General features: G+C 40.4%; 7 protein-coding genes and 1 long non-coding RNA gene across 10 annotated transcripts; 6 read left to right on the forward strand and 2 right to left on the reverse strand.

Moving 5' to 3' along the window:
- Positions 1 to 6,491: 6,491 nt before the first annotated feature.
- LOC113023356 (calretinin-like) lies at positions 6,492 to 23,440 on the forward strand. Its single transcript, XM_026169371.1, has 11 exons — positions 6,492 to 6,736; positions 14,794 to 14,870; positions 16,374 to 16,463; positions 16,667 to 16,747; positions 17,785 to 17,841; positions 18,663 to 18,740; positions 18,906 to 18,961; positions 19,053 to 19,092; positions 20,973 to 21,026; positions 22,649 to 22,720; positions 22,856 to 23,440. The coding sequence occupies exons 1-11, from the start codon at positions 6,643 to 6,645 to the stop codon at positions 22,970 to 22,972; spliced, it is 816 nt and encodes a 271-aa protein (XP_026025156.1). The 5' UTR covers positions 6,492 to 6,642; the 3' UTR covers positions 22,973 to 23,440.
- An 8,265-nt stretch (positions 23,441 to 31,705) lies between these two features.
- LOC113023346 (aspartate aminotransferase, mitochondrial) lies at positions 31,706 to 39,601 on the forward strand. The gene is made up of 10 exons (XM_026169365.1): positions 31,706 to 31,912; positions 34,138 to 34,294; positions 34,571 to 34,699; positions 34,792 to 34,851; positions 34,951 to 35,112; positions 36,153 to 36,257; positions 36,411 to 36,561; positions 37,133 to 37,298; positions 37,762 to 37,912; positions 38,363 to 39,601. The coding sequence occupies exons 1-10, from the start codon at positions 31,830 to 31,832 to the stop codon at positions 38,483 to 38,485; spliced, it is 1,287 nt and encodes a 428-aa protein (XP_026025150.1). The 5' UTR covers positions 31,706 to 31,829; the 3' UTR covers positions 38,486 to 39,601.
- Positions 39,602 to 40,544: 943 nt separating this feature from the next.
- On the forward strand, positions 40,545 to 51,309 carry slc38a7 (solute carrier family 38 member 7). 2 transcript variants are annotated; one of them, XM_026169385.1, is made up of 12 exons: positions 40,545 to 40,729; positions 41,458 to 41,888; positions 42,744 to 42,797; positions 44,317 to 44,461; positions 45,337 to 45,481; positions 45,730 to 45,828; positions 45,918 to 45,975; positions 46,091 to 46,205; positions 46,402 to 46,549; positions 48,752 to 48,951; positions 49,044 to 49,095; positions 50,215 to 51,309. In XM_026169385.1, the coding sequence occupies exons 2-12, from the start codon at positions 41,637 to 41,639 to the stop codon at positions 50,315 to 50,317; spliced, it is 1,371 nt and encodes a 456-aa protein (XP_026025170.1). In that variant the 5' UTR covers positions 40,545 to 40,729; positions 41,458 to 41,636; the 3' UTR covers positions 50,318 to 51,309. The 2 variants fall into 2 exon arrangements, with proteins under 2 accessions (XP_026025170.1, XP_026025176.1); XM_026169391.1 differs by having other exon boundaries at positions 40,545 to 40,672.
- Positions 51,310 to 51,957: 648 nt separating this feature from the next.
- Positions 51,958 to 57,294, reverse strand: LOC113023368 (lysosomal protective protein). Its single transcript, XM_026169377.1, has 11 exons — positions 56,982 to 57,294; positions 55,726 to 55,837; positions 55,519 to 55,656; positions 55,267 to 55,425; positions 55,061 to 55,152; positions 54,560 to 54,644; positions 54,318 to 54,470; positions 54,090 to 54,235; positions 53,002 to 53,164; positions 52,835 to 52,924; positions 51,958 to 52,750 (listed from the first exon to the last, which is right to left on the reverse strand). The coding sequence occupies exons 1-11, from the start codon at positions 57,149 to 57,151 to the stop codon at positions 52,667 to 52,669; spliced, it is 1,392 nt and encodes a 463-aa protein (XP_026025162.1). The 5' UTR covers positions 57,152 to 57,294; the 3' UTR covers positions 51,958 to 52,666.
- A 2,842-nt stretch (positions 57,295 to 60,136) lies between these two features.
- Positions 60,137 to 70,184, forward strand: LOC113023392 (transcription factor E2F5-like). Of its 2 annotated transcripts, none has more exons than XM_026169404.1 (10): positions 60,137 to 60,373; positions 60,796 to 60,962; positions 66,805 to 66,914; positions 67,026 to 67,181; positions 68,122 to 68,165; positions 68,335 to 68,399; positions 68,501 to 68,711; positions 69,144 to 69,191; positions 69,276 to 69,320; positions 69,454 to 70,184. In XM_026169404.1, the coding sequence occupies exons 2-10, from the start codon at positions 60,804 to 60,806 to the stop codon at positions 69,537 to 69,539; spliced, it is 924 nt and encodes a 307-aa protein (XP_026025189.1). In that variant the 5' UTR covers positions 60,137 to 60,373; positions 60,796 to 60,803; the 3' UTR covers positions 69,540 to 70,184. The 2 variants fall into 2 exon arrangements, with proteins under 2 accessions (XP_026025189.1, XP_026025183.1); XM_026169398.1 differs by having other exon boundaries at positions 60,799 to 60,962.
- Positions 70,185 to 73,119: 2,935 nt separating this feature from the next.
- On the forward strand, positions 73,120 to 80,078 carry drc4 (dynein regulatory complex subunit 4). The gene is made up of 11 exons (XM_026169413.1): positions 73,120 to 73,212; positions 73,512 to 73,607; positions 74,574 to 74,771; positions 75,544 to 75,738; positions 77,571 to 77,625; positions 77,743 to 77,945; positions 78,249 to 78,404; positions 78,535 to 78,615; positions 78,694 to 78,903; positions 79,683 to 79,748; positions 79,829 to 80,078. The coding sequence occupies exons 1-11, from the start codon at positions 73,210 to 73,212 to the stop codon at positions 79,913 to 79,915; spliced, it is 1,350 nt and encodes a 449-aa protein (XP_026025198.1). The 5' UTR covers positions 73,120 to 73,209; the 3' UTR covers positions 79,916 to 80,078.
- A 716-nt stretch (positions 80,079 to 80,794) lies between these two features.
- On the reverse strand, positions 80,795 to 81,476 carry LOC113023421 (uncharacterized). The gene is made up of 2 exons (XR_003272575.1): positions 81,000 to 81,476; positions 80,795 to 80,906 (listed from the first exon to the last, which is right to left on the reverse strand). It is a non-coding gene; the product is annotated as an uncharacterized LOC113023421 (long non-coding RNA).
- A 2,653-nt stretch (positions 81,477 to 84,129) lies between these two features.
- LOC113021968 (stereocilin) lies at positions 84,130 to 101,332 on the forward strand. The gene is made up of 29 exons (XM_026166930.1): positions 84,130 to 84,229; positions 84,323 to 85,459; positions 85,933 to 85,957; positions 86,068 to 86,638; positions 87,781 to 88,659; positions 88,739 to 88,801; positions 88,887 to 89,012; positions 89,335 to 89,501; positions 89,582 to 89,768; positions 89,995 to 90,110; positions 91,581 to 91,713; positions 91,805 to 91,987; positions 92,350 to 92,388; positions 92,469 to 92,645; positions 92,817 to 92,966; positions 94,368 to 94,426; positions 94,584 to 94,707; positions 94,791 to 94,873; positions 94,981 to 95,116; positions 95,582 to 95,784; positions 97,543 to 97,633; positions 97,741 to 97,912; positions 98,034 to 98,203; positions 98,517 to 98,672; positions 99,155 to 99,297; positions 99,747 to 99,895; positions 100,138 to 100,235; positions 100,919 to 101,066; positions 101,212 to 101,332. The coding sequence occupies exons 1-29, from the start codon at positions 84,130 to 84,132 to the stop codon at positions 101,298 to 101,300; spliced, it is 5,874 nt and encodes a 1,957-aa protein (XP_026022715.1). The 3' UTR covers positions 101,301 to 101,332.
- The last annotated feature ends 922 nt before the right edge of the window (positions 101,333 to 102,254 follow it).

Genomic DNA, 102,254 nt, shown 5'->3' on the forward strand with positions numbered 1-102,254 from the left:
TGTTCTTACCATTCAGCTGACTCCTCAGGACTTGCCTGACCCTCTGCAGGTACTTGGTGTTTGCAGCTTTTCTAGCGGCCTCTTCCTGGTTCCCATTCGCCTGTGGGATCCCCAAGTACTTGTAACTGTCCTCTATGTCTGCAATGTTGCCTTCTGGTAGTTCAATCCCCTCAGTTCTGACTACCTTCCCTCTCTTTGTTACCATCCGACTACACTTCTCCAGTCCGAACGACATTCCAATGTCATTGCTGTATAGCCTGGTAGTGTGGATCAGTGAATCGATGTCTCGTTCACTCTTGGCATACAGCTTGATGTCATCCATGTACAGGAGGTGGCTGACAACTGCTCCGTTCCGTAGTCGGTATCCGTAGCCAGTCTTGTTAATGATCTCACTGAGGGGGTTCAGGCCTATGCAGAACAGCAGTGGGGACAGAGCATCTCCTTGGTAGATCCCGCACTTGATGGTGACTTGTGCTATGGGCTTGGAGTTGGCCTCTAGTGTTGTACGCCACATCCCCATTGAGTTCCTGATGAAGGCTCTTAGGGTCCCATTGATCTTGTACAATTCTAGGCATTCCAGTATCCAGCTGTGGGGCATTGAGTCATAGGCCTTCTTGTAATCAATCCAGGCAGTGCACAGGTTGATCAGTCTGGTCTTGCAGTCTCGGCTGATTGTTCTGTCTACCAGTAGCTGGTGTTTTGCGCCTCTGGTATTCTTGCCAATCCCTTTCTGTGTCCCGCTCATGTATTGACCCATGTGCCTGTTCATCTTAGCCGATATGATGCCTGACAGGAGCTTCCATGTAGTACTGAGGCAGGTTATTGGTCGGTAGTTGGAGGGGACCGGTCCCTTCTTGGGGTCCTTGGGGATCAGGACCGTCCGGCCTTCAGTTAGCCATTCCGGGTGTCTCTCGTTAACTAGCAGCTGGTTCATTTGTGCTGCCAGAAACTCGTGGAGTGCAGTCAGCTTCTTCAGCCAGTAGGCGTGAACCATGTCGGGCCCTGGTGCTGTCCAACTCTTCATACTGGAGACCCTTTCTTGGATATCTGCCACTGTGATGGTTACTGGACCCTGTTCAGGGAGGTCGCTGTGGTCAGCCCTCAGATCCTCTAGCCACTGAGCATTGCCGTTATGGGTTGCATCCTTCTCCCATATGCTCTTCCAGTATTGCTCCGTCTCCAGCCTTGGTGGTGCTGTTCTCTTATTGTTCCCTTGCCACTGAGAGTACACCTTTGCTGGTTCTGTGGAGAACAGCTGGTTTATTCTCCTGCCTTCTATCTCTCTGGTGTACCTCCTCAAGCGGCTGGCCAAGGCTGTGAGTCTTTGCTTGGCAGTTTCCAAGGCCTCAGGTATGGACAGCTTGCTGTATTTCTTAGGCACCTTATTTGTCGCACCTTTCTGCAACTCCGTTAGTTGGCTAACCTCTCTCCGTGCTACTTTGATCTTGCCCTCTAGCCTCCTTCTCCATGGAGGGTACTGCCCCTTGTGGCTGTTCAACTTGTAGCCAAGCATCTCACTGATCACTGCTGCCCAGTGTTGGTCAAGTTACTTGAAAAAAGTAATCAGTAATTAATTACTGATTACTCCCCCCAAAAAGTAATCCCGTTACTTTACTGATTACTTATTTTCAAAAGTAATTAATTACTTAGTTACTTAGTTACTTAGTTACTTTTTAAAAACACGATTTACAACCTGAAGAGGTGATAAAGTGATAGATCTTTCAGCCCAATTCTACTTTTTCTACATAATCCATCATACAAAATGTAATCAAATGGAAAAGTCTCTTTTTTTTAACTTGTTTTATCAGTTTTAATCTTTTAACTTTATGCATCAAGCAAAACATTTAATTATATGCAACATTCTCTGACTTGAATAAATTAGTTTAACATTTAAACCTATTTTCTACACATTCCAGCACATAAAATAAAATATTTTTTGTGTTTTCACTCACTCTTTCAAACAGATGCAAGTAAAACACAGCAGAAAATAAATAAAGTCAAAGACTCAGCGGTCCTTTTGCTCTATTTTCACCTGTAAAGCAGGAGCAGGGTAGGCGGAGGGTTACCCTGGTGTAGGTGTGCTGCGGTCAGTTGAAGAATCTGCGCGAGTGTCTCTGTGAGTTTCCCATCACGTCGTAGCTACTCGGTGCTTGCTCGGAAGTTTAGGGGTTTTTTTCGCTGTAAAAAGAAGTTTTCTTCCCACGCACGATGGACGCTAATGTTTTTGTCACTTTTTATGGAATCAAACTCAAAGTAAGGTCAGTACTTCCACACTTTAAACGCTGCACGCTCATACTCTCTCCCGCACTCGATATATTATCCATTGTTGATCTGCACACAGCTGCTGTCACCAACGTCGCACTTGCTCACGTCACTGTCATGAGACATTCTCGCAAAAAAAATCACGGTTTTAGTAACGCAGTAACGCAGCGTTCCTACGGGAAAGTAACGGTAATCTAATTACCGATTTTGCAATAGTAATCCCTTACTTTACTCGTTACTTTAAAAAAAGTAATCAGATTACAGTAACGCGTTACAAGTAACGCGTTACTGCCCATCTCTGCGGTTGCCGTATTGTAGATCAGCTTGTTAGTGTCGGTAATCGTGGTTGTAGGTATTGCCCGTAGTGCTGCATTAACATCATCTAGCAGACCTTCTATATATATATATATATATATATATATATATATATATATCCCTGTCAGATTGTTACTTTGTGTATTAATTGTTGTGTCAGATTATTTCTCTCTGTATTAATATTTGTGTCAGATTATTTCTTTGTGTATAAATGGCCCTGTCAGACTTTTATTCTGTGTATGGTTAATTAGCTTCCTGGATTTCTCTGAGATTCCAGATCAACTCTTGATTCTAATTTTTTTTTTAAATTTTATTTAGTTTTTGGACTTTGATAACGGCACATAAAAACATTGGTTTTGATTTACATTGTTAGGCTTTGCATTTTGCATTTGAGTTCACCTCAGCACAGTCCACTCATCCTGTCCATGGTCAGATTGGACTGTGGACCACAGTTAAATGCCTTCCATGTAGGCGAAAAATAATTTCTTATATGGATGGTTAGGAACTTAAGATGAAAAAATTATCACGTTTTAACACTCAGAGGTTGCTGTAGAAGTAGGTGTATGAGAAGGTGATATGCTATTTGCTATTTGTTCTTTATATCACTTGACTTGATTTCAATAATTTAATCTATTTTTTTCATGGTGGTTTTTTTTCTTCTTTCATTTATTTTCCCATCCTGGATTGCTGTTGCTCACATCCACCTGTAAACTTTATCAGAGTTCAACTGATCTAAGCTAAAAGAAATGCCAGTGAGTATTTTAGAAGGATAAATGTTCAAGGCTCAGTTATTTATGAACCAGCTTCCTCAGTACGCATACCTCATGCACCCTGACCTCTCTTTTATGTGTGAACCTAAATTTATTCTGTTGTAATTAATGTGCCATATGGGTCACATTATTCGTTTGTGTGCTGTTTGTTTATCCAATATCAAACAGAGATGCACAGAAATTCAAGCATTACATGTTGGCATGCAATAGCTGAAGCATTTTGGATTTCAGAGCATGCACATTAGTGAGGGGCTCATTAGGCAGGTATTATCCAGCCCACAACCCTGCCCGCACCCCGCCTCTCCCTTCAAGTCAGCTGGGATAGGCTCCAGCTCCCAGCAACCCTAAGTTAGAGTTTTACAAAAAAGGATGGGTGACTGGATAATTTGTCTCTAAGCACACTGGACTCTGCTTCATCAGTGTTTCTTGCTGGCTGCAGTAACTCATGCTAATCAGCACTAGTGTGGATAAGCAGCGATGAGCCAGGGGCTACATTTAGACAAGGAGAGCATTCGTACAGCTGCATCATGTTATTTGGACGACGCCAATGTTTAATATAATACGCTGCAGCTGCCGTATCTTTCGCTCTCCGCTGTCTTATCGCATAAACCCCACACAGCTTACCCCCAAATTAAATTAACAAATAAAAGAAAAACCTTTGCTGTACTTACTGAAAGAGTTGCATTTTGTGTTGGATCACGCTCACACTTTTGATTCCCTCCTTCTTTTGGATTAATGTCAGCCTTCTTAACAAAATGAATAGAGGCTCATCCTTAGAGGCTATTTTACAACATCACAGAAAAACTTTGTTTGTTAGAAACACATGAAAGCACAAGGCCTCTTTCACCCAAGCCAGAATGGGTAAGATTTATAATCTGAATCTTTGGATGCACTTTCTTTCCTTGGGGAAAAAAAGAGAGGTGAACAACTGAGAAAAACAGTTTCACCGATCAGAGCAGCACAGATGCAGGGAGAGCAATAAAGGTAATAATTATCCTCTACAAACACCATCAACCGACAGCGTCAACCTGCAGTCACCAAACAATCTCATCTTATTAAAATTCAGTGGCTATTCATTCATGTACATTCATGTGGGGGAAAAAAAAGTTTTTACATAATCCTGTTAAAGTCCACCCTTAATGATTCCACAGGAAGCAAGAGGGCAGTAGCAGCCAGGTGCTGCAAACAAATGCACTTGATCATCAGCAAGTGCGATCACCTCTATAAAAGCACAAGCCTGATTGAAATGCTGTGGTGGGACTTCATGAGAGCTGTGATTAAACAAATAAATGAAAAGCTCAAAGAAATGAAGTAACATTTCAAAGAAAGGCTATATGAAATTCCTTTAATATGATGTTAGAGACTAATAATGTCATACAGAAAATTATTACTTAACGTTTTTGCTGCTAAAGGTGACTCAACAAATTATTGAATCATGTGGTTTCCTTAGTATTTCACAGGACTCCCTGCAGTCCTGTGAAATACTACACTAAGTTAAAGTTTTCTTCACATGACTGTATATTGAAGCTACATTTTGACTTCATGCTGGGTTATAAATTCGTTAAATAATCAGTTGTCTTTATGTGTAAACTTGTGCAGGGTTTGTGCTCTTGATCCTGAATAATTCTACATAAAACCAAAGATGCTACTTTGTTGTTGCCTTTCACAAAATGTAATCAAAGTGAACTGAAAAGCCTCTTAAACACCTGGCTGTCTGCACCATCCCCTCATCCTGATTTCATTTTCCATTTTAGATATCAACACTGAGCCACTTTAGCTAATCTAAATTTCATATGATATGTTTAATACACCGCTAACCAGATTGCATCATTATCCATAATCTGCAAACCACGAAAAGTATGAGTGGCATGCAACGCAAACACTAACGGGGCAACCGTCCTGATTTAAATTCATGATGCACGTGCACATCTTCACATGCCTTTTTTGTGTTTGGATAAGTCAGATCAAAGTCTGTTTAAAAGGTGATCAGTGGTCCATTAACAACCTCATCACTTATCCATCTTCACTATTCAGGGAATCGCTTTACTTCTGGTACTTTCATCAGAAAGTGCTCTGAGCTCTGCAAACAAATCCTATAAATTCTCTGATCATTATTCATACACTTCAGGCTTTAAGAGGGGAGTTCCTAAAAATACCCCCACTTTTTTCTGTCTTTCACACATACACAGTATTTACATATGCATTTTATCCCACACACACACACACACACACACACACCCACACACACACACACACACACACACACACACACACACACTTATAAGCTGCCCTCTCCTGCTCTCTCTCCTTCTTTTTTCCTCCATTTCTCTGCAGCACACAGCTCTGCAGTGAGGAGATAAAGTGTCTCCTTCTTCTTCTTCATCCTCATCGTCTGAGTCCCTTCCCCCAGCACACCAACTATCCTTCTTTGGGGTCCAAACCAGAGAGGGATAAGAACTACAGAATGAGGGGAAGGTGAGGAAAAGGGGGACAACAGTGCACTGCAGAACGAACAAACGAATTTAGGTGATTTAGTGGCCATTCAAGAACAGCTACTGCTGCTGCTGCTTGGATTGAAGCCAAGTACGTGTTTGATTGGCTGGGGAGACTGAGTTCCCCTCTCACCTGCACAGGTCGGGAAGATTGATGCTAAAGGGTGTGGGAGGTTGAGAGGGGAGGAGGTGATGGAAGGAAAGACAGATGGGTCATCTCAAAAGAAAAAGCAGTGGAGTAGGGATTTGTGAGAAAGGATGGCCCTCAGCCTTTCATTTTTATGAGTTCTTCCTCCTCCTCCTCAGGTGTGGTTGGACATTAATTTAACACTTTATCTGATCATTCACATTTCAGGGAGATGCAGGACTGGCAGAGACAGGCATGACATAGATGTGAGTAGACCCACTGGAGCCAGCAGGGCGCCCTGCTTTAGAATAAATTGTTTGATGTAATTTTCCCCTTGCGGGAGCAGCAGGATTGGCTGATGTATAATGATCCTTCTATGAAACCAGCAGCCTGGACGGCAGTTAATGGTGACTCATATACAAAGCCCAGAGGACCCCCCCCCCCCCCACACACACACACACACACACTCTCTCTCTCCTCTTGTAATTGGTCTTCTGCTGTTGCTCTCCACGCGGTCGAGACGCCCCCGTGTGGCGCACAGCAGAAGCGCGGGCATCGCGGGTGGTTTAAAAGCCCCGGCTGAGGAGGCGCATCCCACAGACCCGAGGAACTCTACACCGGGAAAAGTTTACCTCCAACTACTGTGGACGACTTAAAGCTGGGAGAAACAGCAAAGATGGCAACTCAACCGCAGCAGCCGCCCCAACTGCACCTGGCTGAGCTGACCGCAGCGCAGTTCATCGACATCTGGAAGCATTTTGACGTAGACGGTCAGTGCGCTCAAGTGTCCGCCTGTCTAATGACTGTGGAACTAGCCATCGGATCAATTTGTGTTTATTACTAAACAGTAATTATGTAAAAGATGGGGTTGAAATTAGTGCATATAAGAGAATTTTGTGTCCAGCTAGAGTTGAAAACCTTTTGTGCGTTAAAAAAAAGAATTCAGCGACTGTAAAATGTAGTAAAAAATCTGCAGAATCAGTGCAGTAATGTCACAAACTGCAGTAAGAAAATTGAACTAATAGGTTACTATATATAGGATACATTTGTGATATGAGTAAACAGTTTTCCTGTTTTACTTAGTAAAATCCACCAGATTAAATCACTGTTGGTCATTTACGTTGTGACTTTATTTACTATAGAAATGTGTCAGGGGGTCTGCAGTGGATTGTAAAGTTGTGTTACGAAGAGGATGCTGACAAAGAGGGCGAAGGGAAAAAACAGATCAGAAGCAGTGAGACGAAGGGCTGAAAGATAGAAAAGAGAGAGTGAAGGGGAGATAGGGGAGAGAGCGATGTGGATGCAGAGGAGGGAGGGGGAAAGGGGTAGCAGGGTGGGGGATGGAGGGAGCGTGAAAAGGTAAGAGATGAGAGGATGCAAGAGTGAAGGAGTGTGTTTTTCTCTCTCTGGATTTTGTTGGGTGGAGCTTACAGTGAAGTGGAGAGTGGATGGTGTGTGTGTGTGTGTGTGTGTGTGTGTGTGTGTGTGTGTGTGTGTGTACTTGTTATGAGGATCAGTTTGAGTTTTAGACCACTGGATTGAGGACATGTTGGATGATCCTGTCTATCACAGCCCTCCACTTGCTTTTAGGGTTAAGGATATAAACAGGTTCAGGTTAGGGTCGATGTTAAAAGATGGCCATGTAAATGTGCCAGAATGCATGCTCACTGACAAACAGCCACTTATATAAGGGCCTTCATTAATGCAAGTGTTAATTTCATTTAATAAGATATAGGTATTTTTACTCTGGTCTGTATTTATCCATGTATATTGTTTTAGTGTGAGCTGTTGCATTGGAGAACAAGTGGAACTTTCTGTGTGGCATTTAAAGCACCAAAACAAGCAAACAAGCAAATAAAAACCTACCTTGAACTGTTGAGAGAGGTTTCAGGCCTATTTTCTACTAAGCAACCCAATCACTCTCCAGGAGAAAGTGACCATCTTCCCATGCCTCCATGAGGGGCTCATGTGTGAGCTGCAATGTTAGCTACAGTCATGTAAAAAAACTAGTTACACCCTACCTGCTTTCATAGGAATATGAATATGCAGCTAGGTGCTGCTGATCAGGTGACCTTGATTAAATGCTTATATGAGGACGTCTGCTGGTCTGAAACATTCACGTGTGTTAGCACAATACCGCAATGTTCACAGGGGTAGACAAGGCTAGATGTCCAATGCTCAGAGAAACTGCAAAAGGCCCAGACTTTAGTGGCCCCAGTTAGCATGTTAAAAGTTAAACTAAAAAGCCAAACAAGTATGACTTTTTCGAATGGGTTGGCTGGACAAACTCTCTTCTCTCTAAAAAGAACGTTGCAGCACAGCTTAGGTCTGCAAAGTTGCATGTGAACAACCCACACAACTTCTGGAACAATGTCAATTGAAGCGGAAATGTTTGGCCATAATGCACAGCACTGTGTTTGGAGAAAACCAAACACAGCACATCAGCAAGAACACCTCAGACCAGCTGAAGCCACTGAGGTGTTCGTTGGCGGGGGTGACACGATGCCACTGATATGAATGAGCTTGTTAAACTTGTTACAGTCCAATAACTCCAGCCGTACTTACCTTGTTCATTTTGAATCTTTATTCCACTTCCCTCTGTTGTATTTGATGTCAACAGTTCTCTTTATCCAACACCATATCATGACAGCACAGCAGTCACAAACTGTTTGCTCCTTCCAAACAACAACACACCTGCCGCTAATTACTAGGGGTGCAACGATACACAAAATTCACGGTTCGGTTCGATACTTTGGTGTCACGGTTCGATATTTTTTCGATACAAAAAAATGTTCATGCCTTTTTAATTTGTCATTTATTAAAATTATAAATATATATTTTAACTCAAAAGTACAGTTTTTAAATTTAACCCTAACCCTTGTGCGTGTTTTTTATTTTGACAGCGAATGCGCACCTGCGGACCACTTATGTGCATCCCTGGTTATTTAGCTCGTCATATTGCAGCCACAGAAATTATTTTGTCCATGAAACCATAAAGCTGCACTTTCTTTTTGCCTTATAGTCTGATTTGTCATAACTTCTCCTGCTGCTTTTACACACGCACTCACATAAGCTCAGCGATTCTCTGCGCGATCAACCTCTCACATGTTTAAGCTTGCTGCAGGAGATTTCACTTGTCATGTTTGCATAGTAAGCTAACGATTAATAAGACGATGTCAGAGGAATTGGTGCACAAATTATCATCACTCACAGATCAGTGCTGTCGCTCTCTATACACAGTTCGCACGATTGCAAAGTGAAGGCAAAAAAACAAGCGCAAATTCAAACGCGACTTCAATATGTCACTTATTGACAATGGCTCACCGATGCCAATGACATAATTACCCAGCTACATTTCTGAAAGAATGCAAAAGCATTGACATATATTTTTCCTACAATAGCCCGACGGGCAGGGAAGAGATAGATTTTGGTAGCCCGACTGAAAAAATCGCTAGCTCCGGGACGTCGGGCTAGCGATATTGCAAGCCCTGTATCTGATTGAGGAATCACTCATCTTTGGAAAAGAGAGTTTATTACAGAGAAATGGCTCTTTCCAAAATAAAAGCTATACTATCCGCTTCTTCTGGGCTATATTCTCAGCAGCATAAGGAGAATCATGTGCTAACAGCTGTCTAAATGACTCGGCTAAAGTTAGTAGCATGCTTGTTGTTTTTGTCTTTGCACTAGGATGATGTCGGCGTAAATGTGCAGTCATATTCGTTGTGTTCCCACTAGTGCTTTCAGGTTAATCTCGTTGAAATGACCTTAACGCCACAACACGGCAAATCTCCGTTAACGAGCTACCGCCGATCGCTCCGTGCATGGGGCTAGACGGCCAACACGTTAACGAGCTAACTGCGCTAACACACTAGTTCACACCAATGTAATTGAGCATTGCATGGCACATCCAACATACTGTTTTACTTTAGTCCATGACTCGCTTACCTTCAGGGTCATACGTCACATGAAAACCAAAATAATTCCAAACGCCAGATCTGAATGAGGGTGGGGGAGGTCCATGTTGCAAGGAGAGCTTAACTTCTGTCTCGCTAGCTTGCCCTGTGCTCTTCCTCCTGACTATGCTGTCTGTGTGGAGCGCTCAGTGGATCTGCGCTCGACAGTGCAGCCTAGGCGGAGTAGTCGAACACAGATTCACTGAGCGCTCAACACAGACAGCATCGTCAGAAGGAAAGTTGATAAAATAAATTACAAATGTTGTATTGTTCGATACATATGCGTACCGAACCGAAAGCACTGTATCGAACGGTTCAATATCGATACGAATATCGTTGCACCCCTACTAATTACGTGTGTCTACCTTAAATACATTCCCATAGACACACCATGTTGTAAAACACAAAAGGTGACCTCTAGCGGCATACATAAGGTACCAACATAAAAAATGGCTCCTACATCAGCCGTTAAGCATCATGGTGGAGGGGTGGTGATTTGGACTTGTTTTTGCAGCCACAAGATCTGAGCACCTTAAAGTCGTTGAGTTAACCATGAACTGCTCTGTATACCAAAGTATTCTAGAATCAAATGTGAGGCCATCTGTCCAGCAGCTAAAGCTTGGCCAAAATTGGGTCATGCAACAGAACTATGATCCCAAGCACAGCAACAAATCTGCAAGAGAATGGCTGCAAAAGTAAAGAATCAACGTGCAGCGATGGTCCAGTCAAAGTCAAGACTTCAACCTGATTGACGCCCCCTGGAGGTACCTTAGAAAAACTGCAACTGCTCACAACCGTCAATGCAGTGAAGCAACATTGTAAAGTGGGCCACAATGATAAACCCATACAGAAAACAATTACTTGAATGTATTTCTGTGACAGATGTTTCTACAGGAACAGTCCTGATCTTTAGAGGACTGCAGCTATACGCTTTCTTTGTTTTGTTTTGGGGATGTGGATAGTAGAAAGAAAATTCTCAGTGCAAGCACAATAGATTTTTTTGAGTATCTGGGTCATGATTTCAAGAAAAAGACCAGATTTTGAAATGCATTTTCAAACTTTGAAAATTACAAGGCAGGAGAAGGCAGACATCTCTACAGCCAGCATCTCCGAAACTGGACAGTTTGCACTAAAATGAATATGAATATAGCATAACTTGCATCACAGAGGAAAGCAATGATCAGTGTAATTAATTTTGAGGTAGACTTCATTATAAAATATCTTTAAAGTAACATTAAGTGCTCAAGGTGGAATGAAATTTTCAGTTTTTTATTTTAATTTCTAAGATTTGAAATGAAAACAAATCTTATTTTAGTCTATAAATGGATCAAAACTACAAAAGCTGTTATATCAGTTTCAAGGAATAAAAGTAAATAAAATTCCTAAGTTTAGTCTAAGTTTAGTTGATGCATATTTACAATTAGTGATATTATATCTGATATACAAATAGATATTTGTTTAACTGTGGGGCAGCTGAACTGCAGAAGAGTGCTTTCATCGCCCCACTTTGTTTCACGATGAGCCGATCCAGCTATACATATTTTCATTTTGCAACTTCAGTTGAAAGATTACCCTCTGAAGCCATTGAGAAAAAGTCATGACCTTTAGTTGTCCGATAAATTTGCAGTTTGTTTTCATCGAACAGCACAGCCTGACAGTACTGCAGTGGCCCACAGAGCTTTCACAATAAGCCTCACTGTAAATCCTGCTCCCTTTCAACACTTTAGCTCATTTTAACCCCAATTTGTTCCTAATCTAAGTTATTTTTGTGGCTTAACTGTGCCTGTAGAAGGAGAGGGTTAGGAGCAGCTCAGTAAAGGTGAGAAGTAATTAATTCCCCACTCCAAGATGGACTAAATTGCAAAAGTGAGAGAAATGAGTTAATCACAACCTCGACAGTCTGTTTTGGATGATATGTAGGCAGTGCGCTTTTGTTGACTGAAAGGGCATCAACAAATTCCTTTCTGTAGTGCAGCAAGGATTGTATTTACCAGACGGATGCAGTCACAGTGACACTAACCACTGGTTTGTAGATTCTTGTTTGGAGACCTCAAGTTAACCAGTTAGATTTTCTGAAAGCATATGTCATAGGTGAAAAGTGATAAACTGAGGACATTGCACTGGATGCTCAATCATGAGGTAGTCACATCCTAAAGTATATCCTGCTGTATTATAAATTATACTCTAAATGGGACCATATTAATGCAAAATGAACATTGCTTTGCATTAAAGAAGATTTTAAACTCATGATTGGTACCACAAACTCACGGGGAAAATGTTTATTAAGTTCATAAATCACTGTCAAGTATGATTATTTTCTTATAGATTTTTATTAAATTGAACTCATTTTGTGAGTGCAAATGGTTGTTTGTCCCTGTGTGTTGGCCCTGCGACAGACTGGCGACCTGTCCAGGGTGTACCCTGCCTCTCGCCCTATGACAGCTGGGATAGGCTCCAGCGCCCCCCGCGACCCTGAAAAGGATAAGCGGAAGCAAATGGATGGATGGATGGATGGATGAACTCATTTTTTTAAACCAGAGGAGCTGCCCCCTGTTGGTCATTAAAAAAAACAACAGCCGGGTTTCACTTTTCAGACCCGGTGACTTTATCCATCTTTGATATAAAGTGTATCTGACAGAAGACTTTGCTTTGCAGGGAATTAAACACAAAGAATGAATCATATATTCCTCTTTGTCATACAAACAAAAACAACTCATACAGCTGATACTGCAGCATGTGGAGCCTCATGTGGGTTTGTGTTCACACCTAGGGGTGAAACACTCAGGTGCCCTCTCTGAGAAATCTGTTTCCCACATGACCCTCTTTTGTCATTTTTAGTCCTCGTGCATCAGCTGAATTGTTTCCGAGGTGTCACTGAGCAATCAGCAGTTGAGCTGTGTTTTTGTTTGGGGAGAGAAAGGACTGCATCTGCTCAGTGTGCAGTGGTGCGCTCCATGTGACAGCTGAGATTCGGACTGCAACATAAACTCTGGCAGCGGGCGCCGATGAGCTGAGAGGTGTTGCTTATGTAGGCGCGGGGCGCAGACATATGATAGAAATATCACCACAGATTATGCGCTCTTTTCCAACCTCCTTAGCATCCACCCATTCACTTTCTTTGCTGGGAGGCTATCACATCTGGCAAAAGGTTAAAGGCAGTGGACACCCTGGCTTGAGCACCACTCCACCACAAGGCCAGCACAGAGAGAAAAACTGCCACGATCAATTTAAATTAACCAGTTCTGAAAGATAGTGGGAAGAAACAAGCACCCACTCACGCACATAGAGAACGCACAACATCCACATACAAACGCTCAAATCGACTCTTTTCACTATGAGACAACTCTGTACCATATCATTTAATAAAATGTATTAAAATAAGGATTCCTCCTTATTTTAATACATTTTATTTTAATACCAAAGATATTTTTTGTTTTTTGGACATTTTATCTTTGCTTGTTCGTTCACTCGTTCAGTTATTTATCTATACAAGTAATAGTGTGATGCAAAAATTAATGGTCAGACTGTTGACCCTTTCTCCTGACATCTTGATGACCAGATGATTTTTATAGCTTAAATTCTGCAATTTAAAAGCTCTCTATCATTAATTTGCACTTTGATAGAGATTATGGTCGTCCAGCCATTTTACCATTTAAATCCCAGCCTCTTAGAAACAGTAAAAAATAAAGGGAATCTCAACTGAACATCACTATCTGCTGAACCGAGGCTGTGTAATTTTTGCATGTTGTATCTTTTGGGGTTTTTTGCACCCAAAGCTTTGTAATCTTTCTCTGAAAAACTGACATGTTTATGTCGAAACATCGGCTCACCCATAGCCCAGATGGAGACATGGAGCACCTATCAGATAAAGTGTCCAAATAATGCTGGGCACCGAGATGAGAGGAAGGGAGGGAGGGACGAAGGGAGGGAGAAAACGATCAAAAAGGAAGGGAGATGAGAGAATAAGAGATTAAGACAGGAGCAGAGTGCATCTCTGCATTTTACTCTGTTTTATTTGAAATAACCTTTACATCGATGTCTATTTTTGCAACATAAAAAGCAACCCCTCCCCCCTTGGTATAGTACACAGATGGGACTCATTCTTATGATTAAAAAGAGACTGGGGAGTGTAATTTATGTTACCCTGTTAGTGGAACTTGCAGGCAAACCAGTGAAGTAAATTATTGTGTTAAATTATCTCGGGTCATGTGATCGTCATAAGAAGCACAAACCCAGACAGAGGGACAGGATGCCCCAATAAGCATCAATCTGACCGAACACTTTCACCCTCTTAGGCAAGAAAACGAAGCGCTCATTATGCTGCTTACACTCTGGCAGCGCTTGACTGTTCTTTTATTTATTTCAGCATGACACTGAATCGCCACACAGCTAAATGTCAGCTTAGCATGACCTTGTTTTTGTGTAACATACCTCTCCAGTTCATCAGAGTAAGTTTTACTTCTGTAGAGATGATATAGCAGCTGGTCATCTTATTTCCCAGTGTGGACGTCCTCCAGGATTCACTCATATCTTGTCCAGTGGTCATCCAGAGTTTTATTCAGATTTTTGTGCTGATTTGATGGATGGACCAGCCAAATATATTTAGAGAGTGATTTTGGTGAAGCTGTGGGCATGTACAGGCTCCATATACACTCCTGTGAACTGCTTACTGGGGTAAGAGGACTTGAGACCGAACTAGAGCTCAATGTTTGGCGGCTGTTGCCAAATTTAAAGAACCCCTGGTGACCTTTAATCACTCATCCACATCTGAGTCTTTAATTAAACTTTTGAACAGTCAACAAAACTTGAGGCGACTTAAAAGCCTCATAACATCATTTGTGCCAAACTAATTTTGTTCCTCTGATGCGCCGCAGGAAATGGTTACATCGAAGGGAAGGAGTTAGAAAACTTCTTCAGCGAGCTGGAGAATACAAGACGAGGAGCAGGGATGGTGAGTGTGTTTACTCTTTGTACATCCATCAGTTTATTTTCTTCCACTTGTCCAATTCAGGGTTGTGGGGGTGTTGAAAAATTTGTCCCAGCCGTCATAGGGCAAGAGGCAAAGTACACCTTGGAAAGGTCGCCAGTCGATCATCAAGAGACAGACAGCCATTTACGCTCCTATACACACACCTACAGTCAATATAGAATCACCAATTAACCTAAGGTGCATGTCTTTGGAGAGAAATGGAGGCAAACTCCACATAGAAAGAGCCTGAATTTGAACCCAGGAAACCTGAAGCTTCTTGTTGTGAGGCAACAGCGCTGACCACTGCACAACCGTTTTGCCCTAATCAGTTAATATAAATGGACAACTTGCCTATCGCTCAGCTTCAAGTGAAGTGAAGTCAAAATTTATCCCTGTATCATATCAGTTGATCAAAGTGCTGTACAGGCTGTTATATTATATAGAACAGTCACTAAATTAAAAATAAATATGAACTATAAAATAAAATTGGTTAAAAAAAAGAAAAATCCTCAAATAAAAAAATATTAGAAGTAAATTGCACAATAAAAAAATATCACAAGGTGCTTTATATTGCAAGCTAAAAACACTACAATAATACAGAGAAAACCCCTGTAATCAGATGAGCTCCTGTAGCCTTTATATGTGCAAAATCTGCGTCACTTTATCACGAGAACGTGCATGTATTAATTTGGTGATACAGAAAATGTATAAATGTTCTTATGCTTGATGCTGATGTGCTACAAAGTGTATTTTACTCTGTTAGAATTTCAGCTATTCGAACACAAAATACACAACAAGAATACCCGTTCAGTCACTAAAATTACTTTCACATTGATACTAAAAACGAAACAAACTAAAGTGATTCTCACATTTCCTTCAGTACAAGACTGAGGTATGGTAACATTTTAAAGTTGAAATGTATCCAGTTTAAGGTTTCAGAGCTCTAATGTGCTGCTGCCACCTCAGAAATAAACACCACCATTAAGAGTGCATTCAATTATAATTGAATTAAAATCTTTGTTCATGCAATAAATCCCAAGATAAATGATTCTCTCCAGCATTTATCTAATGGCTTATTTATAAAAATGTTGCATTATATTTTTTTTACCACCATTTTATTCATCATTATCATCATCATCTGATAATGTCTCAGATTGGAGTGGGTGGCACTCATAGGGATCATTTTGTGCAGATCAAGAGACATATGGCCACTTTTTATGCTTCTTCTACCCTCTGCAAAGGCAGAGCTTGTAAACCTAAAAGTATTCCACTGAAAGCCCCAAAATCATGTATTTATTTTTAGCCCATGATGTGCGGGGCTTAGAATAAAGAGGTTGAGAGCTGGAGGAAGAGAGCTGTCTATTTTCAGATTGTGGTGTTTTGTTCTGTTTTCAAGAGTAATGCCCATTACTAAACCTTACTCTATAAGAGTAACCTTTCATATATTTCATATATCTTGATAAGTGTAATTCGATGTGTTTGCAGGATCCCTCACACGCCACATTCAAAGAAAAGATGAAAGAGTTCATGGCCAGCTTTGACAAGAATTCTGATGGGAGAATTGAGATGTCAGAGGTGAGAACAATTTATTTTCTTACAAACTTTTTATCCAGCCTCATTCATCCTCTTCTGTTCCCTGTTTGTCTTCACTGTGAACGGCAATTGTTTATATGAAGCCTACATTTCAAATGCTTCCCACTCTGTAACTACAAACCAATAACATAAAATATGTGATGTTGGTTAATAATCTTCCCATTTCTTCATGTATCACTCTGCAGTTGGCTCAGATTCTGCCCACAGAAGAAAACTTCCTGATCTGTTTCAGAGAGTTTGTTGGATCCAGTTCTGAATTCATGGCAGTAAGTTGGCATATATACACATCTGTGTCCCAGGCTTTAACTGTTGATATGCAGCGAGCACTCTTACATAACCCTACAAATTTGGTCAGCCAAGCTCATATTCTTATCCAAAGCCATTCAGCTGAATGTAAAGAATTAGCCTCCTTCCTTCTGTGCTTCTTTTGAAGTCCCATATTTTGGAGGGAAAGTTGCTCAGTGACTAATAAATCTTAGTGAGCTGTGAAATTTGCTCACAATCGCCTCAAGTCCGTGTGCCATTACAGCCCGTCCTGTGGGACGCCCGTTCAGCTGACTCACATTTCCTTTAATTTTCCTCCCAAGTTAGGACACCTGTTTCGTACAGAGACAATCCACTAGGTGTGAATTGTTAATTAGAACCCTGGATACTCATAAAATAGTCGATATTGTCCTAAAAACTGCTGTGTTTGAGATCTAGGTCACACTCACGCCTGGCAGCAGAATGACATCACTGATGTGCATAAATTCTCTTTGGCCATTTTGATGAATAGTTGAAATAACCTAAAATTAGAAGCAATTAGTAAATAGAGTAAATAGTTATCTGATGACTCTGAGCCTGAAAAGCATCTTTATATCACCTATAATGGATTAATTACATTGAAGGAGTTTTTCCAGAGATATTTTAACACCTTGTGCTTAATAAAGCAGAGATTTCCTGTTTGAGAGAAAACATCTGGTGAGCTTAAATTGTAAATAAACTGTACAAACACACACTTGATGTGTGCTACTTTAGAAGGTTTTTAGTGGTGCGATGTTCAGGCTGTTCTGTGTGTTAAAGCTATTCTCAGATAGCCATACATTATGAATGGAGCACAGCTTTGTGCAGGGGAAACGCAGAGAGCGCTGGAGGACTTTTAGGTATCCATCTTTGATGAGGTCTTTCACAGAGTCAACATTTACACAGTGTTTGGTTTTACTTGAGTTTTTATGAGTGTGTAAAGATTTAGTTTTATTATTTTACTGTCAAAGTGGTTAAAGATGATATGGTGTTTTCTGAAAACATTATTCTTGTCCGACAGGCCTGGCGGAAGTATGACACTGACCGCAGTGGATACATTGAATCGAATGAGCTGAAGGTAAATCACAAATAAAGCAAAAATAAATGTAGTATCATTATGCAGATGGACCGTTTTGTTGGTTTTGTTCATGCATTTTAGAAATCTTCTCTGCAAACCATTTTCTTCAGACTCTAGGTAAATGTGACCCAGTGTGTGACCCTATGTAGTCTTCGTCATGGACTATCCATGTATGTAATCCTAAACAGATTGAGTGGCTCCATCTCTGCGTGCAGACACGCTTTGCTGCATCCACATAAAAGCATTAATTCAAACTTTAGGTCTTTTCCTCCTGATTCAGGCCTACACAACACTTCTAATTATAAATGAAACAGCAAAAGATGACTTCAGTAGTCTCTATGTGTGCTACTATACAGCTGATTGCTGCATGGGGCAGTGATCTGTGCAGTAAATTCAAATTCATCACTATGGCTGCTGTATTGCCCCTACATGTGATATTAATTAGTTATTATCACATGTAGGGGCAATTTACATAGACACGCCAGTATTTAAGACATATTTAGAAAATGCTTTGACTAGTTACACATGTCATTTTCCTTTCACAACCAAAAGGCAGCAGTAAGTAGATAATATGTGGAGTGTGACTGGCTGTGCAGTGAATACACTAAACTAATCTGTCCTTGGTTGAGATGATTCATTTCTGTATGTTACGCTGTTGGAAGAATCGGTGCTACTGATTGAACTACTCTGAAACTGCACATGGACATGACGCACTCCATTAAAAATTCTGTCATGTGAAAAACAAAACCTCAACTTGAAAACAAATACTCAGCTTGCTCATCTAATCAGTGGCTGAGGTGGTTATTTTGTTCTCACTTCAGGGTTTCCTGTCAGACCTGCTGAAGAAGGCGAACAGAAACTATGAAGACAAGAAGCTTAATGAATACACGCAGACGATTGTGAGTGCCACGAGGCAAAGATTGCAAACATTGCAGCCCATTAGCACAGAATAACCCTGTATTGCTGTGGGCTAAACACTTAACTGCCACATTTAAGCTCCCTTGAGTAGTTAATATGTGATACATTACTTCAATAAATTCCCTGTTAATTTTCTTTCTGTGTAGCTAAATATGTTTGATCTTAATGGCGATGGGAAGCTGGGCCTCTCTGAGATGGCCAGGTGAGTGTCGTCTTTGTGTTATTTGTATGTTAGGAACATTTTTAAAACTTTTCTTTAAGGACATCGTTCATATGTCTGTGTTTCACCACAGGCTCTTGCCGGTCCAGGAAAATTTCCTGCTGAAGTTCCAGGTAAGATTATGCTTATAAGCGACAAAAGCCTGTTCCTTCAGATCCCGTCAGTTCTTGTTGATGTGAATAAGTCAGAAGCTGAAGAGCTCTCCAGAGATTCAGAACAAAATTATATATGATAGCTAAATATATGATAGTCTAAGTTCCCCTCCTGCAGCCAGATGGGCTCCATGTTTCTTGGAGTATTGAGATGGGATTTCTAGGATGAACATCTTTCTCTGTGAATGCCTGATTGAGCTGGGATTTTGTAAACCACTGAGGCAGTCCAGCCAGGCAGATAAGACCTGTCTGGCAGGACAACAACGTTGGTCAGGTACAGTCACGTAAGAAAGAAAGGTTTCACAGGAAGAGGCTTAGCAGCTAGGTGCTGCTAATCAAATCTGCTTGATTAATTGATCATCGGGAAGTGTCAGCAACGTTATACAAAAAAAAACAAAAAAAACAGAGGTTTTGGCAGTTCACTGGTCTGTAGCACATCTGTAGCACTCAGATGTGTGTTAATACATCTCCACAAACTCACATAAAAACCCAAAACCCACATCACAGACTCTACAGACTTCAGTTAGCACGCTAAGTGTTAAAGTTTGTGACAGAGAAAAAAGAACAAGTGTGGCCTGTTTGGCAGGGTTTCCAGCAAAAAGCTTCTTCTCTCTAAAAAAAAAAGAAAAAAATGGCAGCACATTTTATGTCTTCAACGTTACATCTGAACGAACCACTAGACTTCCAGAACAATGTCTTTTGGACACTTGCATGTCAGCACAAACACCTCATACCACCTGTTAGTGCAGCGGTGGTTGAGGATTGATGATTTTGGTTTGTTTTGCTGCCACAGGACCTAGGCACCTTGGAGTCAATGAGTAGACTATGAACACATCTATATACCAAAGTGATCTAGAGTCGGATGTGAAGCCATCTGTCTGACAGCTAAAGCTTGGCCCAAAGTGAGTTATGCAAGAGGACAATGATCCCAAACACAGCAGCAAATCTACAACAGAAGGGCTGAAAAAGGAAAAAAATCAACGTGTTACAGTGACCCAGTTAAAGCCGAGACTCTGACCTGCTTGAAAAGCTGAAGAAGTCTGTTACGTAGCACTTATTAGCAGGTGTCTGTGTGAACCTTTAACTCCTTGTCACTCCTGGGAACATTCACCACTGTTCCAGGTTTTCTCCATTCGTTGATAACGGCCCTCATTGTGGTTCAGTAGAGTCTCAAAGCCTTAGAAATGGCTTTATAACCCTTTCCAGGCTTTGTTTCTCAGCTCTTCTTGGGCTCTTCTAGCCTGCTTCAGGGTCTATTTAAGTCACGTCTTGACTATACAGGTCTGGCTCAGGTGTGGTGAGTGAAACTGAACCCAGCTTTCCAAAAAAATGTGGTTAATCACAGTTAACTCATTATTTTACAAACGGGGGAACACTTTCTCACACAGCAGATTGGATAGATTTTTCCCTTTAGTATTTACTCAGGTTATTTTTGTCTAGTGTTTAGTTTTTTGATTATCTGGATCATGTAAGTGTGACAAATATGCAAAAAAAAAGACATCAGGAAGAGGTGAAATACTTGTAAACAGCACTGTAGAAGATTATTATTAAAAAAAAGAAACATGACCTCTGTGTGTATAGGTTTCACCTTCCATTCCACATATACATCCCATGTGTACCATGTCATGATATGTACAGCTGACTTGTGAGGGCAGATCTGCAATTTCTTTCGGACAGAGGATTAGTCTGTCTGCTGAGGATTAACTGAACTCTAGTCCCAGTTATCATAATCTACATGGATTAATATCGGTTCTGGATCTGGTGGGGCTTTTACCGCTCTCTAGAAATACCCATCAGTTTCTAACAAATTTCACTCCTCTCTGTTTTTCTCTTACACACAGGGTATCAGACTCACAGTTAAGGAGTTTGACTCCATCTTCACTTTCTACGATCAGGTGAAAACAGCATGTCCCTCAGCTTCTTCCGTCATAGTTTATATTCCCTTCCTGTGTATTATGCATGATGTGTGGTACCTAAACAGATGTGTGCAGCTGTGCTAGCAGCTTTGTAAAGCTGTACTGGAGCTAGTTGCTCAGATCAGAATGCTAACACCCTTACGGATAACGCTGAATATCTTACATTGTCAAGTGCTTGATGATTTTGTTTTGCTCTCTACTATAAATGTCACCCTCATGGGGATTGGTGGAAAACTGAGGATCAAATAATTCTGGATCATCATCACGGCCAAATGTCTTGGCAGTCTATATAATGTCATGGATTTGGGGATAGAAACACTAGTCAAAGATCCACATGTCACTGCAGGGATTAATAAAATCATTTTGATTTGATTATCATACAGAGTATCTGTGAAATACTTTCTAAACAAACACACTGGGTCAGACATGGGACACGCTGGGGAGATTATGCCTCTCAGCTGGCTCAGGAGCGTATCTGTGTTGCCCTGGAAGAGCTGGAGGCTGTGACCAGCGATAAAAGGGTCTGGGCATCCCTGCTTAGGCTGCTGCTCCTGTGACCCGGGCCCAGATCAGTGGTAGAAAGTGGATAGTTTTAGTTCTGCTATCATCTTGGGAATTTCAGTCTTTTGTTCTGCTTTAGTACAGAATGAATTACTTAAAAAACAAATTAATAGTGTGATGTAAAAAGCATCTGTCCTAATTAACAAAGAGGTGAGGTCTTAGTGTCTCAGTCTTAGCCTCAAAGAATCGCTGTGAGTGTTGATGAAGGGTGTACTGGCCGGTGTAGATGGATGGAGACGGCTGCAACTCCTTGGCAATACTGGTAAGTCTGGATAACAGGTAAGCACAGCAGAGCCAGGACCCAGGAAAAAGAGGAAGACATGGAGTCAAAGTGCCTCATACAAATGAGGGAGACGAACAATTTGACGGAGTTCTGCTGTCCTTCTAGCTACTATTCAGGATAATGTGATTGAACACAGGTGTAGATGGCTCCCAGTGGAGGCCATGCCCGAAGGCAGACTGAGGAAAACGTCAGCTTACTTCACCACCTGCACAGAAAAAGAAAAGAAAAAGAAAATTTAATACATTGGATGTCCTAATTATGTTTTTGTGAAAAATCTTGCAAAAGTAATTGAAGTGTACTATTTTTTGTGTTGTTTAAAGGTTTCATTAGAATATCAGGCAGTTTGGCATATTTAGTGCAGTATTTTGGGGAAGATTACAGCAGGCTGTGGCTTACATGGTCAATGTTTGGATGTACATCAAGGGCAGCAGACATCAGTTTATATTTAAGGTCATGATTAGATTCACTCACTGAATTCAAATTTTTTGCTTTACAGCGTCAAATTGTGGAAAATCAGCCGAATAGCTCATGAAACATCTGCGTATATCTTGTTTAATTCAGTGGGATTATTCACAGCGTGCACACTAAGAAACTCACAAAACAAGTTGTTATGTGACTTATTTCTAAGCAGTTTTTTCCCCTATGCTGCACCTCTACACCTGATCCTCGGGTTCCCTCACCTGCTTCGATCCCTGCTTTTAGGAGAACTTTTCCTTGTCTGTATAATTCAGACCTCCTCTCTTGTCTCATCCACCAGGATGGTAACGGATGTATTGATGAGCAGGAGCTCGATGCTCTGCTGAAGGACCTCTGTGACAAGAACAAAATGGTAATGAATAGTCAGCCTATTGATTAATCAGTTCAGGTTACTTGTCTACTTGCTAAATATAGAGCAGAGATGAGATTGCTGTAGTGTAGAGTATGCTTATCCGCTGACTCGGTGTGCCCGTGTCATTTATGGCAGGACGTGGACTCAACCGGACTGGAGGATTACAAGAAGAGCATCATGGCTCTATCAGATGGAGGGAAACTGTACCGCACTGAGATGGAGATCGTCCTCTGCCGGGACTCCATGCTGTGACTCCTCTGCCTGGGACTCCTCCCCCCACTGCCTCCTCCTTCCTACCTCCTGATGTAACCTGCTGCATGTATGACCCCCAGCCTCGCTACACCACTTAGAGTGAAGACAAAAACGCTCCTGAAAGCACAGTGTACTGCAGCCCTGCTGTTTAGTCTTTGTACCATCAGAGTTTCTTCTTCTTCTTTTCTAAACATGCAGTTCAATAGTGAGACAGCTAGCAATGACTAAAGGAATATATTGAGTATTTATTCATTTGATGTCCCGTTTTTGATATGCGTTTCTATTTTTAAATTAATTTCTGTCGACATATGTTCCCCTCCTGTTGAATTCAAGTTGAATGCTTCTGTTGAATTTGTTTATTTATTTCAAACTCATTCACCATTTATTATTATGAGCTTGTTTTATTTGATGAGGCTTGTACTGTTTACTAAAGATATTACCGAAAGAATGAATAAATATAACATGACAGCTCTTGTCCCAGTTATTCACTCGCATCAAAGGAAGTCCCACCAGTGCATAAATACTGTTTTGTTACACATCAGCTAGCAGGGGGCTTGTTTCCACTGTGCCACAGCTGCCGCAGTAAGACGTTGATGTAGTCTGTTCTCACTCCTAGTGTCTCGTGGCGAGTACAACTGCAGGACAGATGCCCAGAGCAAGAGTGTTTTCTCCAGAGCACTCCACCTTCACTTTCTAATCTCCTGGTACCAGAAAGTGTGATGTAAAAAGAGCTTGTGCTACTCCATTTTTTATAGAGGAGAGCCTCAGAGGCACCAGTCTTTGAGATGAAGTCAGCAGAGGAAGACGAGCCAGAATACGAACAACAAAACAGCAGTAGGATGATTGCCTCGCTCTTTCTGAAACAGATAAGATAAGATAAGATAACCTTTATTAGTCCCACACGTGGGAAATTTGTTTTGTCACAGCAGGAAGTGGACAGTGCAAAAGTTATGAGGCAAAAATTAGAATACAATAACAATAAATACAGTACACAACTGTACAGAATAGAATAAAATAAAATACTATATACAGTAGAATAAAATAAAATAAATATACAATAAGATAAAAATAGAATACAAATACAAATACTATACAACTGAGTAAAAATACAACGATGACAGAAAGGATTATAGCAAAAACCTGGTATAATGCAGCAAAATATAAGAAATGATTGGTGATGTTAGTTAACTGGAACATAGTCTCCACCACAAAAGTGATCTTCCAGATATTTTCTATAGATTATGTGTGGAATAGTTCACCAAAACTGGAATAACATGAGGAAGAAGGCTCCAAAAGATGTGATTACACATCACTGGTATTTACATACTGGCAATTTTCAGTTGCTTTCTATATGAGAAGAGGGTCAACACCCCCCCGTACTTCAGCGCAATGGAACAGTCTACCTTTCATCAATTAATCATCAACTCTTTCATCTTTAATTAAACTCACTATCTTTAAAGCACACCCCTCCATGTACACCATCGCTGCCACTGCACACACTCTCAAAAAGTGCAGCAAATCTTAACTGTCACATACATGTGGGCATGCACACACACACATATAACTTCCACAGCAGAGCACAGAGTGAAAAACTGGGCTGCAGATCGAGCTGTTAACTGCTGACAACAAGGAAACGAGAGTTATATCCGCTCTGATTCCCTCACACTCATCAGTCCCACTCGGCGAGAGGAATGAGACAAGCAGATGAGAGCCGTGAGAGTGTTTATATTATACACACACGCACACACACTCACACAGGTTTTGAGTTTAAAAGCATTTGCTATGGAGCTTTTTTAAAATCTCATATATACTTATCTTTATGTTATGAGCAAATTATGTTAATATTAGAGGCTGCTGTAAAATATTTTCCTGTAGTTCTGTCTGTGCAGGACCCATACAGCCTGGCATTTCGTTTTTACGTGACTTATTCCATCTTTATCCTCTTTATCTCCTGTTTTACATCATACATTGCATTCTTTAACCTCCAGAGTCAAGCTTTTGGTTTGGGATGCATTTTTAATTCCCCTGAGTTATTTGGGATTAGTTGGACTAACCATTGTTTTTGAAGAAAATATTGTTTTTTCTTTATTTTTTAAGCAATGCGCTCATATGGGTCATTGGCTGTTTCTACAGTACAACACAATTGTTTAACAAGTTCAAGAACAACTTTATTGAGTAAAATGAAGCATAAGGTGCAACGAAACCAAAATGTAACATCCCAGTATGGGGACACAGGGTTTCAGGAGGACTCGCAGATACTTTACAAATTTTTTTTTTTTCAAGTTGATTCGAGCATCTACCTCCTGGATCAGGTGTTTCAGGCCCAACCGGGAGGAGACCCTGGGCTAGACTGGGACACACTAAAGAGATTATGTCTCTCAGATGGTTTTGGAACTCCTCACTGTCTTCCTAGAAGAGCTGCGAGTCACTGGGGAGACAGAGGTCCCTGCTTAGACTGCTGCACCCACCACTCTGACTCCGCTTAGAGACACAAAGCTGATGTGTGGCAATTTTTGTTTTACGTCTTTCCACTGGTGCAGCAGGACTTGTTGACATGTATATTAGTTTGATTTTTGCAGACTTTATGCTGCCTGTAAAAATCTGTACAAACATTTTTTCCTTCTTATTGTCTGTCTCTTGTCCTCTACCTAAACCACACCAAGGACCGAAATGCACACTGAAGTGAAACACGAATATTTTTATTTGAGTACCCTGTTTTAAATCTACACAGCTGAAGTCACAGTACTATTACAGGGCAATTAAAAAGCAATAATGATGAATGCACTCATAGGTAGAACATATAATGTTCTTTGCAGCTGGATGGCCACAAGGTGCATAATAACGGCCATCCAAGCTTTTTTACACATTAAAATTCAAGGAAGTATTGTTAAGGGCTCTGCACTCCCTCACAGGTGTTTCATTTATTCTGCTTTATGAGACGTCAGATAAACAATGAGTGGAAAAAGCTGGGAACCAAGTCTTGATCCCAGTAAGAGTAATAAAACTATTATCCACTTTAGTTTCAGGGTCCTGGTTTGTGCATCTGGGCTCACAGTGTTATGACTTACTGGGGCTCTGTAATAGAACAAAGCCATCATTTTTCCTGCATGTTTATTCCCAAATAAAATAAACCGCCTCCAAATGATTGCTATGAAAAAAAGACCAGTATGGAGCAAAGTAGTTGTTTATGTATGCACGGCCTCGCATACTCATATATTCCTCCGATCACCGAGAAAGATAATAAACCTTACAGGTCTTAGATTTAAAAAACAAAACAAAAAACAGCAGACTGCACCAAACAAGCTCTATCTTGTTAGGAACCCTGCGCATCACCAACATGATTGCAAGAAGAATAAAACAATTGTGTACTGATATCTTCCTATTATGAAACTTTGTTTTCACCACTGGAAAGAGGATTTTTTTTGCCATCTATAAATCAGAATTTCAGGTTATTATCTCAAATTTTTGACTTATTACCTCAAACTTCTGAGAAAATAACTATAACCTGAATATAATAACACAATTTTTTGACTTATAGACTGAAAAATGTGTTTTCAGTGGCAGAAACGAGCTTCACTTGTTTTGTTCCTGTATATTTCTGTCAGTATTTCTATTGTCAGATTAAATTTGTTGTCAGAACTCTTTGCGTTAGTTTTTTCCAAATAATAAAAATAAATAGACACTATTTAAGACACTATTTTACATTGTGCCGATTACTAAATGTGATAAATGCACTAAATGTAATGTTTGTTGGTTCTCTGCACTGCTTTGTGTCCTTTTATAATCACAGAGCTCTGCTTCCTCATGTCTGTCCCTCTCCATCTATGAGCTCAGAACCTCACAGGGAATAAAGAGAAGTAAATAATGAGGGGTTTTTATAAGCCATGGCAACAGAAACATATCACATGTATCCTAGGTAATATTTTCCTAAAGGGCCTCTTCAAAAATCTCAGGTAAGCAGTGAAACATCACTCAGCATTACAGTGAATAACAGGCCTCTCTCACCACTCCTTCCTCTATTCTTTTGCTGGTGCTTTTCCATTTTAATGCTTCTTTTCACTCTGATCTGTTTACATCACAGTTCTTCAGCCTCCTTCTTCTCCTCATCACTTAAACTTCTTTCAGCTCAGTGGTTTTAGCAAAAATGTAGGATGACTTCAATTCTGCTTTGGGGTACGATTTAGTAGCTTTAACATTTTATATTACTATTTATTACATATTTATATTACTTGAATCATACTCAGACAAACATATGGTGCAGTCACTAATGATGAACCTTCAGCTACAATCTATTCCAAGTCAAACCCTTGCATGTTACTTGTGACTAAACAAAAAAGAAAAAGCTCAAATCTGCATTGTGCTCTTCCTCATGTCTGTCCCTCTCTCTGATGTGGGTTTGCTGGAAATATCCATATCTCCTTTGCACACTGGCAGTCCCACATAAGCCAAGTATACGTCCTGTTCTGTCACTGTGTTGGTGTGCCAGTGAAAGCTGCTGTTTTCTGTCAAGTTGCAGAAGAACGTTTTATGGACTTCCAGGCTCTGCTGTGTGATGCTCTTCCAGATTGCTCTTTCCTTCCACACAGACTGAGTGAAAGCGGGGTCGTTGTTCTTGCAAACTTGTTTGCTTCTGGAAGAAAATAAGCATGACTGACATCTTCATGTAGAGCAGCACTGACTGCAGAAGCCCCTTAACATCAAACCACAGCTCATTCGTGCACCCTGAATGATTAGAGGGCCACAAAGAATAAGGGAGTTTAACAGAAAAGGAGTTGGGCGACTGGATGTTAATATGGAAGCAAAGATTATTGCAATGTGTTTGTAAAGGTTGGATCCCAATGTAAACTTTCAGTCTTCCTGTCATTTGTTATGTTAGTGGAGCTGTTTAGCTCCCAGGTCACATTTGTGGGGTGCTGGCAGTTCTGGGTGGCTGTTTCGGGCTTTTCTGTGTGCAGTTTACACACAGCCATGCTCCTGCTTTCTCTGGATGCTGACTTACTCCCACAGACCAAATGCATGCATGTTAGCTTAATTGATGATTATCTATTTGCTATGAGTGTGGATACAAATATAAATGGTTGTGGACCGGCAATTTGTACTCTGCCTCTTCCCCTGGATAAAAGGTTGGATACATAGCTAATTTGGATTGCTGGCTGGTACACATATAGTGACATTTGACATATGTAGGTCTCCATCTAGTGGGAAGAACCTGTACACGGACACAGGAAATGGCAATTCTTTATTTTACTTCCTTGAAAGAAACAGCACAATCTTCTGCAGTGTGTCAGGTACAATCATGTGCTTGATTTTTTATGTTAAACACTGAAGTGTGAATGAACTCCATCTTCTAATATTTTTCACAGCGATCATCAAAATTACTATGGTAAGGATGTATAAAGCTTAAAAAGAGACAGTTTTAAGCCATATTATGAGACACCTTCTGACTTTACAGTCATCAGAACTGAAGAAGCTTCTCGGATGAGAGATGAAACGTCCTCAAGCATTTTAAAGAAGTCCAGGCGCTTTACTTTCCAAGCTCCTTAGACTACGATGACCTGGATGACTGAGAACCTTCACAGACAGACACTGCCTATTGTGTTATATTGCCCTCAAGTGGAAAATCAAGTAATTGCAGAATGCTGTTAATATGTATCGGCATCGTTCCTGCAATCATCTTATTTACATCTTATTTCTTATTTATATTAAGTAAAATGCCTGATTAGCAGGCAGTGGCTACAGATCATTAATCTGTCCTTATCCTTCCTTATCATGTCAACTTTTTTCTAGTGTTGAGTCATTTCTGGTAGCATGGGCTCCTGCTGCCCATTCAGCTTGTAAAGGTAGTCCAGCTCCTCCAGGATGACATCTAAACATGCTGTTGCAAGAAGGTTAGCTCTGTCTCCCAGCAGAGACAGCAGCATGACCCGAATTTGCTCCTTTGTATGAGGAGGACGAGGAAGATGACTGCCAGAGCCCTACAAAATGACCTCCAGGAAGCTTTAACTGACTTATACTGTGATGACTCAGTGTTCCCTTAATTATTATTTTTTGAAGTTTGTATTTATTTGTGCATATCCATTATGGTCTGTGAATCATTAAATCCAGAATCAGAATACTTTATTAATCCCTAAGGAAATTATGTAGTTGCAGTTGCTCCAAGACAATAAGAACAGTAACAGACTGAACTTGATTAAAAAATATAATATATTACAAAGTTACAAAGTATAAGAAATAGCTATAAAATATACAAATTGCTCATTTATAAATATCCAGAATATTACAGAGATTACATATATATGACTGACATTTTACTCTAATTTAAATTTTCTCTCATTTAACACAAGATGTGAAAAAAAAAAAAAAAAAATTTTCAATTACTTTTTCTACAAGTAAACAATGCCAAAAATTAGCATTCATGGCAAAAAAAAAAAAAAAGAAAAAGGAATAAAAAAAAGAAATTAAGTTATCAGGGAACTAGGAATCATTTTAGACTCACATCTAAGATTTGAAAGACGTGAATAATGTGTGCAGAAAAGTCCTGCTATAACCTAAAACTACCAATCACATGACTGTAAGGTCAGGTAATAAAAGTTATTTAAAAATGAACAAATACATTGTTTTTTTTTCTTTTCATTTTTTAGGAAAACAAAGTATGTTTAGCTTTAAAAGCCAACCTAAGGATTATTTTAAAATACATACAATGCCATGCTTCCTCAGTACTCAGAGATATTTTAGAGTCCAGACATCAGCACTGCATTACAAACAGCACAAAGGCCTCAATAAACAGTAACTGTCACATCACAATGCACAAAATCTCATCTCACCATCATTAAAAGAGCAAAGGTTGTGATATAAAAATGCAAACCAGTTTCAGTGTTTTCAACAAAAGCAATAAACTGTGGCTGAAATAAAAGCACACCCGCACTATAACTCTGTATTCAACTTGAGCTTTATTTTTATATCTGTTTCATATTTTTATATATGGCTCCCTTTGTCTCACCTCAGGACAGGTGTTGTAAATTAGATGCAGTGCATATGGTGCTTGTGCATAACTGTGTGTTTTAATGCAGTGTTATTATGCCCGTGTCAAATAAATCAATTCCCCTGAAAATTTAGTGACTAAAAAGACGTAAAGCTCCTCTATTTGAGTCAGATGGCTTTTATCCAGGAGACGTTATGTAATTTAAAATAAGATTGCACTGCTCTTGTGTGGATTTATGTATGTATAGTGTCCCCCTCCCTTCTTCACTGCCCTCTCCATGCCACACTACTCTAGGGATTAAGAGTCAGATTATAATATCAAATCTTTTTTTTAATTTTTATTTTATTTTCACTTGCTACACATGGGACAGACATGACTGGGGGAAAGAAAAGAGAGAAAGAAAGAGAGGTAGGGAAAGAAAAGCAGCTGGGAAGAGGAGCGGTGATAAAGGGCAAAAACCAAAAACCAACAAAACAAACAGACAAAAAATACATATATCAATCACCTGGATCACCTGTTGAGAAAGAAAAAAGAGAAAACAAGCAAAAAAAAAAGAGAGAGCAATATAATAAACAACATCATTGCGATAATCTATGTGAATATAACAGTAAATACTAAATATTGAATATTATTGTGCAGCACGTAGGATCGACAACTGTAACCCACATAATTTCCTTAGGGATTAATAAAGTATTCTGATTCTGATTGTTGCAGGATGACCTGCCATTATCCAATGACACATCTGCATACCTGTATCTTTTGCTCGTTTCTCCTCCTCTTCTTTTCTATTTTTTCTAAACTGAGGACCTGATGGCTTTGAACTTTTCTTGTCCATCTTCCATTGGTTTTAATTTTGCACTCCAGTATGAACACCCACCCCCCCAACTCGAAGGTCACCACAACATAATCTATCACACCTACACCTTAGTTCACAGATTCACTTTGTCTAGGGTGCTTTTCTGAGATTTCACACAACCCAGGATTCAAATCATGAATACATAATGGGCTTGGATTTACATTATAAATAAAATGTGCTCTATTTGGAAGCAGCAGGGCCCCCCTCCACTTTCGACGGGTTGTGTGTGAGACTTTAAACCATCAAATATACATTTTAAATTGTTATTGATCCAATTACCCATAGTCCTATAGTTTATATTTATTTTCTTACTCTTCTTATATGTATTGTTTGTTTACTTGCACTGCTGTAACTGGAGCCTTGTTGCCTCGTCTCTCTAACTGGACTGTATGTAGCGGAAATGACAATAAAGTTTACTTTGACTTCAGCAGCAAGCAGGCGCACCGAGGGCTCTCGCGCTCACTTTTCGCATACAGAATTTCGAAAAAACATCGGTGCAAATTATAAGTCTGTATTATAATGTCTGGTGTTTTCGTGTTTGTTGTTTTGTTTTTATTTTATTTTATTTTGCGAGCTCCAGCCAGCCAGAGAATCCCCCGCCGCCCCGCCCTCTCCTCCCTGTGCCTCAAGCAGCAGGCGCACCTCGCAAACGAGGGCGCCCTTACTCCCGGCGATAGATGTCGGGGCAGCACGAGTACGAGCAATTTTTTTTTTTTTCATTTTTTTAATTTTTTTTTGCCGATGTCTGTGATGCCGCCCCCCGCCACGATGCCGCCCCGGGTAACCGCCCGTATCAAAAACCGCTACTGAGTTTTACTACCTGGTTTCTGTGTGTATGTATAACAAATTACTCACGCTTCTTCTCTTTCTTCTCCGCTATAAATACAGACGAAACGACACCGTACGATCACTGGCGACTGCTCTGACGTCAGCGCGTATTCAGATCGTAGGAGCGTGGTCTCGCCTGTCCTTCACATCCGTCCACATCCTTCTAGGCTCGCCTCCCAAACGCAGCAACGATGGCTCTGCTCAAGTCCAGCAAGATGGTCTACTGCCTGGGGAACATCTCCCCGTCCCTGGGAGTCCTGTCCACCCGCAACAGGTAAAAGGCAGTAACGTGGACGATCGGTTCGTTAAGCACCACCTACGTGGTCGCATGAACTGTCACGTTTTGCAGCTAGCTCAATGAACAAACGTTATTTGAAGGTTGACGTTACCTTGTGTTTTATGGTGGAGGTTGGTTGCTCTGCGGTTAGTGTAGCCCCAATAGCTGGTCAGCTAACCTCAGACTGAGGTCAAAGGATTTTTACACGGCCTGCTGTTGTCCGGGGTTTAGCATCTGCTCCCAGGTAGCAGCTAATATGTAGGTTAGCGATGTCCTCTTGTGACTTGATGGCCTGAAAGGTCAACAGCCATTGTTTAAGACAAACTTTCTCTTTGCTTACTTCTAACCTGACCTCAAAACAGTAACTTTGAGTTACCACAACTTTGAGTTGCTGTTAATGAGGTTAACGGTACTGATGAAAGTCACGCTGGTGTGTTAGCACCGGAGCATGGTGGAGACTGAAGCCCAGTCGGATTTGTTACGTTATCAAGAGCAGCTTAAGTTTACAGTATTAAACAGTTAACTTAATTGTTAATAAACGGTTTCGCCTTTTGCTCCTGAAAACATCTTGAGTGACTTAAACAATCGCGATAATTTCAGTTGCACAGTTTGAGCTAAGCGACTTGTCGTAGTTTGTAAAGTCGTGCGAGCTGATTGGCTGTCGCTTCCCACCTTTGAGCGCCGATTGGCTAATTTCCAGGTGGAAATTGAGACACTGGTGTGTCCTTTCAGGGTGTGCTTGGAGGACAAACTTGTCCACAGTTACTCGTTTGTGCGATTAAAATATTTAACTTCAAGCTTTCGTAAATGCTGAGATTTGTGAACGTGAGAAACTTTATTTAGCTTACCCCTTCACTGCAGTAACTCTAGGTTTCGTTTTTCTAGCTTCTGCTGTCGTGATTCGGTGTCTTATGTTCAAGCACGCAGCCAGCCGTTATTGTGTAATTTTAGACGGTAATGTCAGAAACTGATAGGGGTGAACAACAATATTGCCCTTTACGGTGCCACAAAGGCCTCTGCTCTACTGATCTCTGATAACTTCTCAGTAAATATTTAAATAAACGCTGAAGTTTGTCTGTTCAAAGGTTCTGCTTGCATGCACACTGCAAGTGTGATGAGACAAATGAACGCAAATAACACTTTAGTTACTACGTTCCTGCTGTTAATGTCAACAGTAGTATGTTACACACAGTAAAACTAATACTGTTTATATAGATGGTAATTAGGTGAAAAAAGTTTGTGCCAAATGATAGAAATAATATTTTAATGTCACTTTGGAGACACTTGCCCTTTGCAAAGTGTCCTGTCCTAAATTTAGACTCAAGTTTAGAAAGTAGAAGAAACCTGATACAATAACATGTCTGTGAGGGCAAGAGTGCAGCAAAAGTAAAATCATGCCACGTAAAAAAAAAAAACGTGATAGTGGGTGTGGGCTTCCTAAATCTATGTACAAACGGAGATGTATTGTATTAATATCAGTTGACGATGTGAAAGCAGAAAAACGGCCAGTGAACTGATTGACTTTTTTCTCCTTTTTTTTTTTTTTTTTTAAATTACTAATAAGTACTGTTAATAAGAAATTCAAGGACTGTTTAGTTTCTTTACCTTAATCAGCCACTTAAACAAATATTTTAATTAGCATCAAGTATTTTGAAACAGATCGATAAGCTTAAAAAGAAAAGAATGATATTCAACAAGATGATGCTGAAAGCTGGAAGAGCAAATAAAGGAAAGAACGGTAATACTCATTCAGTGGAATATAATACTCCACTGAGTGTTTGTTGTCGTGGGAACTGGGTAATTATGACATTTTTGACCCCGATTAACTGTCACACTTGTTGTTGGACTCTGGACTTCCTGATGGGATTATGTTTCATGATGCTTGTACCAGCCAAGCATGTGTCATTCATGCGTCTTTAAGTCAGTGTGTTATCTCCAGGTCACATGAGGTGCTAAGCTGGCATTAGGCTCTGCAGCATGTTTCTTTTTTTCTTTTATTGGCCTTTTCTGGAAAGCCATCTACAATATTAACATAAATGTTGCCATTTGATGCATTGTATCAGTTTTAGCTTACTGCTAATTTGCATCTGCAGTCTGTTGGCAGGCTACATGCATTAAACTGTACAAGGTAGTGGTACCTTAAAAGCACTTTGCCCCTCTTCAAAGATGCATTAGTGTTTGTGACCACAATCTAAGTACTATTCTCATCTGCTTTGGTGCAGCTCCTGGTGGGGTGGAGTGCAGATGGGTCCCCCTGATCCCATCCTGGGGGTGACTGAAGCCTTCAAGAAGGACACAAACCCCAAGAAGATGAACTTGGGAGTGGGAGCCTACAGGGATGATCAAGGAAAGCCTTTTGTCCTCAGCTGTGTTCGCAAGGTAGATCCACCTCCAGATTAAATTATCGTGTGTGTGTGTGTGTGTGCGTGTGTGTGCGTGCGTGTGCGTGCGTGCGCGTGTGCGTGTGCGTGCGTGTGTGTGCGCGTGTGTGTGTGTGTGTGTGTGTGTCATACATGCATAGATGTGTGTGTCATACATGCATAGATGTGTGTGTCATACATGCATAGATGTGTGTGTCATACATATACATACACACCATTGCCAGCTGATGGAAAGGAGGATGTTTTATGCCTCATTTTCTTTGCCTTCTTCTAGGCAGAGGCTATCATTGCAGCTAAACAGCTGGATAAGGAGTACCTTCCCATTGGTGGTTTGGCTGAATTCAGTAAAGCCTGTGCTCAGCTGGCTCTTGGTCCCGAAAATGAGGTTTTGAAAAGTAGCAGAGTAAGTTCAACTTAAAGTTCAGTTGACGATGGACAAGTTTTTGTCTTTTAAAAGAAATCCATATCAGTACAGCAGTTTTCTTCTCCTGACAGAGCGTCACCGTCCAGACCATCTCAGGAACTGGATCTCTGCGTATTGGAGCCAACTTCTTGGTGAGGTCTTCTTGTATTGATCACCTGGCATTTAAAAACTGTTTTTAAAAATTAGGTTTCTTGGTATGCCTTAGCTCATTAGCTTTTCCTGTGTCACAGGCTCGATTCCACCCTGGGCCACATGATGTGTACCTGCCCAAACCCTCCTGGGGGAACCACACACCCATCTTCAGAGATGCTGGCATGCAGCTCAAAGCTTACCGCTACTATGAACCTTCCACCTGTGGCTTTGACTTCAAAGGAGCTCTGGATGACATCTCTGTAAGAAATGCGTAAAATACATGCGTCAAAAGAAAATGAAACATGTTTAGCATTTTTCCCAACAATTTGATTATTGTTGATGATTTTATCCTTTGAGTTTTCCAAATGATATCTGTGATTTTGAAGGATAAGTTCGAGAGTAGTGATCAGATTTAAGAAATTTTCCTTTTATTAGGAAAAGAACGCAGGACATGGGACTCTTCTTTTTTTTTTTTACTTTTGTGGTGTGTAGTGCAAACGGTGTATTTATACTAAGAGCCATCCAAGAGGACTTTGGTCTTGCCCCACTTTCTGTTTACACACAGATATCAGGGAAGCTTCACTGGGCATAGTGTGAATTGTTGTTGCATCAGTGTATAATAAAGATTTGCTAAAATGTACATGTAATTCTCATCCCCTTATGTTAGTATTTCCCAACCACTGTGCTACAGCACATAGGTGTGGTGTGAGAAATGATCAGGTGTGCTGTGGAAGATTATCTGGTATTCCAAGCGATTGGCTTGAGTAACAAACAGAACAATTACATTCTCTTCCACTAGAGGGCAGTTCAACTACCTGCTCTAATTAAATCAGTTGCCAACTGCCAGTAAAACAGGAGAAATTGCATAATAGTCATGCGAGTGAGACAATGCAGCGTGTAATAGCAATAGATAAGTATTTGAAAAGAAAATGTAGTTAATCTGACCTGGGTCCTGGAGTAAATTCCAACCCAGATGAAGGCCCTAGCATGAATAGTGGTGAGAAGAAGACAAGGGTATACTGGGGACAAACTGAGCCAATTCCGCTATACCTGGTGCACACGGAAAAATTATTAATATGCTTTTTGTGACATTTTTGTTTGTGACTTTCCTAATGTGAAATATGTGCCATGGCTCAAAGGTTGGAAAACGCTGCTTTATCTCGTGGTGAGGAACCACTTCATGTTAGTCATATCTAGTGCATGAGCAGTGTACGAGTACTGCTGCTGTGAGAACACGGTCAGGTCTGTAGTGTGTGGGTTTTTGTAGGCTGACTAACTGAAACCCTCGTTTATGTTGCAGAAAATCCCAGAGCAGAGCATCATCCTGCTGCATGCATGTGCCCACAACCCCACTGGTGTGGATCCAAGGCCCGAGCAGTGGAAGGAGATTGCTGACATTGTGAAGGTGAGAGGTTATCAGAGGTTCTGAAAATGCTAATGATGAAACGGTTGCTTTGCTTTTATCTCATGAGGTCTCTGACAGTTAAGACAGCAAAATTGATGAGCTCTGGATAATTAACTGCTGTCTGTCTTTGTTCATCCACCACCACTCTTATAGAAAAGGAACCTACTCGTGTTCTTCGACATGGCCTACCAGGGCTTTGCAAGTGGAGACATTGATCGCGACGCCTGGGCTGTCCGCCACTTCATTGAAAACGGTCACAACATTGTGCTGTCGCAATCCTTTGCCAAGAACATGGGACTCTATGGTCAGTCAGATTCAGTGCAGGCTCCTAAATGGGTGCTTTCTGTTCTGAAATGAAACATTTGAGCAGATCTATCTTGATCCCTTAACAAGACCCACTGAGAAAATGCTGATACTAAAATATATTTATTTGGGTACAGCGGTAGTTCTTTTGAGTTTTGAATGTTGTCACACTTGTATGGCAACACTTATTCTCACTGGCCACATATGGTTAGAATAGTCTCCTTCTACCTAGTCTTTTATTTCTGTTTAGTGGTGTCTTGCAAACAGTCTGTAGGTGCATTACTGACACCTTCTGACACTGGGGCCACATTAAAACCTACACGAGTCTGGGAAAATATGAGTAACACAAGAATCGCAAGCTATTTAATCGTGTGTCTGTTATCCTTGCTTATTTATAACCTGTTCAATTTTCTTAAATTTGGTTGTTCAGTAGAGGTGGTGGTTTATCGTGAACCAAAATCTTGTATTAAACCCTGAGGTTTTTTTTTTTTTTTTATTTTTTATTTTTTTTTTTTTTTTTTTTTTTTAAATCATCAGTGTTTATATTTTTGACTTGCTGTGCATGTTGACAGGTGAACGTGTCGGAGGCTTCACTGTCGTGTGCAAAGATGCAGAGGAGGCAAAGAGGGTGGAGTCTCAACTCAAGATCCTCATCAGGCCCATCTACTCCAACCCACCAGTGAATGGTGCCAGAATTGCAGCAACTATTCTCAACACGCCAGAGCTGCACTCACTGTGGTACGACCTTTTAGACATGGACATATCCACAGACGACCCCACTAGGGTTTAAATACTGGGCTCCTTCCTTCTTTAAGCTTCATGCAGAGGTTTTGCTTCTCATCCAAGAGGCTTCTTCAGTTTTAAAACCAAATGAAGCCCAGTTGCTTTCTCTTCAAGCTCCTTAGGTTATCACAACACTGCACTTATGCTGCGTTCCTTTGGCCACAGAAATCAGAGCTGGGAGTGACACGACTACCTTAGTTGAGCATGTTCCAGGAGTAAAGTCAGGTTTTAGAGACAAAGCTCCAGCACCTTCAGGGATGGAGCCTGGTCAGTGCTCTATGCGCTGCTGCCAACTAGCAACTTAAACTCTGACACATTAAACTAATGTAGTCTGAATACTTTGGGAACGCTTCAAATCTTCAGCGTGCCCCAAAAAGGTTGACGCTCAGTTATGCATTTCTTTGTTTTTTGTGTCCAGGCTGGAGGAGGTCCATGGTATGGCTAACCGCATCATCAAGATGAGAGAGCAGCTGGTGGCCGGTTTGAAAAAGAATGGCTCCTCCCACAACTGGCAGCATGTCATCGACCAGATCGGGATGTTTTGCTTCACAGGACTCAAGCCAGAACAGGTAATGTAATGGCAGAGAAATTGATATGTTTTCATATTTAAACAAAGTGTAATGAATAATGTCATTCAGCAATAAACCTCACAGGTCATATCAGAGGAGAGTTTCTCTTAGGAAAGAGACTTGCCTTTTGGCAGGCCCACTCTTACAGTCATATCTGTTGTGTAAAGCTGCTTTCTGTACTGACTGAGGTTTCACCACCAGGGGGTAATGGTTTACTGCTGTTTAACTTTTTAGTCGTTACAAAGTTTAGTGGCGATTTGTATTTGCCTGGTTGCATTAAGAATGTGGTCTTAAACGCCTGCTGTCTCATTTAAAAACGTGCATTCTTCAGTCTTGTTTGTTTGACATTATGAGTCTTGATCCTGCAGATGAATGTTTATTTCAAAAAACAACAAACAATAAAACTGCCCTTTTCCTCTGCCTCATTTGTGCTGTTTTCTTTCCCTGCAGGTCGAGCGCTTGACAAAAGAGTTCTCAGTGTACATGACCAAGGATGGCAGAATTTCCATGGCAGGTGTGACCTCTGGAAACGTGGGCTACCTTGCAGACGCGATCCACGCAGTCACCAAGTAGAGTGGATCGTGCTGGGAGAGCAGCAAAAATCAGAAGGAGCAGCACTAAAGAGGAGCTTCAAGCGTCATTTATTCTGTCTCCTTCATTCCACCTTTAGAAAACTTCCTTTTTTTTCTTTTCTTTTTTTTTTTTTTTCTAAGTTGTAGCCTTTTTGTTTCCTGACTGGCTTTCATCATGAGATAAATTTGGAACGGTTGCTCTTGTTCCAGGCTCTGTTTTCCAGTTACACTTTCTTTCCTCTACATTTCACTAAAGGCTTCCCCTGCCAAATTGAGAGATTTCTTCCCATGACTGAATCATCTTTGCTTATTTATTATCAGAAATAAACTGTTGGCTGTACATTCGTGTCCTCCTACATGTATATTCTATCTGCTGTGGGCCCACACTCTAAAACGTTGAGGAAAAATTATCTAGGCGATGCTAGGCGGAGATGAGATCTCTCGTTCTTTGTGAAAGCTTGTAGTTGATCTGAGGGTTTCCTTTTAATTGTGGAGTTGTAGCACTTTAACCTGTGAGGCACTGTTTGAGTCTCAAGACATCACTGGCACTTCACTGGGCTTTACTGTACTAATGGGCATCTGCCAATCATGTAATCTCTTTACTCTGTGGATCTGCCCTAACAATGATTCAGCAGTTTACTCTTTATCTGTTCTGTTTCAGTAGAATTTGAATCTGTTTGATTTCTGTTTTGGTGATTACAGGGCAGCGGTCTCTCTCTGCTGGTCCTCTTGTAAGCCCAGATACAAACAAGCACATGGTTTAGCGTTGAGAATGGAGACAATAAATCTGTCAATCCCACTGCAAGGAATTTTTATTACACAAAATTACTCTCCAAATGAAAAGTCTGTACTCCATGGTAAAGTTGTGTGGGGTACTTTCTTCGGGGGAACACCACATCTCATGATGCGCGCACGCTGTTCATTCAGATGAACATCATGTTTTTAGTGTGTGAATCTGGACTGTGAGACACAGATGGCAATACAAAATGTGGGGTTTGCCCGAGTCTGCTCTTACTTCTGGTACTCTGCCTCCATGTTTTTGCATTCTCTCTTATGGATCGTTGGTCTTGTCATCATTGAACAAATAAATCATTAAAGAGTAAAGATGTGAAACCAGTTAATTTTGTCCCTTTACTTCACATTTACCCACTACATCATGCTCAGACAACCTACATCTGATCCCAAGTGATGGATTATTGCACTGAGGTCCAGGGGAGTTTCCTCGCTCTTTGTTAGCTATGATAGGCTAAACTTGTATATAATGATCTTGACTTGCATAAGCACAAACAAAAGTACAGAGTGCTCTGACTTATGCATTTGCTTAAATGGGTGTGGCTGCATTTTCATTGGTCTTTAAGTTTCTGATATGTTCTTGGATAATAGTTTACCCATGTAAGAAATGGTTACATGCACTCTTTGTTCTGTTTTATTTACAGATAACAGCCCTGTACAGCAATGAACAAATATAGACCACCTGTCAAACATGATACAAACACCTTCCATCCATTCACTTCCGCTTATCCTTTTTCAGGGTCACGGGGGACGCTGGAGCCTATCCCAGCTGTCATAGGGCGAGAGGCGGGGTACACCCTGGACAGGTTGCCAGTCTGTTGCAGGGCTAACACACAGGGACAGACAACCATTCGTACTCGCATTCACTCGCACATTCACACCTAGTGGCAATTTGGATTATCCAGTTAACCTATCCCCACAAACACCTTCAAACTAAAAATTATTTTAGGCAAAACTGAATTCATATTCTTATAACCACTTTGAACCAGCACACTGGATTCCTCTGAGAAGTCAGAAATGAACAACATAGAGCATACACATATATTCTAGAAACACAAAAATCGGCCTTTACCAATACTTTTAATTTAAAGCATAAAATGTACAGTAGTATATTTATAGCAAAAACAAAGGTTAAGTTAAAAAATTGGATTGAAAAAAGACAGGTTGTGCAAAAGAGTACATTATATGTTCGCCATAAGTTTAAGAAACAGCGGCATATAAGGAAGCGTAGAAACAACTTCTTGTCAAGAGTGGAGGCCTCAGGTAATCCCACTGGGTTTATGAAAACGACAGGGGGAACTACATTACCCACAATTCTATTGTACCGCATGTGACTTGCTCGTCACGTTACGGTCAAAACACTGAGGTCTCTCATTTCCAGCGGTGGCGGCATAAGGTAGGATACGAGCACTTTAGTCTTACACGAAACAGAGACGACTCTTTAATCCTTATTGTGAGTAACGCGGAGGTGTTTAAATGTGTGGACTTGTTGTCGAAAACGAGCTCTCTTTAGCTCGGTGTGCTGTTTGCTAGCTAGCTAATGTAGGCACAGTGGTGTATGGGTGTATTGATAAATGCTATTGTTACCTTAGTGAAAACAAAAGCCTGAATCTAGCTACGATAAAAGGTGGATTACTTGACCAGTGTCTCCTGTAGATACCCGTGTGTGTGTGTGTGTGTGTGTGTGTGTGTGTGTGTGTGTGTGTGTGTGTGTGTGTGTGTGTGTGTGTGTGTGTGTGTGTTGGAGATCTGGTGGACACAACATTAATAAATCACCTCCATGCTTTATTCCTGGCAGCTTTGCGTGTTCTCCTACACTTTCTGCCGTACGCTCATTAGCTACTTTATAAGAGATCCACTTGTAAAACGACTGTTCTCTAAAACGTATGTTTGTTCTTGAGCTCACTGATTTTGATTTTTTTTAAACATGGTGATTATAAGAATCATGTCATCTTCCTAAAATGAATAGTACCCCTTCACTGCCTTAAACTGGGTAATTTCTACATACAGTATATTATGGACTTCTAGGAATCAGTGAGCAGAAACCGTTTTACCAAACATGACTCGTGATTCAAACCACTTTTTTTTTTTTTTTACTTCCCCATCTAATGTACTCAGTATGTTATTTTGATACCACGCTTCTCCCAAATGTATCTAAATGCAGACAATATTTTATTACAGCTCAATCTCCAAATGACTTCACCATCAAACCATCACCGTTGAGAAACCTCAGCTGGCTCCTGACTGGACATAATTATTCATCTGCAGCTGGGTTATATCTCGTAGCTTCATTCAAATTTCCTCACCTGATTTTCTGAGGTGCTTAACGCTTCCCAGACTGAGCTGCACCTTGGTGACTCATGGCAATTAAAAATGATGTTGAGGACTGGGGTGGTGCTGGCAGCAGTGACTCTGGAGAAAGGGCGTGGCTCTTGCAGAGCCCCAGTGTGGATTCTGTTCGGCAACCTGAGTCTGAGAGGAGGAGCTCGGGGGTGTCATCAGTAGGCGCTGTTTTCATCGTGGTGAATGCAGCGCTGGGAGCGGGTCTACTCAATTTTCCTGCAGCCTTCAATATGGCAGGAGGTATAACTGCAGGATTCGTGCTTCAGATGGTGAGGAGATTATGCGCTTCTGCTACACCTCTTTTGTCTTGCATGAAGCATGTATGTCATGAAGTACAGTTAAATTAGGATTCAGTTATAATTTGCTCTGCTCAGTTTTTATGAACTACATGCATTGATCATCTATAATATTAAAACCACTGAGTGTTGAGATGAATGGATCCTGTTTTTGTCCTAAAAGGTCTTGGGACCTGGCATGGTCCTGGTCCTATGTTACTTTGAGACATACCACACACCTTAACATTGCTAGAGGCCACGCACATCATTGGATAGCAATGGAAGCATCCTATAGCAGAACAATGCATTCCATCATTCTTGAGAAAATGCTTGGAAACAGCTTTAGAAACACAACCAGTGTGTGACGTTTGGTCTCCAATCTCCTGACATCCCAGTCTGACAGAGCATCAGCGGGATGTGCCAGAAGAATGTGAACCACACAAGTCACACCCTTTAATCTACGAGATCCACTGGCAGTGTTAGAGTATCAGACACCAAGGGATGTCTCGTGTTCATTGCCCAGTCTCCAGACCAGTTTTGGAGGGTCAAGAAGGACCTCCAGAATATAACTCTGATGTTTAATGTTGTGGCTGATCAATGTATACCCTCATTACGCTGAGGGTGAAACATTTTTTGGCACTAAGAGAAGCTGAAAGGAAAAAAAAAAAGTTATTTTATGTCACTACCAACAGTTATTATTAGGTTAGCTGGAAAGGGAGTCAGACTGAATATAGCATGAGCTTGTTCATTCCCGGAATACAAGAACTGACAATCAGAGCACCTGCTTTCTCTGTATTCATGTGACCAGCATATTCATGTAGTGCTGCTTTGTGTTTCCTTGTGTTTCAGTTTATGCTGATCTTCATAATCACCGGGCTGGTGATCCTTGGATACTGCTCCCTGGTTTGTGTTGCCCCCAAACGTTCTTCACATTTCACTTGTTTTTCTTATGTTTTCTCTGCCATGTTCTGGACCTCGAACTCCGAACAGTTTTGTCTCTCTTTTGTCTTCTTCCTTCATTCGTAGTGAAACAAACTGCGCAGGCTTCTTAAGTAACAACTTCTTTATTCTGTGGTTGTAATCCTGATCATATGGATAGGTTTGGACTTTCACTTCCTCAGTAGCTCAGATTTGTGCTTGCGTCTCACACAACACTGGAATAAAAGAGTAAAGCTAAGACTGAGTCAGCTGAATTAAGTAAATTTTAAGTGATGCAACAATATCCGCTGAAGAAAATCATTTACATTCAGCTGTTGGATGGTTTCTGGCTATGTAAATGTGTGAGACTCCAACCTTAATTTTGCCAATAACTATGCAGACATCGGTAAATCAAGCTGTGGTAGCCAAGATAAAGTGTTTTTCTGTGTCTTTAACCTGCGTGCTGGCAGAATCCAAGATAGCCAATTAAGAGTGACTTGAATTACTCAAGTAGTAAACAGCGATGCTCCTGCTGCCCGGTTGTTTGTGGAGTTATGTAGAAAAACCTGTTTTAAATGCCGCACACTGCAGGAGGAACCCATGTTCTCAGTGAGTGCATGGATACATCCGTTTAGGCTTGCGGGAAATATCACAGGCTTGTGTTGAAAAACCTAATTTGGACAGTTAACCTTTGTTTCAGTGGCGCTGAAACTCAACGGCTAATTTAAGTGTGACATTTTAATGATGATGATTTTAATGGTGGCAAATGAAAATTCAGGTAAATGCATACAGGCTACAGATGTGATTGCTAACCTTGTGAATTTAACTCGGGCAACTTTGTAAATTTTTTGTGTTAATTGAATAAAACCCAAATCACACAGGCCTAGAAACCGATTGCAGGCCATTTAGCAACCATTGGTTTCTAGGGGAACAAATGTGTATGTGTGTGTTTTTTGACTGGTTGGCGATTGCTGGAGGTTGCTTGTCGAAATTGGTTGTGAAGAGCTATATGGTGCTGACTCAAACACCTGTTTTTGGTTGCTTTGGTTACCATTTGGAGAGTAGTTGGTGAGCATTTGAAGTGGGCGACTGTGATAATCTGCAAACCAACCACAATAAGGTGTTTGGGTCACCACCCTCTGTGCTACAGATTTTACCTAGTGACTGTCTCCAACCACTCGCCAGCCAGTTGGGGAATATACATTTTTCCCTGGGAACCAAAGGTTGCCAGGTGCGGTCACTGACTGGTCTCTAGGTCTGTATGACTGGGGTCTAAGTGAGTGATAAACTTATTAAACATTAAGCATAAATGCGATGAACTGTCACAATTGTGAATGAAAAAACATGTACACCCTCAACAGTCAATAGATTGCATCACCTCCTCCAATATGGCAGGCAACTCTCGGATAATGAAGTCACATGAGAAACCTTAGTATCACTACCGTGTACCTACCTACTGTTTGATCAACGTGCTTTTTTTAAATTATCTGTCCTTTTTATTCAGGTCAGTAATGAAGCTACTTATCAGGAAGTTGTTCGAGCCACTTGCGGGAAAGTCACAGGAGTTGTATGTGAAGTAGCTATTGCCATCTACACATTTGGCACATGCATTGCTTTCTTCATTGTCATCGGAGACCAGCTCGATCGCTGTAAGTGTACTTTATCAGACTGGTTAGCTTTTTTTTTTTTCGTCTCTAGAAAACCAAAACCCCTAAAACTGGAATGTAAAAGACAAAAGATGCACCTGAATTAAATTTAGCTGTTCATCTCTTCAAAACCATCTTTAAAAAAAATTTTCTGGCTACAGAGTCGTTATTGACCACAAGCCCTGTTTCCTGGGTTTGACTCTGTGTGACTTTGACCACTTCCATACATGAAATTAGATCCTTCACCTCAGATTTCATTTTAAAGGACAAGATCCAGCGCACGCTGCAGAGGCAGGGACAGGACAGGACTTCCAGGGAGCCATCAAAAATATTAATGACACTTAAAGTGGTCTGGGGTGGACAAGAGTATGATCTTTAAAAGGAAGATCAGCCAAATTTAAATCATATAAGGTTTTGTGAGATGTTCCGATCATCTCCTACATTTAAATGAAATTTCTGCTTTCCTTTTGCATTTAGCTGTGATGTATTAAATAGGGGAAGTCTTTCTGTCATAGAGCAGTATAAAAAAAAAAAAAAAAAAAAAGTCAGTGTCATCAATGATGAGGGCAAAGAACATCAGAGATGACACTACTCAGCTTTTTCGCTCAGTAAACGTGTCTCTCATGTGATTAACTCAACCCAGAGATGCTGACAGTGTTTAAAAGAATTCAACTCTGGCCTTTTGCTATTTAGAAATGAATGAAGTGTTTGTGACTTAGATCGTCTGCATTTCTTCATCCCTCCTGTGTGTACAGCTCTTTAGCTAATCTCCTGCTCTGTACCGTGTACCCTTCTCCAGCAAACAGCAGATTGTACTCTGGCTCTTTCTCTTTGGGGCCTTCTCAAGTGTTTTTGAAATCCTTGTTTTTTTGTTACAGTGATCGCTGCAGCAGGTCATAATGCAGAGGGTGAAGACGATCACTTCTGGTACACTAACCGCAAATTTACCATCTCTCTGACTGCGATACTGGTCATTCTTCCTCTCTCCATCCCCAAAGAGATTGGCTTCCAGAAGTATGCCAGGTACAGAACTTTGCCCCTGTTAACCTGCAGCTTATTTTCACCCTGAGAATTGATTTCTTCTTCTTCTTCTTGTTGTTGTTGTTGTTGTTGTTGTTGTTGTTGTTGTTGTTGTTATTGTTATTATTATTATTATTATTATTATTATTATTATTATTATTATTTATTTATTTTTATTTTTTTTTTTTTTTTTTTTTTTTTTTTTAAATTTACACACTGATTATTTGAGTTGTTCGTTTTTTCTCTGGTAGTACTCTGAGTGTGATGGGAACCTGGTATGTTACCATAGTGGTCATCATTAAGTACTTCTGGCCGGACAAAGAGGTGACTCCGGGCTATGTTCCTACCAGGTGTGGACACATTTCACAACACTTTCTAAACATCTGCATCCTCCTCATCTGGCTTTGTTTGAGTTGCTAAATCATTGTGTTTGTTACAGTTCTGCTTCCTGGACTGCAGTTTTTAATGCAATGCCCACCATATGCTTTGGCTTCCAGGTATCTCCTCATTTGGTATCATTTGATGAGATTTTAAGCTATGTGCCTTTATGATTAGACTTTAATATTAATAAACTGTATCTCCTGCCTTCTCCGTCCTGATCTCCGGTCACAGTGCCATGTCAGCTCCGTGCCAGTGTTCAACAGCATGAGGAGGAAAGAGATCAGACCCTGGGGGCTTGTTGTGACCTTCAGCATGTTAATCTGCCTTTTTGTTTACACTGGAACAGGTATTGTACATATATACTGAATAACATGCATCTTTATAATTGACTTTTAAATACATTTGAGAAACTACATGTAAAAGGTACTTGAAGGTATTTTTTATAGCATGGAAATATATTCCAGAAATGTAGTCAGCCTGCAGGTTTGCTTTTTTTTTTTTTACAGTGAAGCGATCCTTGGTGTGATTTTTGATTTGTTCAGGTGTCTGCGGCTTCCTGACATTTGGCTCCAACGTCAGTCAGGATGTGTTGATGTCGTACCCCCCCGATGATATCGCCGTAGCCATTGCGAGAGCTTTCATCATCGTCTGTGTGGTCACCTCCTACCCTATTTTACACTTCTGTGGCAGGTAAGACACAGCAAAGCTAAAACGTGTGATACTAATGATGAAGCTGTAGTTGATATCTGGATATATTAATGGGTCAAGACAATACAGCAGAAAACCATATGCAGTGTAAAGCTACAGTGGACTAAAGGTTTCCTCAGCAGAGAATAGAGTAATACTCACTGTGTCTGTCTGTTTCTGTTGTAATCTGAGCGTCTCAGTTTTTCTTGTGGCTGCTTCAGCTGCACATGCGTCTGAGTGCATATTGTTTCCTCCATTTCTAACTGTATTTCCTCCCCTACATCTTGAGAAAAGCTTAAAGTGAGATGGCATAATCAAAATAAAGTATTTTATTTGTATTCCTGTGTAAAAATAAAAGCAAAGAACACTCTTTGGATAAGCAGCAGCTAAGTGGTGCTGATTGAAGGCAGCTGATTAATCGAGTCTAATCAAGCGTGATCACCTCTATAAAGGCAGAAGCTTTAGAGGTGGAGAGTGTGTCAAAACATGCCATAATCTTCCCAGGAGTGGACGTCCCAGTAAGTTGACCCTGAGACTAGACCCCCAATACTTGGAGAAACTGCAGAAACCCCCAAAGCTACATCTCAAACTCTATAGGGCTCAATGAGCATGTTAAATATTAAAGTTAATGACAGCACGATTTACTAGAGGAGAGCCTCTTCTCTCTAAAAAGAACATCATCATTTATTTATTTATTTATTTATTTATTTATAGCACTTTAAAAACACACCTGGTAGACCAAAGTGCTGTACAATACTAATATGCACATACCGGTAGTAATAAAACCAGACATAGCAATAAAAAAAAAAAAAAAAAAAAAAATCAGTTACACACAGAGTTAAAAGCCAGGGAATAAAAATAGGTTTTTAATAAAGACTTAAAAACTGGCACTGATGTAGCCTGTCTAATATGGAGAGGAAGGTTATTCCAAAGCATCAGCGCAGCAACAGCGAACGCTCTGTCTCCTCTAAGTTTCAGCCGTGACTTTGGGACCGAAAGCAGCAGCTGCTCAACTGACCGAAAGGAACGAGTGGGGACGTGGGGCTTCAACAAGTCAGACAAATAAACAGGTGCCAGACCATTTCGAGATTTAAAAACCAATAAAAGGACTTGAATTCAATTGGAAGCCAGTGTAAAGAGGCCAAAATCGGAGTGATGCGATCAAATTTTCTTCTGCCAGTTAAAAATCGTGCCGCAGCATTTTGCACTAAAATGAAGAAAGGGCTTAACCTTTGATAAACATCTGAGGTGATAAAATGCTGATTTTTACCAGTTTAAGTTTACAAAGTTGCAAATGTAAGGAAAAAAATCCTGATGTAAAACCATAAACATTCCTATTTTATGTGCCCAGGGTGAGTCTTTACTGCTAATTTGCTGCTCTCTCTCTCTTCAAGTGTGTATTTGTCAAACTAGACACACATACGGGTTGAAACACACTAGAGATAATAGCAGCAAAGTGGCAGAAGTGATGATGATTATGGGTTCAACATCTGTTGGCTTACTGTAGCATTTTATTGCATCATCCAGTGTATTTTACCATGTGAGCATTTCTTCTTCTTTTCTTTTTTTTTTTTTTTTTTTGCTCTGCTGTTTCCTTTACTTTATTTCTTTCCTTTATTTATTACCATATCCATTTCCTTTAGTGGTTGCATTTCAAGTGTCTAAAATATATAAGCTGATTTTTATTTATTTTTTTGGTAAGGCTGTCAGTTCTTACTAGTGAAAAACTTATGGAGCGATATCTTTGAGATTTCTCACTGCAGCCTGTTACTGGCATCAGATAATTTACATCTTTTCTTTTTTGGCCTTTTTTGTTTCCTGTGATTTTTTTTTTTTTTGTTGTTTTTTTTTTTCATGCACTGAGATGCATTCAAATTATTGCCAGCAGAAGAAACTGACCATATTTATGTATTTGTTGTTGGCTAAATATAATCTGTCCTCATTAAATGTTTATTAGTGATGCTAGGGTTACTAAATTTTCCAATATTTAGAAATTGAAAAGGAGCACTGATGTGGGATTTGTTTCAGGTGGTACCCCGTGTGTAGTTTTTAAAATCTGTATCAGATGATTTAAAAATACACCCCAAAAAAAAGTCAAAGGGATTGGTGGTATGTCCTCGGTGTGTTTGTGTGTACTAAAGTCCTTATTTAGTTTTTATGGATCTTTTCTTCTCAGTACTCTGCTGTGGTCATGTGTTGTTTTAGGGCAGTTATAGAGGGACTTTGGCTGCGTTTCCAAGGTGAACAGGTAGAGGTGTGTGTACGTCGTGAGAGGAGGAGGAGGATCCTGCAGACGCTGGTGTGGTTTATCATCACCCTCGTCCTCGCCCTCTTCATCCCAGATATTGGTCGAGTGATCTCTCTGATCGGAGGACTGGCAGCCTGCTTCATCTTTGTCTTCCCAGGTACACTGCACGCCATCTGCTCTGTTCGGGTTTTCTGTGCAGCTTTTATTGACGCGCTGTAAAGCCAACCCAGTGTTTCTTTAAATTTACAGGTTTGTGTTTGATGCAAGCCAAACTCTCAGAGACTGACGTCCGATCTGCAAGGTGAGGCTCTGCTGCAAACCTGCTGAGTTCTGGTCTTCTTTCTGTGTGTGTGTGTGTGTGTGTGTGTGTATATGTGTGTGTGTGTGTGTGTATATGTGTGTGTGTGTGTGTGTGTGTGTATATGTGTGTGTGTGTGTGTGTGTGTATATGTATGTGTGTGTGTGTGTGTGTATATGTATGTGTGTGTGTGTGTGTGTGTATATGTATGTGTGTGTGTGTGTGTGTGTGTATATGTATGTGTGTGTGTGTGTGTGTGTGTGTATATGTATGTGTGTGTGTGTGTGTGTGTGTGTATATGTATGTGTGTGTGTGTGTGTGTGTGTGTATATATATATATATTTTTTTTTATTTTTTTTTTTTCAATCATGCAGTGGTTATTTTGCATGACACTCTTTTCTTATCAGCTGACTACACATTCAAAACCTCAAAAGGCCCTCTGCATGTGAGGCTGTCATTGAGCTTGTGGGCATATTTGCACACTTTTTAAAACTGCATTAATTCTGGATGCTACATTATAGTTACCCTTCACAATTACATGACTACAACAGATTACATACAGCATACCTTGATCTTAAGTAGGCCAGACCAGTGACGCTCCCGTTTTTGCCGTTGTAAAAAAGTTTAACTACGCGTTTAATCCCAGATGTCAGATGACAGAAAAGCGTCAGCACAACTGTTTGGGTGTAAATGTTTAACATTGCAGAGGATGTTCTGAGAGCTTGTTGATCAGACTAAGGTTTTTGTTAATTTACAGAAAATGGGCACTTTTTTATTAATTAGTTTATTAATTACTGTGGAACTGAAATTTATAGAGTAAATATTGAAAAAAATAACTATTCTATAACTTCTTTGTTTATCTATTAATTTAGTGCGGTATGAATGGCCATGGGAGACGTCTTTATTAGTAGCAAAAGCTGTAAAACTGGATAAGCCCGTCTTTATGCCACTGAGATTCTGCATCTGTTTGATCTGTGACGAATCAAAGTTGAAGAAAAACTTTCCAGTTGAACACTTTTTAAAGTTTCTTTAATCTTTTGACATTGGAGCCACATGATTCACTGTCATTATTGCAAAAAAAGTTATCCATGCTCAGACGGATGTATTTCCTCTCTCTCACAGCTGGCACGGGCTGGTGATCTTCAGTGTCGCCATGGTTACACTTGGAGCGTTCATATTTGGCCTCACCACGACAAACTCCATCTACCAGGACGTCGTCAACTGAAGGGAATAATTTTCACGAGCCGGTGCTGCTCTCAGGCCTCTGGATGATACAAAGCGTCTCATGACCAAAGAAAAAAAACAACAACAAAGACAAACATCACCTGCTCCGTACTGACATGAAGGTCTAGAGAGTTTTGTTCAATTGGGGAGTCACCCCGTCATGCTGAGGGAATTCAGACGCTTCTAACAGCATGTTTCATGTGTTTTACTGTGTCATTATTTCCAGAGGGGACACGCACTCCTTACTCCCCTCTGTGGATGTAACAATGACACGTTCCTGTTTACAAGAGCCGAAGGACTTAATCAGATTGATTTTAACAGAAGAATTGTACCACTTTGTGTAATTTAATTAGCATGTCATAATGTAATTCATGTTCAGTACTAATTATGTCGCTGCTAATAGTTTGTCTACTCATCAGTGTAAAAAAAACAAACTGGATTAAGTGATACGTTACCACAGTAGGACAAAGCATATTAAATGTATGTAAAGGCGTAGACTGGCATTAATGCAGAGCCAGGGCAGTTTGATTATGAGGTTTTCAATTATAGGGACAAAACAACCAAACATACTACACTTTAAAACTGATTTAAAAATGAGTTACTTTTTTTTTTGTTTATTGGTTTGTGTAATTTATTGTGTTATAGTACAAGGTAGTTTGACAACTGAATTTTAGATTAGATTGGACTAGATTAGATTATTTGTACAAATGAGCAAAAGCCTACAACGATATGCTCATTGAAGCCAGTGTGTAAAACAGGGTGAAAAGGGCAGCTCGGTATCTGCACAAATGAGCACCACCTCCACAGGTTTGTAAAGAGAGGGAAGGATGTAACCTACAAAGCATTCACTTTGCACTTTATTTACACGAAAGGGTTTTAAGACACGACAGGAAGGAAACTGAGCAAACTACACATGTGACATTTTAAGTTAATGTGATGATAGAAATAATTTTAGTTTTTGTTTGCCTCAAACCAAAGTGGGAGCTTTTTTTTTTTTTTTTTCTTCTTCAAATATCCCAACACTAAAGATATACAGAGCACAGATCACTGACATGGTTAAACTACATCAAATGACTTTACCCCTCATCTTTGTACCAACTGTAACTTTAATAACCATTTTTGCAGTACATGTTTTTTTTTTTTGTTTTTTTTTGTGACTCTGATTTCATGTTTATGTAGTTATATTTTTCCTGTTTAATGAAACCCAGCAAGTACTTTTGTGAACACAACTGACAAAACAGAAAAAAGGGACTGTCAGAAACACGGGTATGCTACATGAGACTGCTGGACGGACATTTATCATAGTTGTGAAGAAAAACTACAAAATCAAAATTTCTTAAAATACTAAGTGCTGGGATACTTTTTTTTCTTTCTAGACAATCATTGTTATGATCATTTTTTTTATGGTTTGGTGCTTTAACTTGTGTGTCAAACTTAATTTATCGATGATCAGCTGCATTAACGCCACTGATTAACAAAGCATTTGCTAATCACAATCATGTCCCTGTTGTCTCATAAAAGTGACTTGAAAATATGTTAATGGGAAGATTTGGTAGAAATATTTTAGTGAACATTCAATGCTACTTCAATAAATGAAGTGTAGTTAAAGCATGTGAATAAATGTAGACTGCTCAAATCTCATGAGTTGAACAAAAAATTTAATAAAAGACATTTAATTCACTTCATCGACTTACAGTTTTTGATCGGAGTTAAGACATCAGACAACATGTTTAAAAAAAAATCCTTTTACATTGTTCTTTTAACACGTCAACCATAAGGACGAAAAAAAACATTTACATAAGTGCCACAGACAGTACTTTATATACTTTTATTAAAGTTCAGCATCAAATATCTGGACTCAGATCTGTCTGAGTCAATGAGAAGAAGCTTTGCAGAAACCACAGGATGCAGATGGTTCTTTTATACACAAGTAGCTCCTGAATTTACTGACAAAAATGGTAAAAATACACACAAACCAGCAGCTTTGGAGAGGGTTTGTGACCAAATCAGTTAACTTCAATCTAAACGAACACAAATTTCACCCATAAAAACAGATTGAGGGAAAAACAGTTATAACCATTTAACAACTATGGGTTATTCATTTCTTTGTTAATTTGATTAATTAAACTTTTGGGCACGCCCCCACCCCACAAAAAACAAAAAAAACAAAAACAAAGAAAGTGTTCTCCATTTGTTCTGTCAAGAGCCAGACACAGCTGACAGCCTTGACCTATTAAAAGTGGAGGTAACTGAAAATGAACAAGTGCAGTACCAAAGAGTCATTTTTACATCCCAAATTTATTTCCCTGAGAACAACAATAACAAATAAAGAAAAAGTACATTCTCCGACTCAGTAAGGGGAATTTGTTATGAAAGACTGAAACATGTGGAGAGCTGGACCCGGAGCCCACTGAGGAACCATGTGACCTGCACCCTGAAACAGATCAAAGCAGTATTTTGAGTAACTGCGACATCTTCACATAAAACAAACCGACAATGCAAAAGCATTAATGCTTACCTTAACAGTCAGAAAAGTGATGTTTCCAAACATCTGATAAAAGCCAGCAATTTGGTCCTCATGAATCCAGGTTTGGTATTTAGTAGTTGCCTAAGAACATTTTAGTACAAGTAGTGCCTGTCATTGGTGTGAAAAAGTATAATTTATGAATGTAGAATTAAAGCTACCTTCAAGCCGAGATCCTCCACGAACCACTGGTCGCCCAGAAAGTTGCAGGCCATGTCGGTGTCTCCGTTATAGACGAGCGCACGGAGGCCCAGAGAGAGCAGCTTCAGGTACACGTCCTTCATTGTTGCATACAGCACTTTGTACTGCGCTCCAACTTTATCACTGCAACAAATACATACTTATCACGGAAATCACACCATGCTAATTACAATCATACTCTGCATTTAGTCATTAGCTATTCATTTGTGCTTTTTTTGTCCTGTCTACCTCCCCTCACCCCCATTGGTAGTGTCAGCTGGCCGCCCCTCCCCGAGCCTTCTTCTGCTGGAGGTTTCTTCCTGTTAAAAGGGAGTTTTTTCTTCCCACTGTCACCAAGTCCTTGCTAACAGGGGGTTGTCTCATTGTTTGGGTTTTTCTATTATTTTAGGGTCTTTACCTTACAAAAGAAAGTACAACAACAGGAGGCTGTTGCCTGATTTGGTGCTATATAAATATAACTGATCTGAAGTGAACTGAACTAAGATAATGCTTTAAATGCGAGGGTCCTGGAAAGTTATACTGCCTTTGAGAAAGGTGTAGATTTCTTAAAAAGTGAAACTTAATCTTCATTTCACCTTCCATCAACACCACCGTCCACACCAGGATTTATTTGAACTTGCTGTTATTGGCAGAAATGCTGATATATGTGAGGATGTATACATATAGAAGCCTCAGTGTCTGAGTTTATTATTATTATTATTATTATTATTATTATTATTATTATTATTATTATTATTATTATTATGATGATGATGATGAGGAACAGCCCACCATTAGAGAGCCACAGTCATGTGTTTACACACTTTCTGGAAATCCAATAAACTTCACTTCTCAAATATCACTGTGTGTGTCTCCTATATGATATATTTAACTGACATTTTTTATTGTAACAACCAACGATTTATACAGGAAAATGATGACTATTAACAAGGTTGCACAAACTTTCGCATCCCACTGTATTCAGTAAAACTGCAACAAAGAGGACTTGAGGTGCACACATAACATTATTTATCACCAATTTTGGAATAACCAGAAGATTTTGCCGTACCTGCAGATATCCCAAGGAGGCAGGATAGCTGGAATGTGCAACGCTTTCCTCACGTCACCTCTGTTCAGCCAGTTCATCTGGGCTGTGCTGTTGATGCAGGGTGGGACTTCACCCAGAGTGGTGGAGGAACTTCTCTGTGCTGAAAACTTCAATAAACACTATCATTAAAACCCAGGACAAGTGAAGGACAGACATGGAGTGCACGAAAACTTGTTTTTGGAGGGTTACCTTGTGTGTATGTGGGTGATTCCTGTAGTTCCTAAACAGAAGACTCATGGTCCTCTCATAGACTCTACTGGATCTTCTCTGACCTTCACAATCCAAGTAAAGGGCGTACTCATTAAGTCCACTATTATAGACGAGACCAAAGGCCACGTTTACCTGTAAAGGAGACAAAGTAGTATATGTCTGAAAGACTTAAGTCAACATGAGAAATCCCCAGTTGATTAAGGCAACAGTGAACACGTTACCAGTACTGTGCATGTCTCAGAACTGGAGTTGTAGAAATTGCAGGTCCCATCCTTACAGCAATTTATGTTCAGGTCACGCCACAAACTGCACAAGAAACAGCTCTGCATCAGCTCTGTGCAAATGATCTCTTAACTTGAAGGCAGATTACTTCTGCTCATACTTCTGCTTGCTCATAGGGGGTCATATGATTGTTGGGTTTTTCTCTGTATCTATGAAGCGCCTTGAGGCGACTTTTGTTGTGATTTGGCGCTATATAAACAAAATTGAATTGAATTGAATTCTGTCATATTTTTATATGAAGAATGATATTAAAATGTAAAAATGATATGCTTCCCAGCTCCTGACTTTAATAGGAAAAACAATCTAAGTGATCAGATATTTTTTTATGTAGCAACTCAAGAGAATTCATCTCGTGTGTAATGGAGCATGCAAACAATAAACACCATTTCTTTTTAAAGCCATTCCTTCATAATAAAACAAGAAGCCTTGGCAAAACTTACTCTTCTCCAAAGAGGCCGTGGTAGTAACCAAAGTAGATCAATGACTGGTCATTGAGATTAAAGCTGCTGAGGCCGTTTCCCACTGCAAAGCCCTGGAAACAAGAAAATGCATCATTTTAAACCACATCAGTGGGCACAATATAGAGGAACAACTTCTCCTTCATCATGAAACTACATTAGGACATGAGGCAGATGAAGTGTCTCACTTTAAAGTTTATTTTGGCTTTTCCCGTGGCCACAAGGAGGCTGAGTGTTGGCGCATAAATTCCACCGTAGCTCTCCCCGAAGATGAAGAACTTGTTCTGACTGAAGTTTGGGAACTTGGAGAAGAAATTCTGCAGGGCTTTGTAATTATCTTGGGCAACCTATGATAAACATTTCACATGTTTTTACATTTCACAATCACTTTTTCTTCCTTTGTAAAAATCTGCATGGGTTATTTAACACACTGAACTCACCTGGTCATCATCAGTTGCATATTTCTCATCATCAGAGTAGGAATATCCCACACCTACAGGAGACTCGACATACAGCACATTGGCAATCTTGTTCCAGCTGAATTTGTTCTCGTACAGCGTAGCCCCATCATCATTTACCTGAAAATCAGAGTCAAGACTTTTCTATTGAAATCCACTTTACTCAGTGCACACAGTGAGCAAACTCACATGAAATGGTCCATTCTCTGAGAGGAACCCATCCAGCGAGCTGCAGCCAGGGCCTCCGTTCAACCAGAGCACCAGAGGGTCTTTGACTGGGTCCCTCTGAGAAGTTACAAACCTGCAGGAAATCAGGACACAAGCTATCACAAACTCAAAGTTACTCTTTCCAACTAACTAGATAATCTCTTGTGAATAGTGAAAGCAGATCTGCAGGCAAGAACGAGTGTAATAAGGACCAATTGCTCCAATGCACTGTAACCTCAGAGCCAATACAATAATTGAGCTCAGAAAACCTTTGACACCACTCACACACCAGATAAGACCCAAGCTAGAACCACAAGGACAGTTTTGTTTATCTGCATCAAAACCCGTGATCTAAAGCTTTCCTTGAAGTTCCTCAGTGATTTGGTGTTTAAGTTCAAGAAACCTGCTCAACTGGTTTGTCTTTCTGATTCAGGATAACACAGGGTGCTGCTGCAAACATGAAGTCATGTTTACCAGGCTTACATGAACTACGCAAGGAAACGCATCATGTGGACAAAAGCAATAGAAGCATTTAGGTGTACCGCTTAGTTATTGAATCCAATAATGTAATGGGATTGTTTTATGGATTGTTGCGGGGCTCTTTAGTTCCAGTGAAGGAAAATTGTAATGCTTCAGCATTCCAAGACATTTTAGACAACTTTGTAGGCACAGTTTGGTGAAGGCCCTTTTCTGTTCCGGGATGGACCAAAGTCCATAAAGGTAAGGCCTGCACAGAGCCCCGACCTCAACCCCACAGAGCACCTTAGGGATGAACTAGAACTGAGACAGTGAGCCAGGTCATCTCCTCCGACAACAGTGTCTGACCTTACAAAAGCTCTTCTAGATGAATGGGCAAAAATTCCCCACAGACACACTCCAAAATCCTGCAGGAAGACTGAAAGCTGTAACATACCTGGGAAAATATATATATATAGGTTTATTATGTAGGTGGCCCAGTACTTTTGTCCATATACACTCAGGGGTAATTAATAGACTCTGTGTTAGTGGGAAGAACGTGAAGGATGTACTTAGTTGTAATTAATATTATTATAAAAGCTGATTATGAGCCGATTCTTTTCCTTTTTTTTTTTAAACATTCGGGCTCTAAACTGAAAATTTAATCCGGCTCCCGTTGCAGATAATTAGTATAAGAGGTAAAAGCTCACAGAAACCACCGCGGTGTGGGCAACCTGTCATGCTCTGACGACGTTTCTGGCGCATTTACCACCGGTTCTTACCAGTAATGGAGAAACTTTCCAGGCCGTGCCTGCAGGTATCCTGACCACTGTCGGTAGTTCGGTTTGAACGTCATTCCGGGCAAGTGCGTCACTTCGTCCGGATTGTACTCAGCCCGCGAGCCGAGCGGAAACACGGCCAGCAAACACAGCAGCAGACCTCCACCGAGCATGGCTGAAGCCCGGGTCACGTCTCAAACACAAAACGAACCCCGAAAACAAATCCCTGCGCTCGGCGAGGAAAGAGGAAGAAGAAGCGTTCACTTCAACTTCCTCGATTACAGCTCCGCGTGAAACTGAACGTCATATGACCGGCGGGGTGGGTCACATGACTCACATGGCGCTGTCGAACACAAATATTGAAGTTTAGAAACAGGTATGAAGAATTTAAATGTCAGTTGTTGGTTGTTGGTTTTTTTTACGTTTTTAGTTTCGTTTTCAGTTTTACTCTTTATTGTTGAAAAACTAAACTAACTTTTAGTTTTTAGTACTTTTACTGCTAGCTTTTTCTTTGTTATTTTTTTTGTAAAAAAAAGGACATTCTTTATTTTTCAGAGTAGTTATAATAATAAAAATGTAGCTTTTTGAATGCAGTAGACATCCCGAATACGCCTAAGTATGACAAATCTGACAAGGGCTGAAACGATTCCTTGTTACCTTAATTTTGTTATATTTACTTTTAGTAGCATTGTTATAAAATATAATCCAAGTGCCTATTTGCTAAGTACATATTAAAGTGTAATATTAAAGGCCAGCTTTGAGGGTTTATACACTGTGTTTTAGGTCATGAGACTGCTTGGCGACATGAAATTGTGATAAACAGGATCTTTAGTGCAGACTTTCCAGAGAGTCTCGCTCATGTTTGTGCTGATAGATGATAACAACAGGAGACGACCTTCGGGCCGTGAGTGCCCGACGTGGGGAGCGGGGGTGTAGAGTATATTACACTCATCCTGTTGGTAATGCATTAGATTTTGCAGGAGGCTTCGCGCTGTGCACATCTCCCTCCCGGAAGGTTTTGTTGAATAAAGTATATATTTTGAATACACTGAGTTTGTGTCTTCTCTATCAAGCCTGAGGACAAAAGAATCGGGTCGATAGTACTCAATATCCAAAGCAACAACGGTGACAACAAAAGACAGTGGAGGAGCTGGTGAAGACGAGTGTCAGGGGTGCTTTGTGTGGACAGAAGAGTGAGAGGGGAGGTTTATGGGATATTAGTGAGGTCTGCAGTGATGTATGGTGTGGTTTTGTACTGCCATAAAGACAGGAGGCTGAACTGGAGGTGGCAGTGTTGATGATGCTTAGATGTTCATTGGGAGTGGCCAAGATGAACAAGATTAGAAAAAAATGAGTACATCAGAGGGATGTTGAATATAGAGGTGCCAGGCAGGAGGAAAACAGGAACACCTCAGAGAAGATTTGTGGATACCGTAAAGGAGGACATGCAGAGGGTTGGTGTGGCAGAAGAGGATGGCAGAGGAGGCAGATGATCATCTGTGGTGACCCCAAAAGGAAGCAGCTGAAAGAAGAAGAGGAAAGATGCTGGTAAAAGTGGAAGTTCAATTAAGTTAAAGCTTTTAAACCCAGAGTATGGGACACAGTGTGACCAGTTTAGAGTGGTGACTTTTGCACATGCAGTTTTTATTTTTGTTGTATCAAATAAATGCTTCAAAAATAACTACTCAGATAAGTGCCTGGGGCCATTTTAGGATGGAACAAATAGATTAGATGAGTTAAATGACAACTCTCTGCCAAAGGATTCCCAGCAGAGACATTTTGGGTGACCAAATTGAAATTTACTCCCAAGGCTTAAAAGCTGCTGTGTGGGGTTCTGCAAATTAGAGCTGATCAAAATGTAGAACATGGCCGTAGTACTAAAGGGGTACAAGGGAATTCAGTGCAGTTCCTGATAACAGTCCCTAATCCGAAAACAGTCCTAGTGGGACATCTGATCCCTCTAATGACAAGGAGCATGACCAGGTTTCTGGATTTTAGCACTACTATATCTTCCATGACTCTGTTCAAAACGTTTTTATCATTCTCAAATTGCAAATCTGGGTTTATCTATGTAACACAATATTATTATTATCCAGTAAATAATTGTAAATAATTATTTCCTGGATATAATGACTTATTTACTCATAAAAATGTAAATAATATACATTTATATACATTTATATGGACGGGTGTTGATGACATGAAGCTGGCTGTAGTTACAAAGTCAAGGTCAGGTTCCAATCACTGAATATAAATTGCTGTTTTTAACATAAAAATGCAAATACATACAACACATTTGCATTTCCACTAATACCAATTTTAAATACCAGATGTTTTTTCAGGTTTTATTAAAAAATTAATATTAAAAATGTTAATACTAATTTTTTTTCTTTTTATGGAGTGTGACAACGATTGGGTTTCCACCCGTCTGCAGCCACTTTAAACAACCACTTCAGAATCTTTGTCACAGGTTTTTTTAAATAAGTCTTTAAATTACTGAGAATATCTTTTTTATCATATGATCATATTACTTACAGCACATATGTATAAAGATCGTTTGACTACAATAATTTTTCTTCTTGTCAACATACCTTTAATAAAGCAACAGCAAGTATAAACATTACTTTACAGTACTTAATAATTATCTATAACCTCTATATATGATTTTGCTGCAGATTTAAAGATAAATCATTTACAGGCTTGTGATGAATTGTGTGCAGCATGTCGCGCATATATAGCACATTAATATGCATAGATGATAAGTTTTCATATGCTTTACTCAATATAAAATAAAATTTTAAAGATTTAAATAAATTGATATTCAGCAAACGTTCACTTATTGTTGCTTATTATGTGCTTATTTTCCATGAAATGTTACAGACATCTTTTCCATTCTGCTAGCGTAATGTCCACATTGTTGCTGTGTTGCTTGTAAATTTTATCTTTAAATGAAAATAAAGAAATTTGCTAAATGAAAACACGTTTTTGAAAACAAAAACAAAAAAATCTAATTTTTACACTCTTTTTCACACGAGGATAAAGTCGCAGAAAACCTATTTTTGTCAGTGATTCACAGGTTTTGGATGTCCGACCAGACTGATATTTTAATGTGAGTTGATTTTATTTTGGTTGGTCGAATGGTTAGGTTTTATTGTGAAGGCAGGTAAATGCAGCTACCGGAAAGCTCCGCGCCTAAACAGTTGGGAGTGGACTGTTAGTAGAGTTAGCGCGGTGCTGTTTACCATGTAAATACTGTGTTTACATTAGAGGTTAAGAACGGATATATTTACTTGTCCGCCAAAACCTTTGTCTCAGTTTAAACACTGAAATCGGCTGTCGTTGTTGGGCTTGCTAACGTTAGCGACTCTACGCTGCTACTTCCTCCAGCCATCAAGGTAAACACAATTGTTTTGTCTTACGCTCGTCGCTTTTTGTGTTCGTGTGGAAGTGATCTTTAGAAAAACTAAAGGCTTTTACCAGTTTGCAGGATAAACTAAACCTCCTAAACAGCTACTTTCGAGTGAAAAGCTAAACATCTTTTTGCATTTCCGATACAGTGTTTTCATAATAAATCAGCCCCAGGTAGCACTTATGGTGAAGGTGAATGTAAATCTAAAGAGCTCGACATTTATTGATTAGCCAAAGCGCTTATTAGACAGATATACCTGAAAACCCGACAAAGCAACGGCAGAGAGCATACACAGAAAACACTGAGAATATTTTATTTCGAAGGGAACTCTGCAGCTGTGTGAGGCGGGCTCATTCAAAGATCGGAGAGGCCCCATCTCGGGTTCATTTGTTTTGTGTTCCTGCCCAGCAGCAGCTATGGATCCTGAAGATAGCCCACACAGCCCGGACGAAGACACCAGCATGCCAGAACAACACCCCAAATACAAGAGGAGTCAGAGGAGTCTTCATGTGCTCACCACGAAGTTTGTCCAGTTACTGCAAGAGTCTAAAAGCGGCGAGCTGGACCTGAGAGACGTAAGTGAGCCCACACAATACAGTAAACACCTAGGCCAGCATGTTGCATCAAATTATACGTGTGTGTTGTACAGTATTTTATAGCTTTGAAACTTTAGATTTGTGCTACTTTATACTGTATGCCTGCCATTTTTAAACTTCAGGCCTCCGTGGCCTAGTTTTCCTTTGTGTTTTCATTACTTCATTTTGGTCCTCAGAGGATTTACTGGTTGACCTGATCCTTCATCAAGAGGTTTAGGAACACAGAGTACATAAATGAAGGGAGCACAGTAAATACTTCAGTTTACTTTTTAAATGTAAACACAGTGGGTCTCAAAATCGAAAAATGTGCATATTTAATAAAATTATTCTCTAAGTCATCTGGATACTTTTGATTTTGTTTTATTCCGATTATGCTATTTCTTTGCAACTTGATATTTTTTCAATCCAGGATGAATTTAGCATGAAAACAGCATTTTCTCCATTTTTGTGACGAAAAATTTAAAGTTAAAGATGTTCTGCATGTTTTACTTTACATGTGATGATTTGGGATAGAATGACTCTTGTCCTGTAGGTTATAGACTTTTTAAATTTTAGATTAATATATCATTATATTTTTAAAATCTTATAAGAATAATTTCAGTTAACTGATTAAAAAAAAGAAGAAAGTATTTATTATAAATAAATACTTGATGTCCACTGTGAGCGACTATCTTTGAACAGAGGCGGTGGCTTACGATACCAACTGTCTGCCATCTATAATCCAGTTTTGAGATCCCGTCCCAGATGCCTTAACGGCCACTCACATCCTGGGCCATCTGACCTCAGGAAATCACATGATGCGGTGGGGCCAGGTTTCACAATGAGCCCACCCGAAACCGTGGCTGATTGTCACCCACACCCGCTTTCACACCTTGGCTCATGTGATTAGGTAGAGGATCATCAGGGGGTCCTTTTGTCCCTCCTTGGGGGGATACACCCACAGGGTTTAAATCTGGGACTCTCCACCTTTTTACCCTAGAACTGAAGAAACTTCTCGGATGAGAGGTGAAACATCTTCAAGCAACCTAAAGAAGAAGATGACTGAGAACCTTCACAGTAGGGCTGTTCGATATAACGATATATATCAAATGACGATATAAAAATGTCTATCGTTTCCTATTACGCTATCGTTTGTTTCGTGATGTCGTAAAATAAACTGTTTACAGCAGTATTTTTCATCGTTTTGACGGTCACCTTAGTGGCTATATTAATTTCTTAAAGTTCTCTCTTTCTCTTATATTTAATATAACCACACTATGGGCGGGCAAGTGCCTGTTTTTACGTGTTTTCGTTAGCAACAATGACGGTAAAACCATCGCGTGGTTCCGCTGTACGCTTGTTTGTTTTCCACGTAAACCTTTCACAATAAAGCTCAAGATCCTGTTGAGACTTTTCAAAACAAACTGAATCACATGAGAGAGTATGCAGAGTTTACAGATGAGAAGCAAACAAAGAGCCGTCAGACTCAAACTATATGTATACACCTGCCCGCCTTCGTAAACAACTAAATGCTATGTTGCCCTATCATTTTTTGATTGGTCCACATGGTATATTTTTTCACCAATAGGAAAGGCTGGGGGAGTTGGGAGGGGGACTGAGTGCTTTCTAGTGTTTTTCCTTATAAAAACCGTTTCTTCCCGCAGTAAATATAAACAACGATAGTATTCAGGAAGAAAACCTGCATATATTATACTGAACATAAAGTTGTTTGCAAAACTTGTGCATAATTTTTACAAATGTACAACTTCTATTCGCATTTCAAGTTATGAAAACAATTCCTTAAACATGTTTGTGGCTTTTACAGTAAAAATGACAAGTATTTTCTACTCGGATTTTGAATTTTTTTTGTCTGAATTTAGATCTATTGTGCAAATATAGTATAAATGAAAAATTAACTCAAATTTCAGATATTTGAGGTTGTGCCAAAAAAAAAAAAAGAAGATTTTTTTAAAGGTGAAATATAGAGGTAAAATCTAAAGTAGTCAAAAACGGCCAATTATACTCTGGACCCCAGAGGGTTACTAAATACATTTACATGTCTTGGTGACTGCAGCTGGAACCTTGGCAAAAAGTGTATGTGTGTGTGTGGAATGCTAGCTACCAGCATTCATAATATAATAGTTACAATAGCAACAGTAACCAGGGGGGTGGGGCTTAAATGACAGAACAAAGACAGGCTACCATGATGTCACATGCCAGGCCACTATGATGTCACATGCCAGGCCACCATGATGTCACATGCCAGGCCATAAAAATCTATAAATAGGGGTGCCTCGACACACAGTTGTAGAATTCCCTTGCAGGTGAATTTAAGCTAGCGATTGAATTGTGTTTTCAGATGAAAGCGCTTATAACCTTCTCCCAAAGTAGAGTACTCTTCCTCCACCCAAACCTAAAATGTATATTTCTAAATACAGGGAAGCAATTGTATTAGAAAATAAATATAAAAATGAACACAGGACCATGGTGCCAAGAACAGTTAAGGCCCCATCTCATCGCGAAATGTGCCCACAGAGGCCAGAAGGCGAAAAACCTGAACACACATTCAGGAAAAAACCAGAACACACAGGCATGAAGAAAGTCATGGCTCAACCTGCTTGTGTGGATACACGCAAAGGGGACAAGCAGCTCCTTGAGAAATCTGGACTTGTCCCCTTTTATTTACAGAAAAACGATTACGGAATCGTTCCAGGCTACCTGCGTAGAAGAAAGGCAGAGAAAGAAAAGGCTAAGCAGGACAATGATGCCTGGTTAACAAAACAACAGGAAACAGTTAAACCACTGGCCGAACAGGAGAAACAAAACATTCTCCAGGGCCTAAAGAGGAGGTTTAATGAGCTAAACTTTGAATATCAATCCCTCCCTTTTACTATCTCCCCTTCACAGCACAAAAAATACAATTACAAAATGTTTCTCGAAGAGGCAATGAGTCAAGTTGAAAAAGACATTGCCCTTTTTGAGGAACATAAATACATTTACGTAGGCAGGGAAGATGCATCTGACGAACAACAGTTACAGCGGACTCCACTGCCACCCATTAGACCGAAAAAGACAAAGTTGACACCCGCTCCTCAAGTCACACAACCAACGAAAAAGGAAACTTTCTCGACCGACAACCTACCACCTTTTTGTAGGATGTGTGTTCCACCTATATCCAGAAGTGGAAAGCAACCTATTCCCATGACTGAGAACCTTCACAGACAACCGATTCCCACCCAATCAGTTATAATTCCACAACCTAGTCCTGTCCCTCTGCCACCTATTTGTAAAAAAGCTGAATCTACACCCCGACCACCTGTAAGACCTCCAATGAAACGAGGTGTAACACCCATCCTTCCACCCATTTCCACCAAAAAGCTGTAGTGCTGTACCGTTAGAGTAGTTTTTTAACTACCTAACCCCCAACCGGTCTTGACAGAAGCCGCACCATCTGAGCCTGGTTCTGTCGAAGGTTTCTTCTTTTTAAGACAAAGGAGTTTTTCCTTCCCACCGTCGCCCAGTGCTTGCTCAGATGGGATCATTTGATTGTTGGGGTTTTCTTAAACATAAATTGGCCTATTGAAAAAATGTAGTGTTTCTTACTACATTTTATTTTCAATAGACCAATTTATGTTCAAAAAAAAAAAATTACAGCAGAAAAGAAAGCATGGGAGACATCTGATGCATTTCATTGCTTTTTAAAAAATAATTTATAATTTATCTGGAACAAATAAAAGAAAGTAAAAATAATCTTTTGTGGATTCTTTTTCTTCAATAAGTAGTAGAATAGGCAGTTCTTTATACATAAAGCATAGTGTTTTGTTAAAAAATAAAGTGGCACAGCGGCATTGTGGTAAAGGCCTGTGTTTTTTACCATCAGCGTGACAGCACCGTGCCGCCTTTGCAGTTTTAAGGCCCAGGGAAACAAGCCTGCCAGCGCTCTGTAGCGGCTGTGACCGCTGCCGATAAGGAAAGGCTGCTCTTCATAGAGGACTCAAGCTCGGGGAAACGTTTTCTGGTCGACTCTGGCTCCCAGAAGAGCCTCTGGAACTCTTGTGTCGTCTTTACAATGGTATATTATTTAATCTCAAAAAAAATTTTAAAAATTAAAAAAAATTGGAGATTTCCCGCATCACATAACATGTGCAGGTACACTGGTACAGCACATGTGAGCGAAATTCTTATGTGTGTGCAACAGAGGTGTGCAAAATACAATAACATAAGAACAAGAAAAATATACGAATGGGTAAATCTGAGAATTATAAGAATAAATATATGTACAAATATAAGAGTGTATGTTAGGGCCCTTCGATATAACGATATATATCAAATGACGATATAAACATGTCTATCGTTTCCTATTACGCTCTCGTTTGTTTCGTGATGTCGTAAAATAAACTGTTTACAGCAGTATTTTTCATCGTTTTGACGGTCACCTTAGTGGCTATATTAATTTCTTAAAGCTCTCTCTTTCTCTTATATTTAATATAACCACACTATGGGCGGACAAGTGCCTGTTTTTACGTGTTTTCGTTAGCAACAATGACGGTAAAACCATCGCGTGGCTCCGCTGTACGCTTGTTTGTTTTCCAGGTAAACCTTTCACAATAAAGCTCAAGATCCTGTTGAGACTTTTCAAAATAAACTGAATCACATGAGAGAGTATGCAGAGTTTACAAATGAGAAGCAAAAAAAGAGCCGTCAGACTCAAACTTTGAGAGAAAATGGTGGCTGTTACAACTTATGTCTAAAAATGTATAGTTTCATGCATCAGTTAAAACACTCGAATCCAGGTAAAGGACGCCCAGCTGAAAAAACTAAACGCAAGTCGAGTTGCCAGAGATTCACAGAATTTACAGAAAATATTACATTTTTGTGATTTATATCGTTGTCAGGACGATAAATGTCTTATATCGGGATATGAGATTTTTGTCATATCGCACAGCCCTACTTCACAGACATATTGTAAATAAATTGCAGTACCTTCAAGGCTCACAAGGGGGCGACCGGTCACACTTTAATACATACTATCATCATCTGGTTACTGTAATGCAGATCTTCTGCTTCGTATATATTAAATTAAGAGAGCCATACTAGCTTTGCTAAAGTAAGTGAAGGACCACACACTGCATAACTGAATTGACACATTGTTACAGGTTAGAATGCAAACATTACATCATTCATCTAACATGCTAAATAAACATTTAAATTAGTCTGTTTGTTGCCATTTTTTTGATATACACCACTAGATCTGTCACTAATGAAGCAAACTGGATTGAAGCCAAGTTAAATAGCAATAAAAACACACTGCATCTTGAGATTCCTAAGCACGTATTTATTTATTTATTTAAATTTTTGGGCTTTGTTTTGTTTGTGTTTTAGCATGCGGCAGCCCTTATTTGGCATGATCTGTGGGGCCTCGGGCTGTCCTTTCCCCATGTGTGGGTTTAGGGTTCGATTTCTTTAAAGTTCTTTAAGATGTTTTCTCTGATTTAAAGTCCATGGATTGTTCTGGCTACATTTTGGCATACATTTAAAAATTACACTTCATTTGTTAAGCAAAAGCTTTTGCTTCAGGAAATAAATAAGTGCATTAAACCCCACAAGAACAGCAGCTCGATTTTGTTAACATTGTGAGTGTAAAAATTAAGAAGGAGTACATGCAGACTAGTGTGAAGAGAAAGAGTGAGACGGAGGCAGGAGACCAGCTGACAGTACAGAACTGGAGCACATCTGGGGTGTTAGTGTAGGCCTGATGCATTGTCTTTGAATAACTGCTGTGTGTGTGTGTCAGACACGGAGGCTGGGGTAGAAAAAGCATCTTTTTTCCCTGTTGTTTCAGGCGGTCAGGGCTCTGGCTGTTGGACAGAAGAGGCGAATCTACGACATCACAAATGTACTGGAGGGCATCGGCCTGATTATGAAAATATCCAAGAGCAACGTAAAGTGGATGTGAGTTTTTAACTCTTCTCTTGTGTGCATGCACATATGTCAAGAATATGAAGCAAAACATAAATAATAGTAAAAGTTAACATGTTCTCTTTTATTTTCCCCACGAATAAGAGGCCACACATTGGGAGAGAATACACAGCTATTAGCCAACAGGCTGGTGGAGTTAAAGTCTGACGTGAAGGGCTTGGAGCAAATGGAATGTGTTTTGGACCAGCAGAAACTCTGGGTCGAACAGAGCATCAAGAATATAACAGAAGATTGCAGAAAATATCCTTTTCTCTAATAACTGTTGAATTCATTGCTCAGTCATAATTTTCCCCCTAGAAGGTTGGGAGTATGTAATTGCTTCTGTTTGTTTGTTTACAGCCTAGCCTTTAGTTTTCAAGGTATCTTTTTTTAAATGCTGATTTCATTTAGGTAAAAACAGGGTTGAGGTGAAGGACACACCAAATGTGAAAATGAAGTTAAAACTTTTTGTGAAACCATATCAAGTAATAGATCATGGAAGGATGGAAGTTCTCACAGCTCACAGAAGCCAAAGATTTCAGCCAATTCTGCTCCAATCATTTGGGTAAAGACAATAAAATACATCATTTAAGCATTGAATGCTTCAAGGTCAAAGGTCAGGGTCACCCGATTTAGGAAAAAGTTTTAGGTTCCATCGAATCATCTCCAAACTTTAGGGGCAATATATTAGTCATTGAGGTGCGTAAGCACTTTGTTTTTTGAGCTCTTTAAAACATAATTTTTTCAGTAAACCATTATATGACTTCACAATCACACAAATATGATTAATATACTACATTAGATTTCCATATTAACAATCCTGACAGCAGTGCAAATGATCTATGAAAACGATACCCATGTCATTACTGAGGATTTCCAAAAGGCAAGCTGATGTCAGCATGTTGTAATAAAAACATCAAAGTTGTAGTATAGTCCGTGGGCGTGTATGTGTTTACTTCTGTTTACCACAACGTAGGAACAGAATTATGTGTATTTGTACTAAATGTTTTATGCTTCCAGCTTTAACTGAAAATGAGATATTGGATATCATTTTTAGCAGATTTGATGAGATTTAATGTGTTTCTGTGACAGATACGCTGCATTTGCATTTGTGCCGTTACAGAAAATGCTGTGCAACAATCCATCACATCTCTTTTCTGAATAGCAAAATATTTTAAGTTGAACCTTAACTCAGATCAACTCTGACATATGTGAATCATGAAGATATCTGCAACTGCTTTTGTGGTGATGTATAATCCCTCTTTTCCAGCAATTACTCTTTTTTCAGTATATTTTTATATAGATTAAAAAAAATAAAGTAGAGAGTCAGTAAGCCTGAGATGGTGCTTTCTGCTCTTTGGAATAAATACATATAAATCGTGTTTTGACTTGTCTGCATCTTGTTTCTTCTCAGGCCACACACTTTTAGCAGTGCAAGCACCACCTGGCACACAGCTAGATGTCCCCATTCCCAAAGCTGTAAGTTCTGCATCACTGAAAGCGACTGTAGTTTATACTCCCGCTGCTGCCCTTAATTCAGACGGGGGTGATTTATGTGTGCTTGCGTCTCCTTTGTACAGGTCCAGAACTGCCCGGCAAGGTACCAGATCCATCTGAAAAGCGCCAGAGGTCCCATAGATGTCGTCCTCCTAAACAAATGCTCCGTCAGCTCTGCTCCTGTTGTACTTCCAGTCCCACCAGCAGAAGAAATTTTACAGAGCGCCAGCTTAGCTCTGTCTGCCTGGCGAGAAGAAAACAGTAAAGTCAGTAACAAAACTGATGAATCCAAAAGTGAGTCGTTATCTTTCCTGGATACACCACTGAAAGAGAAATGAAAACTAATAAACCCTTCATTTTATAAGTTCCACGCCTTTTAATATTCATCCAACAGTTTTTTAACTTTTAAACTTTTAAAAGGCAACAAACTGCTGTGGATGATGTTGATGATGATAGCTGACCCTGCGTGTTGGCAGACTTGGTGTTTGAAGCAACCACTTTCGATCGTGCCACAGTCTTCACTCTTTTCCCCCATGTGACTGGAATCAGTTAATTTAAAAAAGCACATAATATTCAAACATGAAAAAGTGGATGTAATGCTTAGTTAAATAAACTGTGTGACTAATGTTTGACAGGCTGTTCCTTCTTTCATGCTTACGCAGGCTTTACATTTAACGTATCTACATTGTCATGCTCACAGTTTGTTCAAAAAAATATTTTTTCCAGCGCCGGATCCATCGAACCAACGCCAGGACCAAACAGAGCCGCCCAGAGGTAGTGCCGGTCTTCGCTCTTAAAAACACTAAAGTCAGCTAATTTTACTGTAAATTGATGTCTGGTTTGTTTTTCTTTTTGTAGGAATATTAAATACAAATCTAATCACAAAGCTCTTGTCCTCTGAAGGTAAGTACACTTTATTCATCTTTATAAAGTGATTAACGATTATTGCATATTGAATGTGGTAATTACACGTTTACATCTGCCTAACAGTTTTTTCTCCTCTGCTCCTCTTGTCTCCATCCCTCATCTAAACAAGATTACACCTGTGATCTGGACGAGAGAGAAGGCATCTGCGACCTCTTTGACATCCCCATGCTCAAAGCCTGTGGTTACATGAGCTAATGTTTTTAATTGGGTGGGATTTTAAACACTGGTTTGTGATGAAATGCATTTAATCAGAACCGTGGGACCTTGGCGAACATGCAGCATTCTTTTTGAGCTTCCTGAAGATCCATATTTATGGTGTTTTCAGTGCTGTTGCTGTAAAGTGTCCAAGAGTTTGAATTTGGAAGCAAACACCAAGGGCATGGACAGAAAGAGCACACTCAGAGTTAAAGTATTTGTATTCTGATTGAACTGTCAAGCATTTCAGCTTTTAAACCAGTTACTACCAGAATTTTAGGCTCCATGTAAAAGCACAACAGGTGGCCTAGAGTCACAGCAGTTAGCCCTGTTGACTCACAACAGGAAGGTCCTGGGTTTGAATTTAATTCCAGCCTTTTGTGTGGGGCGTGGGTTTTTTCTGGGTATGCTGATGTCTCCCACAGTCCAAAGATATGCTAGGTTAACTGGTGACTGGTGCCTAGATTAACTGGCTAAATTAGCCACTATTATAAGTGTGAGTGTTAAACCTGTCTCTGTGTTGGCCTGATGATTGACTACCTCTCGCCTTGCTGGGACCTGTGACCATGATTTGGATAAGCTTTTTAGATGGGTGTAAGTGTACCCAGTGTTTTATCTGGAACTCAGCCCTATGTTCAAAAGTGAATATTCCCTTTTTAAATAATGATTTGTATTTAACTTTTAAGACATAACAACAATAAAATTATGCAAAAAGTTTCTTTGTATTTTCTGAAATGTGGTCCCAAACCATGACGGAGCCTCCACCTATTTCGATGACTGAAAACTTTCACTATTGTATTTCTTTTCTAATCACCATACATATTGATTTGAACCACAAATGTCAACTTTGGATGCATCACTCCTTACATCCTTTTGCTAATTGATTGACTGATTTCTGGTCTAGTTCTTGGACAGTTTGACATCCCTCAGCCTTTTCTTCCCGTTTCCCTTCCTTAATATGTCATTAAAACTATTCCTGATTAGTAGATCAGTAGGTCAATCAACTGAAGCTCTAGATTCATCTGTCAGGTCTATCCTGAATTTTTTTCCTTTTTCTTAATGACAGGGCTTTCAGATGCTGTAGATAGTGTTTGTTTGTTTTTAAATATTATTATTAATGCCTCTTATTTATGTTCACCTCCACTTGTCCACTTTTTACTCATTTTTTAAGAACATACTGCAAAGATACGAGTCTTCAGCTAATAGTTCTTTGAGAATCACCTCTGTGCAAAAATACAATTTTTTTTATGTCTGTGAAATTGTTATCTTTTAAAAAAAAAAAAATTGTAGCGCCAACTAAAGAAAAGCCCCCAAAAGCATCTAACACAGGGTGCCTTTATTGTCTTTCATAGGCTGGTGTGATTTAACAAATAAGCAAAAGCAAATATTCTGAAAATGAGTGGAATAGCAGCCAAAGGAACATTTTGAAACAACTTCAGAAAGTCTGGAGAACTACTGCTCCAGACAACCATGAACTATAGCCTCAGATTACAATATGTGTGAAATGTCGCTCAGATGAAATTTTACTCAGGTCTAAAGTATTAGTTTACGATATCGCTTGATTTTAAAATACCTGCATCATACCAAACGTGTGAATAACAGGCCTAAAGCTGTACAACTACACTCACATCTCTGATACTGTACTTTCTCTAAATACATCCATGACATGGCAGTGCTTTGAGCTAAATGTTGGTGTCCTAATATTTTGAAGTTAAACAGGTATATGTTTATTAAATACTGGTATGCCAACATTTGCCTATTAGCCTAGAAGAACAACTGAAACTGATGGGAATGCTGTTCCTCTTGTATGTGTTTAGTGATAAAGCTTTATGAATCTTGATGGGAGCAGATGGGATAACCTGCACTGAGACATCTAATTTACTGGGGACAATGAAAGATCTGCATACTCTCATCACAATCTAAGCAGAGTTTAATATTTTAGTCTGGACCAAAGTGGCCTCAGTAGAGCCATGCTATTAGCAAAACACTGTTGATTTAGCACTTAACCTTTGCTTACTATTTCTTGTCAATACTGTTTCACTTTCTAAACAAATTGTGTGGTTAAATTTCTAAATATTCTATTTTCAAAGGCCAGCTCAACTATCAGTTGGCAGCACTTATGCCCATCAGATCAATTTGCTTTTAAGGAAATTATCTGGCAGGGTAAAAGGATAAATCTTTCCCCCAAAATAAGCAGGAGCAGAATATAAACTTATCTTTAATACTTGGTTCATATAAGATAAGATAAGATAAGATAAGATAAGATAACCTTTATTAGTCCCACACGTGGGAAATTTGTTTTGTCACAGCAGGAAGTGGACAGTGCAAAAGTTATGAGGCAAAAATTAGAATACAATAAGAATAAATACAGTACACAACTGTACAGAATAGAATAAAATAAAATACTATATACAGTAGAATAAAATAAAATAAATATACAATAAGATAAAATAGAATACAAATACAAATACTATATACAACTGAGTAAAAATACAACGATGACAGAAAGGATTATTGCACTTAGTATTATTGCATATGTATGGATGTGTGTGCTTGATCAGTTAAAGTCTTTATTATGGAGTCTGACAGCAGTGGGGAGGAAAGACCTGCGAAATCTCTCCGTCCCACACCGTGGGTGCCGCAGTCTCCCACTGAAGGAGCTGCTCAGTGCTGTCACAGTCTGCTGCATGGGGTGGGAGATGTTGTCCATCAGGGATGACAGCTTAGCCGCCGTTCTCCTGTCACTCACCACCTCCACTGGGTCCAGAGGGCATCCTAGAACAGAGCTGGCCCTTCGGATCACCCTGTTCAGTCTCTTCCTGTCCCCAGCAGAGATGCTGCCGCCCCAGCAGACCACGCAATAAAAGATAGCAGAAGCCACAACAGAGTCATAGAATTTCTTCAGGAGTGGGCCCTCCACTCCAAACGACCTGAGTCTCCGCAGCAGGTACAGCCTGCTCTGCCCTTTCCTGTAGAGGGCGTCTGAGTTATGAGTCCAGTCCAGTCTATTGTTCAGATGAACACCAAGGTACCTGTAGCTGTCCACAGCCTCAATGTCCATACCTTGGATGTTCAGTGGTTGCAGTGGAGAATATATGGCATATTTTTAAAGGACTTTTGGAGGGTTTTTTTTTTTAAGTATTATCGGCTCTATTCCCATAGGTGACTGGATCAGGAGTGATAATAGTCTCTTCCTTTCTGCTGAAAAGCATGCTAAAACCTTTCTAGTAGGACGTCAACACTCCGCAGCAGTTGTGAATCCCCTCCAGTTACCCACCTTAACTTCTAATAAGTTGATTTCACTGGTTACATGAAAAGAACTGCATTAAAACCTGAAGCTCTATCACCGGCTTTAAAAGCACTGAAATATTTAATGAAAGATACGCACACTCGTAAACGCTGATGTTCATTTTTTTTTCCTTGTTTAGTGCTTGTGAGTATGTGCCTGTTTTGTGCGCAACAGACTCAGTAGAATTTCCTGATAATTGTTAACCAATCATCCTGCTTGAAGAACCCTTCCTGTCCCATTTGATTGGTTTTCCGTCTGTAGATTCCGCCTCCTCAGCAGGTTTGTGTTTATGTTGCTATAACAACACTAGTACTTACTGAGTGTGCTGCTCTTTTCGCAACAAACCGAACACTTCTTCGCGTAATTTGAGCAGCGTACAAGATGGTGAGCATTAAATAATTAAGAAACAAGTGCTTTATCTGTAGTAAATGACAAGCTTTATTTTTTATGCCGCTAGTAGCTGGGCGTGTGTATAAATGTAGCTTACTTTTGTATACTTCTCATTGCTAATTAAAAAACACACTCAAGGTTACCACCAATGACTATAGAAAACCTTTTCTTTTATAAATATAAATGGATACATGGATCGATACATATATACTTTTATCTTTTATGCAGTCATTGGTTGCTAACCAGAAAGCAGTTTTAACTTTAAACAGCTGTGCTGACTCTTTCCCCCCCAGCCACCCAAAAAGAAAAGTGCAGATAAAAAACCAGCAAATCCAAGGACCCCCACGCTGATAAATGGCCTCACCAAGGATGAGATGTCCAAGGAGCAGGTCAGAGCTGAAGAGTGATAGAATGTGTCTGAATGTGTATGAATGTGTATTTTAAGTCAGGAGGAAGCAAATAGGAACCTGTTCAAAGTGATCTGTGCATTGAGAGGGGTAACACATAAAGCTGAGGCACAACATTTAAATAACACTCAATGCAAGTGAGATTGACATATCTTGGCTCCTAATACAGATCAAGCTCTGTAAACACTCCGTTGGAATATTTTAATTAGAGCCTCCCTGCCTGCAAAAAGGCGTCATGATGCAGATAATGCAATTCAGATTTTTTTCTAACTTTGTAATGTGCCAAGCTTTCCCTGAAGACTTTTAAGATGCATAAATCCATGGAAGTACCAAAAAAAAAAGAAGCAAAAACAACAAAAACAAAACATGGATATGGTAAAAGTTTACATGTACTCGTCATGGACATGGATGTTATAGCATTTTGGGGCTTTTAAAGATTTCTTTGAACTGCTGTTTCTCCAGGGTGGAATGATTGTACACGCTATATCTTTAATGAATTAGAAAAACAACAAAAAAAACAAAACCAAGATTGTGTGTGTGTGTGTGTGTGTGTGTGTGTGTGTGTGTGTGTGTGTGTGTGTGTGTGTGTGTGTGTGCAAGTTTGAATTAATTTGGGATTTTTTCTAATCTACACTCCTCCAAGTTAATGGGCCTTGGCCTTATCAAGTTAAGATACATTGTAGAACATGTAGGATCACTTATAAGACTTATGTGACTGTATGTGTATATATTTGAGCTGGTATGTAAACTTTTGATCCTTTGTAGGTTAGAGAAAAGCAAGAAAGAAATCACCAAATTACCATGATATTGATGCCCATGATGAGTGTATGGAAATTGGAGAGTGATTTTCTCAGACTCTCCTAAAGCGTGAAAAAAAGTGACAATATGTTGCAGTCATTTGGTTTGTCGAGCACATAAAAACTACAGTCACATCTTTCTGTTTTTAAGCTGGAGGAGCACATTATGCGTCTTCGAGAGGAACTGGATAGAGAGCGGGAAGAGAGAAACTACTTTCAGTTGGAGAGGGACAAGATCCACAGCTTTTGGGAAATCACAGTTAGAAAACAGAAGGAGGTTGACTCTGAGCTGCAAAAGGTAGAAAAGGATGTAGAAGAAAATGAGGCCCGTCACCAATTAGACGTTAAGGTAAGATTTTACTGATTTTAGAATATTAAAAAATAGATAGCTCTTCCATTTTGAAGGCTGGTCAGATGGAGTCAGGTGATGCTGAAGTCCCAAATCGTGTTCTTAAATTTAGTAAAACATTTCAAGAAACCTAAATCAGGACAAGTTTCTTATGCTAATATTTTAAGGTTTTTAGTAAAACCAGGATATGTGGTTCAGTGTTTACAGGTTATTCTAGGATATATGTAGGAATCTGTTTATGGACATTTGCTTATTAATGGCTACTGATAAATTTAAGGTACAAATGTCTTTATTTTCTATGCCGCTAGCATAAAATATAAAGATGGGTAACCGAGAGGGCTGTGGTGTTAATATTAAATTGTCTATGAGGTTTGGCCAGAGATTATAATATAACTCAGCGGTCGCCAACCTTTTTTGCCCCACGGACTGGTTTATATCCGACAATATTTTCACGGACCGGCCTTTAAGGTGTCGTGGATAAATACAACAAAATAAAACCAGTACCGGTACCAAAAATGATAGAAACGATAAAAAATTAACGATAAAAAATGATAAAAACCCTGAAAACCATAAATTTCACACCCGAGCCTCAACTCTCATGGCCGGTCCGTGGCCCAGGGGTTGGAGACCGCTGATCTAACTTGAATAGGTACCAAGCCAGGGGTTTGGGTTAGGGCTAAAAGATGGTGGATGATACCAACTGCAAGGCAACGTGTTTTAGGAATACTGGATTTCCATATGAACGCTCACATGTGATTGTTTTTCCCACCAGGTGTACAAGCAGAAGATCAAGCACCTCCAGCATGAACACCTGAATGATATCGCTGAACTGAATGCAGATTCTTTGGCGTCCAATGAACTGATGGAGAAAGAGCAAGAGCACCTAGAGGAAGAGCTTCGTAAGACAATTACGCGGGTAGACATCCAAGAGATCAACTTTAAACACACCAAGAAGGAACTTGAACTGGTTTGTAGTACAAAACATACATTTCCCTTTACCTTAATCATATTCGTAGTGTTGCCGGGGTGCTCTAGAAAGATACTCTGCCACTTGTTCCACTTTTGAGGAAAAAATCCTTCATGTTTCTGTATTTAAGTAGATTTTTGCTTCCACCCACACCCACGACCACAAGCTGTGAGAAATGACCGAAACACTGAGACTGTGGACACAAGCAGTGGTAAATGAGCATCCTCTGAAGGATGTCTGATCTCAGCATTAGAGAGAGGGTGAGGGCCTCAGTCATTCAGGAGGTGCTCAGAGTAGAGCTGCTGCCCCTCTACATCAAAAGAAACCAGGTGGGGTGGTTCAGGCTTCTGACATAAGTTAGGTGTTTGGGGCATGTCCTGCTGAGCGGAGAGAGCACTCGCTGGAGAGATCACATCTCATGGCTGGCCTTGGAACACCTCAGAGGAGCTGGAGGAAGTGGCTGTGGAGAGGAAGGTGTGGCCATCTCTGCTTAGACTGTTACTCCCATGACTTGGACACAGAAGAGGGTAGAACCTGGACGGATGGCTTAATTCACACACCACTGCATTTGGCTTTGCGGTATGTGGTCGCTGCTCAACCACCGAGCTAAACCAGTGTCCAAAAGCATAGCATTTTTTAACAATGCTTTTATTGTGAAACATTGTTAGGATCTTTATTGGTGAACTCACTGGAAATGAAATACAAGAAAACTCAGACTAGGTAGAAATCAGGAACTTACTAGGAACCTGTGACAGTTACATAGAACAGAGTGAGCACGTGACAAAGGACAAGGGGAGACTACCACAATAAATATACAGACAAATAATGAAAGGATATGAAACCTTAATTTTTTGTGATTTTTTTTTTAATTACAACTTGCTGACATCAGCCTGCTTTGACCCATGACCTTGAACCATTAAATACTAAAATAGTGTACTTTATGATCTTTACCCATATGAATCAGTTGAAATCTTTGGCTCTATGAGCTGTAAGAACTTGAGATATTTTGATTTTGCAAAACTTTATGGTGTCATTGTGATGTCGTAGGGTGTCGTATTAAAAAAAGTGCGTGTCGTACACCTCTCTACGTGCCCTTTCATATGATAGATTATGGTTTCTTGATTTTTTTTTCCAGGGTCAACTTTGACCTTGGTTGCTAACACGTACTCATGTCCCCCAATACCAAGTATCATGTTGTGAAGTTTGATAATCCACAAAAAACTGTAGATAATACAAAGTTTTTACTGATTTTCATAAATGTGCCATGACCTTGACCTGGTTTTCATCAAAATGAAATCAGCTTCAGCTGTTATTGGTTTCCAAGATATCATTTATCTAAAAATGATATCTTGGATACTGTGCATGCTAGACTGCTTACAAGCACAGACAAACAGTATGGATTGTATACTTCCTCCTGTTGTGGGGAGAACAAGGACTAAACTAGAACATAACCTAAGAATAAGATGGACTAGAAGGCAAAGTACAAACAGAGACAGTGGGTAAATAAATAAACGAGATAAGGGGAAAAATCACTAATGTTTATCAAAAGAGAAAAATTTGGTCAAAATTGATCCTCAAACAAAAAAAGAATCACAAGTATGTGAATTCATAAAGTGTGGCTTCCATGAGCTGTAAGAACTTGACCACAAATTTGTTCTTGTGGTCTTTTAAGGCTGATTAATTAGTGTAAAATTCTCACTGTGGTTTAACCGTGGGCATAGCTGTTATCTGTTGTTGCACCTCAGTACTGTATTACATAGCTCTGCACGTCTGACCCTGATATACTTCAGCTTACAAGAATAAACACTCCTAACTGGTTGTTATCTTAACAGAAACATGGTGAAGAACTGACCACAAGAAGCGACCACCTGGAGAAACAGCTTGCAGGTAAAAAAACAACAAAAACACAACCCAAAAATAAAAACCGCATTCTGAGTTGAATTCATCGCTTCACGTTGTCAAGCACTGAACAGGAGCCATCCTTTTGTGTTACGGCTGGGGCAGAAATTACAGCGTCGTTTGAGATGAAAGTGCAGGCGCTAAAACAAGATCTGGACAACATCTGGAAAAGTGAGATCAGCGATAGCGAAAACCACTGGAACAGCCACATCGCTGCTCTTAAACAAGATCACGATGAAACCTACCGCAGCACTGAGGAATTTGTCATTATCATGAAAACGGACACGGACACGCTTACTGAACTCAAGGTGCGATCACAAACACAAGCTTTGTTTAAACCTATAACTCACTACTGATCAGTCTTCTGCTTGTGACTACAGCTTATAATTTTTAGAACGGTTTATCTATGAAATAGCAGAACCATTAGAGGGTATCTTTAAACCGAGTGAATTAATAATTGTTTTGATATTCTGGAAAATGCAAAACAAAAGCCTCCAAATTTGAAATGGTGACTGAAATTTTATTATTTATTGTTGCTGAACAGTTTTTCCACTAGCTTTGACCCAGATATGTCTTATTTTCACATGCAATGTTTTATTTGAATTTTCCAGGGAGAAATTAATGAAGCAAAGAAGAAACAAAAGAGCATGAAACTGGAGGTGGTAACTGTTTTGAAGGAGAACAAACATCTTGCTGAGCTTATCTCAAAGATCAAGGAAGAAAACGATGAAATTGCCAAGAAACTGAGACATTACTCAGGAAATAAGGTTCTTTTGGCACCTTTTTTCACAGAGTTTACTGTTGGACAGTTTCTCTTGCTTTTACCAGCATCTTCGTTGGTGTGCAGCATCGCTGTAGCCCAGTATGAGCATAATTTCTGTGCACTGCTTTTGACAGGATGCAATTGGAAACATCAAAAGAAAAAAGCTGAAAGATCTGAAAGCAGAGCATGAGGTGTTGGAACAGAAATTCAGCGAGGTAAAAACTAACAATCAGCTCCATTCATGTGTAGTTGCACACGTTTTATGTGAATGTTTTTGTGTGTTTGCTGCACAGCTCCAACTGGAAAGGGATGAACTTCGCAAGGCTTTCACTGAGATTGTTGAGAAGGCGCAGCATAATGGAGACATAGAGAACATGGCGGTGGAAAAGAAGCTGCAGGCTCTGACAGAGAGCCTGGAGGAGACGGAGGCTCAGCTCAGTGCGGTGCTTTCAGCCTCCAACATGGACCAAACAGCCCTCAGCAGGGTCATAAAGAAAACTGAGGTAGTGTTGTACATCTACTTCATGTCTCTTCTTCAGCAGTCATCTAAACCTTTACACTAATTTTATATACACTTACTGGCCACTTTGTTAGATACACTAGTTCAACTGTGTATTTACGCAAATATCTAATGAGCCAGTGACATGGTAGCAAGCTGGTGGTGAGGTAAGGGTGTGTTTGTGTGTGTGTGTGTGTGGTGGGGGGATTTTCTTGACCCGTCAGGACCAACTGAGCATCATTTAAACACCGCAGCCTACCGGAGTATTGTTGCTGACTGTATCCGCCCCATTATGATCACGGTGTACCCATCTTTTGATGGTTGCGCCCAGCAGAATAACACACCATGTCACAAAGCTCAGATTATCTCAAACTGGTTTCTGGAACATGGCAATGAGTTCAGTGGAGTCAAATAACCGCCACAGTCACCAGATCGCAATCCAATAAAGCACCTTTGGGGTGTGGTGGAACGGGAGAGTCACATTATGAATGTACAGCAATCACGGGACCAAAAATCTGTGAGGAGTGTTTTCAGCACCTTGTTGAATCTGTGCCACAAAGAAATAGGAGAAAAAGCTCTGAAGGCAAAAGGTTCATCCTGGTATGCGCTTTGGGGTCCTTAGGGACTAGTAAAGCGCTATATAAATACAGGCCATTTATTTATTTGATATTAGCAAGGCGTTACCAACAAAGTGGCCTGTGAGTGTATATTTTTAAGTATATTTCTGGAAGTGTCATGTTTTTATAAGAACATTAAAGAAACTCCTAATGTTTTTTCTTGCAGGCACATATTGACTCCAAAAATACTGCCATCAAGACCCTACAGCACAAAATAAATCAAATTTCCATGGTTAGTTGTCTATTTGTTTCCTGAAATTACTTTTAATGTATTTCATAACAATAAGCACAGTGAAACTTTGTATCCTGCAGGTCCGCAAGCATTTGCTGCTGCACACTGAGGTAAAGGCAAAGGCTCTTGGTGTTCCTGTGGAAGAGCTCCTTTGTAATTCCCAATGAGAGGAATCCTCATGGTAAAAATGTGGAGCAGCACTTGGATTAAAGTGAGAAGCAAAGATCGCAAAGACTGGAACACTATTATTTCATTTACATCTTTTCTGTAATCTACCTTTAATGCTCATATGACTTTAAGTAGTAAAGAAATATAAATCAAAATTTAAAATGGGATCTCTTAATCCTGAGGGGGGGGGGGGAAAAAAAAAAAAAAAAAAAAAGTTGTGTTGTTTTAGACTAAAGGGTATGTCATGCCTCTATCTGTAGCATCCTCTGTCACACCAACCCTCAGCATGTCCTCCTTCATGACCTCCATGAATTTCTCTGTGGCCTTTCTCCTTTAGGCCTGCGTGTCATTTCCATGTTTGACATCCTTTGTCCAGTATGTCGTCTCTAAAGGGAGCAACTGAAAGATTAAGATACTTCATTGGTCATTTGTCAGGTGTTTTTAATGACAGTCAATAGGTGGCGCTATTCACATAATTCATCGTTGTGTCTCAGACGTCATGGTCACAGATGTTGGTCTGGCTTCACTCTTTCTCTCCTTGTTTGCTCGGTCTGACGCTCTTTGTCATGGGAGCGAGACTCCTCCCAGAAGTGGGCGTAGTTACCCAAGACTTCCGCTGGTGCACCCGTTTCTTATCAACACCCACCTGCAGTATTTAACCACTGTTATTCCTACATTGCCAGATTGCTAAGCTATATCATGTGGCAGTGTCACTCAGGCCTCTTCCAGTAAATGTTTTGGTACTTTCCTTGTTTATCCTCTTCCATCCAGATTGGGTGTGTGAGCCTGCCTAGTGTTACGTAAGGCCCAAAATGGCCTCCGTACAAGGAAGTAGTAGCTCTAATATTGACCAGTAACGAACCACCACACGCACACTGTAATGGGTTACACAAGATTTATTTGTTCTTTCTCCGGGTAAAACTACTGGCTGAAGACACAACTCTGGCCAGGAATCCAAGGCCCAAAGCCACCACGGTCAGGGTTGTTATCCTGGTTACAAACAGGGGAAAGGTGGTCACTTGGAAGAACAAGCAGCCAAAACGTATCAATCCTGCAGCTTCCTCAAAAAGGCTTGCCACCCACCTTTTCAGGCCTGACTTCGTTCGAGGCTGGGTCTCCACATCACATCCTGGGAGCTGGAACTTCCCCAAAACTGGTCCAGTTTCCTTGTCAGGGGCACAGAGAGTCTCCAGTCCAGTGTTTGTTTTCCTGCCTTCCAGCACATCCACTCACATCCCAATAAGAATGAGTCCTCCCTCCAACATCCTCAGTTTATTTTAAAAGCAAAACCAGGCCAGGTTAAAAATCTTTTCCATTAAAATGTGCACACTTCATCCTGGATCTTCGAGGCTTCCCTGCTTCACCAGTGTCCTACTAAAAAAACAACGACAACCCCTACTTCCTGTTTCCTCTCCCCTTTATAGAGAAGGCCTCCAATCCTCCCCAATCAGCTGCTCCCTGTATTCAACTCCAAATAGCTGGCAGCTGGACTAGAGTAGAATCTCCACTCCCACATGGGTGTGGCCCACACCTCACATCAAACACAAAAAAAAACACCAAAGCATGCAATTAATACAAAACAAAATCTAAAGAAATGCCAACCCAAAAGCTTAGTGGGGGATTCTCTCCATCCTTTTCCACCATGCTATACTCTGTAACACTAGCTCCTGGTTTTTCCTGCCTGTTCCCCTCTGGCTTTACTGAGGAATACTCACATAAGTCTAGACCCGTGGGCAACAGGGAATTCTTATGTGAATCAACGTCAGTCTTTCTGAACGAGAACCCTGCCGAAAACTGAGCAGTTCAAGAATGCTGGAGTAGCTGAACTCTATCCTGTGTAACGAGACTTGACCATTAGATTGCTGACCTGTGACCTTCCCTTGAACATTATTCAACTTTTATTCCTGAACTTGCCGCAGATTTTGTTACCGTATCTTGAAGTTGTTCATTAAAATTGTTAAAATTCTTTCCATTGCTTCCTGCATTAAAGTGTTTTGTACAATCATTCAGTGGTTAACGCTACAACGTTGCTTCACAGCAAGACGTTTCTGGGATTGCACCTCCTGGTTGACCTCAGCCCCTCTATGAAGTTCACATGTTCTTTCTTGTTTTTTTTCCCCCCACTGTCCCAGTGCTTCTTTTTTTACATAACTGCTGTTTCAAAATTGTCTATAGGGTGAGGGTGTGAGAGTGAGTGGATAGTGTCCATGTTGTTCCGCACTCACACCAAGACAGCTGAGATAGGCCCCATGACCCTGAAATGGATAAGTGTAAAACGTGTATATGTTTTGGGTTTTTTTTTGCATATTTTTTGAACTTGTGTAACCATATTTTAGATCAAACAAGATCAAACAAGCACAAAGTACTATACCTTGATAAATAAAGTATAAAAAACCAGTTTGCTAAAAACTGATTGTTGCTTCTGCCTTGTGACAGAAATGTTCTTTCTGGTTCAAAAGTACTTGATGTCATTCATTTGGCATATTTTAGACTAATTATAGGCCAACAACTCATTTACAACAGTTTAAAAATCTGGTAAATAACTCAAAACCACTTTTTGGCACAACACAGGTCCATTGTTTCTCTTTCCTGGATGTTGCTGCTTGTTCTCACCATTTTAAGACACAGAAAACAGCAAAAACAATCAAACAAAACAATATCTCTCACTCAAGCTGCAATTTAAATATATTACTTTTATATTTTGACTAATTGCAAGCTTTTGGCCTCATGTAGGAATATGAGGTCAAAAAGTTGACTCAAATCAAATATTCCAATCTCAACTGCAACTTTCATCAGATGATTTCCCTCCGCCATGACTGAGTTTCCAGCAGAGAGAGGAGGAACGTATGTGGCAGATCCAGTTTCTCATTGCCTATTCCCGTGGTGAATCGAGCCCCGCTGCGCTGAGTGATCGCTGTTCCCCGCTGCATCAATAATACAGGAGGAAGTTATTGTCCCGGTGCAGGCCACAGTATCATACAGCTAAAGCAAGTGGAGGGAGGGGATGGTCCTTTCACTCAACCCTCTAGGGTTTCAGCGCCTGCAGACAGTGGTCTGACTCTGGGGAGCCTGCTCCCGTCCCCTTGCACAGGGCTCAATTGTAAGTTTGCCTGACTGAGGGATAAATGTGTCCAAACACTGACAGCCTGCACAGTCCTGCTGGTCTGGCACTGCTGGTAAGACTACACCCCCAACAAACCCTGTGTCACAAGATGAGTCTCAGCTCAATGGAGAATTAAGCAGCAGGGGGACATGGGACAGTCAGGGGATAGATATCCTGGGTGTGATTAACATGATCCAGATTTTCATGTTCTTTGAGCACCTTGCTGAATGCTGTGACCTTCCTGTAGCCTCGAGGTGCTTCAAAATATACTGGGAGCACCTAAAACATGGGTATGCACTAGTGATGACCAACAAGACTGAGACATGTGATGCCTTATTTCAAAGTAACCACTTTGCCATGCCCATTATCTGCACAGTCAAATGAAGACACACACAAAAAAACAATCCACACAACTAACACCATGAAATACTAATCCAAGCATCAATCTGAACCCCAGAGACAAAGAAAAAAACAGGTGCCACAAATAGTTAAAATAACAGAGTGATAGAGGACACTGGGGGGAGGGGTGGGGAAGGAGAGTGAAAGGTAGAGAAAGTCCAAGCGATGGTGAAATAGAGAGTGGCACTCAGGAAGAGGTCAGTGCAGAGCGGCTCAGTGTGAGGAGGTGTTAGACAAACACTTCAGAGGATACTTACAGGCATGAACGCATAGGAACTGCGGTAAGTTCAGAAAATAAGTTCTCTTCTTTTTGTCTTTAGTATAATTATCATTCAAAAGCATAGTTTTAATGAAACAGATGTATCCTGGTATTCTAAGGATGTACTGAAGTGTGAATATAAAAATCCTGTTTAACAGTCTTTAGATATCCATTCAGTGTAAAATGTGGACCCTTTAAATTTTCAGCCCCAACATTTGTAAGACTTAATTACATTACTGATACTTGTTTTAGCAGCCATGATGGTAAGGTGATGTGGTAGCCAGGCATTAAGGTTTAATATCCCCTTTCCACTGAGACACTTTACTCCTTAAGTCCAACCCCATCACCTAAAATGAAAAAGCATTTCAATGAGGGTTTTGTGAAATCAATAGCAGACTCAGTCTATAGAGCAACATGTGACACCAACGAGTCGCGGTGTGGGCTGGCACGAGATGAAGATGGCTATGAAAGGGTCGGAGGTGGCTGCTCTTAAATTCACAAGCATCATAGTTTGTGCTGTTTTACTCAGACAAGGAGCACCTGAGAAGACAGGTGAGTAGGCCACCAAAACATGCTACCAAATCCACTTTTTTATGTATTTGGTTACTATCTGTTTATTACACAATCTCTGATGCTATTTTATAGGAGGTGGCAAGGAAGACCAGAAATACGCCATTCTGAAGGAGATCATTTCAGAGTGGAGTAAAGGAGGTGGTGCAAATCCACAGAGAGCTCCCACTGAGACAAACACCAAGGATCAGTCTGTGCCCACTTGGATGAGGAATATCGTGGGGGGCTTAAAAACGCTTGGTCTACTTCCCAGCAGGAATATGCCTTCTTTAAACAAGCCAATTAACAGACATCGTCTCTCTGGCTTCCTCTACAACATCTCCATGTACCTTCAGGAGATGGGTGCTGAGTTGGAGGAGGAGCCGGCAGAGCCAGACGAGGAGCAGCTTTGGGAGAAAGTGCTGCATTATTTCCTGCAGTCTGAAGGAAACGCTGCCCAGAATCAGTGGAACGGCCGGGTACCACCCCGGCCCAGCGTTAGAGTGCAGGACTGGTTTCTGTCCCTCAGAGGTAGCCCACACTGGGACTGGCTCCTAGGCCTGCTGCAGAGCCTCATCACTCTATCAGAGCGTCAGTCTCACAGGCCCTTCTTGACTTTCATAGCTCAAAACTGGAGGACAGTGAGTGCTGTGCTGGAAGCTGCTCTTCAGGCTCTCGTCAGCGGGACCTACGGTCAGGCCAGTGCAGGCCTACAAAGCTTCATCTGTGCACTGAAGGGTCGCACTGACTGTGCCTTTAGTGTCAGCTGGCTTCAGCAGCTGCTGCAGTTCCTAGAAACACGCAGCTGGAAGCCTGTGGTTAGTTTGCACCCAGCAGGGGAAGCTGCTGAACACAGCAAGGGCTCGAATGCATTTGGACGTTTAAAGCCCTTCAGCTTGCCCCCTGAGGCCATGAGACAGAATGGGTTGTACGGAAATGCATCCGTGGATGAAATGGTAGCCACCGAGACGGAGGCAAACTCCATGCAAAGCTTGCTGCTGCAGGCTTTGTCACGTTCGGGTGGAGGCGAGCGAGGAGGCAATTTGGCACAGAAAAATTTAGCTCTCGTGCAGAGTTTGGATGGGCTGAGGAGGGGCCTCCTGCACAGGGTGGGCAGTTCTGTCTATGGCAACCTGAGGGAGAAAGTATCAAGAGTCACAATGGCGCTGCTTGATGACGTCAGCAGCCTGGTGGATATGCCACAGCCCAAAACCCGGAGCCGGTGCTCCGCTGGTGAGTATTTATATGAGATTTGGTCTAAAGTTGTTCTCACAATTAGAAGAAATAAAAAACAGGAGTTAAATTTATCTGATGTGGTTAGAAATCTTTGTTTTTTGCATTTAAACACAAACTAACATCAGAATCTTTTCATAATTTCATAATTAAATAAGGTCACACACCCTCTTCCTGTAGTTTCCATAAAAAGTGCTCGTTCAGAAAACAATTTTAACCCAGAGAAACCCCCCAGGGAGAGGACGGTGACAGTGAATGACACTGCTTTAAAAACGCTATAATCATCCTGGCCAGTGAGGGCATCTGTTAATCCTCCCATTGATGTCAGTAACTTTATATGTTGGGCATTGTTAGCCGAGCTGCAGTGTTACATCATCCATGGTTGTGTACTGCAGAAGCTTCCAGCTGCTTTTCCACTGCTTATTCACTTTGATTTCCAAATAATATTTCCTTTCTTATCGGTCTTCTTGAAGGCGACCTACGACAGCTCATCTTATGGTAAGATATATTAGAAATATAAATGACTACGTTTTTGATTTAATTTGATATATTTTGCATTAAATATCTAGCAAAACAAAACAGACATTGTTCTGTCTGTGGATTTGTAGGGGAATAAGGCACAACGTGATGTGGAACACTCAAGCTTTGGGTGTAAGCTCCCGGGGCCTCCCGAGCTCCCTCCCATTCCTGTCCTGCCCTTCCACTGAAGGAGATGAGCCAAGATCACCAAAATCACCAGCTCAGTCAACCCCAAAAGCCACTCCCGCTGCACGTAAAGCCTCCAACATAAAGCTTCACATTGAACCATTAACTGCACTTAACAGCCAGTCACAAACAGAGACTAAAGAGAGCACCGGTCAGCAGAAGGAGATGGAGTACTCCACCTCGACAGAAATCCTGGAGGCCGCATGTAATGAATCCATCCCAGGCTTGACCGGCGTCTCTAACTTCACTGTATTCCTCTATTGTAAACTGTTTGAAGGTGAGAATGGGTCAGTTAACCCTGCAATGGATCAGATGGAGCTCGACCTGCATGCTACGTGCTCTGATGCAGCCTGGTACCTGTCTGCTGCAGAGGAGGACTTCCTCTGGGTCCATGTCTGCAGCGAGTTCTTTGCCCATGAATTTAACAATACAGTGTGTGCCAACTCATCTTTCTGGCTGCAGAGAGCACATCAGGTAATGGATTACTTTTTAGATGAGTGAGCACAAGTGTCTTCTTGGAATTCAGCTTAGCAAGGAATACAAATTTGAGTTTTGGTTGCCTTTTTTTTTTAAATCTTAGCATACAGTCATGTGAAAAAATTAGGACATGCTGTGAAAGCCTGCAAGCATGTTTGGTCATATGGAAATTTAATATTCATTTTAACAATAGTGGGAGGTTCAAATGATAAAACGAAACAATTATAACTGAAGAAAACACATTTTAATGTAAAATGCAATACTTGAGTTAGGACACCGCTGCATTAATTCACATTAAAAATGGCCAAGGATTCGCTCACAGGCGAATCACATCAGTCGCACATGATTAAAACATCCTTACTCAGCATTTTAAAGGAGGCTTGCCCTGTTTAAACCTAAGACGCTGAGTTTGGTGTGCTCCTGACCATTGAAGTGAGAGTGAACACTATCATGAGATCAAAAGAGCTGTCTCAGGTCTTCAGATAGAAGATTGCAGCAGCTTATGAGTTTGGGAAGGGATTTGGAAAGATCTCAAAAGAATTTGAGGTCAGCGATTCCTTCCCAAAAATAGTCTACAAGTGGAGGACATTGACACAGGTCTGGCTGTCTGAGCAAGTTCACCCCGAGAGCAGAGTGCAAGATGCTAAAAGAAGTCTCCAAAACAATGTCTTCAGGCTGTTGCAACTTCTGATGTAAAATGCATGCCTCTACAATCAGAAATCAGACTGCACATGTTTAATTTGCATGGGAGAGGCCAGAGAGAACAAAGACTAGGACTTCTGGGATAATGGGCTGTACATGCAAATAATTCCTCAAAAATCTCACAGCTGAAGGAATTCTGCTGGATTGGAGGAAACCTTCCTCAGACCATGTCAGAGACTGATGGACGGCTACAAGAAGCATCACTGATGCTATTTCTAACAAAGGGGGTAACACTAGCTATTAGGGGGTTGGGTGTCCTAATGGTTTTCACAGTTAGAATACAAACTTTTGTTAATATCGTTTGTTTAATTAATACATTTAATATTTGTTGTTTATGTGCAATTAAATCTTTTGTTTCCAGAGTTAAGTCAAAACAAGATTCTTAATAAAGAACTGAATATTCTGTGGGTTGACTAATTTATTTTGTGCTGTTTCAGGCTGCAGTGACAAAGGACTATCATTTTTTTAACCAGACGAGCATAGATGAGCTGTGTGTGCAGCTTTCAGATGAGTCAATGTGGAATACAGGACTCAGTGAGAACTGTCTGGCTCAGTTGGGCGGCAGGTCTCTCAGTGCTCAGGCTTTCAGACACTGCTTTCTACCCAACAACTCAGTCCTGATCTCATCTCTGTGTGGCACTGACTCGCACCAGTCCTTGCCAGAGGGCAGGTGGGCTGCAGCATACTGTTCCAAAATACACAATGTCTCCCATGATGACACCACTTTGAAGACTTGTCAGTACAGAGAGTGGCCTGTGCAACATTTCACTAACTTCACCCTCCTGGAGCTCTGTGTGCAGACACGTGGACTGAGAGAGTACATTTGTCTGAATGCCACACTCTACTATCAGCTTTTAAGAACAAACCCTCAGTTTGCTGATGTCTGTGCTGATCTGCTGGCTGAACAGGAAGACAGGAAGTGCTTCCTCCAGAGGTTTTTTGACATGCTTCCAGCACCTTATGACTTTGACACATCACAGCTGTGCGTGGACCCGGCACCACTGCTGATGGATGTCCTGCACAAGCTGAGCGTGTGTGAGGTCGAGATGGGAGAGCGTGAGGGTTTTTTAGTGGCGCTGGGATATGTGCTGCGAGTCTTAGATTTTATGGTGGGTCTCTCTTCGGGGCTGGACGAGGGAGAAAGAGAGGCAAGGCAGGGTCTGGGTCAGGCTATTCTCCTCTCCAGTCTCATCGACAACACATCCTGGTCCGCACTGCGGCCGGAAGCCTCCACGAGCGTTCTCCACACTGTGGGAGTGTTCCTACGCAGAGAGCAGAATGCCACACTAAAGGAGGACCTGCTGAGCTGCTTCAGTGTAAGATGCAGTTACTAACAGACATATTTGTTTAACAGACACACAATAAGTAAATAACCTGTTACTCCTGTTACATCAGCCTGTCCTCTGGGACCTCATCCAGCGTGATGACAACTCATCTGCTCTCAAGGTTCTGCTGCAGGTACTGAGCGTGTGCAGATTTACCCACATATAACACCTCACACATAGACACACTGAGAGTTACATTCAACTGAATCGCCCACCAGGAGTACCTCCAGATGCCAAGAGACAGCATTCGTACTCTAGTGATGTCGGCTGAGAAGGATGCAGTCAAGAGATTTCTCTCCCACATGCATCGAAGCTGGGATCAGCTTCAGGTTGAAACCAGCCAGGTTTGTTCTTCAACTTTTTGTACTTAAATATGTTTATTACTAAAGCTTCCTCTGTGTAAGAAGCTAATTAGCTGGATAAATACACATAAATGAGCCCTTGTTGATTTCACTCAGTAAAACCATTCATCACAGAGTAAGGAGATGGAGAAGAATTGTAATGTGTTTTCTTTCATATGCATTTCTTTTGATTGGTGGTTATTACAGTAGGTTGCACTGTGTTGCTTCTGCTTTATTTGGATTCACGTCATGGTCCATGCATAGTTAAAGAGTGCCAAATTGAATCCACGTCCATTCCTGTCCGGCGTTTTGTTTTCTCTGTCAGGCCTCTCAAAAAGAGTTGCAGGCCATGGAAACAATGACAGCAGCTTTCATCCACAAGTTCCCGCGAGTGACCCCAGAGCTGTTTGTGGACCTTTCTCAGTTCATTCCCTTTATGTCTGTCTCTGACATAATGAGCTTCCCAGCCTCCCTCATCGTCAATGACAGCGTGTGAGTTGTGGGCCAAACGTGGTCATAGTTAATGTAAAACTTCTCAATGTGACACTAACAGCTTCTGCAATGCTCTTCAGATTGACAGCCATCCGTGACCACAGCTCGGGGATGAAGTCCCTGCAGAAAAAGGCCTTTGTAAAAAGACTCCTGCAGTCTAGCGTGGTGGGTGATGTCCCTACATGGCCACCATACTTTCTCAGCTCCATCCTCCCACTTCTGCCTTACCTCCCAGTCAGTCATTTTCAGCAGCTGACATCACAGCAGGTTTGAGGGCATTTCTCTGATTGACATATTCTTACATGACTTTATCTCTTTTCATTAATGAATACCTACATGAATAAATGCTTCCATACACCAACCAATACCAACACGTATGTGAGGTTTTAGAGAAAAGTGTTCTCCACCGCCACTATTAAAGACCTACTTTACCACCATGAAACTTTCTTTTCACTCTGCATGCTTTTTTCGTCATTGTAATCCTCTCGGTCAGCTTGCTCCTTTGGTGGAGTTACTTGGCAATGGCAGTCTGGATGGAGTAAGGGGGCGCCATGTGCTGCGGACCCTCTTCAGTAGGAAGATAAATGTGACTGGTGACAACATAATGAGGTGGGATCCAGATACCTTAAACTTATCCAAACTTATCCATGTCTAGAGTATTGTGCAAAAGTCTTGAGCCACCATTTCTCTAAATTTTGCTTCCGAGGAGTCAGACTTTCTTTCAAAATTTCTGAGTAGTCTAGACCAATAGAGCAATAGTTTTTCTTTTTCTTTGGACATTGGCTGCTTTTTCACTCATTTTCAGACCAGTTCTGTATGTGATCAACCACTTAACACCAGCCTGTGAGTCACTCAGATATACCTGTTTAGGTGCTGCAAAAACATATAATTTATTCCCATTTTGTAGTTGAATCTTTGAAGAAAACAAAAGATAATACAGTTTGACAAGCATGGTCCGTCAGCTGATCCGTCTGCTGTTCACCGAAACCTCATCAGAATTAGACTCAGTGGAAGGGTGACTGCCATTCTTAAGAAAAGGGAAAAAGGGAGAAAAGGCAGAGGTATGCCTCAAGGACTGGACTGAAAATGAGTGGCAACATGTTGAAATCCTCATCACTATGTACAGAGGAGGTTAGGAGAGATAGTCTGAAGCCATCTGTAAAACACGGTGGAGGCTCTGTCATGGTTTGGGCTGCGTTCCAGCCAGTGGTGATGAAGATCCTGTCAAAACTGATGGAAATATAAAAACTAACATCTAATTTTTATCCACCATCAAATAGCATATAGAAAGCATCTGATTGGCATTTTTAAATGTTATTGTTATTTTTTTTTCCAGAATGACAACAATCCCATACACACTGTTAGTTCAGTAAAAGCAAATGGAAAAAAACACACAATGGATCACTATCAGTCATGGATTGGCCTCCCCAGACTGAAGCAGTCAACATGACTGAAGCAGTGTGGGGTCATATTAACAGAGCACAAAACAAAATGCAGCCAAAATCCAAAAAAGAGCTTTGAATGTCCTTCAAGAAGCCTGGAGAACTACTCCCAAAGACTACTTAGAGAACTGACAATAAAACTTGACTAACATGAACGGACTTTCAAGCTCGTGAAAACTTTAAAAAACTTTTTTTATTGTATTTTCATTCGTTTACTCATGCTTAAATAAACTGATGCCCCTATTTCCAATTTCCTGTGCCAACTGTAAAGAAATTAGGTATGTTTAAAGACTTTTGCACAATAATATTTCTTTGGTATTGTTTTTGCAAAGGAAGTTAACATGAATCTGGGGTCCATAGTTGTAGCTTAGAGGGCCCACAGCAATTTTCTGTTTTCCCAGAAAGTCAAGCTGATGATGATTAATAACAATAGTGAATCTCATTTTAATCAGACGCAATGCAACATATGTTATCTTTATTGTGCTGTAGTTTATTCATTCTGTAAGGATCTCTGTATTTAGCTGTGATTTATTTCATAATTGAACCCTTCATTTTGAAGTCTATTACAAAAAGCATTATGCCATTGAACTTAATGTTAAATCAAGTGATCAGAAAAGTGAATGAGTGCCTTTTGCAGATTAGGAGTCCTTGCGTGCTACATGGATCCATCTGACTTGGGCTCATATCTTCAGGACTCTGCTGTAGCCTCTGCTCTCTGGCAGCAGCTGTCTCAGTGCATATCCAAGGGCTTTGTCAGTGCCGGTGGCAGGGTGAGGGGCATGGGACAACTTCAGGTTACAGTCTCAATTATGTTTTCATGGCATGTCTGACTAACTCTGTTTCACTGTGTCTTATGAATAGCTGTCTTCTTGGTTAATACCAGCAGTTCAGACCCTGAATGTCAGCAGCATGGCTCCTCTGGAGCTGTCTGCTCTCAGTGGTCTGCTTCCCCAGTTGGGAGCTTCTTTTCTGCTGTCACTCCCCTCAGATCAACTGCTGGAAGTCCTGTCACAGCCAGGATTACACACATATTCCCCAGCACAGGTCAGCAGGGAATTATTTCTCTTGTCATGCTTATCTTCTTCCTCCCCAAGTGTCACTGTAAATGTATAAATTTGAGTTGCATTTCGACAAAGTTTCCGATTTGTCAGGACAACTTCTAGTTGTTTTTATAAGGTGATGTGAAGCGTGTAGCAGTGGACCCCCCCTTTTCAGAGAAATGAAATGCTAACCTTTACTGAAATATGTAATGCCAGGGATTTTTGGCATAAATGTAAGTCTACTATTAATTTGCATATAACTAATGAAAAGCAGGGAATAAACAGAGATGAAATATGTGTCCTGTGTGAACTTTCTTAAAATGTGGGTGTTTTGTTGGCAGACTTATTTTTTAATGCTCTTTGCAGGCATTTAAAATGTTATCCAAGATTTTGAAGGACACCAACGTAAGTGAAAATTTTAAAAATATTTGTGCTGAATTCCGTCCAGCTGCACTCTCACCTCTGAGTTTTTCTCCTCCCGCCAGCTCACCATGGAAAAACTGTGCCGACTGAAGCCGTTACACTCCGGTCTCTCCCCTGCTGTGCTCAGAGACCTCCAGTGGGCTGAGATCAGTGAAGCTGTCCACTGCCAGTGCTGGAGAACATTGCTAACTGAGCTTAAGCCTGGCCATAGAGCCATGCTATACAATGCAATGCAGGAGGTGACGGAGCTTTGTTTCTTCTCCTCTGCTTCTTCTCACTTTTCTAATCTTATGGTTTATTATTTCCCCTCTGGTGCTGCATTGAGTAAAAAAGACATTTGAGCAGGTTGTGACAAATTAGATTCAATAAAGCATAAATTCACATTTCTTATTGTGGTTCTGTTTCAGCAGGCTCTGCACAGAGACACAAGGAACACCACTCTGCAGCTAAACTGTCTTTTACCATTTGTCCCTCTGAGGGAGCTGATGCAGACCATGAGTGCTGAAATCATTTCAAGAAGCATCAGCGTGTACAGGGACATAGACTGGTCGCCACACCAGGTGCACCCTTTTACTTTAATCCCTTTTTTTGCGTGCTGTTTAACATCACATTCATATAACAACAATAGCTCTTTTACAAAAGAAGAAACTGTTAGCAGCTTCAGTTTTCGCCCCCATTAATCTGCAACTCATAGGATATGCTTCAGGAGGCCCTTTCAGGATATTAATACTCCATTCACATCAGCTGCCATCAAGCTAATTAGTTTGGATGTTGTACAATGATGTGGAGGAGTACAGCATGAATTAATAATTGGCTACCTTAAAGGGGTTTTGTCACAGCCAAAATTGTTTTAGCCTGCTTTCACCACCTATTCTCAGCCCAACAAGACTTCAGTCAAACAAATGAAGTTCCTTTTCTCTCATTATCTTCCCTGATATGTGCAGTAATTGGACTGATCATTGGGTCAGTGTTAAACCTTAAATTTCCTCTTAAAAACAGTACTAAATGTTTATATGAGCATTATGAATTAAACACTTGTCAAAGTGATCTTAAATTTCACCTAAAACCAATACTGCTGCATATATATAGTATAGAGACATTTATGATTTCTGGGGCTGATGCCAGCAGAGTGTGGTTGTTTATGCTGGTTTATTATGAGGATCACTCTACAGATTAAAGTGAATCTACAGTGATAAAATCTTGACTGTTCTACACATACTGCTGGCTGTTTGCTCCAATTCACATTTCCTCTAAGCTGGTAGCATAATTTCTCTTTTACTTTGCCATGTTTACAGTTGCCCTTAGCTGTAGTGGAGAAAAATACCATCAACAGGAGGCAGAGCATCTGTGCTCATATTAGTCAGTCTCACATGAAGGAGGAAACTATCGTGAAGGACTGAGTGTCATATACAGTCTCCTTCTATTATGACGTGCTACATGGAAAAAAAAGGATAGAATGGCAACTGAGCTGAAGTCACGTTTCTGGTTAAACAACGTGATGACACTATTTCTGAACTAACCTGCAATATGATTTTCATATTGTACAATATACAGATGATATCTCTGGTTAACCAGCGTCTGCTGATAAATATCCTCCAACCAGTGTGTGTGCATATAGAGTGGCTAAAATAAAAATTGAACACCAATTTTCTAAGTATATTTCTAGAGGTTCTATTGATGTGACATTTTCAGCAAACGTCTGTAACAACCCATCCAATTCACACATGTAAAGAAGTCAAACTATAGATGTCCATAAATTATGTTATGTGTACAAATGGCAATACTAAAGTATATAAGGGACCAATTGTTCATCACCGTTTAGGGAATTGATTTTTATTTTCCTGTTGGGGCTAAAAAAACTTGCCTTATTGTAATATCTGGAAACTGGTTTGAGTTTCTTTCTTGATTTTAAAGAAACGCACAGTCAAAATGCTGACTCATGCTGTTCCTTTTCTTTACAGACTCAGTTTCTATTCAGTAAGATCCATGAATTTCTAAACATTACCAGCAAGTCAGTGAGGTAGGTTTCACCCCAGCCAAAGCACTGATTTAATAATTCATTTAATATTTTGATTGCAAGCTAAAATAAAAACACAACAGAAACATCTGAAGTTTCATTTTCAGTCAGACATCCGCTTAGAAGACAGTCTAAATAATGACTTCTTTCTCACTCATAGAGATCTGGGTCATATTGCTGGTGGAATGAGCTGTGACTTTCTGAAGCTCTGGACCAATGATACAGATTTTGTAGAGCTGCTTCAGTTTGTTAGTGAGCTGCCTGGAGGCATAAGACCTGCTCTGGTGAGGAATGTGAGCCATAAAAATTTATGTTTCCATGAAAATGCATTTTTTCCCTGTACTAACAAGTTCAGATATGCCACCAGCGAAAATGTATCATAGAGGAACTGAGAAGACAACCTAAACTCGACCTCAATATTTTGAGTTCTGCGTTTTCTGCAACATTGCCGTAAATATCACTTCCTTATATTTGTATTTTACTCTTTTTTTCTGAATAAATGTTTTACTGTTTCTCTCGGGTGACTGCATTTACACCCATGCTCTGCTCTTTTCCAGGGTGACCATGATAGAGAGACTCTCTAATGCATCCCTCAGAGCCATTTTGGACCACGTTCAAGCACAGTTTGCTGATTTTCTCAGACTGCCACATTATAAACAGACCAATTTAGCCGAGAAGGCCTTAACTGAGCTGGTAAAACACCCAAAATAACAGCTTATCATGCAAGATGGGCACAAGTTAACACATGTTTTAGCACATTTTAGACTCTCTGTTGCTGTAGGAAGTAAACTTTATCAAGCTCAAATACCAAATTCTGCAAATTCCCAAAGTAATAAAATTCTAAACCATTATAATGAGAATTCAGAGCAAACCGAAAAGAAGAAGAGCATTTTCTCGATGAGTTAAATCAGGGCTTCAGTTAGTGTTTGTGTGTCGCGTATTTGATTTGTTTTAACTCATTAATTTTGCAGAAAGAACATTTGTGTGTTCAGGCTTTTCAAGCAGGCGGTTGTAGTATTTAGAGAAAAACAGATGGAGAAAGTGCTTCAGAACATAACCCGCCTTTATCCTCTCAGCAGCTTTTCACACAAGTGAAGTCATTTCAGTGTGAAATCCTGGTAATCCGGGACGTCTCTCTCTGTATGTCGTGCTCCGCAGGGCTCTTCTCTGTCTGAGGGGCAGATTGATGGCACCGCTCTGGATACCCTCGGACCTTTGCTGCCTTTCTTAGACAGGGACAGTTTGGCTCTGGTGGACAGACGAGCGGTGGCTCTGCGGCTGGAGGAGATGAGAAATTTCTGCCTTCCTAAAGAGGCTCTGAGGGATATCAGTGCTCTGCTCACCCAGAAAGAACTGTTTGGGTAAAGCAACACATGTGTAGGAGTTTTAGCACCTCAAGATAAGAATTTAAATATTGTTATTATTATTATTTTGGATTTACACAAACAAGCAGCATAAGCACCGAAAAATGAATTAATTAGAAAAAAAAAGGTCACACCATGAAAAACTTAAATCGAAAATATATCAAACAGCACTGTGGAAGTCATGAAATGTAAGCCTGTAAAAATATATGTAAAGAAATCAAGCCCACCACATCATTTTTTAAATTTATCATATCTTTTATAAGTTGAAATATACTGACATAAAGGTCACGACTGCAGGATCAGCACACTCTCTTTTAGTTTCACTCCATCTTTTCTCTTCTCCTAACCTATCGCAAGTAACTGGGCACTAGTCTCATAAATATCTGTCTGTACGATGTACAGACAGATATCGTACAGACAATTTATGTGATAGTTCAATCTGGACCGCAATAGTGCTGCTGCCCAGTGCTGTAGCAAATCGGATATTTCACACACAAATAATGCACCAGCTTGGTTGTCTGAATCATTTTTGTACATTTTAGCCCCAACTGATCTCAAGTGACCCTGAAACCAGTACATACAATAATAACCTGTTACAAAATACCACCTCCAATTCAATTCAGTTTCGTTCATAGAGCACTAAATCACAACGAGAGTCGCCTGAAGTGGTGTTATAGCGACCCTACATTAATACAGAGACGACGCCCTCTAAGCAAGCGCATGGTGACAGCGGGAAGGAAAAACTCCCTTTTAACAGGAAGACACCTCCAGCAGAACCAGGTTCAGGGAGGTGCAGCCATCTGTTACACATAGCTGGGGGGCAGGGGAGGGGGACAAGACAAAAGACACTGTGGAAGAGAAACAGAGACAGATAATAACTAATGGTTAAATACAGTCTGCAGTCTGTCAAGCTGAGGATTATTCCGAGTGAAATGAAATGAGTGGTCTCATTATGTGGCCTCAACTTTTAACAATTTGCAAAACAAAGCTTCTTGGTCCAAAATACAGTAAAATATACTAATCGTCTTACACTGACCTGCAAACTTTGTCTTTCAGACACAATCCACATCCATTTGTGGAGAGTAGAATAATGGTGTAAAATACAAGCCCATTTGGGAAATCCCAGCACTGCTCCTGCACTAACACGTGGATTGTCACAATTCGGAGGATTAGGACCCAAATGTAAACTCAGGAGACGAGCAAGATTTAACAACTGTCAGCCGTTTAATGAGGCTGGGTATAGAAGTCCCACACAGCAATACAAAATCCACAAAGGCACAAAGAGAATCACACAGGGCTTGATAACTGGTTAAAAAGACACTGAGACGAAGAACCAAGGAATGACAGGACTATATATACTCAAACACACACTGAGGGCTAGAGTCACAGCTGGAGAAACAACATGTAGATGAAACTAATTATGATTAAAGTGCAGGGAGAGAGTGACTTACAAAATAAAACAGGAAGTAAGAAATAATAACTGAACCTCTGTGGATGCAGAGACAGGAACATTACGCTAACAAAACATACTAACAGAACACATACTCAGAACATGAGAGGAACAGACTTACAGACTTACTTGATAAACATCACTAAGACCCCGAAACTCTAAAAAAAGAATATAAATCAAATCCCAGACAATAAACACAACTCCTAAATTTCAAAGAACTAATAAAACCCCGGCTCCACAACCCAGGATAATAAGAGATTTCCCACTTTAAGCAGCAGTAATGAATACCTATTCTTGTTTTCCAGAGAGCCATCCAAGTGGCAAATTGGAGATGTAGAACATTTGGGTCGACTGGTGTTTGCTCTCTCAACGAAGCAGATTAACTCCATTCCACTGGTAAGCAGCAAAAATCATTCAAATAACTACATTTATTTTACTTTCACTGGCTTTCTTGGAGAGATTTTGACCTGCAGGAATTCATAATAAGGGTTTCTGCTGTACAGTCAGTGCTGAATAAAGACACTGTGGAGCAGGTCCTGGTGGGTCAAAGGCGCTGGGAAGACAGCATTACTGGTGGCGTGTGCATTACCCAGTGTATTGACCAGCATCGCCAGAGACAGCAGACTCAGAGCCTCATTCGGGGCATTGTGAAAGCACGGAGCCGGAGGGCAAAAAGTTCAGTAAATGTTTCTTTAAGTGCATGCTCTGTTTAACGCATTTTACAGAACATATAAATGCCACCTTTTAGCATCTTTTCACTGAATCCGCATGTGTGGGTTTTTTCTTTCTTGAGCAGTGCCGGTTCCAAGCTGTGCAGACATTAGAGGGACATATCCTTCAGCTTGGACATCCACTCAGCTCAGCCGAATGTCACAGGAGGAGCTGAAACAGTGCGTAGAGGTGTTTGGTCAGGATTCTTTGCTGAGCTCAGAGCAGCGCCGGTCACTGTGGGTGAAACTCAGACAGGTCAGTTAAACTCCACTTACAGGACCATCCCCCACAGCACTCAAATTGTCCTCCTCTTTATATTTCTCTGTATATATCATCCCTTAAGATTGCTTCAGGGTCTGTCAGAGCGGGACTCTTCTGTCTCTCCTTCATGTTTAGATTTTGACCCCATGAGGTGGATCTAAAACAAAAGTGGTAGCAATATATGTTCCAAAAGTGTGATCAAAAATCTATAAGAGGTGCTAAAGAATTAAAATAATTGTGAGATATAGAGGGAAAAAAAATAGACTGTTGTGTCTTAGCTAAAAAAAAACAAACCCATTCAATCCAGTTGTTGAGTCCAGTGAGAGAGCTGAGTGAAGATCAGGTGCTGGAGCTGGGCTCACTGGTGACTGAAATGCGAGAGAAGGACCTGCAAGACACTAAACTCTCTAATCCAGGTGTTTTGGCACATCTGGGCACACTGACAGACTGGAGCCCTAAAAAGGTGAGCTAGTTTAAAAAATTATTTATTCATTTATTCTCTAAAACAGATGGGTGACAAATTAAAGTAAAACCAGCCTAAACTGTTGGCACTGAATCTATAAGCATGTGAAGTTTTAAAGAAGGGTTTGAACCGGGTTCTTCTGTGTTTTGAAGTTTGAAAATAAAGTCCAAATCTCCCATAGGGATGCAAATGGGTTCAGATGTAGAGACTCTGGGCTCTATTGCCCGATTCATGTCTTTTGCAAAGTCTTCAAATGATTTAGTGTCTGCCACCAGGATCATTTATTTCATTATGGGATAAAGATAGTCACTCAGACCATGGGTATGCAGACCATGTCAGCATACCCAGTGCATAAGATTCACTGACTGCATTGTTGAAGGCTTTTCCTTTGAATTTGACCCCCAAATTTATGAAAATAAGTTGCAGAATCAAAACTTGAGTGTGTTAATATGAAAATTTGTGGTTCCTGTCTGACTTTTCAGATGAGAGCAGTGATTTTGAATGTGTTGCGGAAACGCAAACTTAAAGTGGAGCAGTTAACAGTTGTTGATCTGGCAGCGTTTGGCCATCTGATCTGTGGTCTGCATCCCTCTGAGATGAAAAAACTGAGCCCCTACAACTTCAGGTCAGTGATATAAATTGCTTACCCACACTACATGCACTTAGCTCTAGCTCTAGCTACAACAGAAACATGTAAAAGCAAGAAGGAGGAAACAAAGCGATCCAACTTTATAAACAAATTATCCAGCATATGTACGGGAACAATCACAAACTGACAAATGTCAAACATAGCTATCAGCTTAGTTTGACATGATGGGGGAAAAAAATATCTGTCAAATAATGCTACTCTCACAATCTGTCAAAGTAATAGCTCATAATGAAACTCCCTCCTGCTGCAAAACAAAACTATCTGCTGTGGTTTTATGAATAAAAGAGCTGATATCACATGAACCTGCTAGCAGATGCTAACCAACAGCAGGCGGGAGCACGATTCTGAACAAAACAAAGCCAGTGAAAACGTTTTCTATCCTCAGAGGAGGAATAAAATCTTGAATCTTTCCCCCCAAACTGCAGTATGGCTGTTGTGTTCCTGCGGGAGACATCCCTGCCATGCACAGAGCAGCAGATGGAGGCATTGACAAGCTGTTTGTCCAGACCGCAGGCCTTTGGTCCAGTTAATACTTGGGGACCAGAAGTTTTCACTGAAATTGGGACGTTGGCAGGTATAGTAGAGCATAATATCCCTTGGGTATAAACTCTTTTTGATTAACTTTTTTAAAAATTGTTTCTTTTTAAAGAGGAAATGACAGCTCTTGGATGGATAGGTACAATTAAAAGTATCCCTGAGGGTACAGGCTCGGAAGTAAGAGGAAATGTTTCTCTACACTCCTCCTGTGATGTGACATGAGAAACATTAATTATCTCACTATAGCGCTCCTCTCTCTCTCTCTCCCTCTATGTCCAGCGGGCCTGCCAGACATGGTGCTGTCAGCCCTGCTACAAGAACAAGTGGGGGGAATCACCCCTGAAGCTATCGCCCTGATATCACCAAAAAAGATGGCAGTGAGTTTCATCACTTGTTTTAAAGCCGATTTTTAGCTCCATAATTTTATTCTTAGATCCAGTAGAGTAGCTTTGCATGATTCACAGATTAAAATAATCCTTATGTTTTTTATTCTGGCCCTTGGTGAAGCAAGCAGTCTTAGGTCATTTCCCTTTAAGTCAGCTCTCTTCTGATTGAGTGCCCTCTGCAAACAGAAGGTCTGCAGAGCAGGTGGGCAGTGATTTCCTTGCTTACAGCTGGAGACATCTATGTATCTGAGACAATCATTTTAAGGACATGCATAGCCAAGAGCTCTCTCTTTTTCACATGACTACATATTCAGTCATTCTCTTTTATCTTTTTGAAAATGATGAAAAACATTTTTTTAAGCTTTTGATTTTCATCAAATGAATATTAAATAAGTAAATATCATAAATAATGCACTAAATTACAGTGGGCCTCAAAAGGGTTTGTCTGTGATTTTTAATTGGACAGATAAACAGAACAGGATAGTTTTTTTTTTGCTGTAATACACATAATATAACATTTTATTTATATACAAATTACTGAACTCGCCATAAAAATGTGCAACTCTGGAAATAACTGAGAAATGTCAAATCAAAGAAAACCTGATGCCATGTAATGTCTGCATTCCTGGAAATGAAAAATATATATTTTTTTGTGTTGGGTGTGCGCCTGACAGGTGGTGTTTAGTGCAGTTCAGTTGTCATGGTTGAGTGTGGAGCAGGCGTGGGCTGTCACTGAGGAGCAGTGGGCAGAGCTGGACAAGGAACAGAGACATGCTGTTGGATTAGCTCAATACGAAGGAGATGTTCTGCTGGAGCTGAGAGGCGGGTGTCTTTAGAAACAATACAACTGATAACCTCCCCCATATTTAGTCTGTTAAAGCCACTCTGCATGATACTTGTTTCTGATAAGCACTGAATAAGATTTGTGTTTTTGTTCATGATGTATTCTGTTCTCCTTCTTCCACAGGAAGAAACTTGGCTCCAGCAGCCCTGAACAAAGACATCTTCACTTTATGCTCACTGGCTTTGCACCTCTTCTTGTGGCAACTTATTTAAAAGACTGGAAGAACATTTAATTGTCCCTTTGACCTGGTATCATCATATTTGTACTTCAAATAAATAATTTGAACTGTTCTGTTTCGTCTGCGTGCTATTCCTTTAACTTGCATTGCTCTTGATTGTGCTTGGCTGCACATGTTTCTCTCTTATGCGGGTTATCAGCTTGGCAGAATATAAATGAGTTTATGTAGGTGTTTTGTCTGTAATGTTCTTTTGTTAGAACAATCTCGCTGCAATAATTAATGTTTGACAGAGGATAAGACTTTCAGAAATTTGAGATATTTCATTAATACACCGTGGTCTATACACTCATCAGACAATTTATTAGGCTCTGTATGCTGCTACTGGGTTGGACTTGCTGCAAATCTGTTGGTTGCACATCCATGATCTGAATCTCCTGTTTCATCACATCCTAAATGTGCTCTACTGAATAGAGATCTGGTCACTGTGGAGGCCATTTGAGTACAGTGAACTCTTGCCATGTTCAAGAAAGCACTTTGAGATGATTTGAGCTTTGTGACATGGCCCAAAGCAGCCATTAGACAAAGGATAAACTGCAGTCATAAAGGGGTAAGCCTGTGGTGTTTACACAATGCTCAGCTAGAACTATGGAACCTAAAGTGAGCCAAGAAAATTTTCACCACACCATTACCGCGTCACCAGCAGCCTGAACAGTTGACACAAGGCAGATTCGTTCAATGCGTTCATGCTATTTACTCCAAATTCTTACCCTACCATCTGAATAATGCAGCAGAAATCAGTACTCATTGTACCAGGCAATGTTTTTCACATCTTCTATTGTCTAGTTTCAGTGAGCCGGTGTACATTTGCAGTCTTAGTTTTCGCATCTTAGCTGACAGGATTGGCATGTGGTGTGGTCTTCTGCTGCTGAAACCAATGTGTGCTCTTCTGCACTCATTTGAGTTACACATGGATTATACTTCCGCATCA

This window comes from Astatotilapia calliptera, chromosome 1 (genome assembly GCF_900246225.1).
Source record: "Astatotilapia calliptera chromosome 1, fAstCal1.2, whole genome shotgun sequence".
NCBI classification, from domain to species: Eukaryota; Metazoa; Chordata; class Actinopteri; order Cichliformes; family Cichlidae; genus Astatotilapia; species Astatotilapia calliptera.

Bases quoted from the DNA above. Each gene is read 5' to 3' on its own strand.
- slc38a7 (XM_026169385.1), top strand. From the start codon at position 41,637: ATGGCAATTAAAAATGATGTTGAGGACTGGGGTGGTGCTGGCAGCAGT. The intron at 42,798-44,316 runs GTTTGTGTTGCC...CTTTTTATTCAG, and splicing joins TCCTTGGATACTGCTCCCTG to GTCAGTAATGAAGCTACTTA. The intron at 46,550-48,751 runs GTAAGACACAGC...GTGTTGTTTTAG, and splicing joins ATTTTACACTTCTGTGGCAG to GGCAGTTATAGAGGGACTTT.
- LOC113023346 (XM_026169365.1), top strand. From the start codon at position 31,830: ATGGCTCTGCTCAAGTCCAGCAAGATGGTCTACTGCCTGGGGAACATC. The intron at 36,562-37,132 runs GTCAGTCAGATT...GCATGTTGACAG, and splicing joins CAAGAACATGGGACTCTATG to GTGAACGTGTCGGAGGCTTC. The intron at 37,299-37,761 runs GTACGACCTTTT...TTTTGTGTCCAG, and splicing joins CCAGAGCTGCACTCACTGTG to GCTGGAGGAGGTCCATGGTA.
- LOC113023392 (XM_026169404.1), top strand. From the start codon at position 60,804: ATGGATCCTGAAGATAGCCCACACAGCCCGGACGAAGACACCAGCATG. The intron at 60,963-66,804 runs GTAAGTGAGCCC...CTGTTGTTTCAG, and splicing joins GCGAGCTGGACCTGAGAGAC to GCGGTCAGGGCTCTGGCTGT. The intron at 68,712-69,143 runs GTGAGTCGTTAT...TATTTTTTCCAG, and splicing joins CAAAACTGATGAATCCAAAA to CGCCGGATCCATCGAACCAA.
- LOC113023356 (XM_026169371.1), top strand. From the start codon at position 6,643: ATGGCAACTCAACCGCAGCAGCCGCCCCAACTGCACCTGGCTGAGCTG. The intron at 16,748-17,784 runs GTAAGTTGGCAT...CTTGTCCGACAG, and splicing joins CCAGTTCTGAATTCATGGCA to GCCTGGCGGAAGTATGACAC. The intron at 18,962-19,052 runs GTGAGTGTCGTC...GTTTCACCACAG, and splicing joins GGCCTCTCTGAGATGGCCAG to GCTCTTGCCGGTCCAGGAAA.
- LOC113021968 (XM_026166930.1), top strand. From the start codon at position 84,130: ATGAAGATGGCTATGAAAGGGTCGGAGGTGGCTGCTCTTAAATTCACA. The intron at 90,111-91,580 runs GTGGGATCCAGA...TGCCTTTTGCAG, and splicing joins ACTGGTGACAACATAATGAG to ATTAGGAGTCCTTGCGTGCT. The intron at 91,714-91,804 runs GTGAGGGGCATG...TCTTATGAATAG, and splicing joins TTGTCAGTGCCGGTGGCAGG to CTGTCTTCTTGGTTAATACC.
- LOC113023368 (XM_026169377.1), bottom strand. From the start codon at position 57,151: ATGCTCGGTGGAGGTCTGCTGCTGTGTTTGCTGGCCGTGTTTCCGCTC. The intron at 55,153-55,266 runs GTGAGACACTTC...TCTTGTTTCCAG, and splicing joins AAGCCAAAATAAACTTTAAA to GGCTTTGCAGTGGGAAACGG. The intron at 54,471-54,559 runs GTAACGTGTTCA...TCTCCTTTACAG, and splicing joins CTGAGACATGCACAGTACTG to GTAAACGTGGCCTTTGGTCT.
- drc4 (XM_026169413.1), top strand. The intron at 77,946-78,248 runs GTGCGATCACAA...TGAATTTTCCAG, and splicing joins ACACGCTTACTGAACTCAAG to GGAGAAATTAATGAAGCAAA. The intron at 78,616-78,693 runs GTAAAAACTAAC...TTTGCTGCACAG, and splicing joins TGGAACAGAAATTCAGCGAG to CTCCAACTGGAAAGGGATGA.